Source organism: Mustela erminea, chromosome X (genome assembly GCF_009829155.1).
Source record: "Mustela erminea isolate mMusErm1 chromosome X, mMusErm1.Pri, whole genome shotgun sequence".
Taxonomy (NCBI): domain Eukaryota; kingdom Metazoa; phylum Chordata; class Mammalia; order Carnivora; family Mustelidae; genus Mustela; species Mustela erminea.
In genome coordinates, this window is record NC_045635.1 from 120,325,458 (window position 1) to 120,469,636 (window position 144,179).

A 144,179-nucleotide genomic window follows, 5' to 3' on the forward strand; every position below is an offset into this window, starting at 1 on the left:
TGGGGGGCAAATAATTATGGCATGTGGGGGGAAAAGAAGTAACTGCAATAAAGACCGGGGAGCCTTTGCAAGAGAGAGAAGGCAAAGAGTAAACAACGCCAGAAGGAACTAGGTATGGGGAAGCGATAGGAGCAGTGATGGCCGCTAAGCAGATAGAGATGAGCCTCGGGAACCATCCAGCCCCTTGAGAACACCAGGCTCTCCTGCCCCTCCCTGCCTTTACACAAACTGTGCTCTCAGCTGGGACTTCCCTCTCCATCTATCAAAATTCAATCCATCATCCAAAGGTAAGGCCAAAGGATACCGTCTTTGCTCCCCATGGCTGACACCTGTTCCTGCAGCCCACTGTCTTTGTGTTGCAGCAGTGAGGGGGCGGGGTTCTCGTTGGTCGCGTTCACATCCGCCTCCTCTACTAGGCTGTGGTCTCTATGGGGCTGGGGCGTGGTCCAACTATTCTGTACCCCCCAGCACTCAACCCAGAGAAGCCAGAGTAGGGACTCCGTGGAAGTGCATGAACTTGAATGTAAAGAATGCCCTCTATAGAGGATATGCTGCCCTGATGTGGGGGTGGGGTGGGGCCAGAATTTTCTCATACGCGTTCGCTCTAGTTCAAAGCCCGCAGCAAACAGCTGGAAGGCTGAGATTCCCCTATTTGTTCCTCATCCCTGGTGGGCAGCACCACTGGGCATAAAGCCCCTCGGAAATGCTGGGGGCCTGACATGACTTTCCATGACAGCCCACCTCCGAGACCCTCTGGGGCTGAGTCCAGGTACGCACTTTGACCTCCTGCTCTGGATAGGACCTGGCTGCCGGCCTTGCAGTTTCCATACACCTTTCCTCGGGAATCCTCAAGTCTTCTCTGATCTTTTCTACTTCTTCACCCAGTCTTCTGGTCCCGATTCTCTCATTTCTCAGAGCATCTCCATCTGTGGGTCCCGTGTTCTGTTAGGGCATGGCGTCCCACAGCTGCTCTGACATCTGTCTTGGATGCAGTCCAAGCACTACGGGTACCAGATGATCCTGGGGAGATGGCACTGATGTCTCGCAGCAACACTGGACACGGTCGGTCACCCCCTCCTTCCCGAAACGGTCTTCGCTTTGCTCCCAGTCCTTCAGAGCCTCCTGGTTTTCCTTCTAGCTGTCTGGTCCCGATTTCTCTCCCTTGCAGGTGCTTTCTCCTCTGACTTACTTCCACAGCAGAGATTCTCACAATTTGAAGTAAAAGAAGAATAGCCCGGAAAGCTTAAAACTGCCCACAGGTATTCTGGTTCAGAAGGGGTCTGAGGGCTTAAGCTTAACAAGCACCTCAGGTGCTTTCGGTACCGCTGATGCCCGGACCACACTGAAAACCGAAGCTCGCACCAGCTGCAGTCGTCGCTGGGCCTTGTGTTTTCATTCTGTGACCTCCTTATGTGACCTTCAGGGTCAGTTCTGTCTCTGGCCTAAGCTGCTCATCAGAGCTCCTGTTCTGGACAAGGACACCCTTTTACCTGACAACTTGAAGGCTTCCAGACATTTCCAACTCCCCCAGAGGTCCTCATCTCGGAGAAAAGCATTTTCTTCGACCCAGCTGCTCAGGACAGAGGACTCTGGAGTCTTCCCTGGCTTCCCTGTCACCCTTGACTCACATAGCCCAGTCTAGGGGTAAGGCCTGTAGAGTTTTCATTCCCCATAGTACAGCCTCAAGAAAGCAGCAAGCAGCCGGCTGTCCTAGGTAAACCTAATCACGGCACCTCAGCACTTTATAAACGCTCATTGACTTCCCCAAACACCTGGTAGTCATAATCCTACCAGGCCTTTCGCAATTTAGCCTGGGGGTCGCCCCTTGGGCTAACCCGCCCCTACCACCCATTTGTTTACTTATTGTCTACAGCTACTTCCGGGCTACAACCGCAGAGGGACTCCTTATAGCAAAGACCAGGCGGCCCACAAAGCCTCAAGTATCTGCTCTCTGGCCCTCTGCCCAGTACCCCCCCCACACCCCAGTCTCTGCCTGCCTCACCAGCGCCATGTGATGAGCTAATTCCCACATTGGGGTCTCGGCCCCTGTTGCTCCCTCAGGTTCAAATGCTCTGTCCCAACCCCGCTCTTGAACACCTAATTTGAACTCACCCTTTAGGTCTTTCATTTAAATGTCCTTTCCACAGGACAGGTGCCACTAACTCCCTCTCCCCCCAACCTTCTCCCCACTCCGGTACGAACAAGGTCAAATGAATGCAAGCCATTTAGGGGACAGACATGGGTCTTTAGGAGAGCGGGTTTAAGTCAGTCTGCCAGTTTCAATCAATTCGAGCTACACGAGCTTTACAAGTGATATGACCACGTGATACAACTGAAGGCTACAGAGAGAGACCTCAGTCCACTGTTTCTCATGGGCCTGAAATGCCACCATTTGTCCAACCAACGTGGTCTCCTCCTCTCCTTCTCAATATCCTCTCAAAATACCCCTGAGAGTATGAACATACTCATGTACTTGTGAATTAGCTGCAGCGTGAATTTGGTGTTTGAACACGAATCAGGTAGAGAGAAAAACGTCAAACAGAATTGGAGTTTTAATGGGAGTGGGGAGCACTTGGCCACTGTCACAAAAAAGGATGTTTGAACAGGGCTGCCCAGGCAGCAGGCAGGGCGAATCGGGCATGTACATGAAGAGAAAGGAGAGGCCAGAGGGTCATTGTGCTTTGTCACGTATCAGCAACAGATCAAACGAAATATTTTTATTCCTTCGTCTTTTCTACTTAAACATTAATTAGGCAGAGGTTATTTATACATTTAACACTGTGACTGTTTAGAAATGAAGTATGACTCTAAAATGTAAAACTGCTAATTTTGAATGGATTGTTAACTAGTACCTTTGAGGTTTGAAGGTTTTTATTTTTTTTAACCTTCCTGTCTTCCTTTTTTTTTTTTTTTTTAAAGAAAACTTTGTCTCTATGGAATGAAATTCAAATAAATATTTCTGAGAGTATTTTTTGGTAATTTAGATAATTTGTGATTGCTATTCTTAATATAGTCTGTTGAGGTATATAACCTGAATTAAAATTCTATGGAATAATTTTCAATTCTATCTAATTGAGGGTAAATAATAAAAAAATAGACCCAAATCTAATTAGAGAAGATGAAATAACAATAAACTAACCTTTGTATTCCATTTGCCAAGCTTAAGAAATAACCTCAAAATTGAAAATGTAGGACTGAAATAATAAATATAAGCACATCTTATCGTTGCTGGTGTGAGGTTGTTACTAGAGTGCCATCTTCAGTGCAATGTACAAAGGAAGTTGTTTTTTCCTTTGTGAGAAAATTAAACATCAAAGACTATTCTTTTTGGAATGCTGACGCAAAATGAAAACACTAAAAATTAGAAGGCAACTTAAGTCTCTTCCAAAATGATGCTTCATGTCTAACTGCTACTTGAGGTCATTGATTTATTATTCTAATATCCAGTGGATATCATCTATTAGTAATTAAGCTACTATAGATTGAAGACTTGAATGTCTGGGACAAAATAGATTATTTGTCAGTTTTGACTCTCTTGGTCAATGACTTTAGTGTCTAAACCGGAGACTCCTAGGATCCTAGAGGTGTCCTCAAAGAAACAACTAGTCCAAGCTTGCATTCAAATACATTTCCTTGAATAACATCCAGCCTCCGTGTCAAAACCATTCTCGCTCCGGCTACTTGTACGGATAAAGAAGTCTGTATTTTGAAATCTAGCTCATTCCAGTCATGGACTGCTAGAAAACCTTATGGAGAAGGTCCTTCTGCTACATTGGAATGTCTCCCTGCAGCCTTTCCCACAGATCCTTGTTCTCCTTTTTGGAACTTCCAAATAGAACAGTGTAATGGAAATAGCATTATCCTGTGAGTCAGGAGAAACAGGTTGTAGACCAGATTGGTCTTAATATGTTACTTGGCTTTGGGCAAGTCACCTTGCCTCTCTAGCCCTAGTTGCTCTTCCAAAAGAAAAGGAATAGGGATGCAATGATCTGATTTGCAAATTCAAGGAGTATGTATACTCCCGGCTTCCTGCGATGGTTTTTAAACGTTGGGGTGACTATTTATCAACAGGCTCTTGGTTTACCCCTGTTCCGACAACCTTTAAGACGGAATAAAGACCATTTAGTTCTACCGTAAGACCACTCTGTTAGGTCAGCAACTGGCCTTCTTCATTATGCTTATAGTCAAATGAGCTGCTGAAATCAGATACGCATTTGAGATTAAATAACCCAGTTAGTGCTCACACATTCTACACTGCAGCCGCATCTAAGCAACCAGGATGACTGTGCAGAGAATGGAAATACTGTTCCGGAACTGAGTCCTACTTCCCTCATAACGCACGTATCAAAGCCTACAAAAAAAAAAAAAAAAAAAAAAAAAAAAGCCGACATGTTCAAAGGAAGGTGCTCTACCTTGATGTAATTTTAATAAAATGCCTGCGTTCTGGTTCTCTGAAAAGCCCTCTTTTCCTAAGGACAGGCTAGTTCCCTTCTTAATCCTGATGGTTTTATCCGGTTTCCAATTCACATTTCTGTGTGACTGCCTAGTTACATATAGAAAAAAAAAATGCTTTGTGAATTTTCACGGTGAGAATTGATACAGCAGCATTTCAGCAGCTGTGCCAAATCTGAGCAAATGACTATTTTCTGAAATAGTGCAAGGAGAAAATAACAGCCATGTTTACGGCAACACATGGCAAACCTGCCCACATGTCAGGGGTAATGAACTTCTTTAGTTATCGCAGGGGCTCCAGAGTGCAAGCTGATTTCTCGAGTCCCACTCAGGAGTTCAAGTGCTGCCCTCCGAACCCATGGCAAGGAGACCCAAAACACAAGAAACATCTTCCTAAAGTTGGCTTCCTCCCCTGCCCCCCCACCCCATAACACACTCCGTCTTTCTTTTTTTTAATGTTTTATTTATTTATTTGACAGAGAGAGATCACAAGTAGGCAGGGAGAGAGAGGAGGAAGCGGGCTCCCTGCCAAGCAGAGAGCCCGATGCGCGGCTTGATCCCAGGACCCTGAGATCATGACCTGAGCCGAAGGCAGAGGCTTAACCCACTGAGCCACCCAGGCGCCCCCACACTCCATCTTCTTAAAATTATTTTTGTGTCAGCACGACTTTCTTTTAAATCAATCACTTACTGTACTAAATTTTCTATATTTCTGGAAGTTCTAGAAGGAAATGAGCAGATAGAAGTGTGATGATTCTTTCTATAAATAAACGGTGAGTTTCCAGGATGGAATTACTTTCCACTTGGAAGGAGAGCCAGGCATAAAACAACTGGTAGCTGTTGTAGGCTGGAAGATGGCTGGTAAATAAAAACAAAGATGGCCACGTGGGATACGCATTCAGTAGAAATGCTCTCTAGATGTGATAATACTATGGGGCGCCTGGGTGGCTCAGTGGGTTAAAGCCTCTGCCTTTGGCTCAGGTCATGACCCAGGGTCCTGGGATTGAGCCCCGCATCGGGCTCTCTGCTCAGCAGGGGGCCTGCTCCCTCCCCCACCCCCCACCCCCCACCTGCCTGCCTCTCTGCCTACTTGTGATCTCTGTCTGTCAAATAAATAAATACCGTCTTTAGATGTGGTAATACTACAATGGTAAATACATGCTTGCACATAGAATTCTAGATTTTTTCGTGTGTCTTGTCACTAACAACCGAACAGCAGTGGGAAAAAAAAAGCAAAAAAAGCTCCCTGAGCTAGCCTGTGCCATAGATGATGTTGGCTGTTCATAGCAGCAGAAGAGAAGAATTTCCAGCAGGGAGGACTTGGCAAAGGCGACACAGCCCTGCTATGGAACAAGGAGACCCATGGCAGAGACATGGCATCCCGGGGGTTCTTGCAGGAAATGGCTTTTGAAATGTGCACTTGGTAATTTGTATTGAAATACAATTTCTGAAAACAAACCAAAAGGCTTAGCAGCTTTTTATCATGGGATTAGGAACCCAAATGTTTGTATCGATTTCTTTTGCTCCCTATCCAAATTCATTATATGTACTACGCATGTTTCACTTCCTATTCTTACTAAGCACAAATCCTGCCTATTGTTTTTTTACAGCTAGAGTTCTACCAGGAGGCCCTGACAGTCAGTTCGTGATGTCAGTCAGCCTGGGAAACAATTCCACGGGAACTGAAAAGGTAACCCGTTGTTTTAATGGACCAGTGAATTCCTTGAAAACGTACAAATTACTAGCGTCGTGTTGGTATGTGCTGGGTTTCATACCTATTTACAAGAAATGAAGTGGAGAGGGGGAATAAGACGAAGTTCTTGTTCAGTAATCAGATTCTGAGTTCTTTCTGATAAATAATAAATAAGCATTTTTTTGATAAACAAGCATTTTCTTTCTCTGCACACTCCTTTGCCCTTATCCTCTCTTTGGTCAATAATTTGTAACCTCCTTGTTCTTCTTTTTAACCTCCGTGTTCTAATAATGTCTAATCAAATCATTATCTTTATTTTGGATCTAGATGTCTCTACATGGTTCTCTAAATAATAGTTGTGATTTGATTACTAGTATATATGAACACAGTGGTCAGGTTCCCATTTAAAGTGAATAAAAAAGCAGGATATTTATCACTGGGGCCCCAGAACCTACTTTGATTTGGAAAATCTAGGTAGTCAAGGCAGAAACCTTCTGTTTATATCAACTAAATAATTCTTTTTGTGCATAGGTCACTATTTGTGTGTACTCCTGTGTGTGTGTGTGTGTGTGTGTGTGTGTGTAGGTCGATCTGGCTTATTGTTCCATTTTTGTTTGGTTTTTCTTTTAGACCTGGCCTATTGTAGAAACTAACAAAACAATTGCATTGGCCAAAACCCAAATAATTCGTATTTGTTCTTGATGTTGAGCTTTACTGATTTCACACTAATAAACACACTAATTGGCTACAAATATGACCTATCAGAAAAGACTTTTATTAGTGAAAACAGCATTAAAATTACTGAATATCAACTCCAGAATTTTACCACAATGGTTCAGTTTACATGAAACAATAATGAAAATACACATCGCAGTTCGTAATCGGGAGAACTGATCTTACTGTGATTTTGAAAAAACTTACACAAGCAGTATCCATTGCACAACATGACTTCCTCAGGTTGGTAACCAGCAACACAGGACATGACCTAGTATCTGTAAGGTGTCAACTGAGAGAAATGTGTTGCTCAGAAACTTTAGAGACTATTTCCTTCCTAGAGCTAATCTGAAAGTGGCGTTTTGTACTTTTTCATTACATACTCCTATATAATTTCTATGAAGACCTTATTCATGAGCTTTTTAAGCTAAACAAGCAATTTCTCATTCCTGACATATTAATAAAATCACTAGACTTTCTATCTAGCCAGTGTCTACAAAAGCAAACTAAGACGGAGCACTGAGTCATTCTTTCCTGGTTCTGGATACTGTAGTCCATGGATCTGGTAATTACTAGAATTGGATGAAAAATCTAAATCTTTTTATTCTCAATAGCACTTATTTGGCTCGAAGCATTATAAGCAGTTGTCTCACAGCCCCACTTCGTTTTCCCTCTGTAGACATAGGAACAACAGGTTAAACGAAATCTCTAAAAAAATTTAAGAAGTCCTGCTCGCGCATATAAGATAGACAACACAGTTTGTCTTCCTGGATTTCCCCTTTTGAAATGCAATCTTATCAACCAGTGGAAACGAACATGAAACAAAATTCAAAATTAGATTAAGGGCAATTTTGTCCAAAATAAGTTATTTAAAATTCATTTAACCTCCTGTTTGCTTTTAATTTAACAACGGACAGATAACTAGCAAATCCAAAACTGAGGGCTAACAATTATCAGGTGAACTTGATCTTTGTTGCTAGTTATTCCCAGTAAGTGAAGCCACAAACAGGATATTTTAGTTCAGCCCATCTGACCATAGTGACTAATTGAATGAGCACTGGAACTGAAGCCAAGGCTTCGTTTGGTACCACTTGTCTACATAACTGAGTGGCCGGGGCCCAAAGCCCTCTTCTCAGTACTCACGAAGAACTTGGGAAAAGATGTAGAGAGAGGGAAAATGAATATACTGCTTACTTCTTCACTCTTGCTAGGTAGAAACCTAAGACCACGACACTCTTCATTTCTATTTTCCCTCTGTTTCCCTCTCTCTACATCTCTTCCCATAAGGAAACATGCAGAAGCCTTTAAACAGATAGTTAAGATGGAATATTAATATTTGCTTATCTGCAATAAGCAAATCTGAGCAGATAAGCAAATCTTAGTCAGATCCCAACTGATTAATGGGAATGGGTTGCCAGTGGAAAGGAACACGGATGGCAAAGATGTCGGAAAAGAAAGCATCTCTTAACAGAGATTTAGCAATTACGTTTAATACAAACAGTATTCTAAAGCTCTGTATCTTACCCTCAAATCTAGGTGAAAATATCAATTTGGTTACTGCTTTATTTCCTCTGAAAGATAATGGGAAGATAAATATATTTAACAAACTGTGGCTTCAGAAATACCATTGTAGCAAACGATTTTATTAATACTTTCATAAAAATGGCATTTAATAAATGCTAAGACCTTGATGTTATTAAAAGCAAACAAAAATCATTAAAACAGTTTCTTTCTGTGATTTACACTAACTTTTATAGCATGACTGGATTTTTATCTTATAAATTAACTTCAAATACTAATAATCAAATCAGGGTAAAAACAATACAATGTGTTTTCTTTACTTTATTTCAAAATAGTAATTATAAATACATTCTTAATATATTTTCTCCCCAGCTCTTTGGATGCGACAACAATAACAAAAAAAAAAAACTCACTGTGCTCATTTCATACAATGTCAATGTACAAATCATGCAAAAGTTATTATAGATTACTATTACTGCCATACATTTCTAGATGTGTTCTGTTATTTCTGCGATACCTGCTGACGTTACTCATGAGGCCATGCCCTGTATAATTTATGCATCCTTATGGCTTAAAGAAAAAAAAATGCTTCCAAAAAGCAACAAAAGAAAGCTGGTCTTAAATGATTTTCTAATTAATATATTTATTCAGTTCATTTTCAGAATGGAAAACTAAATATAGAATATAAATTGCCTTATAGACTTGAATCACTGTATTTTAATAGCTGCTTTCTCATAAAATTACACAAAGATTTACTTTGAAAGAATTGAACCATTTTTATTGATTTCATAAAAAAATAATTTAAAACTTGATTTATATTACACAGACATAATATATTATCTCAACCCCTTCACTAATTTCATACGCTCTAATCTTCTTTGCAACCATTTTAACAGAGTCCAAGCACATGATACAATGCCAAGAAGCCCATGATGTGTCAGACCACATTAGAAGTGAGCACTTCTTGGATTTTCTAGATTTGAATCAAATTCCACCAAAGATGCTGCACTGACATGTAGATCACTCCTCAAGGGGTTAAACTAACATCAAGGTTATCATTGAAGCCAACAAAATGTAGATACAGTATCTTAACTGCTCTTGTACTCAATGCAAAACTTAGGTCTAACTACATCACCATAAAATGTACAAGGAGAACTAATGAGAGACAGGTGCAAAACAGTATACACTGTATCATGTAGGCACAATGACTTCAGTTAAGGAAAATAGATCAGCCTTAACCAAGGATTTGTTACTGTTGTTCACTTACAGTTAAAACCTCCAAATAACCACACACATTGAAATTCCTTTTTTAAAAAAGTTGAACATTTATACCTTTCGGCAGAAGGGGATGAGATAGCCAATATGCTACAGCAAGTTTGAGATGGTGGCAGGTACTCTTGAAACATCTTCAAAGCATCACCACACTGAATAAAAGGCATCATCCCAATGACCTATTATCCCCAGATCATGGATAGAGCTTTCCGGTTCCTCCCCTAAGTGTCTACTTAAGATTCCTCAATCCATACTTTATTGACAGGATAAACTAAAACACTTTCTTTGAAGCCTTTGCGTCTTTATCCTGTCAGTATGCATTAGGAGCCCTTTAATCCATGGACGCATGGAGGCATGGTAATGGCATATTAAAAGTCCTTAGGAAACTGTAGATGAAAATACGCTGTTGGGCACACGTCTTTGTGTCTTTTCTTTCAAGATCAGAAAGCAAGTATTTATTTGTATATTTTTTAATATTCATATAAAGTTTTCACAGACATTGTCATGAAAATTAAAATTACACATTAAAGTTTTAAGAGCACCAGCACATACATATGGAGACAATTTTTTCTGCTATTTAAAAAAAATCTCCAAATTACCTATATGTATGCATATACACCCAAATACACACACACACACACACACACACACACACAGAGGCACACACACACACACACATACATGCACACCGTCTAAGAATGCCAAGTTATTTCTTTTTCATCCTGGAACAAACCTATAAAGCCCTGAAATTAGTACTTAATAAAGGGACTACGTTACAACTTTAGCCATATCATCATTTTGGAAGCTGCGCCAAAACATCTGCCACTTGAAGTTCATGAAGAATGTCTATGTTTACCTTCTTGGTTAACTCACTGATTAATACAGTGATTATAAGAAATGGAGCACAAAGAAACATACATAGGTGGGCAGGCCAAGAAGGTAATGTGTTCTAGGATGTCGCTTTGCTAACTGGGAGCTCCTAAAAATCTTCCAGTGTCTCCCATTATCAAGTCCTTCCTTTGACCAATTTTGACTTAGAAGTTAACAGCACAAGCAAACACAGTGAACTCATCTGAGACCAATGAAAGCATTTTACAGTGTGGCTTTGGGAGCCGAGATGTTCACTGCTCTACTGGATTATCTGATAGTAGCTGGAATGATGACAGAACAGGATACTGATGCATACGAGATATAACTATTAACCTTACTCATTAATTGTTTTAAATAGTTGTAGTGAAAACTATTTGAATTAAGCTCATAGAATCCTGAAAAGCAAGACAACTGATGGCAAATAACAACTGCCCCAGACACGATACTATAAAACTAAGGAACCTATTTTAAAATGCACGGTTGGTAACAAATCTGAAGATAATATGCTAAGTTCTCAAGAATAGCACAGAACTGGTTTTTATCTTTTATTTTTTTGTATTTTTGTGTTTTTGTGGTTTTTTTTTTCCTTGTTTCGTTTTTAAATTATACCTGATCACAATGTCCAGAATATTTCTGTACACAGAAGCTTCAGTTTCAGTTTGGTATATTTTTTTTTCCTGTCTAAATGTATACCTATTGATAAATTCCCTGTGATCAGGAAAACAAGTCAGGCATATTAAATACATATTAAGGAGTACATATTTTCCTATTTAGTATACAAAGTACTTCATAAATATGAATTATGTTACAAAAATAGCTTTGGGTGCGCTCACACGGTAAGCACTTCGCTAATTTTGGACAACCTTTAAGGATTGTGGGTATTTCACGTAACTGAGAACAAACTCTAATGTTAGTTTAATTTGAGCCTTGTGTAATTCTGATAAACATCGTGTATTTCTTCAGATCACCACAAACGCTATGTAACTCACGTTGACTTTTCTCTTTTAGGTTTTATGTATAGACAGGTAATGCTTAAAGTGTTCAAATTTATTTTATAGTTACGTAATGCATGGTATATTTTAAACAAATATTTGCACAATTTTAACATTATAAATCCAGCGGTTTCAAGATGCAGGCCATAAAGTTTACCGATTTACAAATACTATCGAATGTTCTCTCTTTGCATGCTTTTTTTTTTTTTTTAACTTTTCAGATGATCTTTACACAGAGTTGTTACAATGCCACAAATCAAAAGGATTTATTCCAGTTCCACCGACTTGATCTACGTGCAAGTTTTCTACGTCCAGTTTTCTCGAGTTTGCTTTACAAAGCACAAAGAGACGGAGGTTTTGCATCGGGGTACAAAACAGATTTGCCTCTTGAGGTTAAATTCAGCGTATTCTGTATATAAAGCATCCCTTTGGCAATAGAGTTTGCAGTATCCCCACAGGACTCCACAGTATAGGTTTTATGTAGTAAAATCTATTAAGGAAACTCTCTTCTACCGGACACATCTTTGCAGCTACAGTTAATGAGACAGCCTCAGAAACACCTGCCTCTATGCCTATTGATAATATAGTATTTGGAGTTAGAAGTCAACAAAAGGCACTTTCATCATTAAATAAATGTCCTCTGTATGAAGTGAGATTGCATGACCTAGATCTTGTTCAAAGCTGTCTGCTCCTCAAGGACCTGTAGGTAGTCAGGGGAACTCTGGAGTTTGGCCTTCAGTTCAAAGTACTCGCTGCTTTTCCGCTGCTCCACGACGATCTTACTGTGGTTGCCGCCTATCAGGGACTTCTTGTTTTTTTTGTCTTGTTGTTTTTCTGGATAGCGGATCTCAAAGCCACTGACACCTATGCTATTGTACTCCTTTTTGCTTTCCAGAAAATTCTGAATAAACACGTTGGAATCCCTGCTCGGGAATAGTTCGTCCAGCTCATCGATTGTGCTCAGTCTCTTCCTGCCATCCACGTGTAGTAAATCTTTCTCCTTGTCAGCGACATTTCTCATGACGACTTTCTGTCCTGGAGGATCTGAAAACATGAAGCCGGTTTCTGACTCTTTCAAACCGCAGGTGTGGCTCTTGCTCATCTGCTCGATGGTTTGTGGAATGAAGGCTTCCGTGCTCAGCCCGTCTTTTTTATTGGTCTTGTGGTCATGCTTCCTCAGCTGCAGCTGCATGGAGCCGCACTCGGGATTCCCCAGGCCCTCGTGCTTGACCGTGGGCTTCTTGTTTCGCCGCAGCACAAACACAAGAAGACAAAAAGCAACGAAGACAGTTAAGATGAGGACCACGAGGATGCTGAGGATGAGAATAGACAGAGGCACCGGGCCACCGGGAGGGCTTCGAATGGGACCCAGCGGGGTGGTGAACGTTATGGCAGGTGCAGGGCTCGTAAACGGCGCCGATGGCTTGTTTAAGAGTTTGGGACACAAGATTTCATTCTTGAGGGACTTCAGCTCGATGTTGGCAAACTGAACCGGAGTCTCGCATTTCAGTTCCTTCACGACAATGCCGTCATTCAACTTCTCCAGCCACAGCTTTAATGCCACCAAGTCACAAGTGCAGTCCCAGGGGTTGCCCTCCAAGTCGATCTGTGTGAGAGACTGCAGCTGATCGAGGACCCCGCTGACGGGTAAGTACATGAACTTGTTGTTCCTCAGGTTCAGTCTAGCGAGGGGTGCTCCCGAGAAAATGTAAACGGGCAGGCTCTTCAGGAGATTGTTGTTTAAGTAGAGCAACTGCAAATTTGGCATCGAGTCAAAGGTGCCCGCCAGGATCTCCTTGATCAAGTTGTATTCCAAATACAGATACTGCAGGTTATGAAGGCCGGAAAATATCTCAGGATAGAGTCTTTCAATCTGATTGCCGTTGAGATACAGCCTGCGTAAATTAGTGAGATTGTGGAATACGTCTCCCTTGATCGCCGTAATCTGATTGCTGCCTAAATGGAGCAAATCCAGTCCTTCAAACTCGGCGAAGTCCGCGACGTCCACGTCTTTGATGCTGTTGCCATTGACATGCAACTTCTTGGCATTTAAGGGTTTCGGGACCAGTTCAGACATGGACTGTATATTCTTCTCTTGGCAGTTGACGCTCAGTCCCAAATCCGAAGGATGTGTTTTGCAAAAGCAAGGTGCTGGGCAAGGTGTCAGAGGGGGCACCCTCGTTTGGTAGGACACAATCTGGCTGAGATTGCGGTTGGAGAGGGACTTGCCCGCTACGATTCCGGAGATCTTGGATGGATTGGTTGTTTTCGGCGGTTTGGTCACTAATCTGTGTAAGGATGTTTGGGTCGTGTGACCGTTAGGAGTGGTGTAGCCATTCTCCAGCTGAGACGGAGGCAGGATTCGCACATCAAAATCACTGCCTGTGCCCATGGGGCATAATTCTTGTTTGTTGGTTTCTTTCAGAAGTCTTCCGTATAAGTCGCTGGGAGTTTCACAGATAGCCTCTCCTATGTAAATGTTATATGGCATGTTCTCCAGCCACGCTTTCAAAGGCAACAAATCACAGCTACAGTTCCAGGGGTTATCTTCCAGTTGCAGTTCAACGACACGGCCTATGTGCTCCAGAACTCCGATATAGGGGAGCTTCTGGATTCTGTTCCCCCGTATATCCAGATGGGTCAAAGATGCGAATCGGAAAATATTATCGGGAAGGAATGAAATCAGATTGTCATTAAGAATGAGAACTTTCAGTTTGTGGAGCTTATTGAAGGCTCCTCGTTCAATATACTTGATTAAATTGTAGTCAGCCTGGAGATACTCCAAGTTCTCTATGCCAAGGAAAGTGTCAGCTCGGAGAATCTTTAATTCATTGTTGTTCAAGTGCAACTGCTTTAATGCACTGAGCCCAAGAAAGGCTCCTCCCTCAATGTTCTGCAGTTTATTATTTCCCAGCTGCAGGGATACTGCGTGTGAAAAATTCAAGAATGTGTTTGGATAGAGGATATTTAAAAAATTGTTTTGGAAATTGAGGTGATAGAAATTAGACCAAGGTGGCTTCAGCTGATTTGGTCTGTAGACCGAAACCTTCTCACAGTTGACATAGAGCACGTTCTCGACTGACACGCAGGAGCACACATTGCAAATTTCCACTGATATGTCAGAATCTGCATTTGTCGAAGAAATCAGGGCTGACAAAAGCAGAAAGAGCCAAAGAAACATCTTCTTGCAATCAGCAAACAACTTTATGCTTCTGAATAAAGAGAAATAATCTAAAAAATAAAAAGAAAACATTTTTTCAATGACCATTACTTGAAAAAGTACTTGCGTTTACATCATACCACAGTGAACATGGGGCTGTAATGATTAGCTCTGGATTTTCCTGCAAGTATTCTCACTCAGGTGAAAAATGATCACCGGAAATGCTGTCAGTTTCATTTCCATGCCTGTAGTTTATATGCCTTTTACATGTGCAGAAACACAACAAACAACAGGAGAAAAACGCTTAGTTGTGCTTAAACCTTTACATTCGGAAAATACTTGCTCTACGTGGGCCATCAAACTCCACCCTTGAACACAGACCACAGGAGGCTGAAGAGAGAAGGTGTTAGAGCCCTGGATTCAACGGAGGGTGGCAATGGGAGGGACTGGGTTGCTGTGGAGGGGACAGTCGAAAGATCAAGGTAGAAGGAGCCGAGGGAGGAGTCCTGCCTGAGCTTCAGCCCACAGGTAAGCACGCTGCCACAAACGAGTTCACTCCCGCACATGTCTGCCTTAAAAAACACAGATGACCCAGTGATGGTCTAGAAAAATAACTGATTGGGAAATGGCCAAGTTTTAATTGAAAGTAAATACACAGTACCTCATTTCCTGACAGTCATCTCCCAAATGGGCCCGGGGTGGGGGTGCGGGGCTTTTGTCTCTGGGTCCCTGAAAGCAGGAGAGAAACCTGAAGCCTGAAATCTTGAGTTGCCTAGCATTTGTCCAGGCAGCTTTCCCACCCCCCAAGAACTGGGTCTCCTGTCTACTTGGCCCACGTCTTTTCCCTCACGTGCCGTTTTGAACCCACGTCTGACGTCTGACTCTTGGCTCAGATGCTCATCTCCTTCACTGTGACCACAGACTAGCGCTGCTGAGGAAGGGGAATCCGCACACTACAGTCCTCGAGTGGTTTTATCTGCAGCACCAGATACATTTAGTACAGCAAATGTTTGTCCTAAAATCGTCACTTCCCAAACATCTCCTCCCAATATCACCACCCCATGTCTCTGTCTATAAACAAATCACAAATCACCTAGTGGAGTTTAATGCTTAGCAAATTAACCCGTTGTAGCCATTTCTTTAAATAGTGCACGCATGTACAAATATATGCAACGTTTCCTGGAAAAGCCTAAAAAGAGAAATAAGCTCTGTGCCTTTTACTGATGTGATTTTAGCCATGTGAGTCTTTTCCTTCTCGAATGCAATTTCAATATGGTTACCACCAGATATTAATTAAATAAATAAATTACCCAGGAACACATGATGAGGGAATGATACAAAGAAGTGTCACACAAAAACTCCTTTGTTTATTTTGCCCACGAGGAATCAGCTAGTGGCAAAACCAACCATGTCGCAAGATACACCATCCTTTAGCCACGACCCAGAAAGATTTGCATTTCAAGTAGTTTGGTTCAGAATACAGCCGGCACTGGCACGGCCGAGATGCTCCTTGCTGCCATGTAGACATGCATTCCCCCTGTTCACCATGATAGTTTGATTGGCAGTGCAAAAAGAAGTCATAAATTCTTAAGTATGACATCATCCAAGACAACTTTCATTGTAAAATCAAAATTTCACATGATCATTTTGCCTTCCTATAGATGTGGTTTCCAGTAGCTATTCTGGTTCGGTTGAATCATTTCTTGTTACTACCCCCCAGCCAAAAATCAACCAAACGAGAAAGAAATGTAAAGAAAACAAAAAACCGAAATAACCTGAATTCAGTACAAAAACACAACGAGGATCATCAGCAGATCTGAAATTGCATAAGGAGCTGCCCTCCTCCTCGTAATTTCTACTTTAAATAGCAAGGGGGAAAAAAGCCACAAGGACGAGCTAGGAAGTTCCCAAATGCATCTCCTGTGAAACAGAGAAAGCCGCAGGCAGCTGGAGTGTCAAGCGAGGGAGAGGGGGAGTCGATCTCCAAGGAAGAGGGACCAAAAGGGCAAGAGACCATGGAGTGGTGGGGAGAGGAGGAAGGGCTGGAAGGGAGCTAGGAAGAGGGGAAGGGGGAAGGGGGCACTGAATGCAAGCGGAAGAAACCTCTCATTCACAGGATACCACTTCAACGTGCACGTATTGAAATCGGGGGAAAAAAGGAAAATAAGAAAAAGAAAACCCACAAAGTAGGAGTTGGATACCAAAAGCCATCTCTCGGGCTGGCCGAGAGCGGCGCGTCTGCCGAGAGCGCCCGTCTCCCCATCTACCTCCCCGTCTCTGGGTCTCTGTGCCCTGCGAGCCACTCGGCACCCACAGCCGGCCGGGACCGCGCAAACCCCGCTGGGCTTACCGCGTATCGGGCATCCACCGGAGTGCGGTTCCTGGCGCTCGGCGCCGGAGCGGGCCTGCGGGCAACAGACGCCTGCGGGGGGCGGGCCGAGGTGGCTCCCCTGGAGCTGGCAAGAGAAACCTCCGCCCGCCCGCCCGCCTAGGCGGGGGCGGGGGGCTCCGCCGAGAGACGCGGTCACTGCCGCCCCCTGTGCGCCACCTCGGGCCCGGCGGCGACGCGGCCGGAGGGGCTGCCGGCGGTGGCGCGTACCGCAATGTTTTGCCGCATCCCGGTGCCCGGAACCGGCGCGCAGCCCCCCTCCCGGGTCCCGGGCCCAAGCGGCGGCCTCGTGGGTCGGGCGGCAGAGGCGGGGACCGCTCGGGATGTCGCGGGGGCCCTCAGCTCCGCTGCGCACACATCTCTCCGCGCGCTCCCGTCCCACAAGGGGCAGCTATTGGAGTTTCCTTCGGCCTCTCTAGACCCGGGCGTGCGGTGGCTGAGGGGTCAAAGACAGCCGGCTCAGGCCACGAGGCCGAGGGCCACTGGGACGTCTCTGGCCCGCTTGTCACGGACAGAGTGAGCCGGTGGCTCGGTGGCCGAGAGCGGCGGTCCAGGCACCCCCCTACGCCCTCCCAGCCGACCCCCGCCCCCACTGGCCAGCCACAGAGTGCAGCTCTCACCAAGCCAGAAATCAGCTCAACATTTGGGCATCTTGCAAAGTCGCGCTGCCAGCACTTGCCCGGCTCTGCGGGGCTTTTAGAGTTAGCCACCGGCTTCTCTCGCGTTCCCCGTGTTGCTGGTGCCAGCAATCTCCCACCGGCTCGGGGGCCACTGCCCTGAGCCCCGGATCCACGTCCGCCTAGAGTGCTTGCGAGTGGGGCGCAGAAAACAAAGCCAGCGCAGCAGCGGCCCCGACAGCCCGAGCCGCCCTAGACCAGGACACTTTCCTCGCCACCCCGGCCGCGGAGGCAGCGATGTTAAGGACACCGGATTCTTTTGGTCCTCAGGGACTTGCGACCGCGCCGTGGGTAGGCACGCAGGGTGGTGGTGGGGTAGCCACTATAGTCGCTTTGGCCACTCGGCCGGCCCCAAACCAACACGACCCAAACTAAAAATAATAATCTACCTGCCCCCCTTTCACGCGCGCGCGCGCAGGCACACACACACACACACACACACACACACACACACACGCACACACTGGTGCTGCCGAACCAAGCGGGGAAGAGGCAGCGAGTGTCGGTGCAGCTCGCGCAGCCCCGCTGGAAATTCACCCACCTCCGGAGCCCAGCAGCTCTCGCAGGGCCCGCCGCGCCGGGATCCGCTCTGCAGTTTCCACGATGGTCTCTGCGTGATCCGGGACCGAGCTGCGCCGCGCCGGCTCGCCCGTCAAACCCACCAAGCAGTCCTCGCAGGCAAGCAGGCGGGCAGCGGCGCGCGCGCGCGCACCCGGCCAGACACCGCGCGCGCACCCAGCCCCTCGCACACGGGCTGCACCTTTACATACACGCGCTGAATCCCCGCCCCCGCCCCCCCTCCACCCCGCACACAAGCAGCCTCCCTCCCGAAACTCAGGAACCTCGACCCCCGCACATTGCTGAGGCCCCCTGTCCCCCATCCAGACACCTCCACTTGATTCCTCTTCTGCCCACACGCCAAGAAAGCGCACTTTCCTCCAGGCATCCGCCCCCTCTTTATGCCTAAAACACCCCCTAGGGAGGAGCGACCCCTTTCCTCACGCCTAGAGACCCCAGTCTCCAAACGCTAAAGCGCCAACCTCCATCCTCCTCACCACATCCACGCACACTCGACTCCTTTCTCCTCCTTCAGTCCCCTAAGAACGAAGGCGCACACACACACACACACACACACACACACACCCGGGGCGTTCCTTTGAGAGAGCAACCAAGAACCCCGGCAAAGCCAAAGAAACGTCGGAGGTGGGGGAGGGGGGCCAAGGGAGGTAGATAGGGTCGTCGAATCTCCGCGGGATTGAATAATTCCAGGACCGAGGGGGGTGAGTCAACAACAATGACATTCAAAGGCAACAATCGCACTTGGGCTTTGTATAGCGGGTACAGTACCTTCGGCTAATTGTCACCCCGCAGATCAGAGGGCTCCGGGGATACTTCTTCGGCAGCGGGCGATCCTGGATGGAGCCTTCTTGGGACCAGTTTCCTGGGATCCAGTAGTATCCTCACTCTCCCTACCTGTGTGCGCGTGAGGGGCTGGGGGCTTTAAGGCAAAAGTGTGAAGCTTTAGCTCAGAGTGAGACTTATTTAGTGGCTTTAGGAGGAGACGGGTTAATTCTCCGCACCTTAGAACTCTGCGTGCCTTCGGTGAGGAGCGGGTTAAGCAGGACGTTTAAAGAGCTGGGGGTGGGGAGCGAGGGATAGAGATAGAGGAAAGAGAGGTGTGGGACTGGGAGAGATGCCGCACTTGCGACCAAAAGAAGAAAAAAAAAAAAATCTGCTTTGGCTACTGAGCATGCCCAGTTCCCAGCTCGAGCCCTATAAGGGAGGCATTGTGTGCGTTCCACTTCTCCGGGCTTTGGTGGTGACCGGGGAGGGTAGTGGTGAATGAGAGGCTTTAGGGAAGGGGGACAAGGTTTGGAGCTTTGGGGCTGGGAGGGCAGAGACCTAAGGGATACCTTGGGGAATCAGAAAGGAGAGGACGGAAGCGGCTAAGAAAAGTCACATCGGTAGCCCCCTCACTCTCCTGTCTATACCAAAGAGGCTTTAGCAATACAACCTCCAATACCCAGAGGCTGCAAATCCAGCGTGTGAATTGTCTAGGCCCTTTTCTTCTACCCATTTGCTAGTGCTCCCACGAGAGAGTAGGAATATCCCGGGGAAAGGCTAATGTTCAAACGAATTTCGTGCAGTCTGGGAATTTAGTTAATAGGCTTGGCAAGAAAGCAAATGTACCTGTGGGGCGGGGGACTTTGGCTGTCCTGTCTGTGTTTCCAATACCTGGCTTTCCTAATGGGGAAGGGCTAAATGGTCTCTTTACTCCCCTCCGCCGAACCTTGCTGTTTGTGTAGGTGCTTGGCTAAGAAAAACAACTCTCTCTCTTTACTTTGTGTCTGTGGGGATAACTGGCTTTAGGTAAATAGAGCTAAGTTAGAAATGGTGAGTATTTTCCTAGCCCCTTCTTTTGCACATTTCAGGTAATACTGCAGGGCCCACCGCTTCAGGACCTATGTTCTGCCTAATCCACTTATGCAAATTCCAGTGGCTCTAGCCACTGATAGGGTATACTCAGTACCCCCGAAATGCTTTTACTTAAAAATGAAAAACTCTTTAAACTAAAACTAGCAATAGCTTTGAAACCAAAATTTGGCTGTCTGCCTGAACTCCTACAGTTAAACATTTACCATAATTGGTTGGTGTTTAAAGGCCTCAAATCTAGGCAAAAAAACCCGATGAGCAAAGGATTGATTACATTATTTGTGGAGAGTGTCCTATCTTGTATATTATCTGTGGTATCTATTTATATATAAGTTCAAATTTTTTCATTTTTGTCATTTCATGAGGCTGCCTTCACGTTACATTCATGCAAATGTTTGCTGGGCACAGCATGTATATAGAGATGCATGTACAATATATAAATGAATATTTAAATAGATATGTGTATATAGACGTATTTTCTTATGACCTTGGTAAATAATTGTATCTTTCATAAAGAATCTTTTCTCTACCCCCACTCTTTACTGTCCTTAAAAATTTCATCTTCTTCTCTTTTAAAAACCTAGAGGCAGAAATTGAGTGGGCAGCAATGGTAAATTTTGCTGTATTCCATGTGAAATCCATTACGAAATAGCATGACTTAAAGAAACACTAAAGAATCCATCCATAACAACATAGGCACAAGTGCAGCAACTCTTGTTTGTTTCCTCCATAGGTCACAGCTGCAGTATGGTGAAAAACCCCTCTACTTTTGTACCTTTGAACAAAACAGATCCTGCTAATTAAGAACTCACATTTGCATTATATTGTATAATGCAATTTGAAAGTGGTAATGGATACCAAAACAAGTTGGCATTTATTCTAAATGCAAAGGATACAGGAAGCTACAATATATTTGATCAGGAGAGAGGAATTGTTTGTCCTTTACTATAAATGTTAACAAGATTCAATAGGGTGAGCAAAAAAAATTTTACCTGAAAATATAATGCACATTCCAAGCACTGTGATAGCTGAAAAGGCCAGATTTGGACAGTAAATATCAGATGATTTAAATGCCTACCTTTATTCAACTTTAGAAACTGTTCTGAGAGTTGACTGTAATTTGACTGTAATAACTGTGAAATGTTCTTTTTCATATGGGTATGGAGACAGAAGTCTGAAAACAAGTACAGCTAGAACATCAATAAACTACGATTAATAGTAGTGCTAAAAACTTATTGGTGATTAATATCCAAGTCTTTAAAATGAATGCTTTCATGTAAAATATTTTGCTGTTTAAAAATGATAAAATGGATACTCCTAAAAATAGCATAGAAGTAACAGCTTCCATGCCTTCTGCTTCTTTTGCTTTCAAATTAAAAAACCCAATCCTTTAGTCCTGCAGTCTCTTTTCTGGCTCCTAGAATGACATGTGATGTCCATGTAGAACAATAGTAAACTAAAGGAAATTGCTAGCTTAAAGAAGGGAAGTAAATATATAAATAAATAAAAGTGTTAAGAAAACTCCAGCGCTGTTTGTGGCAATGGAAAGAAACACAAAGTTGATGTTCTTCCTAAAATATATGAATGCAAATATCGTGAGACAGATTTGCAATAGCCTCTGTTTCTTCTACAACTGGAACCATAGGACTACACCGATTTGCTGTGTCTCCCACTTTCAGGGCAAATAAACAACTGCACAGGAATTTCACGAAGCTCCTGGATATCCTTCATTCCAAAGGCAGTTTTAGTGGATCAAATGCTACCATTCACAAGTGAGTAAAACACCAACAAAACTTGACCCTTGTCGGTGGTCTTGCCCTCTCATATTCCTCATTTATCCTGCCTTGTCTTGCTGCTGGATTTTATTATTATTATTATTATCATTATTATCATCATTATTACTTTCGTAAGTAATCTCTACACCTGGTGTGGGGCTCAAACTCAGGACCCTGAGATTGAGATCAGGAGTCACGTGCTCCACCAACTGAGCCAGCCGGGCACCCTCTGTCTTGTTGCTGTTTAAAATCAAATTAGCCTTAATTTTGGTAACCAGGTATCACACACAGATCTTTCAGTGTATCTTAATTTTGAAAATCTATTTATACTGTGGCATTTAAAGAAATTACAAATCTGGCATCTCTCGAATTGGAATAGAAGGAAATTCTGAGGATGTTAACATATCTTCTGGGAAGAGACATTTCTAAGATCAAATAAGTTTAGAAGACCCTTGCTTCCATAAAGCTGGACAGTTTTTTAAACTTTGGGATTTCTCAGCAAACTCAATGATATTAAAAATGAATTCTCACTTACAAGGGGAAAGGATATAGCATGTAATGTCTCCCAAACTTATTTGACTATCGAAGCCTTTTTTGTTTTAATCACGTAACTTTGAGAAATCTTGTACTAGTTGCAAATTTCGTGGAAATCAGGAGCTGAAGGGTGGCTTTCAGACTATAATCTAACCCATACCATCCCAAGGGACCTTCCATTTTTTCCAGGGTAATTTCCCTGCAGAATATAAATTGTCAGCTATTAATGTATTGAAATCTGAGTACTCCAGGCATTGGCTGATTTTCCACAAATTATTAGTCTGTGATTAGTAAAGAAGAATATCTAGTTTCAAAGGATCTTTGTAATTTTGGCTCCTAATGAGTACTCGTTCATACAGCTCACTCATCCCACCTATATTGTCTAGAATAACATTTTTCTAAGCCACAGATGCTGATATAATAACGTGTGTTCTGTTTACCCGTTTCCTTTCTGAGCATTCTCTAACTTGAAAAAAATATCATCTTTCTCACTCACTGCCAAAAGAGCCCGGAAACAAGCTGCACTGCCCTCAGACAACTCAAAGATAATAAAGATCGTGAAATAAAAAATAGGAAGTTAATAGCCAAACAATCTATGGTGAGAATTACTCCCATGGGCTGTACAAGTTCCAAAACACCAACCAAAGCTTTGTCAGTAAGACAGAAAGTTGATGAGACTCCTTCCATTTTTACCATGCTCTATTCTATCTAGGGAACCAGAGTACTATTCCCAGCCAGCAAAACAGGTTTTTTATTTTTTCTTAATTTTGCAAAAATATTGAGGGTCTCTTTGACCAATGCTTTTTATAAGAGTATGATTTTGCCTGGGTGGCTCAGTGGGTTAAAAATCCCTATGAGGGGGGCGCCTGGGTGGCTCAGTGGGTTAAAGCCTCTGCCTTCGGTTCAGGTCATGATCCCAGGACCCTGGGATCAAGCCTCGCATGGGGATCTCTGCTCGGCAGGGAGCCTGCTCTCCCCTGACCCTGCCTGCCTCTCTGCCTACTTGTGATCTCTCTCTCTGTCAAATAAGTAAATAAAATCTTAAAAAAAGAAAGAAATTTAAATTTAAAACTTTCCTTCAAAATCGATTTTCTGTATCCCAATTACTGTATCAAAAATAAAATTTATCTCTTTCTGAAGCTCATAGGGTGAGTCAGAGGAAAGCAGAACATCTGTGTGAACCAGTGTCATGTATCTGTGATTGACTACCTTCTTTTTCAGTTCCGAATGGGAGCTTCTATCTCTCTGATCTGACTCAAACTGAGTGATGTCTACCCCCATAAGGTCTTCATGAGAAAAACTGTCCCCAGTCTCATGCCAAGGGATCACAGTATAGAAGAAAATGGCATCACAGAGAATGCCTGCTGTATCTGCTGTATGTGTACAGCATTGTTGTTAATCATAGAGTTTCAGGGTTTAAAGGGACATTAAAACTCTTATGGTTTAACCACTCCCAGTCAAAGCTGAAATTTTCATCAGATGGACACTCAAAGCTTGAACAGTCAGCGATGGGGAGTTCCCTGAGGGTACATGCTCCAGTGAGCCACCTAGAGAATTTATTATGGGCGTTCTGCAATCTTTACTGGTTTGTAAATGTGAACGAAACATAAAATGAGACATATGAGGATTTTAAAGGATACACAAAATTTGGAACCATATGGACTTGGGGTGAAATTCTTGCTTGACTATTTAATAGTTCTATGATTTAGGGCAGTTAACTTTTCTCAGCATTCATTGTCTCCTCTGTAAAATGGGTATGACAAACTTAATCTCCCTGAGTTTTATGAGGAGTAACCAAGATAAGGTTTAAAAACACCTAGAATGGTGTCTTTCTGGCACAGAGTTATTATTTGCTTCTATTCATAAGTAGAAAAAAATTCCTAGATACACAAAAAACAAAGAATGCTAATTGTATATGCATTTTCTACCTGAATATAAGGACGATATACTCTACCTGAGTATAAGGAGAGCAAAGGGTGATGGGATTATTTGCTTGTTTTGCTTATTTTTAATTGTTTCAAAACCTAGAAACCATTATGTTAAAATAAAAACATGGGTGTTTACACTTCTTGGTATCTTTTAGTTACTTTTGTATTTTCATCAATTAATAGTTCTTTTAACCATTAACTTCAACAACAACCTCTGTAAAGCTGAGCATCACAAACACCACCATTATTTTTTTTTAAAGATTTTATTTATTTATTTATTTGACAGACAGAAATCACAAGTAGGCAGAGAGGCAGGCACTGGGGCGCTGAGCAGAGAGTCCGATGCGGGGGTTCGATCCCAGGACCCTGGGATCATGACCTGAGCCGAAGGCAGAGGCTTAACCCACTGAGCCACCCAGGGGCCCCCATCATTATTTTTTAAGAGAATTCCTCCAGTCTTGCGTCCGGTCTAGAATCTCATCTTCTGTGCTCCAGAGCCACAAGAAGCAGGAAATATCATTTCAATGAAGGTCTTCGTCATGGCCTTGCAGGGAATATTAAAAATATGTTTTCCTAAATCCTGTTACTGAATATCTTTTTGGGAAAACAGAGAAGGAGACAAAAAATGGGGAAAAGGAGGCACAGTGTATATAGCTTTGATTTGTAGCGTTATTTTTACCATGTGTGCAAAACAAGTTCAAGTGACTTAGGGGTACTAATTTTATCATTTTCTCCCTAGAAAACATGTATTTTTAGAAACTTAATGACATAAAGAACTAGCATTCTTCTGTCCATAAGATGATTTTGTCATGAGCATAGCATGTGTCATTTTAGAGAAAAGAAAGTCAGAATTGACAAGATGTGATACAATTATATCTAAGATCACCATCAGAGGCTCAATCATCCAATAACTGTTCAGACAGATATGATGACTACAGGCATGTGTCTGAGTTGCTGTTAATTGGCTTTTCTTAGAATACTCACTGTTGGAAATGTTGAACTCTAACTTACACTATCTGGATTCTGTTTGTATTTCCCCATAGCAAAAATATTCTGATGTAAAAAACTGTTCAAGGTATGACCTCTAACCAAACTATTTTTCACAGAGTAAAAGTTGTTGGGCTTTGTACTTCTTATAGCTGAAGCTATTCAATAAAATTTCATTTTTATTATCTTTATGGATGAAAGAATATCCAGAAAACCAAAACTATAGGATCCAAGTACTCAGGGCAATGAGAAAAAAAATTACAAATGGACCATATAATGATGACTCCTCTCATTTCTCTGCCTGTTTCAAGAGATGTGAGTTTCCTGAACCTTGAAGGGAGAAGAGCCTCATTGATAGCCACTCTTACTTCTCCTTGAGAGTCTGTCCTGTAAGACAAGTGGCAGGGTGTGCCTGTGGTGGGGCAATGGACTTGGGATCAGTTGTCTTCCTCATCTTCCACTGTTACCCCTCCATGTACATAAAGACAGTTTCTGGTCAAAAGGGTAGGAAATGCCATTCTTCAGTTTAAAATTTGGTGAATGGTCAGACCTGTGCTGGACAGTTGGCCAGTGATGTTTTGCAAACCCAAAGACCTGTGACATAGGTTGAATGTCTCTAAGCACTAACATTTCAACTTGAAATGAAATCTATTGACAAAAGCGTCTATTTTGTTAGTATTTGCAAAAAGTTGTGGGATTTTATAGAGAGAAATTGCTAAATGGTGGTATGTCTTGCAACAAAAGAAGTTGAATTTGGTAAACATACTGGAAACTCTAAGGAAATAATTTCATATATTAATTTCATAGTAATGAAGGACTAGAAAGAACTGGTGATTAAGTGGATTTTAGCTCAAAAGGTAAATATTTTTTGCTCTCTCTTCTGGCTCATTATTAAATATTATTATGTAAGATATCGCCAATTCATTAGAGATTCTGCTTTTATCATTTATTAAGACTAGTGGCAAGAACAGATTGGCCTAGAGGGGAAGAAAGGATGAAGGAGAAACTAACTTGGCCATGCATATGATATATAAATTACACATAATTCAAATCATTACCCACTTCAAGTAATTACTTTCTTTTTAAGCATGCGTTTTCCCTTCTTTCCTACTGATTGTAAAACATTTGTTCTCAGAACTTTTCTGGAAAAAGGCAAGCTTAATCCTCCGAGTTCCTAGAGAGCTACATTGCCTCTTAGGCCACATAGACATAAACTCTCCAAACTTAAAACACACCAGTACCACTTCCTCTTCTCATCCCCATCCCAACTGTTGGTTTGGTGGCTTCACATTGAAAGAGTCAAAATGTATACTGAAAATAAATGAACATACTTCACTCTTTTAGGAATAGAAAAAAAAAACACCTTTCTTTTCAGATTCCAAGAACTCGATGAATTCAAGAACATTGGAAGTTGAGTTAAGATAGCCTGCAAATAATCTACTCAACCAGAACATTCAGTTCATTTTATATCTTTATTGAATACCTATTCCACATCAAGGCTCTGAGTCCCAAGGTGAAAGGCACTGCCTCTGTCCTCCGAGATCTCTTCCTTTAGTGATAAAGCAGATGAGACCATGTTGTAATAAATAATACTCTATAATGTATCAAATGGAAGTGCCCTTGAACCACCGAATGCTCATTTTTGAACTTCACCAAATTTCTCACTTTCATTACCACTGTGAAATCCTATAGTCGAAGGCAGTTGTGGCAGGCTTCAATGGCACATATTCAAGGGAATTAAGAAAATCAGAACATTGCCTTCCATCAAATGGCAAGGTCAACAATTTGTATGTCCTTCTGGAGATGACATAGTCCAAAACTTTGGTATTCCTCCAGAATATAGAGTCAGAATTTACGGTGTGCCAGACATATTTGGAGAGGACATTAACAGGAAATGTTCTATAAAATAAGAAATTAAATCATGTAGAAGGGCCAGAAATTTGAACAACCAAGATAACCAAAAGAAACAAAATGAAAGAAGACACCAACACAATTAAGAATCTTTACAAATTTGATATCCAAACTATGAAAGCTACAAGAAGCTCATGTTGTTTAGCTTCTCAAGTGGAACTGAGCGCAACCTTACATACTGATGATGAAACAACAACCAAAAAAACCCCAACCTCTTCTCAGGAAATAAGAGCTATTATCAATAATATCTTAAATATAAGCATGTTTGGTTCCACACTGCTACTTTTTTTGTAAACCAATATACACAAATTGCCACAACATTTAAATGGGTCATTTGAAAAAAATATTTCAAGAAAGAGAAGATTCTTACTAAAATTGTTTTGCCAGGACTGAGAAGTGGGTTCCTTTATATTTTTTGACTGTTTTAGTACATCAAAACAGACTGTAAATTTACTTCTTAGAGGTGGTTAGCCTTCGGACTCCTATTGCAATCTGACGTGATGACTTCTAATTGTTGTTTATGGATGTCAAGAGACTTTACACCTTTTTTTCCCCCTTTGGTTTGCTCTGATTCTCTTTTTTACGTGGTATTTAATTTGTGCATTTGCCCAGTCCACCACCAATAAACAATTCTCAAGGGAATGTTGCATTTGAATTTGAGCAGATCCCATTAGAATTTTGGTAATCAGGATTTGCCATTACTCTTATCATTTCCAACGCTTTACTGCATAAACAATCCCCTGCCTCGCCCCTACTTGCTCTCTCTTCCAAAAAGGAAGAAATATAGAAGGAATGCCAGAAAAGCAGCCGTTGGCATCTTACACTGAAGTCCTGTTTTGCTATTCAAGCTACTTGTGATTGAATTTTTTTTTACAAAATTATTTGGGAAGAAAAAAACATTTTCCCTGCTGTTGCTGTTGTATTATTATTTGACTGATTTTCAATTTATTAGTCATTCATCTGGATTGGTGCCTGTGTATTTTCCCAAAGGTTTAATATGGAAAATGATTTCTTTGGCCATATTGAATCTTAGCTCAAAATTGTATCTTTTTCGTATCTAAGAAGCTTCACAGATATTTTCTTATTCATGCTCAGGATATTCTTGTAGATTATAATAAAAGATACTATGTTAACATAGGTTATAATATAAGAAACAGACTAAAGCAAACTTAATTAAGGTGGCCTTAGTCAATAAGTTAGGAGCCAGGAAAGAACAGTCCGATGTGCTATGATGTTCTTCTAAGACTCTTGAAGGCAGGTAAGTAGAATATTGTCATCAAGAGGGACCAGAAGGGTATTGGGAAGCTGGGAGAAACTGAGCTCTGCTGACCTGATCAGCAAATAACCAGGAAGCACCTACATCCCTTCTCTTTCCTCCGAACTTGCAGTCTCTCTCTAGCAGAATTTACCTCACTGACTAAACTTTAAGAGCGTGCTAGCAAGCAAAGGAGTAAGGCGATTTGTGGAGTCCCAGGGCCAGGATCACAGAGCAGTGTACAGAAGGGAGCATTTGGACCACCTGCTCTTCGGTTACTTAGTATCCATAGCCACCCTTCTACCCTCATTACCTTCCATACAACACTCTACGCTTTCTGTCCTTCCTCAAATGAAGATGCTTCTTCCTTTCCTCCAGTGTGAGAGTCCAACAGTCCCACTGTCCGTCTCGAACTGCTACTAAGTACTCTTCTAAGTCCATGTAAACATGATATATTCTGAAGCCTATCTTGTACTTAACGTCCTTGTATAAAATAACAAGGAGCAAAGAGGAGAAAGGAAAAAAAAAATGTGTGTGTGAATCTATATGCAAATGTTACTACGCAGTGGATGCATGTGTGTGTGTGTGTGTGTGTGTGTGTGTGTGTGTGCATACACACACACACACACACACACCAAGCAAGGTTATTATGCAGAGCTGGTACAGGACTTTTTTCTTTCATGAGGCTGGAAATGACTTAAGTCCTTCCTACAATACCCCTTCTAGGTTTCCTTTGCCTTAAGTCAGTACTCAACTAGTTCTTGTTCTTTTCCTGATACGGCGTCCCAAACCTTCACTCTCGTAAGCTCTGAATGCTTAGTCCTGTCCTTCAACTCTTTTTCAAAGCATTAGTTTTCCACTAACCTTTTCTATTGGTCATGAGAGTCTAACGAGGCAGCAAGGAAGAACCAAGAAGGCAGGTTGAGACATAACGCTTTCCACTTACATTGTGTAGCAGCAATCAAAATTATCCTTGGTAATTAGGATTAATCTTCTTTGAGGGAAAAGGTACAGGTGTCAGGCGACTTTCACTGGGATATCGTTCAATAATACTGGTTACTAAACTACAGCTTTTTAAAAAAAAGATTTTATTTATTTATTTGACAGAGAGAGATCACAAGTAGGCAGAGAGACAGGCAGAGAGAGAGGGGAAGCAGAGAGCCCGATGCGGGGCTTGATCCCAGGACCCTGAGACCATCACCTGAGCCAAAGGCAGAGGTTTAATCCACTGAGCCACCCAGGCACCCCTAAACTGTTCTTGATGATGCCGGTCCTCTAGATCTCTTGGCCTGTTACGGCCATAGGAGGCAACATGAGCTGTTGCCCTGAATAGCGACGCAGTGGAAAGACCGGTAGCACACACTGTCCTGGGCACCTGAGTGAAAAACGCGGATAACTCAGGAGATTGATTTTGGTTAGACTTTTCTGATAAAGATTTAATGTCGCTGTACTGATCTCCAAGTCTGCACTCACCTTTCATTTGTAATAGTCTGAAACGAAGACTATGTCTAGTTGATTATAGGACAGCAGGTAGATTTGACAGTTAAATAAAAGATCAATTTAGGGAAACCACACTGGCTTTCCACAAGCTAACTACCTTCGGCTCGTGCAGGCTTTCTAAAACTTCCTCCTTTTTCCTTTACGGAAGCTTCACACATTACCTTGTGTCTCTCTCGTCTTTTTTTATTTCTGCAGCCCAGGACGGTGCTCTTCACTCTAAGACTAGGTGCAGGATAGGATTTTGCAGTTTTTCTCTTTTTTGACCCCTCAAATATTCTTCTTAAAGGGTTTTGCTGTTAATTGCTATGAGAAAGAAGATTGAGGCAAACAGAAGTACCACGGTAGGCGGTGCCCTGATGGCTCCGTCTGTTGAGCGTCTAACTCTTGATTTTGGCTCAGGTCATGATGTCGGGGTCACGGGGGTCAAGCTCCAGGTCAGGCTCTGGACTCAGTGGGGAGTCTGCTTAAGGACTCTCTCTCCCCTGCCTCTGTCCCTCTCCCCGCCCCCCAACTCTCAAATAAATAAATCCTTAAATAAAAGCAGAAGTACCACTGCTTCAATTCATTTAACAAATCATTTTGGAACACTCAGCAGTTCATGGAAAGTATATGACGATGGTGATAGAGCTCTCAGATATCTTTCAGTTATGAGAGTGGTTGTCCCTGCTCTATAATTTCCTACTCTCCTGCTAGATTACGATACTCTCAGTGTTTTCTAAAGCAGGAAAATCCCTGCCACCAAATTTGATATTAAAAGATTATATAAAATCAGAACGGCTTCAGAAACACTGCACCCTATGTCCCTGGATGTCACTGAACTTAGACTCCAGTTCAAAGCAGTGGATTCAGGCTTGCACCATCACTCTACTTGGGAAATTTGGTCATAATTTTGAGCTTGTAGAAACTTCTCTCTCTTCCAGGATCATTTTCATAATCTCTGACTATGTCCCTCTCTGCCACCTGAAGTTTCCTTTTATGATCTCCTTGCCTAGGGCAAGTGGCTTCCTCCCTGCCTTCATTTCTTTCATCTCTCTGGCGCGTCTCCAAATCCAAGAAGTCTTACTCTCTTCCTTGTTTCTGGTCTCTACACTGAATGAATAATTTTCCTAAAAAATATTAAGGAACCATATTTCAAGACCAGTTCTGTACTCAAGCAAAATGTGATTTTGTTTTTTACTTATTGTTCTAGGTTAATGGACCTTCGTCTGCGGGCTGGATCTTTTTCTGCCTCTCATTCATGATCATGGAACTTGCGTTGTGTCAGGCACTTGTTTTAAGTGGTTTTTATGTGCAATTCAACCCTATTCTCATAACAGCCCAATGACGAAGATGATTTTATTAGCTCCTTTTTATAGAAGAGGGAACTGAGGTCCACAGAGAGTGCGATCACTTGTTCCAGGCCACATGGAGGCTGTGTGAGCCCAAGGTTTGGTGTAGTTGTCTTTTTCCCCCCAAGGTTTTGCTCCTACCATCATTTTTTTTTTAAGAGAAGGAGACAGGGACACACACACACACACACACACACACACAGCGCTCAGAGGAGGAGTAGAGGGAAAGAACCAGACACTTAAATAACTAAGCCCCCCGAGCACCCCGCTCCTACCATCTTGTAAGCTAACTCACTGCTGCAATATATGGCTTCTTTGTAAGATTTAACTGGGTTCAAGAGCAACAGGAGTCCATAGTTCATGTGGTTGCCACACATGCAAATAGGCTCCTTTCACGAAAACGCAGGGCTTGTAATCAAGAAGGTGATCGTTTTGTCGCACGTGAGATGAGCAGCCACTGAAAGGGCTGTAAAACGGGAAGCTAAGCTGTCTTGAGTCACTGAGAGGGCTATCTAATAGAAAAGGTTAAAATTTCTGTACATTTACAGAGGAGAGGACTATGCAGAGCAAATGCATGTTAGAGAATGTCTTTGAACTCACATTAAAGTGGCATCTTAGAATTTTCCACAAGTGGAATGAATGGGCTACTGTGGAAGAATGCTGGTTACCTGTTTCTTGCAGGATTCAAAAGGCTGAGAAGTCACTTTTGGGGAATGTTGAAGAAGAGAACCAGTATTAAATTAGTCACATCCAACGAAATGCTTTGATCTATGGTAAATACTAGCATATAGGCATGCAATGAATGTCACTGTTTATGGCCACTATTTCCAAAAGACAGACTCTGCACCTTACCAGTTCTCATCTTTAGTCACTTACTGCCTGAGTCTTTCCTCTTTGGCTAAACCTGACCACTTCCCTGTTATCTCTCCCACCCCCCGGAATTTTTAGGTATTTGCCTCTGAGGCTCCCTTTGCCTGGAAGCCTTTCCGAGTTCCATCCATGTCTTTGGAAGTCCTGACAAAATGCTTCAACCTGGATCCCAAATGTCATCCCCTCAACAGAGCCTGTAATTGAGCTTTTCAGCCCATCAACCTGTTGTGCTTCCTCGAAACAGTGTAAGTACTTCACTACCTTTTACAGTCTGTTGTGCCCAAATCCTTCCCCCAGCAAATTGTTAAGACTTCTTATGGGACCATTTTCTTAATCCATTTTTTGTATTTGCCTCCTCTTATCCCCATTCAGCTGCATGTAGGTTGTATATTCCAGTACCGGGCACAATCTGCCTGCTTGGTACCTGTCAGTCAAATGGAGCGGAATGGAATTATAGGTCGTTGTGTTCAAATGTGAAGACAACATGTGGACCTGACTCACACCCTGAGCCTCATTTGGGGTGAGCAGCTAATAGATATGTGGAGACTTTTTTCTAGAAAACCCATTTCTAAGATACATCCAGAAAGTTCCAGTAAAAGAACTGGAAATTAAAGAAAAACAAGTCAGAGACAGTTTTGGCTTTCATACCTGAACTGTTCACACCTATAAGCAAGGGCTTATTTCTCTTCACTTGGATTTTTTTTTTGCCAGTGGCCTGTGACCTGCAGGGAATTTTTCTCTTATTCCCTCTGCCAGCTGGTGAATAATTACAGCTTCCATGCCCCATACTAAATCAAGGTATCTCGCAAAGCTGCCTAAACCACTGATTCCTAGATAACTTCTAATACTTATTAGCAAATTATGGTGATGACGGCATCAGAATTTTAAATGATTTATGTTGTCCCTCAAAATAAATCCCATTGTAATTCACGCAAATTATTGTAGAAGGTTTCTGATGGTAAATTCAAAGTACTTGAATCATCTTTTCTTTAAATAATTTTTAATCAGCCAACATTATACAATCTTGCATGCAATTACAAATGTCATAGATAGTGGTTGAGGAATCTTTATGTTTCAGCATTTTAAAAATCTATTTTTGGCTTAGAGTTTTCTGTTAAATCCTAGTGCTTTTGTGGTGTCATCTATTTCAAGCTTATGATAGGCATCGAGGCAAGACCAGTTGGGAAGATTAGCAAATCTTATAGGTAGGATAGTAGAGTTAAGGCCATGACTTATCACTGTTATTCATCTGTATTTGCTTTCATTTAGGCATATGAAATTACAACTTAATTTAGCAAAGTTTTTTTTTGCAATAATCAGTTCTATCATGAAGCACAAAATGTTCTTTTTTCATATTTGTAACACATCTCATTTCATTCTTTACTCTCCATTTCTATTTTCCTTCATCTAGGCTTTTTTTTTTTTTTACATTAAATGTTTTTGGCTACCCCAGCCCATCAAATACCCCTTAAGTTCCCCACTGTCTTTGAGTTTACCCAGACTGCTTATAGAATAGTCAGCCTTTCACTTTTCCAGCCCCATTCGGCCATAGACCTTCTTTCCATTCTTCAAAATCCACCTAACAATGTAGTTTCCTAAAATGCTACTGAATGATGTTTTCTTTGTGATCGTTTCACTCTGTACATGTCTTGCTTTGATGGTTTGATTCCAGTTTTGTGATTTTAAGTCTTTTTTTGTTGTCTGATTAAGGTCGCTAGGTCCAAGAAGCCATCTGTGTGATTCACTTTGTGTAAGGCCATGCAAAATTTAGCTCCCAATAATTTTTTAAAAAGATTTTATTTATTTATTGGTGGGGGAGGAGCTGGGGGAGAGGGAAAAGCAGATTCCACATTGTGTGTGGAGGCCAATGCAGGGCTTGATTCACAACCCTGAGATCATGACTTGAGCTGGACCCAAGAGTTGGACCCAACCGAGCCATCCAGGTAATTTTTAATGATGAATATTCCCTTTTAAGAAAGGCAACCAGGAACTATGCTTCATTCAATTTAAATCTATTGGTGGACAGAAAAGGTTTGCTTCATTGTACTGTAAGGGATTTGACTACATTAGTATTTGTCCTGTTATGACCTGTTACTAACAGGTTTCTGAGTTTTCAGAAAAGAAAAGAAGAGCAAAGAAAAATGTCTTTATAGATTTCTTGCATTGTTTGTTCTATGGCTGACTTAATATTAGGAAGCTTGCCCTTTAGTCATATAACCAGATTCTGGACCAAAGGTCTATACAGTCACGTTGAAAGGCATGCTATCTTTGAGTAACTCTGCTCAGATGTTAGCTAAAGCTCTGTTCGAGGTATATTCCACTATGTACACTAATGTCATGACCACTCATGCTAATAGTGTCTGGTACAGGTGCACAGATAACATTCAGGGAATGTTATCAGACAGGTGTGTACTTAGAAAAGAGTGCCCACCGTACAACCCTTAAATACACTTAGATGTTTAAAATAAACCTAGCGCCTCAGTTTTGGTGTGTTGTCATAATCCACACCAAGAAGGTAAACAAAGTTTATAAAAAGTTCCTTTTCACGTGTTCTGTTTGAAATCTGCTGGCACCTTCAATTTTGACTATTTAAATACAGCTTCCTCTATCACAGCTGGTTGCCTGTGAATGAGAAATATTTAAATACCCTGCTAAATTTTCTAAATGGAATTTTTAGAAATTCCACATTATGCATCTGCATATGCAATTTCAGCTAAATCATAATACAGCATAGTAGCAATATATTTCTTACTTTGGTAATTACTTTATTAGCTAATTAGTATTAAAACAGATTGCCAGAATACCTAATACGATTTCTTAACTGCTGCTTAGTGTTAAAGGGTAGAACTGATACCACTAGTAATTCACTGGATTTTTAAATGTTTTGTCATAGTAGTAATAATTGCAAATGCATTGAAGTTAGTTGCCTGTACTCTTACGGTGGTGGTGGTATGTGCCTCCCAACCTTTTTGAGAGAAATGAAGTTACCTGGGATGAATTTGATGAGCCTAAGATAGCTAGGAAATTCTCCAGTAAGATCGGTATGTCAGATAGTATAAAGAGGCCACGTTATTTTATTTTATTATTTGTTATCTTTGTATACCTCCTGTCACCTAGGGCGGTTCATTGCACATAACAGGTAGTCAAAAATAAGGTTTGCTGAATGAGTGAATGGGTCTCTAGAAGTCCAAGATCTGTCCAGGCAGGGGTGGGTACACAGATGCTAAGTGCTTATTTACCTTTTTCTCTATCCCCTTAGGAAATATGAACTTTTGGGTGGTTTGCATACATTTCTATCTAAGCCAGAGATCAAGTCGGCTGTGTATCAGCATGGACCTTGCCCTTAAAAAGGTGTATTTGGCTAGAGTGACAAAAATACGTATAGAGTGCTTAAAAATGTAGAGTCCCTGGAGTGACAGACCCGTACATGTATATTCATCCTATAAGTTTTGTATATGTATATACTTATAATAAAAATACTCATGTTGGAAATCTTTAACATATAGCTTCAAGAGACAAATTCTGAAAATGTTCACCGTCAGCTTTATACTCAGTTCCTTAGTCTTCTCACATCTACATAGATATCACAAGTCTTCTTCCCTGAAAGCTACCAAGTAACCCTTGGTATAGTGCATACAGATCTGGGTTTTTCTTTTTCTTAAAGATTTTATTTATTTATTTGACAGAGAGAGACACACAGAGAGAGGGAACACAAACAGGGGAAGTGGGAGAGGGAGAAGCAGGCTTCCCACCAAAGCCCACATGTGGGGTTACATCCCAGGACCCAGAGATCATGACCTGAGGCAAAGGCAGATGCTTAATGACTGAGCCACCCAGGCACCCCCAGATCTGGGTTTTAATCTTGACCCCTCCTTTTATTTGTTGTGTGGCCCAGACACATAACTACACATAACCTCTTTGGCGTTCAAGAGCTTCCCACATGATGTAGGATAATAATACCATCCATACCCCAGGCTTATGGTGAGAATTAAGTGAAGTCATATATGTAGAGCACCTCCCACATTACTGTTTCCTCATGCTAGTTTCCTTGCACCTGCTTACCACCAAATGTCTACACGTGCAGCTGTGAGAGTCTCTTATTCAAGCCCATAAGTCTTTATCGCAGGAGCATTTTTTTGTTTGCCAAAATCATCTTTAAAATCTATTTATATGCTTAAAAACCCAATGCAATTCTGTTGCTCAGAATCTCTCTCTCTCTTTTTTAAACTTCAATTAAAAAATTTTTAGGGACACCTGGGTAGTTCAGTTGGTGAAACAACTGCCTTTGGCTCAGGTCATGATCCCAGGGTCCTGGGATCGAGCCCCGCATTTGGGCTCCCTGCTCAGTGGGGAGTCTGTTTCTCCTTCTCCTGCTTGTGCTCTCTCTCTCAAATGAATAAATAAAATCTTTAAAAAATGAATAAATAAAATCTTTAAAAAATTTTTTTTAAAGTAAAAATTGTGTCTATTTCAAGTGTACAACATGATGATTTGATATCTATATACACAGTGAAATGATTATTACAGCCAAGCTAATTAGCATATTATCTCCTCACATAGTTGCCATTATTGTGTGTGTGTGTTGAGATCACCTGAAATCTACTTTCTTTGTAAATTTCCAGTATTCAGTATTCAATACAGTGTTACTACCTATAGTGACCTTGTTACCCATTAGGTCTCTAGACTGTTTCATCCTCCATAACTGCAGCTTTGTACCCTTTGGTCAGCATCTCCCTATTTTCCGCACCTCTCCACCCCTGGTAACCACCATTCTACTCTCTGCTTCTATGTATTTGACTTTTTTTTATAGAGAATCTGTTTATTGTTAATTAGTGCGCTATTTGCCAGCTAGTGATCTTATCACCCAACAGTAAGCACTATCACAATTTATTTACTTTTGTAAATACTTCATAACATTTATGTCGGTCTATTTTATTAAGCTGTTCAACTATAACAGAACAACTGAGGGACACTCCACTGAGGTCAGTTTTCAGATAATATGGTAAGATATCATTTCCACCTTTCATGGGTTGGTCTCATAAGCCACAATAAATGGAACTTGCAGTCTTTTGATCACATTTGGAAGTCATTACATTGCTGTGTTCGGTAGATGCATCCTCTCAGGTAACCTCAGGTCATTCATCAAGGAACATAACAGAGGAATAAGACAGTCAGCCTTTGGATCCTGCTGTAGGCAGACATAGCAGACTTGACTGAGTCGTGAGAAAGGGGCCAAGCTCACTCAGTTCAGGGGACCATACATTTGAAGGCTGTGCTGTGTAGTACAGTGACTCTCTCAGATATTATATTTGGTGGGGCCTACTCTGTGACACTCTCAGAGGGGGGAGAGTGTCCAGTCCCTTACAGCGGAAACCAGACGATGAGGCATAATCCTCATGAAGGGAGCTTTAGCAGGTTAGTGATTGGTTAGTTAATGGAAGATTCATGATTGCCTAGGGGCATTGAAGATAATGTACAAGGCCAGCCAGGGGAGAAAGAAAGGGTTGGCTAATCAGAATAAAAGGCACAAATAGAAAATTCAATGGGACAGTGCTTCTTGGGTGTAAAGGCACTGTAGGGAATTCCCATGGCTATAAATAGGTACGAATGATGTATAAATGGTATGAATGATGGGTGCTGGAGATCTGTTGAGAATGAGAGGCAAATCCGCTCTGATCAGAGAAGAGTGGAAGTGAGGAATGTGAGTAAAGAAGTTGAATCACGGCATAAAGTAACCAGCATCCTTTGACAGGATGAACCAGGAGGTTAAGAAAACACTGCTACACATTAAAACCTATAGCTTTTTATGTCATGTTATTCTGGGCCCCTTGCAGGAATAGAAAAAGAAATCCTCAAATTCACATGGAATCTCAAGGGACCTTGAATTGCCAAACAATCTTGAAGAAGAAGAATAAAGTTGGAGACCTTACACTTCCTGATTTTAAAACACACTACAAAGTGGCAGTAATCTAAGCAGTGTGGTAGTAATGTTGATCAGTGGAACAGAACAAAAAACCTAAAAATAAGCTCTCACATATATAACCAAATTAGCTTTGACAAGGGTATTAAGAAGACACAAATGGGAAAAGAACAGTCTCCTTAACAAATGGTGTGGGGAACACTGGATATTTACATGCCAAAGAGTGAAGTTGGATCCTTAACATCACACCATGTACAAAAATTAACTCAAAATGAATTAAAGAGCTAAACATACGACCTAAAACTGTGATACTCCTAGAAGACAACAGAGGGGGAAATCTTCATGACTTTGGTGTTGGCAATAGTTTCTTGGTTTCCTGTGATACCAAGAGCATAACAGATAAATGTTATTTGTTATGAAACAGATAAATGGGAGGGCCCCTGGGTGGCTCAGTTGGTTAAGTGGCAGACCCTTGATTTCTTTTTTAATTTCTTTTCAGCGTAACAGTATTCATTGTTTTTGCACCACAGCCAGTGCTCCATGCAATCCGTGCCCTCGATAATACCCACCACCTGGTACCCTGACCTCCCACCCCCCCCCCCCTTCAAAACCCTCAGGTTGTTTTTCAGAGTCCATAGTCTTTCATGGTTCATCTCCCCTTCCAATTTCTCTCAACTCCCTTCTCCTCTCCATCTCCCTATTAGACCCTTGATTTTTGGCCCAGGTCATGATCTCTGGGTCCTGGGATCAAGCTCTGCCTTGGGATCTGTCCAGTGGGGAGTCTGCTTGAGATTCTCTCTCTCCCTCTGCCACTCCCCCTGCTCTCTCTCTCTTTAAAAATAAATCTTTTCAAAGAAGACAAATGAGAGTCCATCAGACTTAAAAAGTTCTGCACATTAAGAGTCCATCAGACTTAAAAAAGTTCTGCACATTAAAGGAAACAACAGAGTAAAAAAGTAATCTTCAGGATGAGAGAAAAGAATGTATCTGGTAGGTGGTTAATATCCAGAATATATAAAGAACTCCCGAAATTCAATAACAAAACCAAGTAACCTGATTTTAAAACTGGGCAAAGGACCAAACTAGACATTTTCCCAAAGAAAACATATAAATGATAAGCAAGCATATAAAAATAGTTAATATTTTATATTAAATATATCAAATTCATACTTATTAAAGAAAGGCAAATCAGGGGAGCCTGGGTGGCTCAGTGGGTTAAGCCTCTGCCTTCAGCTCAGGTCATGATCTAAGGATCCTGGGATCGAGTCCCGCATAGGGCTCTCTGCTCAGCAGGGAGCCTGCTTCCTCCTCTCTCTCTCTTTCTGCCTGCCTCTCTGCCTACTTGTGATCTCTGTCTGTCAAATAAATAAATAAATAAATCTTTTTAAAAAAATGCAAATCAAAACCACAGTGAGATATTACCTCACACTCATTAGGATGGCCACTATGGAAAAAACAGAAAATAACAAGTGTTGGCAAGGATGTGGAGAAAACGGAAAATTGCGCATTGCTGGTGGGATTGCAAAACAGTGCAGTGACGATGGAAACTAGTATGAGGGTTCTGTAAAAAATTAAAAATAGAATTATCATGTGATTCAGTGATCCCACACCTGGATATATATCCACAGTACTGAAATCAAGATTTCAAGTAGACATTTGTATGCCCATTTTACTGCAGCATTATTCACAATATCCAAGAGGTAGAAGCAGTCCAAATGTCCATTGTCTGGTGAATGGATAAAGAAAATGTGGTATATCCATAAAATGGAAAATTATTCAGCCTTTAAAAAGGAAGGAAATCCTGTCATACGCTACAACATGGATGAAACTTGAGGACATTTTGATGAGTGAAATAAACCAGTTGCAAATAGACAATTACTATATCATTCCACTTATATGAGGTTTCCAGAGTAGTCAAAACCATGGAAACAGAAAGTAGAATGGTCGGATGTCAGGGGCAGGGAGAAGAAAAAATGAGGAATTGTTGTTTGACGGGTTCATTGTTCCAAGCTCCTGTGGCCACAGATAGGACCAGAGTGAACAAAATTGATCCTGAAACCTTAAAAAGAAGGGCTTGCATATGTGACTTAGGTGAACCAGGTGGTTTAACACTTTCTAAAGGTCACACAACCATTGGCTGGGAGCTGGAAGCCAGACCTAATTGTCAATCCAAAGGGCTTTCCTCAACCCAGCTTACCCTCTGCTAGCACAGCCCCTGGTACACAAGGACTGCTCTAGTACAAGTTCTGGAAGAAATGAATGCCTTCCACATTACCAAATCACTTCTCTCCTTTGTTCGTTGATAGAAAAGTAAATATTTTCCTCATGCTTCTCGATATGGACCAGACCAAGTGATTCTGCCTGTAAATAATTTGACTGCTGTGTAATAAATGCACATGACATAATGGCACTGAAATATTTCAAAATACAAAACAATTCTGGAAAGAGGTTAAAAAAAAACAACAACTAAAATGGAACATCATCATTAAATGTCTCCATCTGATACAGCCTTCGCTGAATATCTAAGTTAGAACCCATAAGATTTCCTACTGCGGTGTGCCTTGCCCCCAAATATGTGTTTGCTACTGATTTAGAAACACATTCAAAGCGATAATTTTGGAACCTTTAGCTTTCCTCAAAGTATTTTCAAAAATCTATTATGTTACATATTTCTTTCAGCCACCAGGTGGCATGTGCTTTGCTGCTGAAATATACAATAAAAATGTATAATAAAAATGTATCCTGAAGAGAGAAATTATATCAAGTCTTACACAGCTAACAAAAAAATAATGATAGTGGACTTTATCATGAATGCAATCAACAAAAACCTCCATGCTAATAGATTTGACAGTTATGAGTACCTCATATAAAGACCTTAGGAACTTTAGGGTAGACATTTATTCTAGCAAAGAGCTCACAAATAAAATTTATAACTGATTTAAAATAGTTGAGCATAATTATTTAAAAGGATACTTTCTTAGCTAAAGGCATTAATTTCATTAGTGACCTGGTCTTGTAAGATGGAAGCAAAAAAAAAATTTATTATTTCAATTGTATTATAATTTGGAGCCCTGCTTATCAATGATAAAACCACACACTAGTACCTAAGTATCAGGCCGAATTAAAAAAAAAAAAAGTAAAGCTATACTTCATGTGAAGAAACCTGCCAAATATGAAGGAAAAAACAGGAGGTAATTATTCCTTTTATTTTGTAAAAAGTCACTCTGCAAAAGCATTCACAGCAACATCGCTTAAAAGAGTGAATTCTTGAATTTAACTTTTTTTAAAAAGATTTTATTTATTTGATAGAGAGAGATCACAAGTAGGCAGAGAGGCAGGCAGTGGGGGGGGGGCGGGAAGCAGACTCCCCACCAAGCAGAGAGCCCGATGTCGGACTTGATCCCAAGACCCTGAGATCCTGACCTGAGCTGAAGGCAGAGGCTTAACCCACTGAGCCACCCAGGCGCCCTTGAATTTAACTTTTTATCTGCCATCCCCCAAAAGGGAAAGAGGTCAGCCAGGTGCTTATGAAGTTGGACCAGCCCTAGGGGGCTGGAGGAGTCTTTGGGAATGTAGCAAGCTAAAATCAACCATTTTTCCTCCTCTCCATAGTTTAGTTTGCTTTCCACCTCCAATCCCAAATCCAAGTAGCTAACCCTTTTTTGTATGCACCATTCAGGAGAGCCATCTGACAAGGCACAAAGCAGAGGAAATGGTTTTCTTAGTTTTGCTTTCCAAAAACTTACACTCCTAGGGAATGCATATGACTACTGACATAGAAAAAAAGATACATGAGGGAAAAATAGCATTGTATGAGCAAGGGAGCTGAGGAAACGGGTTTTTCTCAGAGGCTAAAATAGATCTCCACCGGTGGAGAGGACTGAGGAATTTGCGGCTCTGAGTGAAGAGTGTCAACACTTCGCTTCCCAGGTAGAGCCCTGGGGAGGTGCCAGACTCCAGACAATGAATGGTTGTGTGGCATGTTTAGACACACGGAGCCCCAGAGATTTGTCACAGAGATTTGTCTACCTCAAAGGAGCAGGGAGACGGTAGAAAGGGTCCTGTGTGCTAAGGACAAACAGTCCTTTTCCAGGATGTAACCTATTTTTTAAAGGGGGAAACAGTTGTGTCAATCGATGTCCATGGAACTTACTATAATTGAGTCTGAGAAATGCCCGGATAGAGACTAGCACAAGGTATTGCCAAAGCCTGTGAAGGCACATGGAGAGCTATGTAACACCCCCAGACAGAAATAAGCCTCACCTAGATAGGCTTTAGAGTCTATAGCTGTCAGTACTTGTGGGTGCGTGTCTTTTTGTGATGGTGGGGTAACTGACAGAGCTTTGTGCTCTTTGGTACCAGATTCTTGGACGTAACCAATAGGGTTTCCTCAACCCAGATATCCATAACAATACTCAAGGGGTTCTTGACCTTGAGGCTTCATGAGAATGACAAGAATGCTTGTTGAGACTGTACCCACACTCTGGAATTAGCAATCTCACGTCTACATAATTATCTATAATATACCCCGCAGAGGACTGCAGAGGGCTGCAGAGGGCTGAGATCTTGGTTTCCACTATGGTGAAGAGTTGAGTTTGCGTCCTCCCTAAATCGATTCTTCGGTCCCATGAACCCTGGTTTGTGTTGGAATATCCATCTCTTATTTGGGCCATCTTTTTTTCTTTTTTAAAAAGATTTTATTTATTTTTTGACACAGAGAGAGAGAGACAGTGAGACAGGGAACACAAGCAGGGGGAGTGGGAGAGGGAGAAGCAGGCTTCCTGCCAGTCAGGGAGCCTGATGTGGGGCTCTATCTCAGGTCCCTGGGATCACGACCCAAGCCAAAGGCAGACACTTAACAACTGAGCCATCCAGGCGCCCCTTCCTTGGGCCATCTTAATTCTTAATCCTGGAGAGTTTTAAATCATTGCTCCCCAGCACCAGGGATGACGTGTCTCTAACCTGAGTACCTCAGGATTGGTGGCTCTTTTCTCTGAAAACTGTAATAGTAGAAAGAGTTGTCTAACATTTGCTGAGAATGAACTATGTGTGAGAGTGTCTTCTAGGCATTATACATGTACAATTTAGTTTACTATTCACCACACACTATGTGTGGCTCTCTTACACAAAGAGTCTCCTTGAATTTCAACTGAAACTGAAAATAGATCCGTGATTTTGTTGTCATGACATTTCATAGTCAACACCAGTAAAATCTCCCACAAGCAAGCATTAGTTTAGGACTTGACTGTGCACTCACTTCACGCTTAATGTCATCGGGATGATACTGGGATTAGCCATTCCTGGTGGTGTTAGAGAAGGTTTCGTAAATAAAGTCACGCTGGAACTTTGGCTTGAAGGGTGACTAGCAATTTGATGTGAGGGGTGGGGATGAGAATAGCCCACTGGAGGGAGCGACATGTAGAAATAAAGGTTTCTATTCAACATTACTTATACAGGGGCTCTCAAAGAGTGGTAAAAATAAAGTTTCTCTGTGGAAGAAAAAGGCTATAAAAGAAAGCCAAATGCTAGAGCTGGTGACGGAAATGTAAAGTCATGTTCCTTAGTCCAAAAATAGAAATTGTGAGCAAAATAATTAATGGTATGTGGAATCTAGCAGCCATTTGAACTCATGGCATAAATAGGTCCACTAAATCCTCAATATGGGAACAAGTAAAAGTAATTCAAAGAACTACTCATCATGCACTCCAGTAACAATTTAGTGAAATTTGAAAAAATGGTATTTAACTTACAGTTTGATGTTTTAGTTATTCTTTACTGCATGTTAAAAGGAAAATTATTTACAATAATGGCCTGTGAAGTTGCAATACTGTAAGTCTTAGACCTGATTTCTCAAACATGTAAAGGGTCTATTATAATCCAATTTTGTGTCCCACTGTGTCTCACAGGATATTAACTTCAAGTTATTTTCCCAGCTTTTACATCATCCTCAGATGTATCCTTTATGATAAGTGCTTAATATTATGTTATAGCAATATAATTCTTGCAACATACTGAAATCTTTGCCTGAGCACTGAAGTTGTTTACAGTTGTTGTTTTTTTTTTTTCCGGGAATAAATACGATGACTGTAGACATTTTAATAACACAAATTTATACCTTGTTGTTTTGATTAGTCACTTAGAATAAAATTTCTAGTTGTGGAATTGTTGGGCAAAAGGTAGATAAGTACTTTATGTCTCTTGATAGGCGTCACACATTCTCCACTAAGAGAATGCTGCATTCATAGCATGAAAGTCATAAATGAACACTGGGATTTATTATTACATTTATCATTACTTCTTTATTATATAAAATGGGGTCCCATCTTGTTAAATTTTGCATTTCTTTAACTCAAGCCAGTTGGACTTGTATTTCCTGTGTATTTACTATTTGGATTCTTGTGAGAACTGACACTTCAGGTCTGTTGATCATTTGTTGCCTGGAATTTTGGTGTCATTTACCTAATTTTATTCATTCATATGGCTCTCATCTAGGAAGCTACCACAATTATCCATTACACTTGGCATTCACAGATGCGGTTTTAACGGGTATCTGTTCTCCGCTGGTTATTTTACCCATTAAGCAAGTCATTTCTGAAATTGAAAAGTACGTAGAAGGGTGGGGACAAGCAGCGTGTAGACTTTTAGAAAATGCCATGTTAAGGAAGTTAATAAGTGATGACCAATAATCGCCAACCTTTTACGATTCAGAAAAACAAAGGAATATTATGGCAACAGTGCAAATAATTATGACATTACTATGCAACTGTGACGGACTACTGTAGAGTTGAATATTCGGATTCAGTTTCCATAAATGTTCAAGTATTCGATTACCTAGTTGAAGCTTAGTTCAAATGAAGATTTGTTTGGACAATTTCAAAGCATGCTTTGTGTTTTAGAATCACGTGGGTATAACCGAGAGCATGGATGTTGGCTGTAAATATTTCATGAACGGACTTTTCTAGGCTATTTTGGCACTTGTGCTTGGATGGGATCGGTTAAGATTTCAAATAATGTTGGGGCGCCTGGGTGGCTCCAAGGGTTAAGCCTCTGCCTTCGGCTTGGGTCATGATCTCAGGGTCCTGGGATCGAGCCCCGCATCGGGCTCTCTGCTCAGTGAGGTGCCTGCTTCCCTCTCTCTCTCTGTCTGCCTCTCTGCCTACTTGTGATCTTTCTCTGTCAAATAAATAAATAAAATCTTTAAAAAAAATTTCAAATAATGTTAATATTCATGGGTCTTGTAGGCTGACTTCAGGTTATTTTATAAAATGCATAAGAATTGGGGATTCTTTTATATAGAATACCCTGTACTACTACGAATAGGAATAATATGTTGGAGGCATTGGGTCCGGATTATGTTAACTAAAAAACTAGAATGCCGTAGAAAATGTGTGCTCTAATTATAAGCAAATAAGTTAAGATGCTTATAGATAATATTCAGTGTGATGAACATTCTTTGTGCTCTTCTGAGCATTGTACATGTATTAATTCTTTTAATGCTCATCACGATTACTACAAAGTAGTGTAAGAGAGGGCAAATAATTTTCCTTCTACCCTTCTGAGTTATTGGCTCAGATTCCCTGTAATGAAAGACAGATTAACAGAGAAAAACAAACAGAAGTTCATTAACACGTACACCTCAGGTATACAGGGCAGATACCCAGGAAAAATGAGTCGCTCAGAGGGATGACTTAGAATTCAGGATCAATACCACCTTAATAGGGAAAGGGGAAGAGGGGACAGAGGCCTTTCACAGGAGGGTAAATATGACAACTGAGTTCCTTTTGGGGGACCTTGTCCTTAGGCAGGTAAAGGAAGGTCAGAGAAAGCTTCTCCCTGCATTTACTGTTCCAGAGTGCCTGTAGCCCCAAGTAATCACTGTGTCAAAGTGGCAGATTTTGGGGTGGCGTGTTCTGCTCCCCTTCAGTAGGTATTGTTAAAATTCTGTTTTATAGGTGAAGAAACAGGCACAGAAGGTTATTAGAAATGTACTTAGATGGTAGGGACACTCACCTATTTTCCATTTTTCTATATTTTCAGATTTTCTATTATAAACATGCATTCCTTTTATACCGGTAAAAATAGAGTCTTTCATGCTGACTGGGACACACGTTCAGCTTCACACCCGCTTGTATAGAAGACAAGTGGGCATCTGAGTGGTCACTATCCTTGTATTCAGTTTTACCCACAGGGCACAAAGACAGAACAGCCAACATCAGAAAAAGCTGTCCCTTTCCTTTGTGAAATAATAAAGAATAAAAAAGATGTAAGACATGATTGATCTCACAAGAGGAGTGTGCAAACAAACAGCCTCCTGGTGAAACCAACAAGAAAATTGTGGTTAGGTGGAGTTTTCCTTGGAGAAGAAGAAAACAATAGTTTGCTGCAAACTCTAGCTGAAAATATAGGATGTCACAAGGATTTTTTTTAGACCTTTTGATGATGTCAACTGCAGTGAAAATACGCCCCCTTCCATTCTCACAAACATGAAGGCTTTGAATTCAAAGGCTTTCTTACAACACAGTTAAATGTAGCAAAGGAAAAATGGTCACCTAAAAAGGCACCCAGATAATGTGATAAAAAGCAGTTAAATTCTATTCCTCTTGACAAGCATTTATTGAGTGCATAACTTATAAAAATAAATAGGCGCCCCTGGGTGGCTCAGTGGCTTAAGCATCTGACTCTTGGTTTCAGCTCCGGTCGTGATCTTGGGGTCAGGTCAAGCTCAGGACAGAGTCTGCTCGTGAGTCCCTCTGCCCTGCTCCTCTGCTTCCCCGCTTCTCATGCTCTCTCTCTCTTTCTCTCTGAATACAATCTCAGGGAAAAAAAGATAAATAAAACATGCTTCTTGGTTCATCACAGGTTTTCACCTAGTGGGTATGCAGGCATGAAAGCAGTTCATTCCAGTACAATGGGGTAGTGTAAAAGATGCTTGCCAAGAGGGGCTGTATTTGTGATACGGAGGGATAAATAAAGACCCTCCAGGCCCTGGAGTTGCTACTCGGTATAAGGACTGCCTATATGTGCCAGGCATGTGCCTAGCCTGTAAATTTTGTAAAGGCAAGGATCGTGACTATTTTGCTCTCCACTGTATAACCAGAACTTTAGCAAACTACCTGGCCTTAAGTGACAGCAAGAGCGGCCTTGTCATCCCCCTCCCCCATCCTGCTGTTTCTGCTAGAACAGGGGGTGGAAAATTATGGACCAAGTCATGCCATGCTTTTGTGTGGCTCACTAGCTGAGAATGGTTTTGACACTATGAATGGTTATATAACGCCCGCGTTTTCTCTCTTACCTTGGAAAACCTAACTTACCTCCTATCTGGCCCTTCACAGATAGGAGATATGTTAGGTTTTCCAAGCTAAGAGAGAAAAAGTTTGCCTAACAACCCGCCCCCACTCCTTTTTTTGGCCACATGTTCGTCTCTATTGTTTCCATGGACACCTGACTTTTATCTCATGCAACTTTCATAGAAACTGCTGTAGTCTGTCCAGTTTAATTCTGATTTTTTCAACTTGTCTTTGAGACTTAGACTTCCCATTTTAGCACTTACGATTTTCTTTCATTTTATACACACACACACACACACACACACACACACACACACACAAAGAAAGGTATTTTTCAAGTCAATTGACTTAGAATATATCACCTATATTCCTAGGTCCTATTGAGATGTTATATATTGCAGGATATGGATGTGATTTGAATGGATATTTTACTAGTGTTAATTTAAATTGACAAAAGGAAGATGTGCTCATCGATTTAAAAAACTCCAGCCCTTCACAAGTAGAGCTAGCAGGTCCAGTGTCCTCTGACTGTCCTGGATTCCCAACATCCTCCCGCTTCCCGTCTCTTCCTCAGAGAGGAAGCTTTTTTTTAACTAACCAGGCATACCCTGCACATTTTTAATACATTTACACACACAAATATGCACACAAAGAGTGTTTTGTCTCTTATTATGAGTAAATGATATAAAACGTCATAGTGCATATAGATTGTCAGCACGTCTTCCCCCCATGAACTTTTCTACATACTAACATCTCATCCTATTTAATTTTCCCCAGAATTAAACAGTATGCATGTACTTTAATTTATTTAGTTAACTGATCTTTAAGAATGAATAATCATGTCATTTAGAGCACTATAGTCATTCATGTGGATTTTTTCATTTTCCCTCCATTCACTGGCCACTTATTTTATCTTTATCCATTTCCCCTTTTATCCCTTAAATCATATAGGAACTCCAGGTAGGAGACTTCCTAAAATAGCATCAATTTTCTTGGAATGGAGTGCCTCATATATGTGTAAAATGAAGGCTCATTTTCTCGCAAAAATATCTTTAAGATGTCTTAGACCTGCATGTAACGTGTCCATGATTTCTCAAATCCTTTTCTGCACCTGTTGGTCATCCTTTCTGTTTTCCCGAATTAAGTAAACCGTGAATAGGAGCAGAAGTAAATTCAAACACTGCTTTTAGGCTGTCCACACGATGGAAACAGCCAGAAGGAAATGCAGAACATGGCAGCGTGTGGCTCAGACAACAGTCTCTCGAGTGCAGTGGAGGAGGGCATAACGAGGGGCTGTGCGCGTGCAGAGGAAGACGCCTTAAATTCTGCTCTGGGGAATCAGGGAAGGCTTCAGGGAGAAGGTTCTAACTTAGCTGAACCTTCGAGAAGAGTTTTCTATGTGGGCAAGTGGAAGGAGGTATTTGAGAGTGGGGAGAGAGTGTTTCTAAAGGCACGGAAGAATGACAATGTAGGTAGGGTGTGTTCAGGCAAGTTCAAGGAGTTCAGGGTTCCGAGGCCAAGTTGGTAAGGGCTGAATTTCAGGCAGCGACAGATCATGGAGTGAAGACTTGATCTTGAGAGTAATGGGGAACCTTCACAGAAGGACTTTAAGCAAAGGCTTGAAAAGATGACATCTGGGTTTTAGAACAGGGGTCAAAAAACCTTTTTCTGTAAAGGACCAGGTGATAAATATTTTAGGCTTTGGGGACCATATATGGTCTTTGCTGCGTATTCTTTTTTTCTTTTTTGTTTCTCTTCCTTTTCCTCTTCTTCCCTCTCCTGTACTGCTTCTCCTCCTTCCGTGGCAACCCTTTTCAAGAGGTAAAAACCATTCTTACCTCAAGAACCATATAAAAGCAGGCCAAGTGCTGGCTTTTGACCTTAGGGCCTAGCTTGAGGACCTCCATTTTAGGAGAGTGGCTTGAGGTAGGGGTGCCTGGGTGACGCATTTAAGTTTAGCATCTGCCTTCAGCTCAGGTGTAGTCCTGAGGTCCTGGGATGGAGCCCCATCTCGGGCCCCCTGCAACCCTCCCCTCTTATGCTCTCTCTCTCTCTCTCTCTCATTCCCTCTGTCTCTCAAATGAATAAATAAAATCTTAAAAAAAAAAAGATTCAGAAGACAGTGATTTGGAAGTTTGAAGTCGTTGCAGACATTGTTAAGTTTTTGTCTCCTTAGAATGTTGGGGGTGGGTGTGGCAGAGTGGGGACCCGTGTGACTATGGCTCTGACTGGCAGCGTTTTTCCCTCTGAACCCCGGCCAGAGCTGTGGGTTAGGGCGCTGCACCCCTCTTCTGAGGCAGGCGCTGCTGATACGTCTGCGGGTCCGCTCCACGGTCAATGATGCAGAGACAGTCTGAGACCCCGCGGACTGGTTCAAAGAGCGCAGCTGGCAAATGAGGCTGGAGGCTTGCAGGAATTCCACGAGGGATTCTCGAAGCTTTTTATCTAAAACCCATGGCCTCAGTGCGGCGGAGTTGGAAGCAGTTCAAAGGGCAGATGCAGAGCAGACACTTATGGGAGCAAATCACTGAATGCCCCATTCACTAGAATCCCATATGAAACCATGCTTAAGAAACACTTTTGAAAAAAGAACTCTGTCATCTTGTGACTTAAAACTGATTTCATTCTCTGTATCACGAGAGATGTTCCAATCAACACTAAGGACAGTAACTCAGGTGCAGCTGAATGTCCACACCATGCCAGGCTGCCCACTTACTTGAGACCTCCTCCTGGCCCTGTGAAGCAGGCCTTCTTCTCGTCATGCCCATTTTACAGATGAAGACCCTGAAGCCGAGAGTCACAGACTGATTTGTTCAAGATGGTCTCCCTGGGATTTCAGTCTGGACACTCCGCAGCCTGTTGCCTCTAAAACACCACGCAGACTACTGATGCCGAAGGAACAGAATGGAACCAGGGAACGGAAGAGCAGTACCGCCGTGGCCTGAATTCACCTGCTACAAACGAGCTCACCACGTGTGTGCTTCCAAATCTTTCCTCGGCAAGATGTCTTAAGATACCATTTTCATATTCACCGTAATTTGCGAGCCGACTTAAAGCTAAAATGTGCATAGAAAGTTTGCCCACTGCCTTTACCCTCGGGAAACAAATATCTTTTAAAGTTCAATTGCCACATTAAACATTTACCATTTACCTTTCGTACTTCCTCCTCCAAACAGAGATTTCCCTACCAGTCTTTTGCTCTGAATTCTGAGTTTATATGTGGGATTCATTGCATTAACAATTTCTGAGATACTCAAGAGCTCAGAAACCATGGCAAATTCTCAGAGGGGAAAAACATTCAAGTTTATAAATTTGGGTATTAAGCAAATTAGACCCTATTATGACAAAGAGACCTTTGGTTTTCATGCATGATGTGATAGAAAAAAGATAACAGAAGAATGTCATTCAATGTTAATCTGCACATTTCATTTTTATCCTAATTGTGTGCAAATGAAAAGGGTCTCTGAACATTCAAAAGGGCTTTTCACTACTCATTAACCGCATATAAATGCATGGGCAGTGGTTTGCCCCCAGAAAATTGCCTTGAAGGTGACTTGAATGTATAGCTTCTGGTTAAAGGGCAGACCTTTCCTCCTGGCCTCATCAGTTCTTTGGCTCTCAGTAGTTAGAATTGCTAATAATTGTAGAATTTATTACCAGCTCTGATGGGGTTTGGGGCATAGTCTGTGTGCCAGGGTCAAAGTAAAAAGAATACTGCTGATGTGATTCGCTGTGCGGCCTCAAACCACATGCAAATGGTTACAGCCCTAGCTCTTCAGAGATCTGATTCTAGAGAGCTCAGATTCATTCCCACACATCTACCTGTTGCCCCAGCTACATCAAATTACCCGAAGGCCCTCAAATGTTTCAACTCTTTGTTCTGTCTCCGTTCATTGCATAGCTTCCCTCCCTCAGATCTTTGCAGTTTTAAAAAATCTGTGTTGAGATTTAAAAATAAATCATAAGAAAATAAGAAAACAAAAATAAATTACATATAAGATACATGGATAGTGTATTCTTTCTGTGATAGATTTAAACAACATAGAGCCACTTGTGAAAGAGCCTGTTTTTCACTGCCACACCGTCTCATGCATAAATTGAGACTTTTTGTGCTTTTATTGTAATATACTGTGCATTTAGAAAAATGCATAAATATTATATAGATGTGATCTATTGTTTCTCTTTATGGTCTAATTTCCTCTGTTTGCACTCTTAAATATATAGTTTAAGTTTTGCCGGGTTTTGCACTTTATTTAAATGGAGTAGTGTATAACGTATCTTACTTTTTTCACCCTCCGTTTGGTTTCTGAAATGATTCATTAACTTTGATGTGTGGCTGCAGTGTATGTAGTATTCTACTCTGTGCACATGGGAATGGGGGGGAGGGAAGAGATGGGAAGGGAAGAAAGAAGGAAACAGTTAATTTTGGAGTATTTATTTTCTCCCCACAGCCTTGCAACACTCCCATTAATTCTAACAATTTATCTGTAGATTCATTAGGATTCTCTAAACGCAAAAATGTAACAAATTTGCTCCTTTTTCTACATTCCTCATCAGATCCTTCGTTTTGATCGCTTTTTGCATTGGCTAGAACACCCCGTACAGTGTTGAATATAGGGAGAGATTTTATAGATTTTATAGAAGAGAAATTGCTAAATGGGTGTATGTCTTGCAACAAAAGAAGTTGAATTTGGTAAACATAATGGAAACTATAAGGAAATAATTTCATATATTAATTTCATACTAATGAAGGACTAGAAAGAACTGGTGATTAAGTGGGTTTTAGCTCAAAAGGTAAATATATTTTGCTCTCTCTTCCTTGTCTTAATCCTGTTCTTGCAGAGGAAACAGTTCAACTTTTCCCTAACAAGTATATGTTCACTTTGGTTGTTTGAGGTCTCTGTGTCAGACTAAGGGGATTTTCTTATATTCGTAATTTACTGTGAAGTTTATTATTCTCTTTAAAACCATAAATGGAAGCTAAGTTTTATCAAATGTTATTTTTTTTACTGAAAGAAATGTTATTTTTTTCTACTAAAGATCATGAGTTCATTTTTTATCTGTTCATGTGTTAATATGTACATTTACTTATGTGAATTTGTGATATAGAGCCAACCTTGCATTTCTGTGATAAATGCAACTTAGATGTGATGTATTAGCCTTTGTAGATACTGTTTTACTCACTTTGTTAATGTTTTGCTTATGATTTTTACATTATGCTAATGAGTGAAATGAACAAGATTTTTTTTCTTTCTCCTCTCCTTATTAAGATTTGGTATCTATTATACACTAGTCCCATAAAAAAGAGTTAGGATGTACTCCCTTTACTATTTTCCAGAAGAGTTTGAGGAAAATTGGAATTATTTTTTTCCTTACTATTTGGTAGACAGTGAATTCAGTATTTTTGATTATTTAAGAAATATTTTCTAAGCCCATATATTTTTATGTTTTTCTAAGACTTTTTCATTTTATCTACTTTTCAAAAAGATATTGGCATAGAATTAATCAAAATATTGCTTTACCCAATCAGGCAAATTGAAATAAAAACCACACTGAGATACCACCTTACACCAGTTAGAATGGCCAAAATTAACAAGGCAAGAAACAACAAATGTTGGAGAGGATGTGGAGAAAGGGGAGCCCTCTTACCCTGTTGATGGGAATGCAAGTTGGTGCAGTCACTTGGAAAACAGTGTGGAGGTTCCTGAAGACATTAAAAATAGAGCTACCATATATACAGTGGAATATTACTCAGCCATCAGAAAGGCTGAATACCCAAATTTTGCATCAACATGGATGGGACTGGAGGAGATTATGCTGAGGGAAAGAAGTCAAGCAGAGAAAGTCAATTACCATATGGTTTCACTTACTTGTGGAACGTAAGGAATAGCATGGAGGACATTAGGAGAAGGAAGGGAAAAATGAAGGGGGAGAACTCAGAGGGGGAGACAAACCATGAGAGACTGTGGACTCTGGGAAACAAACTGAGGGTTTTAGAGGGGAGAGGAGTGGGGGGATGGGTTGGCCTTGTGATGGGTTTTAAAAGGGCACATATTACAAGGAGCACTGGGTGTTCTACATAAATAATGACTCTTGGAATACTACAAAAAAAAAAGAATCTTCTTTTTATTATTCATTGTCAGCAATTTGAACAATAATGCTTTATCTATAGAATCTGTCCCCTTTTCATTCCTGACATTATTACTGACTTCTTTAACAAATCTCTCCAGAGATCTGTTAATTTTATTGTTTGTTTTCTAAAAACAAACTTGATTGTTGATCCTTTCTTTTTTATAATTTCACTTATTTTGGCTCTTAACTTTCTTCTTCTTCTTATATTTTTTACCTTTACTTTCTTCGAGTTCGTTTTGCTGTTCTTTTTCTTACAAACTGGTTCCCAAAGTAGCTGTACCATGTTCCATGCTCACCAGCAGTGTGCAAGGGGGCCAATTTCTCCACATCCTCACCAATTCTTATTCTTATCTGTATTTTTAGAAAGACTTATTTATTTATTTTAGGAAGAGAGGGTGCTTGAGTGGGGGGAGGGGCAGTGGGACAGGGAGAAAGAAAGGGAGAGAAGCAGATTCCCTGCTGAGCATGGAGCCCGACTTGGGGTTGGATCTCATGACTCTGAGATCATGACCTGAGCAAAATCAAGAGTCAGATGTTTAACTGATGGAGCCACCCAGGTGCCCCTGTATTTTTTATTGTAGCTATGCTAGTAGCTACAAAGTGGTATGATATTCTGGTTTTGATTTGCATTTTCCTGATGACAATTTACATTGAACTTTTTTTTTTCATTGAACCTTTTTCATGTTCTTATTGGTCATTTATATATCATCTCTGGAGAAATACCAATTTAAATTCTTTGCCAAGTTTCAAAAATTGAACTATTTTTCTTTTTATTATTGAGTTGTCAGAATTTTTTAATTATTCTAGAAACTAGCCTCATAGAAGACACCTGATTTACCAATTTTTTTCTCCCGTTCTTTTTTTTTTTTTTCTGCTTTCTTGATTTGTCCTTTAAAGCACAAAATCTTTAAATTTTGATGAAGTCTCATTCAAGTATTTGTTTTCTGGCTACTTGTATTTTAGTTGTCAAGGAACTCTTGCCTAACCCCAGGTCCCATATATTTACAACTATGTTTTCTTCTAAAATTTTTATAGTTTTGGCTATTACCTAGATCTTGATTCATTTTATGTTAACTTTGTATATGGAGAGAGGTAGGGGTCCAAAATAATCTTTTGCTCCATTAAAGCCATTACAAAAGTCTGCACAGATTTAAAGGGAGGGAACACAGCCTCAGTCTCTCAATGGCAGAGCATCAGCTTCACATTGGAAGAAGGGCATGCAGGATGTGATAAATCTTCAGTGCGGCCATCTTTGTGGAATACAGTTTGTTCTAACTGGGGTCACTGAATAATCTGGGAACTGATTCATGAGTTGCAACTGTAATCAAAATCAAACATATGTTCATTCTTTTGAGGAGAGGGTCTATAGTTTTGACCAGAGCCATAATAGTATCCATTTACTGAAAAGTCAAAAAATGTAAAATTTAAAAGCTTTAAAATCGAAGTGACTGATAATTCTATGTCATCTCTTGGAAGGGTGGGGATTCTATACTAAGGGAATTCAAATATTAATTTATAAGAATAAAGGGCTTCAAGTGGATTTTTAGGACTCAACTGTGTGAAGATAGCTACTAAGCAGAGCAGGTGAGGCCCTTGTTCTCTCCCCTCATAGCACCAAATAGGTACATCAATACCAGTATATGACATTCATATTTCATGGCCCAACTTTTGCCTAATTCACACTCTGACACATTCTACTCTTAAGTCCCTAAACTATCACATATCAAATTTTGAGTTGTTATAAAACAGCCAAGAAATGAATACTGTACTATATATTTTGAGCTATTGCATAGCAGGGCTTCCAGCCAGACATCAGTTCAATTTGAGCAATGTTGCAGGTCCCAGTGAACATCAGGGTTTATTGTGTCATTATTTGAATGTTTTATATTTATTCTATTTTGTCCTTATTAGCTAATAAAATGAGAGGAAAATAGAGAATCAAATATACTGATGCGTAGCTCTCATAAACTTAATGTAAGTGAGAGAAAAGAAAACATGGTAGCCTCTCAAAGCTGTAAATCTTTAACTTCAATCAAACTTCAACCCAGTTTGTTTTGTGAGATTAAAAGTCACTTATGGTTTGTCTCCCTCCCAATCCCATCTTGTTTCATTTATTCTTCTCCTACCCACTTAAGCCCCCATGTTGCATCACCACTTCCTCATATCAGGGAGATCATATGATAGTTGTCTTTCTCTGCTTGACTTATTTCGCTAAGCATGATACGCTCTAGTTCCATCCATGTTGTCGCAAATGGCAAGATTTCATTTCTTTTGATGGCTGCATAGTATTCCATTGTATATATAAACCATAAGTGACTTTTAATCTCACAAAACAAACTGAGGGTTGCTGGGGGGAGGGGGTTTGGGAGAAGGGGGTGGGATTATGGACATTGGGGAGGGTATGTGCTTTGGTGAGTGCTGTGAAGTGTGTAAACCTGGTGATTCACAGACCTGTACCCCTGGGGATAGAGTATTATGCCTCCATCAGAAAGGATGAATACCCAACTTTTGTAGCAACATGGACGGGACTGGAAGAGATTATGCTGAGTGAAATAAGTCAAGCAGAGAGAGTCAATTATCATATGGTTTCACTTATTTGTGGAGCATAACAAATAGCATGGAGGACATGGGGACTTAGAGTGGAGAAGGGAGTTTGGGGAAATTGGAAGGGGAGGTGAACCATGAGAGACTATGGACTCTGAAAAACAATCTGAGGGTTTTGAAGGGACGGGGGGTGGGAGGTTGGGGTACCAGGTGGTGGGTATTATAGAGGGCACGGATTGCATGGAGCACGGGGTGTGGTGCAAAAATAATGAATACTGTTATGCTGGAAAAAAAAAAAAAAAAAATAAAAAAAAAAAAAATAAAAAATACAAAAAAAAAAAAAAAAAAAAAACTTCAACCCAATAAATGTGTATTCAAATATGAAGGGAAAAGAAACAAATTAGAATACATGAAATAATACAGATGCATCGCAATGGTGTTTTTGTGAAGTCTGGACTCAGTGGGATATAAACATGAAATGGATTTATTTTTTTTCTCCCGTCATTGCCTTTAACCACTATCTATTGAATCTCTCTTTCCTGTCCTTTAATAAAGTCTTGGACAGATTCCATAAGTATCGGTCACTTTTGGTTATTAAAAGTCAGCACAGTTTACAGTTTCAATATCAACCTCAGTTTAACTTGCATTTTTCTTCCCTTCCCCTTTGGCATAGGCTTAAACTGGGCCCCTGATAATTTAAGGATCACAAGACAGGGTCTGAAAGAGGTACTTCTCTCCTCATCCTTCAAGATCTAACTCTTCCAGTGTGTTGAAGTGAACAGGAAGTGGGAGAAAATGGACACATGACCAAATCTCTCTACTTCCTGGCTGTGATTGTATTCCTTTTTTTTTTTGGTCATTGCTGCTGCTTCTCTGTTATCTCCTCCTGGCCATCAGGGTTCTCTGCAAGAAGGGCATTGACTTGCTGACTCCCTTGTGGGCCTATGTTTTAGTTTTCCAAGAGTTCAGTGGATTTGTGATTGACTGATTGATTGATTTTTAAGTAATCTCTCTCGAACTCACGACCCCAATATCAAAAGTCACATGCTCTTCCAACTGAGCCAGCCAGGTGACCCTGGATTTATTTACATAGTTCTGTAGTGTGGATGATGAGGAAGTGGTTCTCGACCTGTGTGGTACTATGCTTTCCTACCACCCAAGAAGTCTTTAAAAATGTGTGAAGGCATATTGGTTGTTAGGATAACTGAGACAACATTTAGTGTCCAGGGACCAGGGTATTAAATGTAATACACAAGGAGATCCGAGTCAAGAGCAATGAGTGCATGAACAGTCCCTGGAGAATAGTGATACCTCAATGCCAATATCCTCCCCTCTTTAAGAAATACTGTTGAAATACTAAAATACTTTTTTATTCAATAGCAAATAACCACTAACCTGACATCTCCCCTGACTCACCCTCTGCCCCACTCGTGGACCTCTGCAGTGGCCAGCTCAGCCCCCAGCCCCATATCCTCCAAGATCTAGTGACTATAGGGATAATGTCTAGCACAGCAGGGTCCCTCTGGGACCCTGATTCTCCACCAGGGCCTGAGTCCATTCTGGATGATGGATGGTGGATGGATGGATGGTTGGATGGATGGTTGGATGATGCCTACACATGAGCCCAGTCATCCTTGCAACAAGTGTTCTTGACTTTGGTTCCTTTGCTTTCCCTTTTTTAGTCCTCTTAAACATTCTGGGAAGCTACAGGAGAGGAAACATTTTGAGATGATGGTTGGAGGTACCAGGACAAGACATGCTACCTCTTGATAAGTTTAGTGAGCCCTTGCATAGGTGTTTGGCCATGAACGTTGGCAGATATCTTAAGAAGACAGGGTACTTACTGCCTCTTTGTCCTCAGCTCTAAGCTCCAGGTTGTCTTTCTGGGGTAATAAGAAAAGTCTCACTCAATATCCTATAAGATCATAATAAAAAATCTAGTTTCAATGTGAGAGGTAATTAGGAACTTTTAACAATTTTTAATTAGCTCTCTGGGAATAGTGCCCAGTTTTCACAATTCTACTTTAGTACATATTCCCTTCCCTTCCCCTCCCCCTGGGAATGCGTTATGAACAAATACGGGTGACTAAATATAGAGAAAATAGGTCTGATAAGTTCAAATTCATAAAATGTTTGCTTATTAGACTCTGGGGTCTTTGTTACTCTGTGGAATAGTGAAGTGATACCAGACTTGATGTCAATATATTGGTTCAAATTGTGCTTCTGTCACTAATGGCCTAAAGGAGATGGAAGTATCAAGGATGAACCTTAGGCTTTTGACTATGCAAATGTATAGCTTGTGATGTCATTTACTGAGAAGGGGTTGCTAGAGGGGCAGGTTAGAGGAAGAAGATCATGAGTTTAGTTTGGGGCATGCTGAATTTGAAATACCTTTGAGGGTCCCAAGTAGAGATATTCAGGAAACAGATGGAAACCTCTCAGAGTCCAGAAGAAATATCTGAGCTAGAGTTATACCTGTGGGTATTAGCTGTGTATGGATCATAATTGAAGCCAAAGGAGTAGAATGAATGATCTGAGAAGAATGTAGAGTCAAAGATAGGAGGGTCTAGGACTGGGAATGAGGAATTGCAGCATTTAGTGTTTAGGCAGAAGAAAATCAATCAATGCAGGAGCAGCAAGGGATATGAGGAAGCTCCAGGAGATGAGGAAGGCTAGCTTGTTTCTTATTTTTACATACTTTTCTTTAACCACATGTGTTGATTCATTATCTGACATCCTTATCTATCTTACTGCCTAAACTTAATACCAACCAGCAAGCTTGTCCTCTGTTTCAGATGGATATTGGTGCACTCACTGCTGTCCTTTTCATCTGCATTTTTCTTACTTGAAAACTCTGTATTTGTTCCTCTGGAATGTCAAAAAGACATTTTCTAAAGCATTTGGTACAATTGGCTTGCTGAGAGAAAAAAAGGATGGTTGCAAATGGCTGAAACTGCATCTTTTACCCTATTCAACAGAAGGCATTGTTACTGTTATTTTCTTATTACTTAAATTCTGCAGTTGTTGTATACTTTCTCAGCAAGATGGTCTAACCTTGAGCACACTCTTGCATTCATTTTATAGGGATGGCAATTTGCATTTTCTTTTATTTAATTTAATGAACTGTGGCACTGTGTAAAGTTAAAGAATGTTAGTATTTATGATCAAAGGAGGAAAGTCGAAAGCACCATCTTTGTCCAGTTTGTTGTAGATTTGTAGATCTCTGTGTGTGTGTGTGTGTGTGTGTGTGTGTGTATTCTCCCTTGACCCTCTTTAAGTAAGAAAGTCATATTATTGTTGCTGGGAGTAACCGATTGGTTTCTTCTCTAAGCTTTCCTTTTCCCCTACCTTCCCCTTCCTCTTCGTCCTTACCATGCAGACACAACCCCCACACATGCACACACACACACACACACACACTCACACACATGCACACACACACGGCTTTACTCTTTGAAAATAAAAAAAGAGTTTTCATAGACTTTGTTTGTTTGGAAAATTAAAATTAACACAAAGGTAAAACTAGAATGCCTAATAAATAGACTATCACTAAACGACAAGTCACTAGTATCGTTTGTAATGAATTATCTTAATTCTATTCCTCAGTAATATTCTATAATTCATAGCAGCCTTTTCTGATTCCATACATGGAATTTGATGGCCATACAGCCAATTGAACAACTTGTTAACTTTTACTTCTTTTTTATTTTAAGTTCATTGCAACTTAATTTAGCCCTGCAAAAACACATGCTGAAACACTGCCAGAGATTGGCTAGCTAAATACCATGGAGGTTAGCATTGTATAAGCAGTCAGATCCAGAGCAAGACTGTCGGTCAGTTTAAGCCTAAATTTAGCATGTTAATAAGGGTGATAACCTAAAGCCAACAACTGAAAGATTGGTCTGCTCCCCGGTAGGGCAAAAAACGTTCCTGTTCAGAGTATTAGGCAAGAACATGACAGTCAAATTGTAAAATAAAAACTTTGATGAATATTGGCAATATGGTCCTTTACACAAGGACCTAGTCAGTTACTACTTAGTAGGTGAAGATACCAATAATGGTCTTCTCAAACCCAATCAAGTGCATTCTAGGAGAACACATTATAATTAACCTATACCATAAATTTGTGTTTATGTGGCCTGAGTGGGAATGTGGGAGTGTGGAGGAGGACATTAAGGAAGAAAACAATCCATTACTTTTACCAGGAATATTATATTCTAACTGCAAGAGGGTCAGGGAAGAAGGGTTATTAGGTAGAGCTCTGTGCTTCCAAGCCAACAAACCAACAATAAAACAAAACAAAACTTCAGACAAATCTACGTTCCATAAGGAAATTATTGATAGTGGATGATTCTAAATATCAAAGGAAGGCAATTTATACCCTTGCTTTCTTCTAAGAGTTCTATAGTTTTACTTTCTTTACTTAGGTCTTTGATCCATTTTGAATTAATTTTTGTATAGCGTATGAAATGGGGTCCAACTTCATTCTTTTGTGTATGGATATATAGTAGTTTCAGTACCATATGTTTAAAAGACTACTCTTTCCCCAGTGAATTATCTTGGCACCCTTGTCAAAAATCTTTAGAGACAGAATGTAAATTACTGGTTGTCAGATGTTGGGGAGAAGGAGTTTGGAGGAATGGGGAGTGGCTGTGAAAGGGTTGGATGTTTCTTGGGGGGTAGACAGTGATGATGGTTGCACAATTCTGTGAATATAAAAATAGTATGGCTTTAAGAGGTGAATTGTACAGTATGAAAATTATCTCAATAAAGCTGTTAACAATTTTACAAAATATTAATCTGTTAAAAAAAATCGAAGGAGGGGAGGTCTGTGGGGAGATGGGCTAATTGGGTTAGGGTTAGGAAGGGACTTGTGATGAGCACTGGGTGTTATACCTAAGTGATGAATCACTAAATTCTGTTCTTTAAACCAATACTACACTATATGATAACTAACTTGCATTTAAATAAAAAAGAAAAAAATCAGAGGGAGACTTGATCAGTCTGGAAGTATAGAACCAAGGCAGTTCCAGGGATGAGCTAGCAAGAAGTAATGGGCAATTTCTTAAGGATCTTGTTTTCAGAGTCAACAGTTTTTTAGTATCAACAGATTAAAAAAAAAATCTTGTATCATTCAGTACAGAATTCAAATTTTCAGGAGAAAATGTGAGATTGGTCTAGCATGAGCTTCATGCCTACCTAGTGAGAGTAGAGGCAGTGGGTGGGTGCCCTGGTTGTTTGTACTAAACAGACTACATGTAATAATAATAGTAATAGTAATAATAATAATAATAATAATAATAATGATGATGATAGTGAAACCTAGCATACAGGCTAATTTAGTCTGTCCCAGTCACTATGCTAAGTGCTTTACTTATTTAATCTTTAAAATCACCCTGTTAAGTGACTATTAGTATCATATACCCTTTATATTAGAAATGAGAACAGAGGATCATCAAGGTTAAGAAAATTGCCCAAGGTCACAGCTAGTAAATGAAAGAACTGTGATTCAGACCCTGGCAGTCTTATTCTAAAAGAATAATCACTACACTTTGAATCACTCTGCTACAGAATCTCTCTTTAAAAATGGATTTTTCAAATATTTGTAACTTTTTGCATTCTCTCTCTTATTATCCTGGGGTTAGTGTGTTTACCAAAGGAAAAATGTTATCAGGAGAGACAAGCAACAGTGAGCTGGCAAGAACAACACAAGACCACCAGAGGGAAAAAAATTAATTAGTAATTATTAAGCCCATGCTGTATGCTAGGCATTTTCACATATCATCCATCCTATTATGTTATCAGTGTGCCCTACAGATCCATTCATCACTCTTCTCTATCTGGTACCCCAGGCATCTGCTCTTCAGTCCCTTGGCCTCTGGCTTCTGTTGGGTTCAGTGAATAAGAGATCAGAGCAGGAGAGGAGTGAAAGGGCAGGTGATTTACTCTCCTGGCTTCCTCCCATATGGTCACCAAGAACTGGTGGTCTCCACCAATTACAGCTTTCAGCTCTTCTCAGGTAGCCTTCTCCTACCCTCAATGACAGTAATTTCTTTTGGTTTCTATAACTCCTCCTTCTCTTTGATGCTTCAGGCCTAAGAGTGATAATGGTTACCCACCATTGTTAGAAACCCCTGCTGGTTCCCCTTAACTCTGCCCACACCTTGTACATTATCTGTTTATTAAACCTCTCCAATCACTCCTTTTGAGAGTGAATCATAGAAGGACTCTGAATGATAACACAGGAATTCTGTAAGGTCAATAAAATTATATTGGTTTTGATATTGAAGAATTGGATCTTGACCAAGATTCTAATCAGCAAGTGACAGAGCCAGAGATTGAACCAAATTATGTTTTTAAAACTTTCAAGCATTGGCTCTTCTTTTAGTCAAGGCTGGTTACATAAGCTACAGCCTGTTAGTTATATCCACAGGAAAACTAGAAATCTGACTGAAGAGGGGATGTATTTCAAAATGGATTTAAACTAGCATGACTCATTTCAAAATTCAATCAAATCTCCCTTCAAATGTACTATAGCTATAGCAAAGGGTTTCAGGTGGGGTATGATGGTTAAGAATATGAAATCTGAAGTCACTATCAGACTCTCCATCTGTTATCACTCTGTGACTTTGGATAAGTTACTTGGATTCTTTTTGCCTCAGTTTCCTCAATAGTAAAATTAGATTAGTAATGGTGCCAGCTTCATAGAATCATGGAAAGGATAAAACGAGCTAATATATATAAAGTCTTTAAAATAGTGTACGACTCATGGTAAGAGGTCAATAAATGTAGCTATTATTATTATTGGCTTCAGTGTAGCCACTTCTGTTGCTTCAAAACCTATGGAGCTGATTCTCAAGACAAGAATCCTTCTACTTTCTAGAGATCAGAAACAAAATGAGCAGCTTCTTTCCTGGTTTCTTTATTTAACATGTTAAAAGGAAAGTAACCATTATGAGCAACTAGTTATATAATTCTTTGGGCCTTTTGGGGTTCTTACTGTGTTAGGTAGGTTAGTGTTTTAGGTAGGTAGAGATGGTTCCATGGTAAAGATAGCTTCACCTGACCTCTGCTCATCTCTGTGAATATAGAGCTTCTCTTTATTTTTTATTTTTTAAGTGGATTCCACACTGGGCATAGAGTCCAACACAGGGCCCAAACTCATGGCCCTGAGATGAAGACCTGAGCTGAAATCAAGAGCCAGAAGCTTAACCGACTGAGCCACCTTGGTGCCCAATAGAGCTTTTTTTTTTTTTTTTAATGATTTTTTAAAAAGATTTTATTTATTTATTTGACAGACAGAGATCACAAGTAGGCAGAGAGAGAGAGAGAGGAGGAAGCAGGCTACCGCTGAGCAGAGAGCCCAATGTGGGGCTCGATCCCAGGACCCCGGGACCATGACCTGAGCCAAAGCCAGAGGCTTAACCCACTGAGCCACCCAGGCACCCCAGAGCTTCTTTTTACACCATGTATTTGTCTGGTTGTATTTTCTTACCTAGTCCCCCTGGTGACCAGAAGCACTTCAATATTTTTTGCCAGGGGAGAATCCCAATGGCTACACTGGAATCAAACTTTTCCCTTGGTTCAATCAGCACCTGGTTGAGTTGTCACTGGTTTCCGATGACAGAAATTAGAAAAGGTACTAGATAGGGAGTTGTGAAATCTGGGTTCTAACTGAATTGTTTCAGTATGTGACCCATGACTTTGGCCAAGTTGGCAACCTTCTTTGACATAACTATCTCATCTGTCAAAAGAAGAAGTTGGGTCACCTGATGGATAAAGTCTTTTTCTCTTCTGAAATATCATGGCATTACTGAGGGAATCACAGCAGTTTATTAAAGTGGCTGCCTTCTCTTTGCCTCATGTGCGAGCTCAATGGCAAGGCAGAACAAGCACGGGCTGAGGCAACAAATAAAAATGGACGCCTAGAGGTGCCTGGGTGGCTCAGTGGGTTAAGCCTTTGCCTTTGACTCAGGTCATGATCTCAGGGTCCTGGGATTGAGCCCCGCATCAAGCTCTCTGCTCAGCAGGGAGCCTGCTTCCCCCCTTTCTCTGTCTGCCTCTCTGCCTACTTGAGATCTCTCTGTCAAATAAATAAATAAAATCTTTAAAAAAAGTGGAAGCCTAGTGTAGCTTTAGCACTTACTCCCTATATGAGCATTGAAAAGTTATTTAATATTGAATAACCTCAATTTCCTTATTTTAAAGGTAAGATATACTTCAAAGCATTGTTATAAGATGATTTATGTCAATTTTCTAGTAAACCATATGATAGCTGTACTAAAAGTCAAGCAACTTACCATTTCATTGAGGAGATTAAGAAAGATTGCATAATCTTTAAAAAAAAAAAAAGAAAAGAAAGATCGCATAAGGGAATTACTAGGGCATGGGAATTTGTGATTGTCTTTTCAAACCACAAATCAGGAGATATGATATGAGAAAAGATTTTTTCATATTTGTGTTTATGGGAAAATTCATATGACTACATAAAAATTAGATTCTATTGTGCATTTACAGAATTCTCTGAATTAAAATAATTGAAATTGTATGACATTAAAAGAGAGTACTGCGAAATTTCTGTGCCCATACATGTAAACTAAATGCCATGCATGACATGTACAAATGTGTATACATGACAGGGATTCAGAGATGAATGAGGTCATAAACATTTACCTTGTACTTCATTGATACTGTGGCTCTAACTGACCATTCTGTCAGCTCTGATAACTGCTCCTAGAATGGTTCTACAAGAGTCAATGGCACCACTTACAAAGCTGTTGTGAATCTCTGAAACACAATACAGGATATTCTTTCAAACTCCTTCTGTCTGCTCTAAATCCCATAAAACTTTGTTCCTTTACATCCCAACTCTTTAGTTTTCTCATTCAGATTCCCTTCTTACTTCTTTTTAAAAAAAATTCTTAGGTTTATTGAGGTATATTTTAGCTACGTGAAATTCAGCTCATTTTAGTGTATATAGTTGGATAAGTCTTGACAAATGGTAATCACAATTGTGATAGAGAATATATCCACCACCAGCGGCACGTCCTCCTCCACTCCCAATTCTATCATGTTCTTTTGAAGTCAATTTCTATCCTTTCTCCTGCTGGACCCTGGCAAGCATGGATCTATTTTCTATCAACTATTGTTTTTTCTTTTCTAGAATTTCATATACGTGAAATAATATGTTATGTAGTCCTTTGTGTTTGGCTTCTTTAACTTAGCATAATGGTTTCAAGATTCATCCATGTTCTTGAGTACATAAGTGTGTATTATTTCAATGTTGAATATTTTCCCATTGAACGAGTATGCCATATTTTGCTAATCCTTTCCCCAGTCGATGGACATCTTGATTGCTTCTAGTTCTCCTTCCTCCTGGGGCAGATGGCTTGTGTTTGGGATGAGAGAAGAGTCTAGGGAGGTAGGTAGAGTTTCTTGCCAATCCTGCAGTGGCAGCCCGTCACCAGCTACATGCCTGCAGTTTAACAAAGCTCTCCGTGCCTCTAGTCTTTCTAGTGCACAGCCAGGGGAGCCCTAGGAAAAGAACTTGCAATGGAGTGCAGATTACTGTCTTGTCTGGGTCTTTCAAGCATTATAAATTAATCACTAGCCCAAAGTAGACCTTTAAGAATTCATTAAAATTTCAGTTCTTTCTTCTTACCTGCTTTTTATTGGCTACTTCTTCCTGTCGTGCTCTCCTAGAGATAAAAAGATCTGTGTATCCTGTCTCTTTTTAAAGGGGCTTGTCACTCTGAACTTTGGTTCAGCAGGTTGTTTTGTGACCTCAGAGATCTGAACAAGAATAGCTGTTGGTTTGTAGATGAGCTGCCTTTTATGGAAGCTGAACTTCTTTGGACTTGGGGTTTTTAATTTGGTCACTCAGTCTACACTATTTACCTTGGAACAGACCATGCTGCCTTGTAAGTCACTGTTATGGTGACTGTAATGCTGGGCAAAAGGCACTTTACACAAAGGTTAAGCCCTTGAAATACTGCCGGCTCCCTCCCCTAACACAACGTGCCAACTCTGGGAAGGAGGTGAGAAACCTGGAGGAGGTAGGGCTTAATCTGCACCTTGAAAAAAGCAGAGGCTTAACAAGAGGAGATGCTGTGTGAGTACAAATGTATGTTCTTTCCAGCTCTTTTCCCTCTTTATGCCTGAAGTGAGTCAGTTAACATTGATCCAACCATGTGTCAACCTCTTTAGGGCACTTCTATCTGACTGAGCTACTTTTCTCTCCAAAAGATCATGATCCTTCTCCATTCCATGACTTGGCCTTCATCCAGAAGAACTGGCTGTGTAACAATTCCCATGAGGTAACGTGCATGTGTCCAAAAGTAAATGTTGCCAGAGAACTGCCCTTTGGCAAAGCCTCAGCTTATATAAATCATAGATTTGTAACCTGCCAAATGTTAGCCTGCTTCAGCAATGAGCTTGAAAAGATGGTGTTCCAATACAATTTCCAGTCTCTGATTTCTACTAACATAAGAACCTTTTCCACCTTAAATAATTCCTTTTCCTCTCCCAACTGACCTGATGACTGATGATTCTATAGTTACAAAGTCTGTTCTGTTGCCTTCTATTAATACAGAGATATGTCTACAAGAACTGACTCTAAGGCCTTATCAAATGATAATAGCTCACTGTGAATGAGTATATTTTGACCCTTCCTGAAATTCAGGTGAGAGAAGAGGTACAGGAGAGAACATGTGCTTACTGGGATTCTATTTGGGTGAAGTATGGGCAGGTATCATGGACACAGAATAAGGAAAAAAGAATAGAAACTAGAAGCTAAAGTCATTGAAGATGATCTTCTTAAGTTTGATCATACGCCCAACCAAGTTGGCAGTGAATTACTCTGAGGAAGAAATGTCCTAAGTAGACAAATATCTTAACAAGGGAAATAATGATCCACTCTTTACCTTTTTGAGGGTCAAAAGGTTCCTATTTACCCCCACTGGTTTAAAAATAACTCAAGAATAGAACTGCATGTGGGACACTGCTCAGATAGATGCATTCTGCTCTCCACTTCTCAATTTCCCCATCTAAGAAGTGAGAGCACTGTTTGATTAAGGACGCTTCCATATTTATTTTCATGTTTTTAACTTGTGGCGATAATATTTCATGGTGATGTAAAAGTTATTACTGTGAATAAATAAGATGAAACAGACATTTTAGGCTGTTTTCCTGGCTTTGTGTGAGACAGAAAACCATGTATCAGAGGCATTGATTTGGCGTGTCAGTGCCTTTCTTTCATTGATTGTTGATCCTATTCCAAGCAAAATTCATTTTAAAAAATTGAAGCAGTAGTCTTGGAAATGAAATGACAGTGATTTGTAATTCTTTATGAAGAAGATGGAGTTAATTTTCAGACCTGGTGTCTCATGCCTATTTTGGCACAGGCTGCAAGGCACTGTGAAGAAAAACTCCTAGCCTGGGTAAGGAAACATCTCATATCTTTTTGCATCCAACCTCCTGCCAACAGTAAGAAATATACTGATGTGATAGAGATACAATCCTGTACTTTTTATAATAATTTTTAATTATGAAGTCTTGGTAAACAGGTGGCAATCTGGATACCAAAAACATACAAAATATGTATTTCCAGACCCAGCTTGAGGGGGTGGGGTCAAAAGAGGGACGGAAAGAGGAAGGGAGAGGAGGAGGAAGAGAAGAAGAAAAGAGAGACACATCCTATTGACTCTCTTTACTCACATGATTGATATGGGGAATTTATTTGGTGCAAAGCTTACTATAAAATCAATATTGAATCTTCCAATTTTGGAGAGCCATCTGTCAAAAGCTTTGCTTGGGACATTACAGACTTTATCCCACTTACTCTTCAAAACAACTAAATGAATTAGTCACTGTTATACTCACATGTTAAATAAGTTATCCAAAGTACAAATAGGTAAGTGAATGAACCATGATTTGAAAATTTGATCAGATCAAATCTTGATCTGATTTCAAGGCACTAATCTAGATACTGCTGTGAAAGGATTTTTACACATATAATTAAAGCCCTCAATAAAGCGACCTTTAAAAATATGATGATTAAGGGCCCCTGGGTGGCTCACTGGGTTGGGGCCTCTGCCTTCAGTTCGGGTACTGGTCCCAGGGTCCTGGGATGGAGTCCCGCATCGGGCTCTCTGCTCAGCAGGGAGCCTGCTTCCCCCTCTCTCTACCTGCCTCTCTGCCTGCTTGTGATCTCTCTCTCTCTCTGTCAAATAAATAAATAATCTTTTAAAAAATATGAAGATTAAGTGGGCGAGCCCCTTAAAAGCAGTGAGTTTCTCTGGCTTGTAACAGAAGTGCAGAGAGATTTGAAGCTTAGTGCTCACAGTGATGCTGTGGTAGGGCCTGGGGGAAGGCCTGAAGACAGGAACTGCCAGAAACCTCTGGGAGATTTAGAATAAACCCCCAGCTAACAACCAGGAAATGGGGCCTTGGGTCTTAAAACTGTAACAAACTGATGTAAAATAAACCACATCTGAGCGGAAGTTTCAATGTAATTGTATGGTTCAGATACAGCTAATGGTTCCTGCTCTTCCCCTTCGGCACAAAAATGGGAATGCCTGACACAGGGGCTGCTCTTTTAGTCAGGATCCCAGAATCGGACAATACATGGAACTGAGTCAAGCAGAAGTAAGAAAATGAAGCAGAGTCACAGCAGCCATAGCTGCCCTAAACCACCAACATCAAATGCAACTCAAAAATTGCACATTTTTTGTAAGCTACTGAGTTTGGGGGGCTGTTATGCAGCAAAGCTGAGGACCTGTACAATATACAGTATTTTTTATCCTGATTTTTAAATTTAATATTTTGTGATATATTAGTTATCTACTGCCAAATGACAATATCACCACAAACTTCGTGGTTAACTTAAGACAACACATAGTTATCAGTTTCTGTGGATCAGGAATTTGGTCACAACTTAACTGGATCCTCTGTTTCAGAGTCTTGTAAAGTCGCAGTCAAGAGGTTGGCCAGCCTGTGGGTTCATCTTAGGCTCATGTGGGGAAGAATGCGCCTTCCGGCTGAAGTGGCCATTGGTAGCATGCCCCTCCTTGCAGGCTGCTACGCTGAGGGTCAGAATTTCTCCCTGGCCATCTGTTGGAACATCTTTCACTTCCTTGCCATGTGGTTCTCTCCATAGGGAAATCTCAAAATATGCCAGCTTGCTTCTTCAGAACCAGGAAGGGAGAGAGTGTCTCGCAGCAAGTCTGATGCTACAAACTGTAACACTATCAAAGAAGTGATATCCCCTCACCTATGCTGTATTATTGGATAGACGAAAGTCATTCTGCCCATACTCAAGGGGAGGGGTTTATACAAAGGTGTTAACCTCAGGAGAAAGAAATCAAGGAGGGTTACCTTAGAGTCTGTCCATCATAGACAGAACTTCTTATGTTACTAAATGTTCTTCAAAAATATAATTTTTAATGTTTGCCTAATATGTCATAGAAATAGATAATAATTGAATTCATCACGATGTAATAAATGTTCCATCATGTCCAAACTGGCTTTTAAGGCTTCTTTCATTAAATACTAAATTCTTTTATATACAAAGGCATATTTCAAGAATGCTTATTTTTCTATTATTCTGTTGCTGATTCTCAAGCCAAAGCCACTAATTTTAATTATTCTACCTTTAGGATATGTCTTAAAATATATTAAAATTTGCCTTTAACTTAAGGGTTGGGTGATACAGTTATATATTTTGTTTTCCACAATCAGTAAATCCATGGAATATCTTCTTTAGAGCACCATCAGGGGAGGGGCAGAGGGAGAGAGAGAGAAGCAGACTCTCTGCCGAGCAGGGCGCCTGATGTGGGACTCAATCCCAGGACCTGAGCTAAAGGCACATGCTTAACCTAGTGAGCCACCCAGGGGTCCTATCCATGCAATATCTTATCCTACTGATCTTAATACATAGCTCTATCTGAAATAATTCAAGAAAAATCAGTAAAATGATTCTAGGTAGATTTTTTGGGTAATCATCTCAAAGCATATTTACAATTTAATTTTTATGAACCATACTGACATTTTATTAAGTGGAATCACACACGAGTTCTCTAGAGACAGTCTATATAATTGGGGAAAAAAGAGATAGTTCAGAGCAAAAGTTCTTTCAATATTTCGTCCACTGGTGAGCATCTTAACTCTATTTAGGTATTCATGAAATAAGTGAAGCAGAGATAAACATATGCAGGAATGGTAAATATGAGGAAGCCAGGAAGCAGTTATGTAGTAAGCACTGGTATGCAAATTGTTTATGCTCATTTTCATTACATATGCATAAATAGATACACCTACATTTAGTTTTAATGATATTATTTGGGTATCTTTAAAATACATAAGATTATATACATTTTGAAAATCTAGAAGCAAGAAAGGACAGAGAAGTCTTTTGTCTATTTCTAGATTGGCCCACCCGGTTATCTACTAGCTAATGAGCAAATGTACCATATAACTCAATCCTTCCCTTATGCTAACATATTCAAAAGAATATGCAAATTATGTAACAATAGTAAAGTCATCACAGTTCTCAGGGAAAATAATTTCCATTTCCACCAGGAGGTTTACATAGATAAATGAGCATAATAAATAGAAGTGAGGTCCTTGATGCTTGACCAACTCCTGCCACTTCTAATGCCTTCTCAGTCATAAATTCACAAATTGGAGTGATAAATAGTTTCAAATAGTTTCTTATTATTTGGATGACTTACATTTCACTGTTTATCTAGGGAAAGGTAAATGTCCATACATTTCTACTTCATGCCCTCATTGAACTTCCCTGAACTCTTCTTGTGTACTTAGATTTGGAAACCAAAATATACTTTTCACTTCTGTACAAAAGCAGAATTTGCATAATCTGTGTTCTCTCTACCCTGTGGAAAGGTCTATAAAAAAGACTGTGATGGTAATTAGAGAGGATTTCTGTGGATTCCTTCTGCATAGGTACTGCAGCTGACCTGAATCAGCCAGAGAGGTAGGCCTCAGAGAACGCCGTGATGGGGACTCTCTGAACTGACAAGAGTTAGGACATTTCTACTGCTTGGCAGCCGGACTGAAGAGTGCTCCTCCTCGAGGGATACTGTACATTTATTTTCAAATATAGAGTTTGCATGGAGGAAGGACCTGATAAAAATAGAGAGATTAACATTTGTTGAAAAATGATATGCCAGGAGCTACGTTAATCACTAAATAGTGTTTCATTTAATTATCACAGCAACACTATGAGCTAGGCACTATGATAATTAGAATGCCCATTCAATTTATTTTCCATATGAGAACAGTTGGAGAATAGAATGACGGCTATTAATAATTAAACTCAGACAACAAGCATAACATGGAACCTTTCTAGGAAAACTGTAAATATGGTCACTCTTTCATAATCCCTATACTACAAATAAGGAAACTGAAATTCAGATAGATTAAGTAATATCCCCAATCTCCATGGCTAGATGATGGCAAATCTAGGAGTCCTATGTTCTTGAACTTGACATTCAAGGAGTAAGCAGTTAATTAAGAAGCAGTAATTCCGGAGGCTTTTGCTACAAAATGACAGATTAATAACATTTCTACTTTACTTCCTTCAATAAAACCCTCCAAAAAATAGTAAAAAAGAGTAAAGGACAGAAGAAAAAACTCCATCTTTAATGAAACTAAGAAATGGTCATAATCTCAAACCACAACATATGTAGAATTTCTGTCAGAAAAGTAGTGCTCATCAATCCTGTTTGCAAAAATGTACTTAACACAGAAATCCAGAACCCAAACAGTAAGTTAAATAAAGAGGAAAAAAATGGAGAGGCCATGGTATGAAAAGAGTTGGGATCAAATATTGATTCCATTAATATTTGGAATTTAAAATGAAAAAGGGTAGGAATTATGGAACAGAAGGCAAATGTGATGAACACTGACAATGTAAAAATTGTAATAGAGGTGTGAGTGAGTAGGAGAATGGGAGGAAGTTTAAGAATGTCTTCGTAAGGGGTGCCTGGGTGGCTCAGTAAGCCTCTGCCTTTGGCTCAGGTCATGATCTCAGGGTCCCAGGATAGAGCCCCGCATGGGGCTCTCTGCTCCGCAGGGAGACTGCTTCCCCCCTCTCTCTCTGCCTGCCTCTCTGTCTACTTGTGATCTCTCTCGCTCTCTGTCAAATAAATAAATGAAATATTAAAAAAAAAAAGAATTCTCCATGGAGAATGTCTCTCCATGGAGAGACACCAAGTCCATGAGTGGATGTCTACTTATATTATTAATTTTAGAAAGTTAAAGAGAAGCATAAAAACAAAGAATATAAATCTTCAACATTACCAAAAGGGGAAAAAAATACAAACTGAATTAAACCTAGAATTTCATAACCTTAAAGAGTATAAACAATACTTCCAGAGCACCAGATAGTAATAATGTGAATAAATGGAAAGAAAAATTGCCTGATGATGAATAAGGCAAAGCTAAGACTATCATGGTAACATAGATTTCTAGATGTACTAGCCACCACAACTAGTCAAATGAAAGAAATGAAAAGAAGTGACAAAATTATCCACGTTTGCTAATAATATGGTTATTCATCTGGAAAACCCAAGAAGATAAATTGAAACCCTATTAGAAACAATAAGAGAATTCAGTGAGGTTCTGATTACAAAATCAATAAAATCAATTGCTTTCCTGTATAGAAAGGTAACGAGGTATAAAATAAAACAAAAGGAAAATCTCAGTCATTTGTAGCTCTATGACCTAAAACATTTAGGCATATTATTCAGCCTTATAAAAGAAAGAGATCCCAACATTTGCAGCTACATAAATGAACCTACAGGCTATTATGCTAAGTGAAAGTAGCCACACACATACAGGAAAAAACTGCATGATCTCACTTATATCTGGAATCTTCAAAAGTCAAATACATTGAAGCAGAGAGTAGAACAGTGGTTATCCGGGGTGGAGAGGTGGGGGAAATTAGGTAGATACTGGTCAAAGGGTACAGAGTTGCAGTTATATAGGATGAGTTAATCTAGAGATTGGATGTGCAGCATGGTGACTATGGTTAATACTGTATTACATACTGGAAATTTGCTAAAGGAGTAGATTTGTGGTACTCTCATACACAAAATACGGTAACTACGTGAGGAGACGATACGTTAATTAGCTTGGCTATAATAATCATTTCACTGTGTGTGCATATATATATGTATATATTTATCAAGTCATCAGTGTTGTACACCTTATATATATAAATTTTTATTGAAAATCAAATTTAGGGGCACCTGGGTGGCTCAGTTAGTTAAGCATCTGCCTTAGCTCAGGTCATAATTGCGGGGTCCTGGGATCAAGCCCCAGGTTGGGCTCCTCGCTAAGCAGGAAGCCTGTTTCTCCCTCTCCCTCTGCCTGCCACTCCCCCTGCTTGTACTTTCTCCATCTCTGTCAAATAAAATCTTAAAAAAAAGAAAATTTAAAAAAATATAGGCATAAATGTCATAAGAAATGCCCAGCACTTATATTAACTTGAAACTATAAAAGTTTACTGAGGTTCTTAAAATTAACTTTTTAAAAAAAAAGTTTATTTATTTATTTGAGAGAGAGAGAGTGAGAGAGAACATGAGAAGGGAGAAGGTCAGAGGGAGAAGGAGATTCCCCCTGGAGCTGGGAGCCTGATCTGGGACTCGATCCTGGGACTCGATCCTGGGACTCAATCCTGGGACTCCAGAATCATGACCTGAGCTGAAGGCAGTCGCTTAACCAATTGAGCCACCCAGGCGCCCTTAAAATTAGCTTTAAACAAGTACAAACATACATCAAATTGTTGGGTAGGGAGCTTCAACATTCAAAATTATTGATTCTGTTTAATATGTTATAGGCAATTCTAGCAAAAACTAACATAATTTTAGATACAACTTGACAAAATGATTCTAAAGTTCATCTGGATAAGAAGATAATTAGAACGGCAAGGAATCCTCTGAAAAAGAAGAGAAAAGAAGGGGCGCCAGGGTTACTATGCAACATTGTATAAAGCAACAATAATCATAACTGATTCTGGGACATGAACTGACTGATGAACAGAAGAGAGAGTCCAGCTAGATCCAAACACTTCTGGAATTTAGTGTGTGGTAAAGTAGCATCTTTAACAGCAGAGACAATAGATTATTCAATGTATATGCAATGAAGTATTATTCCACCAGCAAAATGAAAGAAATCTTGCCATCTGTGACAACATAGATGAATCTAGAGGACATTATGCTAAGTGAAATAAGCTAGGCAGAAAGAGACAAATATTGTATGATCTCACTTATATGTGGAATCTAAAAAAAAAAATAAAAAGTTGACCTCATAGAAATAGAGAGGAGATTGGTAGTCGTCAGATGCTAGGGGGTGAGGGAAATGAGATGTTGGTCAAAGGGTACAAACTTCCAGTTATAAGAGGAATGAGTTTTAGGGATGTAATGTACAGCACAGTGACTAGAGTTAACAATACTGTATTGTGTACTTGAAAGTGGCTAAGAGGAAATCTTAAATATTCTCACCACAACAAAAAATTATACGAGATGATTATTATATGAGATGTAATTCAATGACTAATTATATGAGATGAAGGATGTGTTAACTAACTATACTGTGTGAACCATTTCACAATATATTTGTGCATCAAATCATGGCATTCTACATCTCACACCTATGCAGTGTTAAATGTCAATTACATCTCAGTATCTGGAAAAAATAAATGATATTGGGGCACCAGGCTAGCTGCCTTTGTACATAGTTGTAAATTTTATTTCCTACTTCCCTCCTTACTCTGAGGTGTATAGCAGATAGATCAAATATCTAAATGGAAAAAAGGCAAAAATAGACCAGAGGGAAACATAGGAAAATCTATGTGTACACTTGGAGAGAAGACCTTTCCCACATGAAAAAAAAAAAATCTGTAAGTGAAAAAAGAAAAGAATGGTAATTTGATTATTTCAGTCTTAAAAATTTCTATGTGACAAAGATATTACAATAGTCTAAAGAAAATGGCATATTTGGAAAAAAAAGATTTTATTTTATTTATTTGAGAGAGAGCCAAACATGAGTGGGGGGAGGGGCAAAGGGAGAGGGAGAAGCTTACTGCCCGCTGAGCTCAAAGCTGGGATCATGACCTGAGCAAAAGGCTTAAGTGACTGAGCCATCCAGGTGCCCAGGAAAGAAAGATGTCTAACATCCAGGCCAGATAAAGACAGCGATTTTCTTAATCATTGAAATAGCTCATATACATGAGTAAATAAGAAAGAGATAATCAACCTGATAATAATAACCAAAAGAAGGGAATGAAACAGATCACATAAAGAGAAATGTTAACAAATGTATGTGGTCACCGATAATTTAAGCAATACCAAATATTGTTTTTAAACTATCAGATTGGACAAGATAAAAAGTAGTTTTGGGAGGATACAATAGGAAAGGGCTCACCCTTGAGAAGCAAGCACTCATAGGCTGTTAACAGAGATGCAAATTGAGTATTTTGGAGGACAAATTGGCATTTTTAGAATTGTAAGTGTACATAACTTTTGACTCAGTGATTTGTCCTTTAGGCATTACTATACAGATAAATTTGCACATGTGATCAACTACATATATAAAACTATGTCTGTTGCAACATCCTTGCTAGAAGGGAAAATATGTCAAAATTTTCAATGTCTTATCGCTTATATCGGTAACAAAATATTACATAGCTATTTATAATATTCCGGAAACATATAAGAAAGATGCCTAACATATACTGTGAAGTGAAAGAGAAAAGTTGCAGAAGAGTTGAACTTCCTATCTGTATACATTATTTCTGGACAATTTCCACAAAAAAACTTAGCGGTTATTTCTGGTACTAGGATTAGCATTTCTGCTGGGGAGAAGGAAGTAGACTACTTACGCTATTTTATACATCTTAAGGCAATTTGATTATTTTTCCATCACCATTTCTTTTATAACAAAAGTAGCTTGTATTTTATTAAGTATCTATTGAAGTTCCATTAGTTACAAATCTTATTTGTAGACATTATTGACTGTTCTAAGGATGCTTCTGTAGCCAGAGCCTTCATGAAGTAGAAATTCCAATAATATTCAGTGAGAACCTACTCTAGGCTGTTGGTATATACTGAGGAAATATAAAATTGCTCATGGGAAAAAAGAAAACTAGAATTAGGTTTTTTCTTGAACATGTAACTCTATTTTGATCATTTGGGTTACCCTTTGGTAATCCCACTGTTTAAAAAAACAAGAACAAAAAAGACAGAGTCCAGCCTTGAGAATTCCCTGAGCAGATAAAACCAGTTTGCTCGTACACACAAACCTTAATTCAACTTATTCTGTAAGACTGAGTTGACCCGGGTCATTTCTTGCTTATGCCTCTGGAAATCATAAGCAAAACTTAAACTGTTTCTCAAGGTTAATGTGAGAAAACCACTGACTAATTCCCTATCAAAATTCTAATTTAATTTTCTAATATTATAAATTTAATAATAAATTAAATTTCTAATATTATAACCAATCACTGTGAAGAATAAACAGTCACCGCCTTCTCACTATATAAACTGCTTTATAACAACGCACCCCTGAGCGTTATTCCATGTTTTGCCTTGAGTGCTCCTGGTTGGGAAACTGTCTTTTCGGTTTGTGCACAAGAAACTTTTACTAAGTACTATTTGAGTGATTCATTTATCTTACTTCTGTGATTTATAAACTTTTTTTTTAAGATTTTATTTATTTATTTGACCGACAGAGATCACAAGTCGGCAGAGAGGCAGGCAGAGAGGAGGAAACAGGCTCCCTGCTGAGCAGAGAGCCTGATGGGGGGCTCGCCATGACCTTAGCCGAAGGCAGAGGCTTTAGCCCATTGAGCCACCCAGGCGCCCCTGATTTATAAACTTTTGACAATTTATCTTAGCATGCTAGGCATTCCTAACAAGAACATAATGCATAGTTATTTAGAAAAGAGATATCTTAGGTACAAATAATCATGATTAAAACTGCAAGTAAATTAACTATAAGATCCATGAGAAGGCATCTAAGTATTTCTGTTCCAGGACTACACATACAAGGCATATCCTTAAGAAAATAATCATGTCCCTTGATCTATTTTAAAACCTGTAAAATATACTTCCATCACAGCAACAGTGCACTGTAACGGAGAGTCCTATAACTCTAACTGCCAACTGGGCACAGATCATCCAAAATTTCCAAATCCCCCTCCTGGCTTTCTAGAATCTTCAGAATCACGCTCCCTTTACTCTCTTGATCTTCCTCTGATGCCTTTCCATTGCTCCACTGAAGTCAAAAGTCTCCAAGCCTTTCGTGGACTAGTGACTGCTGGGTCTATGCTAGATTCCTTTGCACCCCAGCTCACCCCCACACACGCCTTATACAAACAGAGCCGGAGGGCGGAACAGCATAGCACACCGCAGTTAAGAGTACGAACTATGGAATATGTAATCACTTTCTAGTTTCTTGACTTTGGGCAAGTTACTTAACCCATGTGTGCTTCATTTTCCCCACTTCATGGAGTTATTAGGAGAAGTAAATGAATTAAATTAAATTCGAAGAGTAATAGCTCGTTTGTAAAGTGCTTAGAACAATTCCCCTGGCACATAGCAGGCATTATGTAAGAGCTTGTTAAATCAATAAATAAGTGCTACAAGGCTCAGCATAGACATTACTATCATCAGGAAATTTTCCTCACTTTTCCTTCCACAAAACTGGGTTAAGTGCCCCTCCTTTTGGTTACCTCCTCCCTGTGTTCTGGCTTGTCATTGCACTCACTGCACTACACTTTAATTGTCCATTGTTTTTAGGGCTCCCCTACTGAAATGAGGCACAGTGGTGATGTTCCTCATTTGGTCAATGCAAGCTTTTTTAAGGCAGGAATTTTGTCTTTTTTTTTTTTCTGCTGCCAAATCCCTACTGTATACAACCGCACCCAGTGCAGATGTACATGACAAAAAAAAAAAAAAAAAAAAAAAAAAAAAGTTGAATGAATTTTATAAGTGTTTCAACTGCTAGGGCTCTCATTCCAGTGGTAATAAAACTCATGATAGTAGTAATCACAGTACACCTGCCATGGACTGAGGGCTAAGCATGTGGCAGAAAGTGTTAAGTACTCTATGTACAGAATTTAAATTAATTCTTGTGACAGTCCAGTGATGGAGAGCTGGTATCATCCTGACATTACAAACACCTAGTAAGTCACAGCTTGAAACCCTGGCATTCTGACTCCAGAGTCTGCACTCTTTTTTCTAAAAAAATTTTTATAAACATATAATGTATTATTAGCCCCAGGGGTACAGGTCTGTGAATCACCAGGTTTACACACTTCACAGCACTTACCATAGCACATACCCTCCCCAATGTCCATAACCCCACCACCCTCTCCCTACCCCCCTCCACCAGCAACCCTCAGTTTGTTTTTGTGAGATTAAGAGTCTCTTATGGTTTGTCTCCCTCCTGATCCCCTCTTGTTTCATTTATTCTTTTCCTACCCCCCAAGCCCCCCATGTTGCATCTCCATTTCCTCATATCAGGGAGATCATATGATAATTGTCTTTCTCTGATTGACTTATTCTGCTCAGCATAATACCCTCTAGTTCCATCCACGTCATTGCAAATGGCAAGATTTCATTTCTTTTGATGGCTGCAAAGTACTCCATTGTATATCTATACCACATCTTCTTTATCCATTCATCTGTTGATGGACATCTGGGTTCTTTCCATAGTTTGGCTATTGTGGACATTGCGCTATAAACATTCGGGTGCACGTGCCCCTTCAGATCCAGAGTCCGCACTCTTAACAAAACTGACATAATGTTGTTGAAGGCATTCACAAAACTGACAAAATGTTGTTGAAGGCATTCACTCTAGGAAGGAAATGTGCAGTGCCGCATCCTTTCCCCCTTAACCTACTTACCATTTCAGAATGGTCCTGGCGAATGCATTTCTCTTTTTGCATTTTTGAGGTTCTGTGCTTTAAGAGCTGTGTGCTTCCCAAATCAGTCAATGTTCTGGAATCCTTCCACAAATGTACATTTCACTCTATAGCTTTGTCCTTCTTAAACCGGCATGCATTTTTGCCAACTTTTCAAAGCATCTCTTACAAAAGTGTTTTTTTAAGCTACAGTTATATTGGTGGATTTTGGCTTATTATTTTGTAGAGTACTTTCTGGACCTAAATTATGACAGTTGAGACCACATGGTATGCAGTCTACGACTTCATAACTGTATAGTAGCTGAAAATTCTACAGCACATTTATTTGGGGGCAACCAAAATTTCATTATGTAATCCATCTCTTCCCAATCTTCACTATCTTGCTGTCCCTGAGAAGATTTTATTATAGGTTCATCACTGGCTCACAGGTGCATCACCTTCTAATTTACATGACTTACTGTAAATTTATATGCCCTAGCATATAATTCATTTTACTTCTGGCTTGTTTTTGCTGGAGTCCACACAAGATTGTTTTTCTTTGGAGAGTAAGCCCTTTTCAGATATGCTTACCTGAGCAAAATGCCTAATGACAAAGAAGCTAAGCCAAGCAGCAAAAAAACACAGAGTTCTAGCCTTTTAATGTTTATCTTTTGTCAAGTTGTATTATGTTGATTAATTTATGAAGCTGAACCCCTTTAAAATTCTTAGACTTTTCAGTGTTAGCACCCTTAGCCACAAAGGCAGGAATTCCAATTTGATAGCTTCTGGAACGTGTCATCATGATTATACTGAGACCAGATGTCTAGCGTCAAATCATGCCACTAAACTTGGTTCTTTGAGCTTTTGGTCAGGAAAGCATAATATAAATCTAACACTTAAATAAATGTCATGTTCAATGTGCCAGAAAACCTCCAAGATCAAATTGGAGAGCAGATGTTGGCTATAGGTCTTCTACCATCCACACACGGTACTGATATGACTCGATACTGATACCGATGTTCAAAACAAGTCCATGTTGGTCTCCAATAATGCTTTTCATGTGAATCCCTGTGCAAATATGAACAGGACTGAACCTCTTAGGGTATTAGAAAGGCTAACTATAGAGAGTTCTCTAATGTGTAACAGTGTCTACCTTATTTTAGAATAACCACATACCCTAACTGTCCTTGTCTCTTGTGTCTAACTAGGAGAGACAGAGATATTTGCAAGTGATCAAGAAAAGGGAAGCTTTCATGGAAATCAGTTACTACTCACTAATAAAAATGATCCTGAACAAAAGGACAAATAGTCAAAGATTTGTCCTTTTGGTATAGACGTGTAGACTAAATTAGAAGTAGGTTAAGTAGAAACTTCCGAGTATTTCAATAAAACTAAATGTATACACATATCTATATAGATAAGGCCCAAGTATGCTGAAGATAAAAACGTGCAGTGCACAAAATCAATAAAGAACACATTATTTCCTCAAAATTACCTTTCTTCAGACATTGTAAAGCACTGTTAAGTCAGACATCAGACTCATTAGAGAGATGGCCAGTCTGAATTGATGAAATGCCTTCAGTATTTAGAATTCACTTTATCTATATAAATTTTATTGCTCTAAACTAATTTCAATAATATCAGTAAAGTATAGTCTAATAGAATGTTTAATGAGCTTTATTTTAATTAATAGATAAGGATGATTTGTAACTGACTCATTGTTTGTATTCAAGTTGATTTTGCTAATGTCCTTGGAAGCATTTGTTTCTCTAAGCAGTTTACTATCCTTCAACATTTTTCATTAACATTTTGAATAGTTGTGCCAAACCTTTTATGCACAGATAGCACAAAACGGGAGTTAAGTCCACAATTCTTTAAGTTATCTTAAGATTCGATAATTAAGATTTGAGTGACTTACTGAAAAATTCTTCGGGGGTGCCTGTATGACTTAGTTGGTTAAGCGTCTGACTCTTGATTTTGGGTCAGGTCGTGATCTCGGGGTCCTGTCTGCTTCCCCCCCTCCCCCCCTCTTCCCCTCCCCATGCTTGTTCTCTCTCTCTCTCTCTCTCTCTCTCATTCTCTCTCAAATAAATAAACAAATATTTAACCAACTGAGCCACCCAGGTGTCCTAATAAATAAATCTTTAAAAAAAGGAAACTTCTTCATAATGCATTGATTACATGCAAGTCAAAACTTCAGAAGTATTGAAAAAATTTAAAAAAAACTAGAAATCTAGCAGAATTCTATTTTACTCTCTCCAGACAGTACCAAAATAATTGGTTGATTAGATCAAATTAGGATCGTTTGTTAAAACAAAACAAAACAAACAGAAACCCCTTAGGTTGTTTAATAGAATTGACTAGTCTTTTTTTTTGTCAAACTGGTTGTTCCCATACCCTCAAAATACCCCACATTTATTTGGTTTCTTAAAATATATATTTATTTGAACCAACAGCTTTTTTTTTTTTAAGAGGAATAATATGGTTCTCTTCAGAGAGGTGTTTTGAGTGCTGAAATTACTCATCAGTCTTCAAGAAACTACTGAGAACATTCTATGTTAAGGATAAAATTTTTGAGACCTTCTCCCTGCTTACAGGTTGTTAGCAACAGAATGATAATATTACATATACACACATATTATTACATTACATGTATACTTACATAGATACTATATATAGATACATATATGCTTATATATACACATAGAAACTATTATGGATGTGTATATATATATATATATATATACACACACACACACAAAATGAAACTATGTATGTATAGATAGCTGGATAGATAGATACAGGGTAGGTTTCATTTATTTATTTTCTCTTCATACTTTCAACTAAACTAACATGGTTTGAGTGTCTGCTGTGCCTGGTTCTAAAGTTTAAACATGCAGATCATTTTGTTCAGTAACAAATTAACATGGAATATCAGCAATTTGTGATAATAAAAGTCTCTCATTTAGGCAAAGGACTACGCAGGTCAGATGGCTGTCCTTCATATTGTGACTATGCCATTTGGAACAAGTAGTCCCTAAGGTTTCCAAGACAGGGGCACAGTGGATTGGAGTACTGTGCAGGATGTTTTTAACAGGTTAAGTCACTTCTGTTGACATGCTACAGTTCAGAATTGTGTCATAGGGACCCTAGCATTACTTCAAGGAGGCTAGTGAGTGCTGTTTTCATTTGCACTCAGGAAGGGGAAACTATGATGAACACAGAACAATTTCTCTACCACACTATCTTATTTTAGGTTCTCCTGAATGTAGAGCTGAAGACAGAGATCCAAGTATAGGTAGTTTATTTGGCAGTTAGTTCCAGGACCAGGAGTAAGGGGGCAGAGAGAGGAAGTCAGGTTAGGAGGAAAACCCAATATGCTTCCTAAATCCTAACCCTAACTATCACTGTTGGCAAGAGGGGCTCAATTGTGTTGGGGTCTCCTGGAAAGTGCACAGAATTCCTTTCAGAATTGTCCACCTAACAGAGGCAAGATAACATATTTATTGGTTTTTGTCTCTCACAGGTTAAGTATTGTACTTGGGAATAATAATCTCTCATCTCTTATATGCGGAAAGAATATGCTTATCTCCTTACCACTGGGGAAGGCCCTGGGAAGAAAGCAGAAAGACAACATGGCAAGCTCTTGAGGTAGGATGTTGCTAGTATGAGATGACTCTGGGTTCACATGAAAGTTTCCACTGCCAATGCAGGTGAAATCAGATGTGTTCTGAACGTGTGACATGGAGAATCAGAGGCATCTGCCACATATAAAAACTATACTTTAACAAAAATAAAGGAAACTACCTTTTCTTCAAAGATGTCCCAGGTAGGAGCTATGGTCTGGAATCACCTGGATAATTTTTTTAATACTGCATTTAACTTTCCCATGAGAACCCAGTAGGGGTTGTATCTTTGGACTATGAAATTGAATGGAAAGTAAAATCGGGAGGTGAACATTTGCTCAAGCAATGTAATCACTGTAGACAACTTATCCAGGCGACCCAGCCCAAGTTCCCTCTGCCTTTCCAGAAGTTTCCATGCCAGAATGCTTATTTGTTATTAAAAATGAGGTTGGGGAAGACCTATAGAAATTCCCCACAGTCCTTCTTTTTTATAGGCACCCTATATTTTCCTTCCATATTTTCAGATTTGAAGTTGAGAGGAACAATTAATCATACAAAAAGGCAAGGTACTCAAATCCAGCAAACATAATGTATGGTTCTCTTTGTGGTTTTAATGAATGCATCCTTAGCGGACCTTTCAAAGTGCATATTCAGGGTGGTTCCGTGATAGTGCAGTCATACTCTCTTTTCTCTCTTCTTGTCATAGCTTCTGGTTAGTACCTTCTAGTTTGTTTATGGTTGATACTTTCAAAGAAACATGATTTATTGACTCCAGTGAGCCTGCTGAATATTCACATTAGCCTTACTCTATATGTATTTCCATTTAAATGTCTGTAAAGTAAAAGCTACCTCTTCACCATTTTGGCTATAAATTTTTGAAAAAAATTTATAAGCTAGTGGTATATTTAAAAAAACTCTCCTGAATTTTGTCTAATTAGAAAACCTCCCAACTTTTGCTCTTTTTCTGTTCTTTAAGGCCTGTATCCTCATCATAGCCCTTGTCATACTGTAATTTTGTTTTCTTATTTGTTTCTTCATTGTACTTGGAGCTCTCTAACCTAATGGCTCTTAGTAGGGTCTTAGTAATATTCGTTCAATGAGCAAATGTTTAAATAATGTATGATTTGAATACCTGGATTGTGTTAATTTCTTATTTAGACTACTATGCTTCTTTTGGGATGCTGGCCATGAATAAATGCATACTGAATCCCAAAAAGGACTGGAGAAGTATAAAGACAGTTAACAAAGCATACAAGTGATATCTGCATGAGAAGATACAAATATAATCCAGCAAAGTGTGGACTGAAATTGGACTTTGTGGATGTTCATTTTATAGATGAGGGACTTGTGGACCAAAGGAAAATTATTTCTCAGGGTCATCTAACTATTTAGTGGCAGAGTTAGGTTTTCAGTCATAATCCACTATACATTATGAAAGAGAGAAGCTAAAAGGGGCTATGGAAATAATTTAAGGGATGTGGTTCAAAGATAAATGTTATTTAGACTAAGAAAGGTTGGGGATTGATCATTCCTAAGGGGTCAGTGGTGACTCCTATCTCGCCAAAAATAGTTAGAAAAGGATGAAGGCATTGAATAGAATAAAGGAGCTGGGAAAGAAGGAGAGAGGAAAAGTGGACCAATCACTGTATTTTTAAGATTCACAATTTAACATTTCCTGAAATAAGGGTATATATTGTAATTGAAAGGATCTATGTAGGTCTTAAGCCTGGCCATTTACTTTTTGACTGAATTATGTCACTCCCTCCTTGACCCCTCCCACCCAACAGAAAGATGATCCATCTATGAAGTTCATATTTCATCTATGAACTGATGAAATTTATATGTGTTTGCACTGAGATGAAGTCATTCTGTAGCACTGCTTAAGTATTTATTTTTCTGAAAGGGCTCTTTTTATTAAATACTTCTCCATTCTATTATTTCCAGCTAGTGGAAATCCATCATGAGTATTTAAATCTCAAAGATGAGCTAGATTCTAAATCTGCACCTCATGTTTCTCAGCTGAGTCTCTTCTTCAAATTATATATGCATTTTCTGTATCTGTATTCCGATTCATTTTTCACACTTTCACAGTCTGGGATGGGAACCATACATTTGGTAGTTCTTGACCTATTTTTAAATTTCGTCAATTTTTTTCAACTTTTGCCTTTGCCCGGGAGGAACAACCACTTTAGATTGAATGGCATTACAATTATTTTTGTAAACTGAATCCAAATTGGGTCGCAGTACTATTTTTGTGTCTAATCAACTTAAAAGCATTTTTTCCACTATCTCTGCTTTATGGGTTTCTTTCTAGATATGTTTGCTCTTATCCTAAGGACCTTGCTAGCTGTAATTCTGGGATATAGATAAATGTACAGTGTCATGATCAACAACTATTTCGAGCTTGTTCTTGAATAAAATCTTTCAAAACATTTGCTCTCATGTTTCCAGCCCTCTGTGGCCTCAAACTATCATGCTGAAATGGCTTCCAACCATTATAGTTTACTAATGTTAAGTGATTTTACTTTCCACCATCCAAATCACTAGTGTTCTATAAGACTGAAGAGATCATCCAATTTAATATCCTTATATCATGAATAAGAAAACTGATGCCCAAAGAAATTAAACAATTTTTCCAAAATCATACAGCTCAACAGAAGCTTAGCCTAAATTAGAACTCAAGGCTCTTGACTTTTGTCACAAGGCTCTTTCTACCCTACCATAGTATATTTATTTATAGGACTAATATCTAGTTCATAGGTCTTATTTTAAGTTCTAAAATATTTATAATATTCTGATTATTTTAAACTTGGACTTGAGTTTTTGTGAAAATAAAGATAACATAATCTACTCTTATCCTTATTATTATCATATCAAATTATATCTACTGCTAATATAAGATGTCTACATTTCTGTGCATGGTAGGAAGCACATTGACATAGCACTTTAATTTGAATTAATGGTAACACTTAGAAAGGCCAGAGAAAATACTATAATGTATTTTTATACTTTATAAAGCTGTATAGTTATAGTCATGTTGTCTTATGAATGTTTTGAAAAAGTAATTAGATGGGTGGCTCTGGATAAGACATTAGAACCATAGAACCAAGGTGACAAAGTCAGTGATGCAGATCCAAAAGCAAACAAACACAACAAACAACAAACAACAAACTCAAACAAACCCACCAAAACAAAAAACAAACCTAAAAAAACCCCAGCCCACAGTAAAAGTACTTATAATGATATTTGAAGGCATTCAACAACAGGGTAGGGTAAAAAATCTATGGCTATAGAACAGAGAAACCTCATTTTCAAAGAAAATATGTAACCAGATACAAAAGTGAGAATGGTTATGCACTATGGGTGCTAAAGAAACCCTCTGTTTCTAAGTGTTTGTGTTCTAAGAGAATGATACATTCTAAAGTAAAGCAAAGCATTAACTCATAGCTCCTGTGTAGTCCAGCTAATACATTTAAAATCCACATGTAATTCTTGAGATGAATGCAAAGGCAAAGTCAATTGAGTTGAGTAAAACCTGCTCAGAAAAGCTATGGTAGGAGTGCCCAGGTGGCTCAGTCAGTTAAGCGTTTGGCTCTTGATTTTGGCTCAGGTCATGATCTCAGGGTTGTGAGATTGAGCCCCATGTTGGGCTCAATGCTCGGTGTGACGCCTCCTTAGGATTCTCTCTCCCTCTCCTTCTGCCCTTCTTCCCCCTGCACCCCCACACACCCCCTACTATCTCTCTTAAAAAATGAAAACAAAAGAAAGCAATAGTATATTTTTTGACACACTAAGTTGCCATTCTGCCAACAAATTCCAAATTTGCAGTCGGCTTTGAAATCATTAAGGAGTGGTGCTATCATGTGGCAATAAGCGGAGATTTGCACAGAAGAGTTATAGGAAGTCCATACCTCTGATTTTGTTATTTCAATTTAAGAATAGCTGTACATATTCAAAAAGAAGAATTGGAAAAATTATCGATAAAATAAATGATTAGAGCACCCGTCCTTCTATTATGTGAATGGGTCATCACAGAAAATACTCCAAGGGGAAGGGAAGCTAAATTTCTGAGATGATTTCTTGAATTTCCCTAGTCATTTTTCATGTGTAAGCACAGTACCTTGCATTTTATATTAAAAAAACTTTTTTGGCCATTTGTTGATATTACTGATGAATTATGGCTTCTCTTCATGGTCATTACTCAAATCTGAGAGCATATGTTTTAAAGTCAAAGGAAGACAAACTTGTAAACTAAAACAAAATACTTTCAGGAAGGGAATTAGTGTTAAAAAGTATAATCAATAGACTGGAATTATCTGGGGAGCTTCTAAAAAAATACAGATTCCCCGAGCTCACCACAGACCCTCTTGTTTTGGGGTACAGGGTTATGTATTTGTAACCAGCTGCCCAGATGATTCTGATGCACCTAGGCTAGCCAGAACCAGTGATTTTGGGGAACAGTTAGCTGTTAAGGTTCTCTAGGACATTTCTAATATATTCCATAGTCTGAGATCATGCTTTTTACCTGAATTCTTTTCTGGATCTATTTATAAGTTGTAGGGAGAGAACCATTCCCATTAAAATTCCTGATCAGAGAAGTACCCATCTGGTATTTTCATAGCAGCACAACGGGACAAATGGGTACTTTAAGATCTGTGCAAACTTTTATCTGGTTCTACACCTGAAACTAATATTGTACTGTATATTAACTAGCTGAAATTTAAATAAAAAATTGGGCAATAACCTTCTATCTGGTAGAAGGCCTATTAGCCTGAAACTTCTATTTGGAGGATGTTTCAGAAATAGCTGGTTGGGTATAGACTCATTGCTTTCTGTTAGAACTAAATAAATGTATTTTCCCGTTTGTCACAAATGTTACTGCTCACCAAAAAACCCACACTAATATTGATGGAATTTCTGCACAACTAATCTGATACAGTTATTAAGATGACTAAATTAACAAAATTGACATAGTAACTATGCACAGAATATCAATTACTCGGATTTTTAGGCAATCATTACTGAAGAAAGCTACAAATCCTGAAACCAATCGTGAAGCTCTGTCTGGGGAAGTATCAAATTTTAAATGACAAAAGAGTTATTTTTGTTTTTCACATCCTGATGTGTGATTATCTAACTTGCTTGAATTTGTGGTATATTTGAACCATTTGCTACTTTACCAAAGTAGACGTAAACGTTTTGCAGTGATGTGATGGTGAATGGAAATAACCACATGTCAAGAAGAAAAAATAAATATGATTTGTACCATTTAGCAATTTTTTGTGGCATTTTTAGCTACCGTAGCTAATTTCAAACCACCAAACTGATGTCACTATCTGAAGAGTTGGGAAGAATTGTACACAGTTGGCTCTCACAAGCTGGTGTGACCTGGTTTCAGCACACTATTGGCTGTGTGTTTTATCTCTGTAGCTACCAAATGGTAAGGAAGTCATAATTCCATCTTACCTTCTCATTCCATCACACCCAGAATCACTGCTAGAAACTGGAGGAGAAGCAGAGAAGAGACAAGTGTTCCTGCTCTCAAACAGCTCTCAGCCTTTATGGAGAAAACAGAAAAGGAGAAAGACAATTATTCTGCACTAAGTGCTGGAAAGGGAATGAACACCACATAGGGGCCTCCAATCCTATTTGGGGATTTGGAGAAGGCTTCCCTGAGGTGATGACATAAATCTGTGGATCACACATTGATAAGCCTCACGTGGAGTATTTTTTTGGGAGCAGGAGAAGAGCTGAGTCTGGAGAGGTAGCCGGAGGAACTTGAATACCATGATTAGGAGCTTGGACATTACACCTATTTTTAATGGAGGACCATCGAAGGGTTGGAGATTTCTGGATCCAGGGCAAAGAATGCTTTGGTGAGATGGGGATGAGCTGAGGGTAGATACAGACACTGGGAAAAATTCAAGGAGCTCATACATTCCTCATGTAGAGAGAGCTGTAAGCAATAAGGCTTTAATAAAGGTATGAGCTTGGCTTTGGATTGTTTTCTGGTTTCCCTTCATGTATACATAACTAGTTTTTAAGTTTCCAGCATCAAATGTGAAGGTTTAGAATGTTATAAATTACACAGATGTCTCCAAACAGTCATTTGGTGGTATGGAGGAGCAAACATTGCCAGTATTTTATTGAATGTTTCCATTTCCACCTGGGGTTTGAGTTCATGTAGCTATATCTCCCACCTGATAACTTAAAACAGATAATAATAAAAGGAAAAGAAATTCCTCTTTCAGTCGTTTTTCAATTATAAATACATGCGAAATCAACATGAACATGTAAATGTATTTTAAAATTTATTATATCACTTATTACTATATAGAAATGCTGGATATCTCTAACTTCATCTAACATTGACCAATTATTTACATTAACATTAACAAATTGGTAATTAACATTACCAATTATTTATGTACCATACATTTATGTCTCTTTCTTTGCTAAAGAGTAGTAAAAGAATGTTCATCATCATTAGCCATCAGGGAGATTCTAATCAAAACCACTGAGATACCACCATATACCAGTTAGAATGGCCAAAATCAACAAGACAGGACAGTGTTGGAGAGGATGTGGAGAAAGGGGAACCCTCTTACACTGTTGGTGAGAATGCAAGTTGGTGCAGCCACTTTGGAAAACAATGTGGAGATTCCTTGAAAAATTAAAAATAGAGCTTTCCTATGACCCAGCAGTTGCACTACTGGGTATTTACCCCAAAGACACTGATGTAGAGAAAAGAAGGGCCATCTATACTCCAATTTTCATAGCAGCAATGGCCACAGTCACCAAACTGTGGAAAGAACCAAGATGCCCTTCAACAGACGAATGGACAAAGAAGATATGGTCCATATATACAATGGAATATTATTTAGCCATCAGAAAGGATGCATACCCAACTTTTGTTGGACTGGAAGAGATTATACTGAGTGAAATAAGTCAAGCAGAGAGAGTCAATTATCATATGGTTTCACTTATTTGTGGAGAATGAGGAATAACATGGAAGATATTGGGAGATGGAGAGGAGAAGGGAGTTGGGGAAAATTGGAGGGGGAGATAACCCGTGAGAGACTGTGGACTCTGAGAAACAAACTGTGGGTTTTCGGGGGGGGGGCGGGGTGTTGGGTGAGCCTGGTGGTGGGTATTAAGGAGGGCACATATTGCATGGAGCACTGGGTGTGGTGCATAAACAATGAATTCTCGAACACTGAAAAGAAATAATAAAAAAAAAAAGACTAGTCAAAGATCTTGAATACAGATCTTTCTCGGCTTACAGTGTCTCAATAAGTGTACTCTAAGTTAAAAATATGAGGTCAATAATGCATTTAATACACCTAACCTACCAAACATCATAGCTTAGTCTAGCCTACCTTAAATGTGGTCAGAACACATACGTGAGCCCATGGTGGGGCAAAATTATCTAACACAAAGCCTATTTGATAACACAGTATTTTCTAGCTCATGTAATTGATTGAATATTGTACTGAAAATGAAAAGCAGAAGGGCTGTGTGGGTGCAGAGGGTTTTAAGTGTTTCAGTTGTTGACCCTTGTGACTGTGTGGCTGATTGAAAGCTGCAGTTTGCTGCCACTGCACAACTTCACAAGACAGGATCAGACTGCATATTGCTAGCCAAAATTGAACCACTGTAATTTGGGGACTGTCTGCACTCAGAAATTTTCTAATTATGAAAGAGTAGTTGTGTATTTTAATAAGGGAAATCAATTGCAGTGGTTTATAATAACACATGTATATTATAGAGAAAATGACCTTCAATTTGATTGTTCTCTAGGATTTGTGACATTGTGTTATACTCTTGAATCAACTTCTCATAATGAAGCCCTATATTATCAACACAGGTTATTTCTTGAGTCTAAAACTCAGTAAAATAACATTTTCTTTGGAAAGAATTGGAAGAATTGGATTTATTTATCACAACACATAATGTGCCCACTTTAGTATTAAATATACTGAAAATAATTCACCCAATTTACTGGCATTAACAAATAAGCTAAGCAATTATATAAAACACTGCTGTGTAAAAAAATATACAGAGGATGGAGACATAGTTGGTGATATGACTGAAATTTTCTTGCTGTTATAGCCTGTGCCCCATATTGCACAAGTGATGTTTTAAATCCAACCTCAAATAATGGTTAAAAGAAGAGAAGGTAGTTAATATGCGTAGGTGAATGTATGCTCTGTCTGTGGTTAGAAGCCTTTATTTAAAATAAAAAAAGTGGGGTGCATGGCTGATACAGTTGGTAAAGCATATGACTCTTGATCTTGGGGTTGTGAGTTTGACCTCTATGTTCGGTGTAGAGATTGCTTAAAAAATAAAATATTTGGGAAGCCTGTGTGACTCAGTCGATTAAGCATCTGCCTTTGGCTCAGGTCATGATCCCAGGGTCCTGGAATTGAGTCCCACATCGGGCTCCCTGTTCAGTGGGGAGCTTTCTTCTCCCTCTCTGCCTGCCTCTCTGCCTATTTGTGATCTCTCTCTCTCTCTCTCTCTCTCTCTCTCTCTCTCTCTGAAAAATAAATAAATAAATAAAATCTTTTAAAAAATAAAATATTTTCAAAAAATAAAATAGTGTAATATGCACTATGCTGTAGTAGGAATGTTAAAAATCTCAGTGATGTAACACGAGAAGGCCTTATATTTTTCTCACTCCACCTCTCCCACACAAATCGACAGTGAGATGGGGGTATGGTAGGTTCACAGATTCATGGATGCTCTACCTTGTGATGCTACCATTTCAGCTGGGGGCTTCTAGAGCACCAATGTCAAGAAAGAGAAAACATTGAGACTTTCACCTAATCTTAACTGTTTCGGAGGGAAGTGACACATAATCATTTCTACTCATATTTCATTGGTTAGACTTAATCACATGCTCCCACCCAGCTGCGAAGGTGAGGGGATCTAGATGTTTGTGAATGCTGTAATACTGACCATAAAGAATAAAGGGCTAATTATTAAATATATGGAATCAGGGCAGGAAAATTTCAAGCATTCCAGTACAATTTGTCTTTCAGATTCTATGGTCTTTAGCTCCAAGAGTCATGGCTTATATGATTTTGTATCTTTAGTGGTTATGACGATGCCTGACACATAGGCATTCAAAAATTTTTTGAATGCCTGATTTTCCCAGAATCTATAGAAGAGTGAGTTTGAGTTGTTTGAATTGGAAGTGATATCTGCACCCAAACAGCAAAAAATTCTAGATTTATTAGGCAGATAAAAAGATATAACCAGTTAATAATAATAAGTCAATTGATACACAACAGTTTGGTGTCAAGTTAATCTACAAGTTCAACATAATAATCTGGTTTTTTTTACTTCCTGGTTTTAACTGTTTCTTTACTGAAGTAGCCAATCAAGAAAAGCTGTCAACATCCCTCTTAAATTCCATCTCCCATGCCACTAAGGTAGCTAAACCTCAATCTGTGATGTTTTGGAATCCACAGAAACAGAACTTGAGAGCTGGAAGGCACCTTAGAAAGTATTTGGTCTCAGAATGTTAACTGGTAGAGCACCACTCCCCAATCCTCTGCCCATGGTAGATATTTTGTTATATATTTATATGGGCTTGTAAGTGAGCTCAGGGCAATGCAGATAATTTGCTATATGCACTATGGGCTTATGCTCTAAGGTACTGTGCTATAAACTTTACATGAATTGTCTCATGCATTCCACAGTACTCTGTAAGGCAGGTAATATTATTTTCATTTTATAGGTGGGGGAACAGAGGCTTAGACAGTTTAAGTATAATGCTAACGGTTACACAGTTGGTGAGTGGGTCCAGGAAATTTTGATTCCAAATCCAGGACTCTCCCTCACTGCTCTTAGTCATTGTGAAATAACGCAGTGACAACAGAGTGCAGTGACACTACTGGACCAGGACACTTAGAATCTTTCTGAACATAGTGACCCAAGCAACCATTTCCAATCCATGCTGATCATCAAGGTAATTGAAACTTATCTTCCTTCTTCATCAACTGCCTTTATTCACATGAGAAACCCGAGGTCCAGAGGGAAGAGACTTTCCAAGGCAACCCTCAGGGAGCTAGCATCATAAGCAGAACTCTGTAATCTGGACCAAGAATCCCAGGCTCATATATGGGGATGTCTATTGAGATCTCTGTTCCAGCAAGGGTGGTAGCTCAGAAATCAGGGTCACTTCAGTCTCACTTGCCAGTGGACGCACCAGAGGGCCCAGTCTCAGGGCATGGAGTATTGGAGCATTTCTAGAAGACCCAGTGAACCCTTCCTCAGTGTTTTTCCATTAAGCATATAGTCAGACAAATTATGTGTGCCAAGAGTAATGCAGAATTTCACGGAAGGGAAGAATTTCAGTGACTGCTTTCGTTTGATTACCCCCAACTAGGCTAAATCATGTCTGGTGCCTCTGGTCACCGATGAGGCTAACTCACAAAGGAGGAAATCCAGAAAATCACAGAAAGGAAAATGCTACAGAGGAAGAGAGGATAAGAAATAGAAAGCGGGAAAATGGAAAAGAGATCAGATTATAAAATATTTGTTATGCTGAGTAGTAGAAAGGAGCTTAGCAAAAATTCTCATCACTATTGCTGTGAAGTTCAAGCTCAGTCATTTGGGCCCTCAAATTTTTTTTAAAGATTTTATTTATTTATTTGAGAGAGAGGAGGTGAGAGAGAGCATGAGCGAGGAGAAGGTCAGAGGGAGAAGCAGACTCCCCATGGAGCTGGGAGCCCGATGCGGGACTCTATTCCGGTCTTCCGGGATCATGACCTGAGCTGAAGGCAGTCGTCCAACCAACTGAGCCACCCAGGTGTCCCTGGGCCCTCAAATTTAACACACAGACAAAATACCTCACTTCAGCATGAAGGCTGTGGCTTCTTCGGTGGCTGTTGGTACAAGATCTTTTTCCTCCCTTAATTCCTCATTTTGTGTGGTCTAGATTTCGCCTTTTCCCACTGAGCCAGTGTCCGGTTGCCTTCGTCATTGGTTTTGGGACTGTGAAGTGTACCAAGGACCCTCAAAGGCAGGCTGAATGGCTGCTGTTTACCCTCCTGCTCAGAGATGAGAGCAGGTTTTGGATGAGGAGTTTCAGGTTTGTGGAAGCCCTTGAACATTTTCAAGAAAACTCTTTCAATGTCTAAAACATGAAGGGTTACAACAAATGAGGGCTCTGGATGTCTTCACAGTAACTTTCTGTACAATTCAGTTTCTCTTCATGCAGTGCATACACTGTGCCCTTCACGTTGCTAAGAAAGCACCAAGAAAGGAACCTCATTTTACTGCATCTCATTGTGTTAGCGGAACAGAAATGTTGAATGAAAGAAGGAAATTAGTGAGGGAAATTCTACATTAACCTTAAGAGCATCTGACAGAACATCATATTCTGTGTAATTTAAACACCCGAATAGAGCAAGCAGAGTTTAATTAAAGGAAAACTATGAGCTACAAACTTCAGACAATGATTCTAAAGGATGCTTAACAATATCTACACTTAACTCATTTTGATTATTTCCAAGGCCCCAGTATTATTATTCTGAATATCTAACATCACCAAGTTAAGAGAGCTGTAGACGTTAGCCTTGGTCAATGACAGTCCAATGTGCAAGTTTAAAGACCAACATTGGCGACCCATTGTTGGTCGAATATACTGCTCTTGTGTCAGATAGGGGTTTCAGGTGTGTGTGTGAGAGTGTGTGTGTGTGTGTGTGTGTGTGAATGGAAAGCACAACCTGATATTTTGGTGTTGCCAAGAGAAATCCCACTGATAGTCATAACTTTAATGAATTCACTACCAGTCCCGTGTCTGACCTTCAGCCTCAGTGTCAGATTCTTTTCTGCACTTGCCTGAGGAGACAACTGCCTTTGTCTACGCATTACTGCTGTCTTTTATAGGAGCAACTGCATTCCCACTCTCCCTTGCAGCTAGGTGGGAATCTGGCCAATTAAATATGAGTGGAAATGACTAGTCACTTCTTCTCCAAGGCAGTGAAGATATCTAATGTTCAGGCCAAGGACCAGGAATTAGAGTCACTTGAGGATGACAATTTTATTGTCTCATAGCCCCACTCTCTGAGAACAGTCCTATTTTGTTCACTCACGAGTTTCCTGGGGTGGAGGCTAAGCTTCCCTCTGATAAGTTGTTTGAAAATCACTTGTTTGGCGACTGTTGGTGGAAAAATGAGGCTTAAACTAAAGTGTATGTGGACAGCTTGACTTACCTAAATTGTAATCATATATATTCTGGAGAGAGGAAGAAAAACATAGAAAATACCTTCTAGATTACACCTAGCGATTAGGTCTGAACTGCAGGAACGGCAGGGATGAAATCATATGACCCTGACTTCTGAGGCTGACCCTTCCAGATTCATGTCTGTTTATGACTGGTACCTTTACATTCCTGAAAGGACGTTTTTTCTCGTTTACTGTCACTGGGACTCCGTGACACTGCCTGCTGACTCTGGTCATTACACTGTTATTTTTGCACACCAGTTTCAATAAACGGATCCATATTTTATGTCCCTGTTTATGTATTTCCGGTTTGTTTCATTTCCCAGCAGTCCCAGTGGCTTAGGGTTAGAGATCAGGGTTCCGCGTTGTCCCCACTCAACCCCTCCAGCAGTGCAGTTGCTGCAACTCAGACTCATGGTTCACACTAGTTGCCTACAGAGCCCTAGACGAGCCTCTCTAATGCTGATTGTCTGTCTTGACTAGAGCCTGCTTATAGCTGAGGGCTAGACTGTCTTGGTGAATCTGCATTCCTTAGGGGGAGGGACATACGTTTGACCTCTAGACAGAATTAACAACAACAGTAGCCCTGGGGCTCCTGGTGACATTTATTAAGTTCCTGGATAAAAAAATCTTACAAGCTTCTAGAGAAAATTAATAGGTAAATTAAAGAAGAAAGTGACTCAGATCGTTATAAGATAATCCAATCTGCAACAGTGGAAGCTATGTGAGTAGCATTTTATTTACATATTCATAAGAATAAAGGACTCTGATTTTACAGTGTGATCCTCATATATATCTTTCATATGTGAGAAAGGAAAAAAGACATTTTTGATATGCAAGAGCTTAGAAAACATAACACAATTTTAAGGAACCAATCCAGCTTAGTGAAAAATGAATCAGAAAAAAGACTCAAGTTGGGAGAAGATTAAATAGACAAGGAGCAATAGTGACAATAAAACATAGTTAAAACTGAATAATTCTTGCTAATGTAAATGTGAATTATCATGAAAATGTTAAGAGTAGTTTTTGGGCAGAGAAAATAAGTTAACCTGTATAAAATAATAACTTAGAACCCACATTTCAAATCTATGATACCAAAGATAGGAAGTGGGGAGAGAATAAAAATATGCAAAAGCTCTCAACTCAGTGCATTGTGGATACATAGTCATTCTTCAGTTTTTGTACATTAATATATCAATATTCTTTTTAAGTAGGTGTTTTCTAATGTTTAGGATACAGAATTATACAGGATATAAGAATTATGTAGTGCCCCTTTGAACTTGGTAGCAAGTGAAAAAGAATGCAAAAGGAAAAAAATGGAGCATTCAGAAAAAGACAGAAAAAAGATAACAGAAAGCTAATTAGAAAATTAAAAAATAAAGTTTCAGAAATAAGACCAGACATATTGGTAATTACAATAAATGTGAATGGGTAGAGTTTACCTGCTACAAAAAAAGTTGCGATTAAATGTACTGCTCACAAGGAAAACACCGAAATTAAATTACGTAGAAAGATTAAAAATAAAGAAGTGATTAAATGTATATTAGGCAAATGCAAATCTGAAAGTAGGGCAAGCAATATTAATATCAAATACAATGAAATTTTAAGCAAATAGTATTATGCTTGAAACAATATATGAGCAAAACCCATAAGGTAAAATGCTTTAAGGATCAAGAATTTGATGAAAAACACAATTGCCCTGAAAGACATTAATACAGAATAAATAGGACAGAAACAACATCACTTCTTTAATACTTGAGCAAAGAAAAAAATTCATAACCTGTTTATATGTAGGAAGAAATGTTAGACAAAACTTTGGAAAACTTCTATAGAATAGCTGACCTTCATAAATGTCAAGGTCATGTAAGTCAAGTAGAGACTGAGGAACTCTTCCAGACTGAAGGAGGTTGGAAACACAGGACAACTGAGTACAAAGTGTAGTCCTGAACTGGACCTTTTTGTATAAGGACATTATTAGAATAACTGGTAAAATTTGAACCAGGGTATTAAGGTATTAATACCCTTATTAGAGGGTATTAAGCTTACCATGCTCTTCATGCAACTCTTCTGAGAATTTGAAATTATTTGATAATAGAAAGATTAAAAAAAGAATAAGTAGAACAAAATCAATAATAATATAAAAGATTTAGATAGGTGTAAATGAGGTTGATTTAATAAATAAGAAGAGAGCCATTTTTCTAAAAACAAGAATATATATTTTCCCCACATGCCTATGGGACTTTTATTTTATATTTATATTTATTTATTTATTTATTTATTTATTTATTTATTTATTTTAATTTGTCAGAGAGAGAGAGAGAGAGCACAGGCAGACAGAGTGGCAGGCAGAGGCAGAGGGAGAAGCAGGCTCCCTGCCGAGCAAGGAGCTGGATGTCGGACTCGATCCCAGGATGCTGGGATCATGACCTGAGCCGAAGGCAGCTGCTTAACCAACTGAGCCACCCAGGCGTCCCTATTTTTATTTTATAAGTCAAAACTTTTTAAAATTGAAGTATGTAGGACTTCAAAAAAAAAGGACTTAAAAAAAAGAATCATTTTGTTCAACTAAGAGAAAACTTGGATTCAAACAAGTATAAATCTTATAGGCCTTGTTTTCAGACCATAATGCAATACGAATATAAAAATAAAATGAAAAAAATCATTTACTAACAATCAAGAGCAAACAAGAAAAACCTGTCTGCACGCACACACATATGTAGGGTGTGTGTGTGTGTGTGCGTGCATGTGTGGAACTTTATTATTTTGACAACAACAACAAAAGGACAGTTAAAAGCCCTGGGAAACAGCAGAAACAAAGTCTTGTATAAGACAGCCATACTCACAAATGTAAAGTAAATGAAAATGGAGGAAGGATTTCTTTCAGTAATTGGTACAGTGTCAAAAAGGAGAATCCTTTTGACTTACATGGGAAAACCCTGCCTTTAAATTAATTAATTAATTAATTAAGAGCTGGAGAGGGTGCATGGGAACCAGGGAAGGGGCAGAGGGAAGAGAGAGAGAATCTTAAGCACACTTTGCGTTGAGTGCAGAGCCTGAAGCAGGCCTTGAACTCAGGACCCTGAGATTATGACCTGGGCAGAAATCAAGAGTTGGACGCTTAAGTGACTGAGCCACACAGGTTACCCACTTTTTTTATTTTTATGTATTTTCAAAGTTACAGAAAAAGTTGCATGAAAATTGAAATTTTATATACTACCTTCAGACTGGCCAATGGTTTACCTGATATTTATTTCTTCTTCTGCTTACTTTGGGTTTAGTTTGATCTTCTTTTTCTAATTCCTGGCAGAACACATTTTTTGAAAATCTCACCTAGGTATTCACATTCAAATTAAAACCAAAGACAAAATCTTTCAGGAAGCCATGGAGGGGGAACAAAACAATTTGCCTATAGCAAAACAAGAATAAGAAACTAATGATGTACTATAAGTGGCTAACTGAACATAATAAATAGATTAACATATTCATGCCATTTTAATACTATTTTTAATGTCTGCGATATATGCCATTTTCATTTTAATTAATCCATTAAGATATATCCTCATTTCATAAAAAATGTGTCCAGAAAGATATGGATAAATTTATTACGTAAATCAGAGGAAACACAAAGAATACATGGGCATCTTTCCACATCATACTCATCACGGCAAAGTAGGTACAATGCGATGCAATTAACACTCTGAAGAAAGTTGTTAAATCAGCTACAGGTGTCTCTCATGAAAGAATAACCGGTAAGGGAATCGTGTTTCTGGTATAAATGACGAGAGAAATAGGAATAAATAGCATATGAAATAACTGTTTTCAAACAATAGCACAGGAGTTTGACCCCTGGAAGAAAGGAAACAGACAAGTTAAATCCTACTTTCCCGTGAATTTCTACCTGGAGGCAATTTCTAGTCGATTACACAGGAATGGGAAAGCAAGAAATACTTAGAAGCCTTGCGCAGTTGAGGAGACAGATATAGTTGTTCAAGGAAACTGGGGTGGCTGGAACTGTGCAGATACCAGAGATTAAGGAGCTATGCAAGAAAGAGGATAGAAAGGTATTTGGATGAATACTAATCTGAGCATATTTAGGGTGAAATTCTTTGAGAGCCAAGGAAAAACCGACTTCCAGCGAGATACAAGCTGAACAAATTTCAGAGCTTACAAAGCTCCCAAACATTTTAATTCCTACCACTTATAGAGAAGAGACCTCCTTGCAAACCCTGGGTGTGTAGTAGAGAACCAGGAATAGTCAGCCTTAGTAGTAGAGCTAATCTAGCCTAGAAGAGAGTCCCTTCTAGATCTCTTCTAGCAATTCTTTTTTTTTTTGTATCAAAAAACAACAGAAATTTATTATCTTATAGTTCTCTGAATCAGAAGTCAGACATATAATCTCACTGGGCGAAAATCAAGATATTGGCTTGGACTCTGTTTTTTTCTGGACGTAGTATTTTAGAGGTCACCTACATTCTTCGTCTCATGCTCCTAGCCCTCCATCTCCAAAGCCAGCAATAGGCAAAGTCCTTCTTTTTTTTAATTATTTATTTATTTTCAGTGTAACAGAATCCATTGTTTATGCACCACACCCAATGCTCCATGCAGTCCGTACCCACCACCTGGTTCCCCCAACCTCCCACCCCCCCGCCCCTTCAAAACGCTCAGATTGTTTTTCAGAGTCCATAGTCTCTCATGGTTCACCTCCCCTTCCAATTCCCCTCAACTCCCTTCTCTTAAGAACAAGGCTCAAGGGGCACCTGGGTGGCTCAGTGGGTTAAAGCCTCTGCCTTCAGCTCAGGTCATGATCCCAGAGTCCTGGGATCAAGCGCCATATCAGGCTCTCTGCTCAGCAGGGAGCCTGCTTCCTCCTCCTCCTCCTCCTCCTCCTCCTCTCTCTCTCTCTCTCTGCCTGCCTCTCTGCCTACTTGTGATCTGTCAAATAAATAAATAATTAAAAAAAAAAAAGAACAAGGCTCGAAAAGATCATGCTTACCTACAAGTAACTTAACTGCTTTCCAAAGCAGATTTCAACACTACGTAAAAGAAGAAAAAAATCCCTAAATAACTAAAAATGAAATATTACAATGGCTATCATTCAGTTAAATATTATTAGATATGGGACAAAACAGGGAAATGTGAATCATAATTACAAAGAAATATATAAGAACTATATATAGAGAGAAATACATACATATATTTCTCTATATTATGTATGTATGTATATGTATGTAAATATACATACATATATTTCTCTGTATTCTCTGTATTAAAGTCATATATATATATATATATATATATATACACACACACACACACAGATAAACTTATTATATGGGAAACTGTGTAAGGTTATTTGAAGGGAGAAAGTGATAGTTTACAGAAAATTAAATCTTTAGCAAAGAATTTTGAAAAGTAAAACAAGAAATTATAGCTTATGACCTAAAAACAATCTGCAAAGTTAATTATGAGAAATATACCTAGTGAAAAAGCAGAAGGCCAGTTGGGCAAAATACGACAGAGAACATAGGAGATCACATGATATCAATGACACACAAAGTGGAAGAATAAGTATCTATCAAACATGAAGATAAATTTCTTTAAAATTTGCTTTACGGGTATGTAAGATATGAATCAGTCCCTTTCATATCTATCATGTGTACATCTGGAAGAAATGCTGGATAACATTTCATTTCATTTATTGCTGAAAATCCATACTATGGAAAAAGAAATTTTAAATTTTCATTTGGTCGGTGATTGTGTTGTAACCCATGACTAAGACTAGAAAAGCTGCACTGGGAGTCTACCTGAAGGAGCAACAGCTCTGTGTGCAGCAAATCACAGTTTATTTAGAACATAAAGAACTGGCACCTGAATGTTATTCTACAGATTGCTATAATCACAGGAAAACAGTTATACCTCCTGAAGTAGACGTAGTGAAAGTTGTGAAAGTGGTGAAACAATGGATTTGAATGCATGTTTTCTGCATTCTGTGTATGGAAATGGTAAAAAAATAACACATATAGTTGAGTATGATTACACTTGAGAAAAAATAAGCACATAGGAGTTTTTAAGGGAAAGATGAAATAAAATCTTGTCTTTACCAGAAGACACAGTATTTTGAACAGCCTAAGCCTATGATTTCATGGACAAACATCATTATGTATAATACTGTGGATAACTTATGAAAATATCTTAAGTGCAAATGGTTTCCAAAAGGATTGACAACAATTTGGCTCTTTCCTCAAATCTAAAGGTCTTCCTGAACTCAATGAAGAAAGAAACTGATAACATATCATTAGGCATATTTAAAGCTCACACTTAAATGCTTTACTAGAACACGTAGAATATATTTTGAGAGCCAAATGAAACCAGAGACTAGAATTGGAACCAATTCTCTGACAAGTTGAAATATCCAACATTCCAGCTGTTGAGTGCAAAGTGCTTGACAACTTTGAATCTGATGGCGCACTGATAATAGTTTTTATTGAGACATGTCTCTATAATTTCTGGGTCTTCATTTTGTCTTAATATCCCAAGCAATCTGAAAGGGCCATGAAATACTTGGTGTAGTCACCAACACCCTATAATTAAGAGTTAGGATTTTCTAACTTTAAGAGTAAGAAAAGAAATTGACCATCTAGATTTCTCTGTTTATAAGTCAGATATAAATTTCTAGTGAAAGTCACATTTGTAGACTAGAGACTGAGATAGTGTTATTTTATAAAATGGGAATGTATATGATCAGAACTAATTTGTTAAGTGACATTATATATGGCATGCAAAAAGGGACACAAGGGAGGCAAGAATGGCTGTAAAGACAAGGTTTGGGATTTTTCAGTAACTGAGGAGAAACATGACAATTATTTGGGTAAGAATGTTGTACTGGAGATTTAGTTTAATGGGTGAATACAAGCGGTAGGTGCTAAATCTGTGAAACATGATAAAGATAAAGTGAGGAGAGGAATCAAAATAAGGCCTGTGCTTTTGGCTTTTGTAGAACATTTTATCTTCTATTGTGAGTAAGAGCACAGGAAAAAGAACAAGTTTCAGGTGACAGAAAGAACATTCTATTTTATGATGTTGAGTCTAAGGACTACGAAATGTCAGTAGGAAAATGTCCAATAGGAAGTCATTTATATGAACCTGGTATACAGGAGAGAGATTTTGATTGAATATTAACATTTTGAAGTCATCAAAATATCTATGATAATTAAATTGATAAATTCTGATAACCTCATATAGGAAGCATGTAAGTGAAAGGGCAGATCTATGAGGAAATACACTTTCAAGGAGAAGACAAAGGAAGAATATCAGGAGAGTATGATGTCAAAGAAGTCCAAGGAAGAGAATTTTTCAAGATGGAAGGGTGGGGAATCAACTGACAAAAGTGTGACTGAGAAATGGAGTGGCGTGAGGACTAATAGTATCTATTGCATCTCCTGAAATAAGAGTTCATTTAGCAGCCTTATTTTGAGTGGTATCATTGTAGTGACAGGGTGGAATTCAGACTGGATTTGGTTAAAGAGTGAATGTCAGGAGTATTGAAACAGTGAGTATAGACAACTCTTTAGAGAAGTTTGTACATAAGGATGAGAGAATTAGGGCTGACTCAGGCAGGGAAGTTAAGAGGAAAAATAATAAAAAAAATAAAGATAGGTAAAAATTAAGAAATGCAATTGTTGGGGCTACCTGTGTGGCTCAGTTGGTTAAGCATCCAAATCTTGATTTTGGCTCAGGTTATGATCTTAGGGTCCTGGGATCAAGCCCCGCATCGGGCTCTGTACTCAGTGAGGAGTGTGCTTGAGGATTCTTTCTCTCCCTCTCCTTCTGCTCACTCTCGCTCATCCTCTCTCTCTCAAATAAATAAATAAATCTTAAAAAAAAAAAGAATATGTAACTGTTGATAGGAACAATTCCATAGAGAAAGAAAGATTGAAAGATAGGAACAGTGAAAAGGTTGGAGAGTATGAAATCCCAAGCACAATGTGGGTGATATAATTTAGATGAGATGAAGCACACCTCAATTCCAACTGGAAGAAATAAAGAAAAAGTGGGTATGAAAATAGGTAGATTTGTAGTAGGTGAATTCAACTGCTTGGAAATATACAGGAAAGGTTTGGGATATTGGAGGTTTCAGGAGATTGTGAAAGATCTGAGGTAGTCTTGTAGAGAAAAAAGATCAAACTGATGAGAGAAACCTTAGGACTGCTACTTGGGTCCAGTTGAGGCTTGTAACCACTAATTTTAGTGTTACCGTCAGTCAAGTTTTGTTGCTTTTTAAAGTTTGGTGGCAAGAGGAGAGGTGAAACTTAAGTTTATCCAAGGTTAAGGTTCTGTCAGATGTATGTGAAGAAAGGGAGATTGGAAGACAGTAGAAGTTATAGGCAATATAAAGTCTATCAGAGAAGAGTTGAGTTGAGAGGAAGAAAGTTGAGAGGTTACTAAGAATTTGAAGTGCCTGTAACTTCAAAGAATAATAGTAGAAAGAATAAATAAATGAGTAAGCTGGAGGTTCTGGTAAAAAAGCTGGAAGGAATTGGGAAATGGAATATTTCTGAATGACAGTCTTGGTGTGTGATTGTACAAGCTGGCTGAAGTAGAGTATAGAAGGAATACATTGTATGTCAAGAAAATGAAAGACCAGTGTGCTGAATAGCTCATCTACATGGACACAGAAGGATGACAACAGCAAGGTTTGAGATAAACAGTAGGCTTGTTGTCTAGGTGTGTTTGCCTTGTTGAATAACTGGAGGAGACTTTTGGATACAGTGACAAGAAATGGGAGAAGATGGTCTAGCCAGAAGGCACAAGTCTTGCAGAAGTAGAACTTTAAAAAAAAGCTGGAGGAATAATGTTTGAAAGCAGTACTGTAGAGGTAGGAGGACATCGATCTCAATTCTAATATCTGAATGGCAGGAGTTGTGAAAGATTCAGCAGCTTCCACTAGAGCAGAAAGGCAGTGTGCTTACAGCAGAACTGGATTTGCACTGAGGCAGAAATTTGTGTTTACTGAGTAGGGTGTTTAAACTGATGGCTTTAGAAATGAAGCATATTCAGGTCATGACAACACTGAGATTATGAATTAAAGGGAAGGGCTAAAGGGAAAAAAAATGTTTCTGTAGAACAAGGAGGTCAAGGGACTGAGAAACTAAATGCTGGGTAGGTTCCAGATAAGAAGCAACCCTTTCCCAGAATGCAGGAAAAATTCTTAGTAGAGAGGAATCGAGTGAACCAAGTCAGTAGATAACAGTGACAAAATGAGGTATATAGTTGGATGTATACCTCAAAGGAGCAGGAGTATCTCACATTATGGGAAGAATAAAGATCTGGTTATAGTAATGGGGAACAAAGATGATGCTGGTCTGATCTTACTCTGAAATAGGTGTGGAAGAGCCTTCACTTGAAAAGGGATATGCCAACTCCAATGGTTTAGTTTTAATTAAGGTTTTTACTTAAGGATTTAGGTTTCAGTTAAGTCTGTTTCAGTTAAGACTGTTAATCAAAGATTCAGGTTTTAGTTAAGTCTGTGGAAGAAATCATGATTAATGAGGTAGTAGAAATAACAGACGATATGGCCGAATGTTTTGGGATTAATGAAATCTTTCCTTTGAACTCTTAACTATTTATCTAAGTACCTGACTACCGTCTCCATTTGGATATATCAACAAACATATCGGTCTAAACACATCAAAGAATTAACACATGATTTCCCCTCTGCATTCCTCCCGCCAAAACAAACAAAAAAACCCCCAAAACAAAAAAAAAACCCAAAAACGCTAATCGTAATCCTTCTTGTAGAGTGTTCTATATCTATCATCATCTTTCAGCTGGACTTCTCCAATGCCCTCTAGTTCATCCTTATTCATACTACTCTCCCCTCAATCTTCTCGTAGTCAGTGTGGTAATCTTTAAAACTCAAATGTCTTCAATCTCGTTATTAGATATCGGTCTGTTCAGGCTGTCGATTTCTTCCTGGTTCAGTTTTGGGAGTTTATAGTTTTCCAGGAATGCATCCATTTCATCTAGGTTGCTAAGCTTATTGGCATATAACTGTTGATAATAACTTCTGATGATTGTTTCTACTTCCTTGGTGTTAGTTGTGATCTCTCCCTTTTCATTCATAATTTTATGAATTTGGGCTTTCTCTCTTTTCTTTTGGATTAGTGTGGCCAATGGTTTATCGATCTTATTGATTCTTTCAAAAAACCAGCTTCTAGTTTCATTGATACGTTCTACTGTATCTCTGGTTTCTACCTCATTGATCTCAGCTCTAATCTTGATGAATTCCCTTCTTATGTGTTGAGTTGGTTTGATTTGTTGTTGATTCTCCAGTTCTTTAGGTTGTAGAGACAGCTTGTGTATCCTGGATTTTTCAATTTTTTTGAGGAAGGCTTGGATGGCTATGTATTTCCCCCTTAGGACCGCCTTTGCTGTATCCCATAGGTTTTGGACAGAAGTGTCTTCATTCTCATCGGTTTCCATGAATTGTTTCAGTTCTTCTTTGATCTTCTGGTTGATCCAAGCATTCTTAAACAAGGTGGTCTTTAGCTTCCAGGTGTTTGAGTTCCTTCTGAACTTTTCCTTGTGATTGAGCTCCAGTTTTGAAGAATTGTGATCTGAGAATATGCAGGGAATAATCTCAGTCTTTTGGTATCGGTTGAGACCTGATTTGTGACCCAGTATGTGGTCTATTCTGGAGAAGGTTCCGTGTGCACTTGAGAAGAATGAGTATTCTGTTGTTTTAGGGTGGAATGTTTTGTATATATCTATGAGGTCCATCTGGTCCAATGTGTCATTCAATGCTCTTGTTTCTTTATTGTTTTTCTGCTTTGATGATCTATTTCTGAGAGAGGCATGTTAAGATCTCCTACGATTAGTGTATTCATATCAATATGACTCTTTATCTTGATTAACAGTTTTCTTAAGTAATTGGCTGCTCCCATATTGGGGGCATAGATATTTACAATTGTTATATCATCTTGGTGGATAGTCCCTTTAAGGATTATGTAGTGTCCTTCTGTATCTCTGACTACACTCTTTAGTTTAAAATCTAATTTATCTGATATGAGAATCTGTACACCAATGTTTATAGCAGCAATGGCCACGGTCGCCAAACTATGGAAAGAACCAAGATGCCCTTCAACGGACGAATGGATAAGGAAGATGTGGTCCATATACACTATGGAGTATTATGTCTCCATCAGAAAGGATGAATACCCAACTTTTGTAGCAACATGGACAGGACTGGAAGAGATTATGCTGAGTGAAATAAGTCAAGCAGAGAGAGTCCATTATCACATGGTTTCACTTATTTGTGGAGCATAACAAATAGCATGGAGGACATGGGGAGATAGGAGAAGGGAGTTGGGGGAAATTGGAAGGGGAGGTGGATCATGAGAGACTATGGACTCTGAAAACCAATCTGAGGGGTTTGAAGTGGCGGCGGGGTGGGAAGTTGGGGTACCAGGTGGTGGGTATTATAGAGGGCGTGGATTGCGTGGATGTGGTGAAAAAATAATGAATACTGTTTTTCTGAAAATAAATAAATTAATCAAAAAAACCAAAACGTTAAAAAAAAAAAAAACCTCAAATGTCTTGCCATAGCTCTTAGGATAGAGGCAAAAATTCTTTAACATGCTATACAGGGGCCTGGATCACTAAGACCCTCATCTGTAGTGCTTCATTTAGTTTATACTCTGGCTCACTGTGCACCTTAGCCAAATTGACCTTGTTGTGATTCATCGAATACACTATATTCTTCTTACTGTATGTAAGTTGGACGTGACCTGTGGTTGTGTCGACCTACAATGTTATCTTATTTCTTCCTTACTTACCCTTTTGCCATGTTAACTAGGTTAGGGCCTTTGGATCCCAGCTTGAGCATCAGAATGGAATTCATTCATATTCCTTTGTCAAACAGTCTTAGATCCTAAATGTGAAAGAGCAAACAATAAAATTTTTGGAAAAAACATAAGACAATATCTTTGTGGCCTTCATAAAAGACATAGGTGGCATTGCAGATAATTGGGGGGAAATTATGAACTATTCAATTAATGGCCCTGGGATAACTGTGTACCCATTTGGTAAAAGGCGAACGATTTATGTGATCTGAAGAGAAACCAGAGTATGTGTGTACCCATCTGGGAAAAAAGTAAAAGTAAACCCCTACTTCACATGATACATATAAAGAAGTTTCAGATGAATTAAAAATATGCTTTATCTTTTAGGGACATGGAAGACTACTTTTGTGTCAATGAAACAACTCAATAAAAAATGGACAGACTACTTGAATAGGCATTTCACAAAAGAGAATATCTAAATGGTAAGTACATGAAAATAGGTCCAACATTATTGCTTATTACAAAAATGAAAATTAAAGCCACAATGAGCTACTGCATACCTACTAGAATGGCTAAAATTAGAATACTTAACAATAACAAGAGTTAATGAGAGTGTTGAATAGCTGGAAATCATATATTTTTGGTGGGACTTCAAATGGTACAGCCACTTTAGAAAATTGATTGGCAATAGACATACATCTACCCTATGACTTGGTGATTATAATTTTAGTATATACCCAAGACAAATGACTGCATAGTCCCTAAAAGGACATGGACAAGCATATTCATGGTATCATTATTCTTAACAGTCATAAACTGGAAGTAGTCCAAGTGTCTATCAACAGTAGATGTATAAATAGTGTTACATTCATACAATGAAAAACAACAATAAAAAATAATAAATCATTGCAACATAAGTGGGAGTCACAAAGTCAAGGAAAAAAAATCCCTACATAAAAGAATAAATATTCTGTAATAGTTATACAAGTAATACTAGTCTATTGTGATGAAATAAGCAAAAGTAATCTATGATAAAAATCAGAATAGTGGTTGCCTTTATAGGATAGGGGAGATGGTACTGACTGGAAAGTGGCATGAAAAAACTTCTAGAGTTCTAGAAGTGTTTTATCTCTTGATTTTGTTGTTGGTTACATGGTTGTATTAATATGTAAAAATTCATCAAGCTATACGTTAAGATGTGTTCACTTTATGTTAGTTTTTATATCTCTATCAAAAAATTAAGAGAACTCTCAAGAATTTTTCCCTATGCATCCCTGGAATTTCACTAGAATGTAAGGTCCATGAACTTAGGGACCTTGTCAGTTTTATTAACAAATGAATGAATGTAAAGAGAATTTGGAGGCTGCATCAAGGGAGAGGATATGATGTGGAGAATGTTTGCTAGGATGGATGGTCTTTAAACTGGTGTTTGGAAACTACAGAGTATAACTGCATTCCTTTGGGGGAATGACAGGCTTTCCCAAGAAATATTGATGTAGTAGTTCTGGGAGTGGGGTCCAAGACTCTGAGGTTTTAACAAGTGCCCACCCCCCAAACTCTAATGTAGGTAGTCCCAGGCTCATACATCGAGAATGATTTTTTTCTGAATGTTTATATTGTGGAAAGAATCAAAAGAAATCACGGAGGAATGACTGCACCCTAAAAAGGAAGGTCAACCTTTGCAATAGACCTTCAGTAGTGACCTACACCATGAACCTTGAGATTAGCACTGGTAGTGGGGAGATCTGGTGGCTGTAGTCAACACTGGCAGAAGGGCAAGCATGAGTATCTGGGGCCACCATGGAAAAGTATGGGCTATAGGAGATGGTTAGTAAGAAAATATGGGTTTATAGATTGGAATAGGTGTGATGGGGGAAGATCTGGCTGATCCCCCTGAATCGCTGAGTTCTCAAAGCATGCTTTAATACTACTTCAATTCTATTTAAACTTCTTTTTTTGCACTTCTCATTTTTTTAAAGATTTTATTTATTTATTTGACAGAGATCACAAGTAGACAGAGAGGCAGGCAGAGAGAGAGGAGGAAGCAGGATCCCTGCTGAGCAGAGAGCCCGATGTGGGGCTCAATCCCAGGACCCTGAGATCATGACCTGAGCCGAAGGCAGAGGCTTTAACCCACTGAGCCACCCAGGCGCCCCTGCACTTCTCATTTTTAACTTTGTGTGACTCTTGTTAGTTTACATGGTTAACTTGGCCTCTAAACTGTGAAATTCTTGATGGCAGAGGCAATGTCATATTTTTCTCCGTAGTCTACGCACCTAGTATGGTTTTTCTTTAATGAACAAATGTCTGAATTTCATTGAGGTCAGAATTCAGGGGGAAGTGAGATACTGAACATAGGTTTCAGGGAACACTGTATACACACCGGCACGCATGTGAACATAGGAATGATGGGACAAGATGATGTTGGCAAGCTGGGAGACTGAAGTTTTCATGGTCAAGCATGCTGACACATGTCATGTCAGTGAAAGTCATCTTTGCATAGGTTGATAAGATCTCTTATAAAGATGTGGAATTATGATAGAGGCCACATTTTGGTTTGTTATACTTTGGCATTGAGCATAATAACCATCTCAGGGCAAAATGCTTATTTCCTATGAGTGATTAATTAGGCATTACACAACTGTGTGTTGTCAGCATCAAGTGTTTTCTGTCATCAGATTTCAAAAGAACTTTTTATCTTGTTTCTGCATGGGAATAAGGAAATTCAATAACCATGAATATTTCAAAGTGCTTATAATTAAAACTTCATGTGCTTGGCACAAAAACATGTTTCAAAGATTGAGCCAATTGTTTGCTGATTCTGCTGTCAGTCTGCACCCGTGCATGCTAACAGCTGGCTAGTAAACACTGCATGGCATTGCTTCTCAGCCACTATGGAAGGAATGAAATCTCTCTCTCTTTTTTTGGATAACATCATTAATAATCAAAACAGAGTCAAATGCTCATGTGGTATTTTCTGTTAAGCTTTCCATCTGGGGTAAAATAAGCTCACCGAAAGGTGGAGATAGACAAACTTTTACCACATTGAACCACTGAAGTAGAATAGAACCTACCAGGGTTAAAGAGGAATGTAGTGGTCTTATTCCTTTCTAGCTGAACATAAGGGAGGGCCAAGCTGTACAGAGTCCTTAGAGATGGGGTGGGTGTCCTTGTGCAAGGTTGGGGTAAGATGATGGGAAGCAATTAGTGTTATGCTCAGCCAAAATAATAAATGCCAGAGGTTGTGTACTACAACTCAACAGTGTCAAAGTCAAGGTAAATAGGCCCAAATTGTCTCCAATATGAGGCTTCTGCATTAACAGCAAATTGAGGCCTAGACCCTAACCAGGGCCGAGAGAAGAATAAGACAAGCAATGAGAAAGTGGTACAGATGCAGACAGATCCGTAAAATGAGCTGGTGGAACGCAAGCATCCACGATGGCTCTTTGTGCCATTGTGAAAGGTCACATTTGAATCACTTAAAGGAGAGAACTGAGACAGACAGGGACCACCTACCTTCTGCCATGTAATGCAAAGAAAGACTAGATTCAGAGGTAATTATCAAAGTGCCTTGTTAGAAGCTTGCATCCCTACTTAGAGAACCCACTCAGTTGTTCAAAATGTTGACCACAGAGAGTAGGAAAGCTACTGAGCTTCATTTATTTTATAATCAAAATGTTCAAGAAACACAGACCTGAGATCTTACAATTGTCATTAAGCAGATGGGAAAACTGATGCTTGGGAGGAAGTGAGAGCGATGGGACAGGCCCTTTCCAGGCTTCTCTTTTCCTTGTAAGTCTGCAACTTTGGCTCGGTTTACTGCTTTCTCTGAGTCGGACTCTATGATCTCATTCATTACACCCTTACTGTCAAGTGACCGATGAAAAAGTATTTCTTTCCTATCTCTGCTCTTAGTTTATTACAAAGCTCCATGCCTGGAGAGCAGCTTTCTTTAAATGATTCCTAATAACAGTGATCCAAGGTTCATTCAATTTACAGTGTGATACATAGTTATTTTATTGTTTCTTCTACAATTTATAATTATTTCTTTGGGGAGTGAAGGTTAAAAGTAAAGTGCAATAGTCTATGTAATCTTCTCTAATTCTCAATATAGTAAGATCTAGGTATATGCTGATTTGGTAGGAAATCAATTTTCGTAATTATGCTAAATATTCTTTTGCTTTTGTAAAACCAGTGTCAAGCCTTGACTTCCCAGCCCTATTCAGCTACAGGTACTATTTCATCAAACTACAGGCTTTGTGTCACCTAGGTCATGGGCCAATATTGCAATTTTAAGCCAAATTCACAGACTATTAGGAGCCCTATTCACATCAGTGGGTAGAGTTTGGAGCTAGTCTTGCTATTCTGAGCCCCCAAATATCTATCTCATCATATACACTGGACATCTGCCTCAGTTCCTTTATAGCTAATTTAGTCCCTCTTTGGAGCCATGCCCCCCCCCAACCCACTTTCCACTGATTTGGAGCCCTAATTCTCTACTTAGTCCTTGCCAATCCCTCATCCAGTAGCTAGGTCTTGCCTTCTCTTCCCAGATCCTACCTTGGATCCTATGCCAAACAAAACACACTATCCAGCCCTAAGAGTTTTCTTCTATTTGAATGCAGACTATCTGCTGGGGGATCATGTTCTCGTGTCCTACCCACTATATTAAAATCATTGTAAATACCATGATTGGCTCACATTACTCCTGAGTTTATCATATTCACTAAAAGCTACATTCCTCAGAGCCTCGCATTAAAGTTGGATTAATCCCCTTAACCTTGGCACAGATCGTTTATAACAGCTCCTTCTCCTTTCAAGCTATCATGCCAGCAGTTGGAATATGTCTTGGGGGGTTGTATCAGACTTTGATAAGAAAAGTCCAATGATTTCAAAGAAAAAAATTGAATCATAGAATCCTGTGTGCAGCAACAGGACAAAGATAGCATTTTTACCAAGGTGAACAGCAAGGACAAATTCAAAGTCATTCTCTAAATTTCCCAGCTTCAGCCTCAGCCCCATTGAGTTGCTTCCCTAATACATCTAACCTATAAATTTCACCCCACTTACTATATAAGTCTGTAGTGAACTATCCTGGTAAGACGTCAGGCATGTCATCTTTACAAATTGGTAGGATCTACACTGAGTGCTGCCATGTGGTACCTCATGTGCCTGGATGTCTGTCTTGAGTATGTAAGTACTCACTTCTTCACAGGCATTCCCCCATTCTTCTTTTACACTCAGCCTATATGAGTGTTCCTTCATTTTCTTAATTTATACACTGAATCCACAGAAATCTATGTGGAACCCTAGTATACTTCCTCAAAACCCCAATGCTCTACTAATCTCATGTAAGCCCACTTCCTTGAAGAGTTGGATGTAGTTACCTTTATGTCTAAATTCTCAACCAGATGAACCCTCCCGCCCCCAGGATGCATGCTGGTCTGATTCACCATCATCACACCTCAGAATGTCTACTTCCATGTCCTATCCAACATATCAGACCTTATTGACTCTCAACACTGATCACTCCCAACTGAGTTAAACACGTTTCCCTGAATATTGTGATTTGGATGCTATAAGTATATAAGTGGCTAGCTCTGGAGCCAAATGCATTTTGTTAGCCCTGTTCTGGTGCTAGCTTCACACCAGCATCATTCAAGTTCAGCTTCCTTTTCTTCCCCACTGGCCTGTCATGTTTCATGCCTGTGATTTTTTATACTTAATCCCCTTTGCCGTGATAGGCTAGTCTCTGGGTGTAGCAGAGACACTATCTATGCCATGAAAATCCCTATTCCATATAATCATTAAAGCACTGTGAAAAACTAGTAATTTGCCAGCAAATATATTTTGATTGTGCTTGAACAGTGTTTTAATTTTCTTGCTTTCTCTTTCTCTTTTTGAATGTCATTCAGTAAGGCTTATCTCCCCTTTCACTAAAGGCATCACCACTCTAAACTGTCCTATAAGTGGCCTGCTTTGCTCATTTAGCATATCTGCCTAGACTCTGCATGCATTTAGGTTTGTGACAAAACATAGCTAAAGTTTAAGGGTGAGTAAAGGGCTAAAATAAGCATCTGGGAAAAAAAAAAAGACCAGTTACAAGGGAAAGAGAATCAAACTTCAGTATTCATACATTTTTCAAGTATCTATGATTGAAAATTGGCTTAATGTGATAAAACATGCTGGCAATAACATGTTCAACATTAAGTGAATTGGCAAACAATGCATTTGAATTATAAGAATCTGTAACAGAGAAAAAGCCTCCCTGATAAAGCGCAAGAAAAATAAGAATTATAAGAGACAATTTTGGGGGGAATAAAATGATCTGCTTGGAATCTGGTAGATAATTCTGTTCAGGAAATATAATTTAAAATACTACCTCAATCTGAACAAATTTAATTTCTGCTAAGAGGAACTGATAGTCAAAAGAAGGGTTTGACAAACTTGGTGGTCATAAATAGTATTGCTTTTATTCTATGGAAAATTTAAGCTATGTGTCTCAGCTGTGGTTAAAAAAATGGGTGCATCTTGTATAACTATATATATAGTATAGTTTTACCTAGGCTCTTCTCTGAGCTAAATCAGGATGTGGGACATGTTCTACGCTTGATGGGTTTTAGTCCATTGGACAGGAATCTGGCTAAAGTATCATAGTACCAGAATTAAACGGAACTGTGTAGATTAATTGATTAAGACTTTTGGATTCAATAAAACAGGACTACCTGAAGCCAATGTTTGGAGGATTTAGCATAATCCCAAGTTTGAATATTAATCAAGACACAAAATATGAGACCTGCGTCAGCATGACTAAACTGTTTCCTTCAAACTTAACCTAAAATAAAGTAATAAAGCAAGACAGTCATAAAGACAGCACAAAATGAAAGGCAGGTGGGAAGTGAAGTTAGAAAGGGAGGCTGGAGGTGAGAAGTTAGAGGAATGAGGTGAGACAGACAGAGGGATAGAGAGGAGAAGGGAGTTGGGGGAAACTGGAAGGGCAGGTGAACCATGAGAGACTACGGACTCTGAAAAACAATCTGAGGGGTTTGAAGGGGCAGGAGGTTGGGAGGTCGGGGTACCAAGTGGTGGGTATTGGAGAGGGCACGGATTGCATGGAGCACTGGGTGTGGTGCAAAAATAATGAATACTGTTATGCTGAAAATAAAAAAAAAATTAAAAAAAAAGAAATGCAAAATGAGGAAGAGAGAGGACTCTAAAAGGAAGAAAATGAAAAATAATTGATATGACATAATGTGATATGACCCAGTTGTTTTAAACGCCATATATTTTAAGTGGGAATAATATTCAAAATACTTAACCATGAGGAAGGTGTAGAAACTGACCAGTCAGAATGGCATGCTGTATACCCCCCAGTATGTCTCTATCAGTTAACCAGGAATTTTGACCTTAGGCCACATTTCAACTCAGATGTCTTATTGCTTGAAAAGCCCTGGGGAGAATGTGGCTCAGTTGGTTAAGCAGCTGCCTTTGGCTCAGGTCATGATCCCAGCGTCTTGGGATCGAGTCCCACATCGGGCTCCTTGCTCGGTGGGGAGCCTGCTTCTCCCTCTGCCTCTGCCTGCCATTCTGTCTGCCTGTGCTCGCTCTCTCCCCCTCTCTCTCTCTGATAAATAAATAAAATCTTAAAAAAAAATAATTGGTGACACTACTCTTAAACTAAGAAAAACATGGCATATTATTGATTTGAATGCCAAATTCACAAATATTTCTAGGAATAAAACTTGGGACTTCAAAAGGATATTGAACTTCCTCGGTCACTAAAGACTACATCTTTAGTTCTTCTGGAGAATGTGTTCATTCTTCATAACTTGAAGGGAGTTTGAAAAATATTTCTTAGGTGTCTGGGGAAGGAATTTATTAACCCCACAGTGCTTGGCTCTAACAAGAAAGAGTAGAAGCTTCCTCTTCCCATTTGTACCTGTGTGATTAGCTATATCCTACAACTGATTGGAACATTTACATAAATCTTGGGAAGGGAAGGGCTTGGAATGCCAGGGAAAAGTGCCTGCCTGAGGAAATTGCGCAATGAGAAAGGAGGATATGGTGGGATTTGTCTTAGGTTGGATTCTCCACTAAGGTAACACAAATAGAGATGTTCATGCAGAACGTTTAATGAGAAGTGTCTCTGGGATCAACATTGGTGGAAGGGAAGAGAAAGAAGCAGGATTGGATACAGGGAGAAGCTGGTCTATGATAGAGTCTCAACAAAGGCCTCAAGCAACACTGTAAGGTGCTTTGAAGCTGGGATGGCCCTTTAGATTTGCTGAGTGAGGGCAGGGGCTAGGCTTTTACACCACTTCAGTGATTATTCACTGGATATGGGCTGCTCCAGAGAAAGCGTGAGACTTTGAGCAAGGTGGATCTCTTCAGCAAAGGCAATTTCTGTTGAGAGCTAACAACTGAGGGTGACACTATGGCCAACACTCCCAGCAGCTGTAGATTGAATAGGTCTTTCAGTTCTGAAAGGGGGAGATCTGGGTGGAACATCGTAATATTCACTGTAGGACGATTCTACCTCTGCTGGAACATTACTCAGCTGCGATTTGCAACAAACGACTCCTCAAAGGTTAACCTTTGATGTAGGCCTTGGGTTGCCTCTGGAACTCTCAAATATCTGATCCTTCATTGTGAAGGAGTCAAGGTCAGAAGTTTAAATCCCATGTTCCTTTTTCTGGAATTTCTAATTTGCATTCATCTAAGAAATTTGTATTGAATATCCAAAAAGTTCCAAGCATTTCTCTAGACACTGGGGATTACAGAAGTAAGCAAGACAGACATGGTTCTCACCTTTTAGGAATGTACAAAGCATAAAGGGATCAAATTTTCTGATTAAATAGCTAATCCCAGTAATTTGGTAAATATTAGCTATTCTTATCCTTGACGGCTAAACAGGCTAAAACAAGAGAGTTATAAATGGGACACTGCTTAGCTATATTTTGAGGATTTGAGAGACTACAGTTTAATAGGTCATTGGTTCAGCAAAAAGACTGAATGGTTAATTGGTAGGGAGGGCCAGTTAACTTGTTCCTCTTTCATAGATTTATTATTTACATGAGTTTGGCTAAGTTACTTGGCTTCTCTATGACTCATTTCCCTCAACTCTGTGTCGTGCAAGTAGGTAGTCTTGCAATGTTAGTCCATATTATGTTAAAACTCAAATTTGATACTTGAAAGAAAATCCTAACTATACATTTCAGCTTTCCATTTGTTTGTAAACAGCACCCCTGAGCCCTCCCTCCCCCATGTCTTCACACCCACATTATGACCTCTTGTCCCAGACTTGGATGGCATATGTCAGGACCCCAAAGATTTACCTCAAATTAGTATCTGTACTAGCAGGCATGTAGGACAAGAAGGTGAAATCGAGTATTAGCCTAGTTGGGGTGGGAATGCCCTATTGACTCAGTTCAGTTAAACTGAAGCTTAGTAGTTTCTGGGCATAAACTTTAAAATTGAATAATTAAAATTCAATCATTTTCTTGTCAGATATATTAAGAAAGGCAGTATAAAACTGAAAGAAATAATAATCAAGCTGTGTGTATACACAGGGCTATTAGATCATCATTTAAGGCTTAATTAATCAGTCAGTTTTTATTTTTCTATGTACGTGGTTGTTCTGAGTTACTGGGTTGGCCATGACAGTCAAAACCAATATTCAAGTCACAATCCAGCAATTGCTACTTTTTCCCATGTAGTGCACTGGCTATTTTGAAGACAAAGCCTCAGAGGCATTTAATATAAATGAAAAGGAAGTTAAAATTTATAGCAACTGCCATTTTCTGAATGCCTGCAATGCGCCAGGTTCTTGACATGCATCCTCTGTAGTGCTCAGATCAATCCTAAGACAGACCTTATTTGTATCTAATTTTGATAGATGAGGAACATGAGGCACAGAGAGGGACAGTAATTTCCCTGAGGTCACCACAACTGCGAGATGGTAGACTCAGAACTGACACCCAGGTCTGCCTGACTCTGTGTGCCAAGATTCCTCTCACTAGAAGTCAGTTCTGTGTCACTTGTTACATACCTTAAATCTACAAAGTCTGTTACTAGCTTATCATGTACTCGCTTGTGTATGTTGGTGTGTTTTACCTCTGAATATGTTTTTCGCTTGATAGATGAACACATGTGGTGCATTAAAACCACCACCACCACCACTGTCACCTCCATCACTCATATTTATTGAGTGCCATCTGTCAGTCTTAGTTCTAACTTTTATACATAAATTATTTAGTCCTCACCACAATACAACCTTCCAAAGGAAGGAATACAAGTATATCCATGTTACAAATGGAATCAATGGGACACAGAGAAGCTAAAGAGTAGTTGCTTTAGGGGCGCCTGGGTGGTTCGGTGGGTTGAGCCTCTGCCTTCGGCTCAGGTCATGATTCCAGGGTCCTGGGATCGAGCCCCGTGTCAGGCTCTCTGCTCATCAGGGAGCCTGCTTCCCTGCTCCCCGCCCCCCCCCCCCCGCCTGCCTCTCTGCCTACTTGTGATCTCTCTCTGTGTCAAATAAATAAATAAAAATAATTTTTCTTTTTTTTTTAAAGTAGTTGCTTTATTTTTTAAACATTTATTTATATATTTGAGAGAGAGTAAACATAAGCAGGAGGAGGGATAGAGGAAAAGGGAGAGAAAGAATCTTCAAGCAGACTACCCGCTGAACATGGAGCCCAAAGCCGGGCTTGATCCCAAGGCCCTGAGATCATGACCTGAGCTGAAATCAGCTCAACTGACTGAGCCACCCAGGTACCCTAATTGTAGTTGCTTTGAGTTAGGGGTTGGCAAACCCATCACTGGTCTCTTTTGTACTATGTGAGAGCTAAGAATGGTTTTGACATGTTTATAGGGTTGGATAAAATAAAACAAAGAAAAGTGTGTGACAAAAAAGAACTATGTTCCCCACAAAGCCTAAAGTATTTATTTTCCTTTAGAGAAAAAGTCTTCCAGTCCCTGGTACAGAGTCCAAATCATAGAGATAGTAAGTAATAAAATCAAGGTATATTCATTTTGAATTCCAGCCATCCAACAGTGGCTCCTATTAGAGTGTTTCACATTAGAGTGTTTCACCTTAGAGTTTAATAATAGCAAAAACAATAGCAGTGATTTCAGTAGGTTTTAGTGTTTACTTTGTAGAGATGGACTTCACATAATATATGGTTTTATTTACTACTCAGAACACTCTATGAAGGTGCTTTCCAGCCATTGTTCCACCCACGTTCCATTTCTTTCTTTCCAAAAATATTCCTAGTTAGTTCAGATCTCGAACCCCCAAGCCCTATGTGATGTAGTAGAAGATGGCCAACACCATCGTCTGCTCAGCAGGAGATCCTGATGGTCTAAAGCTCCCAGGGAAGTCCTAGTTCCCATGTCGATGAGCATCAGAAGAGGACATGTGTTCTTATTCTGGCCGATGAAACTTGAGGGTCTTCTTTTTGAGAGTTTCCCTCGTTTAAAGGAGATACCAAGAGAAACGGTCCCTTCTCTTCCTCTGATATTGACTTGTCTAGATGTGATACTTTGATACGGTGCAGACACACTGCTCTGACCCTGAAGGAAGCAAAGTCAATATAGGAAAGAGGACAGAGAGAATTGCAAAGAAGTCAAGCTTGGAGCTGCCCTACCTCACAATTTCTTGCGATGAGAAGTAATGCATTTCCTTATGATTAAGCCAGTTTCAGAGTCACAATTTTCTGACACAACTGAACTTTGCAGTTAATATTGTCCCTATTTTAGAGTTGGTGAAATTGAGCACAGCTTGTCCTGGCAGAGCTGGGACTGGAATACAGGCCTTTTCTACTACAAAGCCTGGGACTTTTTTTTTTTTCCCCCCACTATAGTATTCTGACTTAATAAGAGGAAGAGAAAGAATAAGTTTGACATACAAAATGACACATTTTATACCATTAAGTAACAGGAAAATTTATGAGGTAGGCAACAGTGCCTACCCTGTTGTTTTTTAGGCATTATAACACTTTTTCTCTGTCAAGCACGTATATTACAAAATACTCCTGGCATATCATATACACATACCAGTGAAGAAACTGCCAGACTGCATGTACTCCATGGATACATATGAATAATTTGGAAAGATATAAAGGGCAATCTGTCCTCTTTCTGTGACAGAACTCCCATTAATGTGCAGCGGCTCACATAGCTGGGTTGGCTTAGTAGAGTTTAGGCCTGTCCTTTGGCAACCTGGGGCTCCTAACTGGAGCTCCTTCTGAAGCTGAATGTAATTTGATTCAATTACACCATTAAAATGATGTTATCCTATATAGGAAGATGCTGACATCCCTAAGATTCTCAGATTTTGTGTCTTTGGCAGTACTACTGGACACAATGCTGAAATGGTAGTTGTGACTTCCTGCCCTATAAAAACGCAAAGGATCTGTAATACTCAAGATTTATGATTACAACCAATGAAATGCAAAATCATACACATAAATCTATACTAAAGGATATATAACTGGTATTTAAGTATATCCTAACCAATTACATGAGTTGAAAATTATAACTAAAAGTTCTCATTGTAGTTAGTACAATTTATACATTCCTTTTATATACACACAGGTGCACACATGTATTTTGTAGTTTATGTATATAGATATACATTCTTACATATGTAGAAATATATGCTTATACTTTCTGTGTCTTCACAAACAGTTTATATTTGGAAACCTGAAGGTTGAGTATATAGCATCAAAGATGGAATTCTAATATTTATTCATTATTCCAATCAAGATATTTAGAAAGTATAGATTTGCTGGATGCTAAAAAATATTTTTGACATTAAGTTGAGTTTTCCGTACTGTTCTAGTTTGTGAAGTTTCATTTGTAGGAGTTTATAATGACTTTAAAATTTAATTTGTACCAAATTACAGTTTTTAAAATTTTAACATTGGAAAAAATTAGCCTGTAATTTCTTTCAAGACTATAAATTTATATGAATGATTTTCCACCCCAAATTAGTCCTAGTTTTTTTTCTTGATTTCAATTGCATTGTTTAAAATTTTCTTTGATTTGAAAAGTTTCATTCCTGGGTGGTGGTGCCACGGACTATTAACCAAAGACATGATGCTTGCTTCCCAGAAGCAGGAAAAACAGCTTTTGGCACACCATAACGCAAAAGAATGGAGAGGAGTGGGAGAAATCTGTGAATGTTTACTACGATTTAATGATCTCTTGAAAACTATCCCTTCTTTTTGCCTCAAACAGCAGCCAGTATGTTCAGAGAGTGAGAAACTGTGGAAGCACACATAGTGCTCTCTAAAAGACAATATTTAAAATGAGCCCAGGATCTTCCAGGGCTGTTTTCCCCGCTTCCAGTTTAATACTAAGCCAATGTTGTTTGACAAGATTGCTGAAAGCGATCTTGGAAAGATATCTATTGGAAGAATATGAAAAAATCTGAAAGGTGAGAGCTTGGTTTTAGACACTATTCTTCTCATATTATCCTGAAAGTATTAAGACACACAAGCACTGGGTGCTTCTAGGATTAGAATCAAAGGTACAGAGGCTCTAAATTTTTTTATTTCGAAAAATTTGCCAAGAGAATTTTCTTTTCATTCACAGGCTCTTCTGAGGGCAACAGGATAGATGAGAAATTTATTAACTGTACGCATGCTAGGCTAATGATTTTAATTTCTGGTTTCCTATTATTGCTCACATATGTTAAATTATATGCACGGAGGGGAGACATCCAATGAATTGCCACCAGAATGAACAGGTCTTCAGTCATCCTTAGGGTGTCATGAAGTTTCTCAAAAACAAATTAGCAAGTAAGATGGAGGCTTCTGGAATTGAATAAGTAAAAAGGTGTCATTACACTAAGGGAGAGATCTTATAAATCACTTCAAGAATCCAAGCCCCTCAGAATTAGGGTTTCATTTTCTCATCTTTGTTTGCTTAGCATTTATTCATTCATCACTTCAGGTAACTTTCCCAGGAAAGACAGACGTTGAAGAAGTCGTTGCAATAGAGCATGATGAATGTAATGACAGGAGAATTTGGGGCCACCAACCACCAGAAAAGTACAAAGCCAGGGGGATTTTTTCTAGACTTAAAAGGTCAGGAAGGCTTCTGGGAAAAAGTTAAACAAATCACAAATGTAACGCTTTTCTTAACCATCTTCAGTAACATGCTTTATGCACATGGGACTCTAGAAAATATTTACCAGGGAGAATATATAATACATGGCAGTATAATTACTGGCCCAAGCATTAGATACTATTTAAAAAGTTATAAATATAAACAAATATCCGCACCCACACACATATGCACACATAGACAATTCACTAGTGATAGATGCCCACTCATCTCCAGCATCTCTAGCTACCTGAAATCACTTCTTCTAACAGCTTTGTTGTTGGTCCTTGACTTTTGATTTTAAGTTACCTGTTACCCTTCCCTGAGCAGAAAGGGCTCTTTTGCATGTGTGTGTACATGTGTGCATGTCAGTACACATGCGTACGTGTTTGTCATTTGTACCCATTTTCATTAAGTGCATGAATGCATGTTTCATGTTTTTGACACCCGTTCTTCTGAGCTTAGGTTTCAAACGGTGTGCACCTGCAGCATCACATTTAAGCTCTTTCAATGCAAAGCTGATGTTCTGATGGATAGAAAAGAGAACCAATACTTCTGAACCGCTCAGGAAATCCACTGAAGATGATTTTTGAAATCGTTCTCTAGGCAGAAAAGAACCAGAGGTTCATTTAAATCTATTGCTATGCCTTAAGCGGACCTTTAGGAGGGGACACTATGTTGGAGCACTGTTCTTTTTGAGCTAAAAGAGGCTTATGGATATTGTCCAAAGGCACCTTGTCTGATGGAGAACTGAAGCCAGTGAACCAGAACACATTGTCTAAGCGCATCAACAAATAAGGAAGCTGATGTCAAGAAACAGGAATTAATAAATTGAAACATGTGGCACATTTAAGAACCAGATAAAATTTTACGCATTTTCTTTCCTAAAAGGAAGACATTTTCATTGTATCTTTACTAATCTAATTAATGTCTTTTTCTTTCACTGGGTTGAAAGGTCTAATAGTGTAGAGATTATGGCTGTCTGGTTTACTGTTACATTCTCAACACCCAACACAGTGCCTGGCAAATAGTAAGCGCTCAATAAATTCTTGATGGATGAATAGATTCATGAGCCTGTCACTGGCACCACTGATTTCGTGAACAATTAAGAGAGTGATTTGGGGCAAATTACTGGGATTGGTGCTATTGACTGCCAGTCCCTTTTATGTCCTCACTACCTAAGAGAACCTGTTGTCTTTAACAACACTAATGGATGTGTACAGTTTCTTTTTGGATTAATGAAATTGTTCTGAAATTAGATCGTGGTAAGCTGTACTTTAGTGGTCATGTACAATTTTGTGAATATACTGAAAACCACGGAGTATGCACTTTCAAGTTGTGACTTTTAGGGTAAGTGAACTATATCTCAACGAATTCTTTTAAATCCACAAAGGGGACTGACTATGGTGAACGTCCACCCACTTCAGTGACGTGGGAGTAGTCTGACTTTACAATTCTGTAGTCATCTAGAAGACGGTTATATGTTTTCAACATTTACACTAAAAATTAAAATGAAGTCAAGTGCACTGAAAACCAGGGAACTTGCTATGAGTCGTCTGATGCTTTGGCTCTAGGGTTTACATCCCCCAGTCTAGGCCTTGACAAATCTCTGCAGTTGTGTGATATTGCTCAGAATATTTATGTGACATTTCTAAAGATTTTATTTATTTATTTGACAGAGAGAGAGAGATCACAAGCAGGCAGAGACGCAGGCAGAGAGAGAGAGGGGGAAGCAGGCTCCCTGCTGAGCAGAGAACCTGATGCAGGGTTTGATCCCAGGACCCTGAGATCATGACCTGAGCCGAAGACAGAGGCTTAACCCACTGAGCTACCCAGGTGCCCCTAATGTGACATTTCTAAGCCCCCATGATATAAAGGACACATGAAACAAAGGATGTCACAAAGGATTCAAGTGTCAATTCACTGGCTACCCCTCCTCCAGCCCTACCTTCGAGAAGACAATTCTACAGGCAGAAAGTCATTGTAGACTGAAATTGCTGCACCAGATCCTTCCAACCCTGTCCTCAGGAGGATTTAGCTACTATGACTTTTCCTTCTGTCTACTCTGCTTTTCTCACTACCGTTCTGGCTGATTGCTGAAATGTTTTCAAGGTGAAGGACTTTCAAAAAAGGCAAGCTCAACCAGAGGCTTTGCTTGGCTATGGGAAGGCACAGTCTTGATCTCAAACGCTTACTGTTTACAGTAGTATCTTAATACAAGCCAATAGCTTCAAAGCCACATGTCAGGGACTGGGGAGAAGAGCACAGAACACAGGGCAGCAGTCATAAAAAAAGTTCCACCTGTCTTTTGGAAAGTAACAGGCATTTTGGCACCAATAAACAACTGAGCCTCAAGATCATAGCAGAAAACTTCACTGGACTATGAGCTTCGAGACAGCAGGGACCTGTCTTTGATTTCTCTATGTGCCATTTAAGTATTACGTACTACACCTGTGTAAATGTTACTAGTGCTCCCTTTCACTCTCAAAGTGTCTTTGTTTAGATGAAAATTTGTATGGCCACTTTAAGAACCATGCCTGATATGTTATAACACAAAAGTGAGAGCTATTAATATTATTATTAATATTACTATTGTTCCAAGGGACACGTCATTCTCTGATTGTTACCTTTGAACAACGTTGAGCTGTTATCCCTTTTAAATAAAAACTGTAATTCATATTATCTCCAGTGTTTACATAAACCGTTTAACTTCTTTTATTCCATGCAAATATACAAGGAGACAACACAGTAATGGCTAAAATTAAGAAACAAACAAACAAAGAATAGGGCCATAGCATAATTTTCTCAAGACTCTGTGCTGTCGTAAACTATTTCCTCTCTCTTGAGACTCTTAAACAATTTGTAAGTTATTTCCTTCCTTTGTAGCACATGGTAATCCTAATTTGTAATGTCACTTTAGTCACATTCTTGGGGATTTAACGTACTAATTTACAAGAAATTTCTTAGAGAAATACAACACATGGAGTTTATCATCACAGTTTAGCTTTTATTGGCTTACAAAAACCCTAAGCAAGCCGGAAAAAAGAATAATAATACTGATTCTTTCCAGTAGTAGGTAGCCCTGGCAATCTCTAAAACTCAAGTCAGACTGTGTTACATCCCTTTTCCAAACAATGTCTGTCAGTTTCTTTTGGAATAAAGCCTGTAATTCCTAGCAGGGCAACATGGTCCTCCTTACTCTGACCTAAGCCTAACCTTCCAGCTTCTTCTCTCGATACCCCGACTAACTTGTGCACATCAACTTCCTCCCACACAAAGGGAACAGTCAGCATCCTTTCGCGCTTCTGGCATGCCTTCTGAGTGCTATTTCCTCTGCCAGGATTGAACTATTCTTGATGAAGACCAATCTAGAATGCCAGCTTCTCGGTGAGTGCATTCAGAGCCCTTGCCTAGCCCTTGTCCTTTTGTTTTAGAATTATGAAATTTAAGTCAGATGGGTAGTTAGAAGGAAGAGTGATATTACAGGAGCTGGGGGTTATGGATTTCCACGATGCCTTCACATCCCCAGTGGAGGATTGGCCACAGCGTTTGCTCTAAGGGAGGGTCAAATTCCTGTTCATATTTCCTCTCTCTTTCTCCCCTCACTAGCACAAGGCTTCCTCCAGAGGAGCTGTTTTGCACATATATTAGTTAAATGAGGGAATAGCACATATTCATTGTGACAACTACTGTCCTTGTTATTTGTGGCCAGCTCCTCCATTTGTATTATTACAATAGCTGTAATATATAATCAGTATAAGAACTTCAGAAAATACAGAAAAATACAAAAATAAAAATCATAACCTAGCACCTCCCAGAAATAAAAATACTTCATATTTGGATATTTTTGCTTTCTTATTCTTGGTTCATCTAGCTAAAGATTAATCAATTTTGTTTAACTTTGCTAAGCAGTTATCTTTGGCTTTTGTTGATATTTTATATATTTTTCTCTATTTAATAATTTCTGGTTTTCTTTACCAGACTCTTAAGGTATACCTCTGATGTTATTTTTAAAAGTATTATTTTTTAAATGTAGGTGTTTTTAACTATAAATTTCCCTCTAAGCTCTGTTTTAGTTATATCTGATAAGTTTTATTGTGTTGTGTTTTCTTTTATTTTCATCTCAAAGTATTCACTAATTTAACTTCCCTTGTGTTATCTCTTGTGATCATTGATGATTTGGTAGTGTACCATCTAACTTCCATACATAATAATCACCCAAATTCCTTTTTAATTTTTAATTTTACTCCATGGGGATCAGAGAACTTAGTACACACGATTTCAAACTTTTTTTTTTTAATGTATTGAAGTTTGTTTTATGGCTTAGCCTATGTCCTGTCCTGGATGATGTTCAATCTGTGTTTGAGAAGAATGTGCATTCTTCTATTGTCTGGCAGAGTTTTCTATAGATAACTAGTTGGTTATAGCGTTATTCAAGTTTCCTATCTGTTTATTGATCTTCTGCTTAGTTGTTTTATCCATTACTGACAGTGGAGAATGAAAATTTTTATTACTATTGAATTGTCCATTTCTCCCCTCAATTCTGTAAGTTTTTGCTTTTTAAATTTGGGGTATGTATAATATGTTTAAAAATGTTCCACATTTCTAAATAGTTGACCCTTTCATGGTGATAAAATATCCACTTTACCTCTAGTAACTTTAAAAAAAAATTTATTTTGTCAGTAGTTGGTACAGACACTCCTGCTCTCTTAAGGTTGCATGGTATATATTCACCAATTTTTCTTTAAAAAATTTGTATCTTGGGGTGCCTGGGTGTCTCAGTTGGTTAGGTGTCTGACTCTTGATTTGGGCTCAGGTCATGATCTCAGGATCATGAGACTGGGTCCCTTGTGGGGCTCCCTGCTCAGTGGGGATTCTGCTTAAGATTCTCTCTGCTCCCCCCCCCCCATTCTCGGGCTCTCTCTCTCTCCAATAAATAAATCTTTCAAAAATTTTTAAAAAATGTATCTTAGAATCTAAAGTATGTCTCTTATATACAACAAATGGTTGCTTCTTGTTTTTTATCCATTTTGATAATCTCTGAGGTTTGATTTGAAGGATAAATCCCTTCACATTTAATGTTTTTTTTGGTATATTCGCATTTATATATGTCATTTTTCTATTTATTTCCTATACACCTCATGTCTTCTTTGGTTTCTCGTTTCCTTATTTATTGTCTTTTTATGCATTATGTGGATATTTTCTAGGACAATATCTTAATTTATTAATGGTATTTTCATGATATGTATTTTTTCCAAGAAGTTGCTTTAGGGCTTACCCATCTGGTCAGAATCAACTTCAAATTTATAATAGCAAAATTCCAGGGTGATATAGAAAAGTTATCACTCCTATACAGCTCTGTTCCCTTCTTCCCTTACTTGGTGCTGTATTACATCTGTATATGCTAAAAACTCAAAAGTACGTTTTTATAATGTTATGTAACTTTGTATCTTTTTTTAAAAAAGATTTTATTTATTTATTTGATAGATATAGGAGAGAGAGAGAGATCACAAGCAGGCAGAGAGGCAGGCAGAAGGAGAGGGGGAAGCAGGCTCCCTGCTGAGCAGAGAGCCAAATGTGGGGCTCCATCCCAGGACCCTGAGACCATGACCTGAGCCGGAGGCAGAGGCTTTAACCCACTGAGCCACTCAGGCTCCCCTGTATCTTTTTTTTTTTTTTTTTAAGATCAAATTAAATCTTTAAAAAAATAAATCTTAAAAAAATAAATAATTTATTTGACAGATCACAAGTAGGCAGAGAGGCAGGAACGGGGGCAGGGAGCAGGCTCCCTGCTGAGCAGAGAGTCAGATGCTGGTTTTGATCCCAGGACCCTGGGATCATGACCCGAGCTGAAGGCAGAGGCTTTAACCCACTGAGCCACCCAGGTGCCCCTGTAATTTTGTATCTTAAAGGAGCTAAGAGAAGACAAAAGATCTGGCATATATGTACATTGGTTTTCTTATTTACATTTCTGGTACTCTTAATTTCTACCTGTGGATTTATTACCATCTCTATCTCTCTTTCTCTATTATCATTTTCTTTCTCTATTGCAGATTTATTCCCACAAACTGCCCTCATACCATTGTCAAATACAGTACAGTTTTATATGCTATAGAACAAATAGTACCATTAAATTTGTAATATTTTATTCAATTGTAAATTCCTTGCATAAGTATTTTTAATAGTATTCGTTGTTGTGTGTGAATTTAAATTTTCATCTGGGTTCATGTGCTTTCAGCCTGAAGAACTTCCTTTAGTATTTTTTTTAGGAAGGGTCTGCTAGCCAAAACTCATGGGTTTTTGTTTATCTGGGAATGTCTTTTTTTTTTTTTTTTTTTGCTTTTGTTTGCAGTTTTTCTGGCTATAAGATTCTTGGTTGTTTCTTTTTTCCAGCACTTTGTGACTGTCCCTCCTCTGCTTCCTGAGCTCCATAGCTTCTTGTGAGAAGTCAAATATGATTCTTACTGGGGTTCCCTTGCATATGATGAGTCATGTTTTTCTTCGTGGTTTCAAAATTTTCTCTATGTCTTTGAATTTTAACATTTTGACAATGATGTTTCAGGGTATAGAGTTCTACTTTTATCCTACTTAGAGTGTGTTAAGCTTTTTAGATTTGTTTTTCTTCTAACTGGGGACATTATCAGGCATTATTTCTTCTCCTCTTTTGTCTTTATCTTTTTCTTCTGGCACTCCATTGTGTGTACATTGGTGTGCCTAATGCTGTCCCGCACTTCTCTGATGTACTGTTCAGCTTCATCTATTCCTTTCCTTTTAATCTTTTAGACTGCATCTCTATTGACAGATCTTTGAGTTCACTGATTCTCATACCAACTACTCTAATAAAATTTTCACTTTGGTTAGTATGCTTTTCAACTCCAGAATTTCTATTTGGTTCTTTTTATGTTTTCTGTCTTTTCATTGGCATTATTTGATGAGACACTATCATCACACCTTTATTTCATTCTTTGGATATGGTTTTCTTTATTTTTTAGAAACATACTTATAATAGATGCTTTGAAATCTTTGTCCATCTAGTTCAAAATCTGTGTCCAATCAGAGGCAGTGCCTTCTGTTTGCCTTATCTTCCCCCTCAATATGGTTCACATTTCCATATTGTTTTGCAAGTTTTCTTTGAATAGTGGATATTTTATATATTTAGCAAGTCTTGATTTTAATTTTGTTTTTTTCTTCTAACAGTTGTTGATGTTTTATTCACTTTCCTTTTTAAGTGGCTTCCCTGGACTTAATCTGTGGTATCTCTTTCCCCTACATTCTGTGGTCACTGGTATTTATGCTCAGTTTTTATTTTGCTTTATTGAAAATTATTTCATTTCCTTTTGTTTAATTTTAATTTTATCTTTCTGACTCCCTGTAGGTGGCTCTTATTTCTACATGGCTTAGTGGTTTGGGAACAATTGGTCAGAGTTTTCATCAAACACCCTGAGTCAGTAAGTCTTCCATCCTTTGCCAGTAGATTTGTGTGTGGCATGAGGGATGTACTTTAAAGTTCAGGAAGTTTTCAAGTTTTTAGCTATTACTTTTTTTGTGTATATTTGTATAGTCTCTCAGTCAATTAGGAATATGTGGAGACTTCGTGTTCTTAAGTCTTCCCTATACAAGCATATAATCTCTCAGGGGCCAGATGATTTAGACAGCCTGGGTTTTCTTGGGTGTCTCCTGGGTATTTAGATGAGCTATCCAAGTATGTGTGGAGTGCTTTATTGAGCTTTTCCCTGGCTTGCTTGTTCTCAGGATTTCTCTGTTAAATTTTAGCAGGCCTTCCAATCTGATGCCCAGCAAAACAGGGACTACAACCTCTGGGTAGCAAAGCAGCAGATCTTTCCTATTTGTCCCTGAGTATGTGTTTTCTATCCTCTGCTATAAATCAGCAGGCCCCCAGAACAAGTAAAGGTGCTATAGTGTTCTCACAGCCAACCCAATCCGGGTATCACTACTGTTCTGAGCTCACAGGTGATGGGGAAAGCCTCAGGCCAGAACACCAAAGACTCCTATGGTTCTTAATTGAATGGCAGTGAATTTTTGTGAGTAAACTCTTCTCAACATGTTGTTTGCATTAGTTCAGTTTCCATAACCCTTAAAATGTTGTTATTAATCATTTGCCCAATTTCATAGTTGTTTTGGGGAAAGAATTTTTCAACTTGTTCACTCCTCCATAGTAAAAAGCACCCTGTCCCATATGAGCATATTTCTTACATAATTGATAATTGCATGGTAGTTCTTTGTATTAAGGCATCATTATTTATTCAAGTATCTGTTTTTGGTAATTTAGGTTCCTTTTTTTTTTTTTTTGCCTTCAAAATGCCATGAATATTTTTGCATGTGAATCTCTCTTTCCTTAAGGCATTTCTATAATTGGAGTTATTGAGTCAAAAATATAAGATTTTAAAGGTTAGAAATACATCTTGCCAAGATCTTTCAAGACCATAACAATTTGTGCCTTCCCCAGCACTGTAGGAGAGTGCTTGTCATACTATACACTTATCTGTTTTGGGAATTAATATTAAAAATATATGCACTAGATAATTGAAAAGATCCAGCGTTTTTTGTGTGTTTTTCCAAATGTTTTTATTCAGTTCAACTGTCTGTAATTTTTCGTTTAGGATTAATGGGCTCTTTCCCTTTTCCCTGGTTACTTCATTTGTTACCTTTTCTTGCAATAGAACAGCATATCATTTCCCGTCCTCATATACAACACCAACCCCCTTTATCTTTCTAATGGAACCATTTTTAGAAACAGCATTCTCATTATCAGTTCTTCATGACTGTAAATTGAATCATCCAACTCTTAAGTTTTAAATTTTAATTAGGTCACGGGAATATCTTTTGACTTTCAAGGAGTACAAACTCAAAGTTCCTTTACAAAGTAGTAATCCAACTTTTATAAAATTTAAGAAGAAAACAATGGACAATAAATTGCATTTTAAACATTTTGCTTTTATTATGATACTTTCTTAATAGTGACTAAAACACATTTGACTTTCTCCACTGTAGATATATATTGTGTGAACTCATTGATTACATTTTTGAGGTTATGATTCTGAACACTTTCTTCTTAAAGTCCTTTTCCAATAGAAATTTATCATTGCTCATTTTTCTTTAGTTATGATGGATTGAATCCAGAGAGATAATCAGCCTAGATTATATTATAGCACCTTGTCTATTTTTGTAACAATGTCCCTAATAGTGTTCACTCGGAAATATTTAATACAATTTATTAAAAAACTTTAGAAAATTGGTCTTTCTTTTGGAACTAATCTTTCTCCCTGATGTTATGTTCAGTAAAATCCATTCACCTTACAATAGCCAGAATGAGCTTTTCAAATTCAAAACCCATGATTCCCCTTCTTAAGATGATTTAGTATGTGGTAGATTAAGGGTCCCAAATTTCTCACATCCCAGTATGTATATCCTTATTCAACAGCTTTGTTACTGCTTAGAGATAAAATCTATTTACCTACACCCTTGAATCTGGAATAGTGTTCTGCCTTGCTTTGTGCCCAAGAATGTGGTAGGAATGATGTAGTACAAGTTCAGGAGCCATGACTTACAGCTTCTATTTTCAACCTCTTGGAATGCCCCTGAGTTTGTTGTGTAAAGAAGATGGTCTAGCTTATTGAACAATAACAGACCATATTGTGTAATACAGCCTTCACAGCTCAGAAACTGCTAGGTGTGTGAAGCCATCTTGGAACTTGCAGCCCACCAGATCTTACAGCTGAATGCTTCTACATGAATTAGCTATGGAAAAACCAGCAAAGGACTTGGCCAGTTAACTTACAGAACCATGAAGAATAATACATTATTATAATTTTAAGGCACTAAGTTTTGGGGCAGTTTGGTAGCATTTGCTAACTGATACAAGTGCCTTCTCATTCCATCTTGGAGTTTACTCTAATTTGTTACCTTTGCCTATAATTCCCTTCATTATCTAGCATTTCTGCCTTCAGAATAACTCTTTTTTTAATACCATCCTTCCTATCCTTTTTTTAAAAAGATTTTATTTATTTATTTCACACACACACACACACACAGAGAACACAATTGGGGGAGTGGGAGAGGGAGAAGGAGGCTTCCCTCTGAGCAGGGAACCCAACATGGGGCTCAATCCCAGGACCCTGGGATCATGACCTGAGCTGAAGGCAGACCATTAATGACTGAGCCACCCAAGAGCCCTCATTCTTCCTATCCTTATCACACTGAGCCACCCAGGAAACCCCATCCTTCCTATCCTTACCATAGTCCACCTAGCTGCAAAATCCTGATACGTATAATTGCCTTGACAATGCCCTCTTCATCAATGTCCTTATTAGCAAGCATGTTCTCTTGCCTCAAATCTTATCATGGCCAGAACCCAAAACATGAACCATGGTATCACAAATAAAAATAGGCACGAAAGTTAGGTCTCAAATCATCCCCACCGGCAAATACCTCCTGATGGTTGATCAGCATAGGTAATCTAAAATTTGCAAAAAAATTTATGAAGATGAAAATACTTAGTTTTATGAGGGCATGAGTAAACATGCATTTTTGGGGCACCTGGGTGGCTCAGTGGGTTAAGCCTCTGCCTTCGGCTCAGGTCATGATCCCAGGGATTGAGCCCTGCATTGGGATCTCTGCTCAGCAGCGAGCCTGCTTCTCCCTCTCTCTCTGCCTGCCTCTCTATCTACTTTGATCTCTATCTGTCAAATAAATAAAAAAAATTTTCAAAAAACCCCATGAATTTTCATAACATTTATGGAGGGCAATTTAGTAATATCTATTGAAGTTTAATATATGTATGTTTCTCAAGAAATAATAAGGTGACTTCAGGATAACCATCCTAAGGAAATAAAATGAAAAGAGGAGCAAAGATATATGTACACCAGGATATTTGTATTAACGATGCATTTGAAATGATCTATCAATAGGTATTTATTAGATAAATTGTTAACGTCAATACAATGGAAAAGAGGGTAGTCATTAAAAATCTTGACATTGAACAATTCCCATGATAGGTTGTTAAGAAAGAATAAAATAGCAGTAGAGTATGAAGTGGGTGTTATTATTATGATTTTTACACATATAGTGCATATAGCAATCTGCCATCACAGATGAAATTACATTTCAGAAGAAAATTACAGCAAACCAAGTCTGGTAGTAGAGGGAGAGCAACTTGGTTTTTTCTTATCATGGGCATTTTGGAGGAGTTGAAGGGGCCTGGGATCAGATAGTGGAGATATCAAAGGTATTTCATTGGTGGGAGGTCAGTTGGTGCGTTTTATAATAGCAGACTGGATACGTGAAGGGTCCCTTGTGGAGGACCATGAGCCATTGACTAGTGTAGTGATATCTAATAGGTAGTTTTAAGTGTTTATCTGCACTGGACTTCAACTCAGTGAAGTTTTGTCAATTTTGACACATGAATGAAAGTTGTGCTTTGGAGAAATGTAGGAAAAGGCACATGGTCATGCCTATGAGAAAGGTTTTGGGAAAGCCAGTTAAGAGGGAATAAATAGGAGGTGAAATGCTGGGTGTGAATTAGAAGTTCATAGCCAGGCAGCTGACTGATCTGCTGTATCGGAAAGATCAGTCATCCATACTCTGTCAGTCCCAAAAAGATTGAGTGAGGAGAAGCTTTAAAATATATTAGACTTGCTAAACTCAAGCAAAATGGAGCTTAAACTTTCCTTGAGTAATACAGTATAAATCCTGAAGACTGGAAAATTTGGAGACAACACTAACAACAACAACAACAACAAAGAAAGAAAAGGTGACCCCTCGATGTCTATAATCTTAAAAACAAAATGATTTTTTAAAAAAACTTTTGTGTATGGGCATGTGGATAAGATAACACACTGGAAGGGAAATAGACCATTCTCACTGAATGCATACTCTGATATAGGAGCTGTAATTTATTTGAGCTTTCTGAGAAAGATGTCATAGCCCACACTTATGAGACATGTCCCCTCAAAAACATTACTCGGCTCTAAGGAGGGAAAATAAAAAATAATCTTGTATGCATTTGCTTGGAAGGGCATGAATCTTCCTCTCCATTTGTAACATCAAAGAATTGTAGAAAAATGTATTATAAATAACACTGTCATTGGGAATCTTGTATTAAGAGTCCATACCGTTTGGTGTCTCCCTGTGAGTTCTTGTCTAATCCTCCTATACCTCCTCAACATTGCTTCTCATGCAGTCTCTCAGCAGATGCAAACATAAAATCAGCTGCTCACCAGCTAATTGGCAACATCATAAGTAGGAAGAGGGCTTGGTGCTTAAGTACAGGGAAGAGCATCAGGATCAATTTCTATGGAGTTCCTAAGCATGGACTCCTAGCTTGGCAGACAGCCATAGGCTGAGAAGATATAGAGAAGTGAATAAGAAGAAAAGCATGAAATATTGTATCATGTTAAAATATTAATAAAAAGATGGAAGACAAAATTTATACAGCTCCATGCATGTGTATATAAAGAAAAGAGATCTAGGAATGAGAAGTAATGTTCAGTAACACCTATTTACCAAGCACCATGCTTGGTAGGTGATGGATATTATTTTGTTTTAATTTCTCAGAGAACCTGAGAGATTAGATTCAGTTGTCCTTTTTTATACATAAAGAAATTGAAGCTGAGGGAAAATAAAGATCTTACCCAAGGCTCCATACTTCACTAAATTCTTTGAGGCAGTATTCACAATCAGATATCTATAATTCTATTATTTTTTATTCTGTTACATAATGTTGCTTTGATAGTTCAAGGTGAAAGGGGGGCAAAAACAGGATTTAAATGGACTTATACTTAAGATCACAATTTGAGCATATGTATTTGCCACCCTGCCTTTGAGATTCCCACCGAAATGACCAAAGAAATATAAAAATGTGAGGAAATATAATTTATGAAGGAAGTATATGGGTGTTCATGGTTCTACCTGATGTAGGGACCTTTTAATTTTTTTCAACTTTGATTAAATCAGGAAACCATATTTACCCTATTAAAATGAGCAATATTCATCATCAAGAATATATTTATTAAGAACTCAGTATCTAGAGCCAGAATGTCTGGCTTCAAATTCCATCTCCTCTAATTATAAACAGTATAACTAAAAGAAAATAAATTGTATAACTTTTGTCAAGTTGTTTACCCTCCCCACACTGTCTTCTGCATATTAAAATGGAGCTTTTATGAGATCCAAATCAGATGACATTTATGAAGAGCTCAGAATGGTACTCAGTGCACAGTAAACCTAAATAAATATATACTAAATAAAAAATAATTAAAAAGAATGATTTTTGTGTGTGTGAGAGACTTCTAAGCAAAAAGGTAACTTTTGCATTAAAATCTAATACTTGCTTTTCTGAATTTCACTACAATATGCTGAGTAATGGCCCTCAAATATATCCAGCTACTCATTCCTGGAACTGGTGAATGTTACCCTATATGGCAAAAAAGGAATTTCTCAAGTGATTGAATTAAGGATCTTGAGATGGGAAGATTCTCTGAATAATCTGAGTGAACCCTAAATGACATCACAGGTGTCCTTATAAGAGTGAGGCAGAAAGAGGTTTTAAGATAGAAGAGGAAGGAGGCTATGTGATGATGGAATCAGGGGAAGGAAATGCAATATAATATGGAGGTATGAGCCCAGGTAAAAGGACAGCCTCTAGTAGCTAGAAAACACAACGACTGGATTTGCCCACGGAGCCTTCAATGTGAGCAGAGCCTCGTGGACATCTTGATTTTGGTCTCCTGAAACCCATGTCAAATTTCTGACCCTCACAACTGTAGGAGAATCAAGTTGTGTTGAATTAGCCACCCAGTTTTTGGTAATTTGTTATAGCAGCCATAGAAAGCTAACACAATGACTAAAGGTATATATGAATGGATAAAAAATGTATTAATGCTAGAGACTAGGGAAGGGTAAATGTCAATTTCTTCTCCATATAGTACAAATGTGATCTATTTAAAGAAAGACATGGGGTTAACTTTTGAAGCACTTCTAATACATGAGCAGTATGTCTAGAAAGAAACAATACAGCATTTATTTCAGGTAGTTCACATCTGCAGATGAAAGCATGCTGTGGAGGTCAGAGCATACTACCTTGACTTTCCCCTTAAAAATGAGGCCAAACCAACACAACCTGCAGTCCAGTAGTATCACCTATTGCACCTACAATTATTCCTGGCAAAAGCACCTGTGCTAAACAACAGTCTCTGTGAAAGTAATGGCAGGGCTGGGCTGAGAGTTGAACATTGTTTCCTGACATGAAAATCCCTGGCAAAAAATAAAGGGTTTTCTGTACAGACATGAAACTCCCTGCTGGGAATTCTCTTGTTTTTGACTCTCTCCACACTTCTGTCAACGAATTAGATTTCCAAGTTAGAAGGAAACCTATTTAGTGAATATATTTTCCCCCATTTTCCCTTGCTTTAGAATTTGGCACAGTCCCAGTCTACTTTCTAAGAGATTCATCTTAAATGAACTTTATTGATGATAAAATGACATTTTGCATGCCTAGACACTTCTTTGTAAGGATACATAATTAGAGGAAAATCAATAGATCCAGGGAAATGTATTGAAATCCAAAAGCTCCTCTCAAAAATTAAAACAATTAGACTTTAATTTTAATCTAAAAGAGATTTACTGTAAGAAACAAAAGAAAATCAAGAAAACATGAAATCTATAAATCTAGACCAAACAATTATGATGAAAGAAAAATCAGTGAATATGAAACATTGAAGGAAGGTGAAAAATATTATTGTCAAATAAAAAAATGTTATGGAGACACAGAAGCCATAGCTAAAGTCTTTGCTAAGACTCCCGATATAATGGTTGTTGGCCCCTACTTATTTTTCTCTCACATTCTAAAACACAGCTCAATGAAATGTTGAGGTTTTTCTCATAAATATTATTGACTGAATGCATACTTATCATTCTTGATTACACTGTAAGCATGTACGGGAATTTCATTTCCTGGTTTCATGTTGCCTTTTGTTCAGTTTATGTTTTTCCAGTGTATTTAACAGTGAGATTGACACTCATATTTAAACATAGCATTGTATTAACAGCTCCTGAGACAACCTAGAACAATAAAAAGTAAAACAGTAAACACTGACTATTTCTTTTAAAAATAATCCTTTTGGAAAACCATTTGATAAATGTGAGAGGAGTTTCCAGTTACTATAAAGCTGATAGGAATCTGTTGAGAAAAATTATCTGGAATATACTTCATAATCTACTTAAGATTTTCTTCCTGAAATACAGTCTCATTTTAAAATGGCTAAAAAGATGACCTTTGGGTAGAAAAAAAAATACACTAAAAGAAATAAAAATGAAAACACAATAGTACAAAACCTTTTGGATGCAGTAAATATGGTCCTAAGAGGGAAATATATAGCAATACACACCTACCTCAAGAAGAAAGAAAAAGCTCAAATTAACAACTTAACCTTACACCTAAGAAGTTAGAAAACAAAAGAAGACTAAAGCCAGCAGAAAGAAGGAAATAATAAAGATTAGAGCATAAATAAATGATATAGAAACTTAAATGACAATAGATCAGACGAAGGAAACCAGGAGCAATTGAAAAAGTTAATAAAATTGATAAACCTCTAGCTAGACTTATCAAAAAGAAAAGAGAAAAGACTTAAATAAATGAAATCACAAATGAGTGAGGAGAAATCAGAGCCAGGACAACAGAAATACAATCATAAGAGAATATTATGAAAAATTATATGCCAACAAATTAGACAACCCAGAAGAAATGGATAAGTTCCTAGAAACATATAAACCACCAAAACTGAAACAGGAATAGAAAACTTGAACAGACTGATAACCAGCAAAGAAACTGAATCAGTAATCAAAACTCTCCCAACAAACAAAAGTCAGATCCAGATGGCTTTGCAGGCAAATTCTTCTAAACATTTAAAGAAGAGTTAATACTCTTTTACTTGAGCTATTCCAAAAAAAACAGAAAAGGAAGGAAAGCTTCCAAATTCATTCTATAAGGTCAGCATTATCCTAACATTAAAACCAAATAGAGACTCCACTAAAAAGGAGAGCTATAGGCCATTATCCCTGGTGAAAATGGGTGCAAAAATTTTTAATGAAATACTAGCAAACAGAATCCAACAATACATTTTTTTAGATTTTTAATTTATTTATTTGACAGAGAGAGAGAGAGAGAGTTCACAAGTAGGTAGAGAGGCAAGCAGTGGGGGGAGGAAGCAGGCTCCCTGCTGAGCAGAGAGCCAGATGTGGGGCTTGATTCCAGGACCCTGAGAATCAAGGTGCCCCAGAATCCAACAATACACTAAAAAAATTACCACGATCAAGTGGTATTTATTCTGGGATTGCAGGGGGTGGTGGTCAATATTCAGAAATTGGTCAATGTGATATACCACATGAATAAAAGAAAGGATAAGAAACATATGATCATTTCAATAGATGCAGAAAAAAACATCTGACAAAGTACAGCATTCACTCATGATAAAGACCCCCAACAAAGTGGATTTAAAGAGAACATACTTCTACATAATAAAGGCCATATATGAAAAACCCACACGTAATATCATCCTCAGTGGGGAAAAACAGAGCTTTCCCTCTATGGTCAGTAACAGTACAGGGATGTTCACTCTCACCACTTCTATTTAAGGGAGTACTGGAAAACCTAGCCTCAGCTGTCAGACAACAAAAAAGAAATCAAGGGCATCTAAATTGGCAAAGAAGAAGTAAAACTTTCACTATTTGCAGATGACATGATACTATTTATAGAAAATCCCAAAGAATCCACCAAAAAATTGCTAGAACTGATACAGAAATTCACTAAAGTCACATGATACACAATCAATGTACAGAAATCTGTCACATTTCTATATACCAATAATGAAGCACCAGAAAGAGAAACTAAGGACTCAATCACATTTACAATTGCACCAGAAATAATAAGCTACCTGGGAATAAACCTAAGCAAGGAAGGGAAGACTTGCACTCTGAAAACTATAAAACACTGATGAAAGAAACTGAAGATGACACAAATGGAAAGGTATTCCATGCTCTTAGATTGGAAAAACAAAGAGTGTTAAAAATGTCTATACTACCCAAAGCAATTTACACATTTAGTGCAATCCCCATCAAAATGCCAACAGCATTTTTCACAGAACTAGAAAAAACAATTCAAAAATTTGTGTGGAACCAAAAAAGACCCTGAGTAGCTAAACTTGAAAAAGAAAAGCAAATCTGGAGGTATCACAGTTCTGGACTTCAATTTATGTTACAAAGCTGTAGTAATTAAAACACGGTACTGGCACAAAAATGGACACATAGATTAACAGAATAGGACAGAAAATCCAGAAATGAACCCATAGCTTTATGGTCAATTAATCTTCGACACAGCAGGAAATAATACCCAATGGGGAAAATTCTCAACAAATAGTGCTGGGAAAACTTGACAGCAACATGTAGAAAAATGAAACTGGACCATTTTCTTACACCACACACAAAAATAAATTCAAAAGGAATGAAAGACCTAAATATGAGACAGAAAATCACCAAAATTCTACAGGAAAACACAGACAGTAACTTTTCTGACATCAGCCATAGCAACTTCTTTCTAGAAATGTCTCTGGAGGAGAACAACAAAAGCAAAAATGAACTATTGGGACTACATCAAAATACAAAGCTTCTGTATAGTGAAGAAAACAATGAAACTAAAAGGCAACCTATCGAATAGGAGAAGATATTTGCAAATGACAAGTTGATAAATGGTTAGAATCTAAAATCTCTAAAGGACTTATAAAGCTCAACACCCCAAAAATGAGTAACCCAATTTAAAAATGGGCAGAAGATATGAATAGACATTTTTTTCCAAAGAAGACATACAGATGGCCAACAGACACATGAGAGGTTCAGTAACACTCATCACCAGGGAAATGTTAATCAAAACTACAATAAGGTATCACCTTACACCTTTCAGAATGGCTAAAACCAACAACAAAAGAAACAACAGGTATTGGCAAGGATGTGGAGAAAGGGGAAACTTCTTGCACTCTGGTGAGAATGCAAACTGGTATAGTCCTTCTGGAAGACAGTATGGAGGTTCCTCAAAAAATTAAAAATAGAGCTACCCTATGACCCAGCAATTGCATTACTAGGTATTTACTAAAAGAATACAAAAAGACTAATTCAAAAAGATACATGCACCCCTATGTTTACAGCAGCATTATTTACAATGGCTAAATTATGGAAACTGCCCAAGTGTCCATCCACTGATGAATGCATAAAGAAGAGGTGTATGTGTATGTGTACACACACACAGACACACACGAATATTTTTCAGCCATAAAAAATGAAATCTTGCCATTTGTAAAGACATGGATGAAGCTATAAAGTATTATGTTAAGCAAAGTCAGAGAAAGACAAATGCTGTGATTTCACTTGTATGTGGAATTTAAGAAATGAAAAAAGCGAGAAAAGGGAAAAACAAGAGGTAAACCAAGAAACAGACTCTTAACTGTAGTGAACAAACTGATGGTTAGGAGAGGGTTGGTGGATGGGGGAATACGTAAAATAGGGGATAGGGATTAAGGAGTACGTGGGTTGTGACGAACACTGGTGATGTGTAGAAGTGTTGAATCACTATACTCTACACCTGAAACTAATATTACATTGTATTTTAACTGACTGGAATTTAAATAAAAACTTAAAAAACCTAAAGCAGGAAGAAGAAAGAAAATAATGGAAAGAATAGAATGGAAATTAATATAAAAGAGATTAATCAGAAAGTAGAGGAAATCAACAAAACTAAATGTTTATTTGGAAAGATCAACAAAAGATGAACTTTCAGATACACTGGCTAAGAAAAATATAAATTAATAGACTCAAGAATATAGTGGAGTCAATGCTCCTGACTTTACAAAAATGCAAAGGAGTGTAAGAGAATATTATGAACAGCTACATATAAAAAATTAAATGACCTGTATTGAATGTACAGATTTGAGAAAGACACATTACCAACTGACTTAGAAGAACCATCAAACGTGAATAAAGCTATAACAAGCATGAGACTGTAATAGTAATAATAATTTAAAAAACTTCCTACAAAGAAAAGTGCAGGAAAAAAATGGTTTCAGTTGTGAATTACCAAATATTTAATTACAAATTAATATCAGTTCCCACAAACTTTCCAAAAGCACAATAGAACAATTCCCAACTCATTCTGAAACTAGTATTACCCTGAAGAAAAATCACAGGAAAGACTATTATAGATCAATATATCTTGTGTATATAAGTGTAAAATGTCAATAAAATACAAACGAAAGCCAATTTTATAGGGATGGTGTTGACTGTTTCGGATAGTACTGTGACCTCAATATTAAGTTTTCTAATCCATAAACATGGGAATAGTTTCCCATTTATTTAGGTTTTCCTTAGATTCTTTATGCAATGTATTGTTTTCAGTGCACAAATCTTCCAGCTCCTTAATTTTTTCATAGCTATTTTATTATTTTGGATGCTATATTTTTAAAAATATTTATTTATTTGAGTAAGAGAGAGAGCATGATTGAGAGCGGCAGAGGGAGAGGGCAAGAGTATATGGAGCCTGATATGGGACTTAATCTCACAACCCTGAGATCACAACCTGAGTTAGATGCTTAACTGACTATGCCACCCAGGCACCCCTATTTTGGATGCTATTTTAAATGGAGATTTGGGTTTTTTTAAAAATTTCCCTTTTGGTTGTTCATTGCTAATGTATAGGAAGACCAGTAATTTTTTTGTGTGTACATCTTGTATCCTGCAACTTTGCTGAAATGACTTAATAGCTCCATGTTTTTTTTTTTAAGGAATTCTTTGTATTTTGTACATATAGGATCATGTTATCCACAAATATGGGTAGTTTCACCTCTTCCTTTCCCTTGGATGACTTTTATTTCTATGGGTAAAGCAGGGTTTCAATCTTTCACCACTGAGTAAGATACTATCTATGGGTTTTTCACAAATACCATTTATCATGTTGAGGATGATCTCTTCTACTCCTAGTTTTATGAGTGTTTTTTAAAATCATGACAGCATTTTGGATTATATCAAATACTTTTTCAGCATCAATTGAGCTTATCATGTGGGTTTTTTTCTTGACCGTTGATGTGGTCTATTGCATATATTGATTTTCCTGTGGTGAACCACCTTTACATTCCTGACATAGATTTCCCTTGTTCTTTGCATATAATCCTTTTGATTATTAAATTATTTAATTATTATTTATTATTTTTATTAAATTTTATAATCCTGTTTGATTCAGTGTGCTTGTATTTTGTTGAGGAGTCTTTCTTTTTAAAAAGAGTCTTATTTATATTCAAAATGTATTTTATCAAAATAAGTATAAAAATATAGATTTTAAAAAAGGACAAAGTGTTAAAAGGCTTACAACAATAATAACAAAAAAGTCAGGCTTCTGCCTTATCCCTCCATTCCCCCAGTCCCAGAACCATGTTAAATCCTTTCGTTGATTCTTCTGGTCTGTTTTGTCATTTGGCTAGGTAATATGCTTATGTTGTTAATCTCTAATTTATTCTTTTTAAAATTGCAGTATAATTAACATACAGTGTCTTTTTAGTTTCAGGTGTAAAATATAATGATTCAACAATTCTATATATATATCTCAGTGCTCATCATAGTAAGTGTAGTCCCCATCTTTACTAAACAACATTATAAGATGATAATAATGTTGACGATTTTTGCATCCATATTCCTAAGGGATACTGGTTGGTAGTTCTGATTTCAAATGGGGTTTTTATCTTATTTTGTTATCAGGGTAATGTTGACCTCATAGGAGTCAGGCAGTGTCTTCTCTTCTTCCGTTTTTTTGGAAGAATTTGAGAAAGATGGGTGATGATTCTTTAAATATTCGGTAGGAGTCACCAGTGAAGAAATACAGTTCTGAACTTATTTTGTTGAGGATATTTGCTTACTTACTAAATAATTCTTTTTACTAAACTGAACTATAAACCTATGAGCCTATTTAGATTTTTTTCTTTTTGAGTCAATCCTAGTAATTTACGTGTTTCTAGGAACTAATCCATCTCATCTATGTCATCTGAATTTTTTTTTTATTTTATTTTTTATTTTTTATTTTTTATTTTTTTTAAAGATTTTATTTATTTATTTGACAGAGAGAAATCACAAGTAGATGGAGAGGCAGGCAGAGAGAGAGAGAGAGGGAAGCAGGCTCTCTGCTGAGCAGAGAACCCGATGCGGGACTCGATCCCAGGACTCCGAGATCATGACCTGAGCCGAAGGCAGCGGCTTAACCCACTGAACCACCCAGGCGCCCCTGTCATCTGAATTTTTGTTGTACAATTATTGGTAGTATTCTCCGTTTATGTAAAAGTATAATCTTTTTATTTCTCTAAGGTTAATGGTAATGTTTCCACTTTCACTTTTGATTTTATTAATTTGACTCTCTTCTCTCTTTTCCTTGTCAGTCTAGCTAAAGATTTGTCAAATTTTTTGATCTTTCCAAAGAAATAACTTTTGGTGTCCTAGACCATCTTTGTTTTTCTGTTCTCTTTTTTCATTTTTCTCCACTCTAAACTTTATTATGTTCTTTCTTCTATTAGCTTTGGGTTTAATTTACTTTTTTTTCTAGTTACTCAAAATACAAGATTTGGTTATTAACTTGAGATCTCTTTTATTTTTAATGTAGGCATTATTTTAAAAGATTTATTTATTTGAGAGTGAGTGAGTTAGGGAAGGGCAGATGGCGAGGGAGAGGGAGAAGCAGACTCTGCTCTGAGCTTGGAGCCCAAAGCTCCATCTCATGACCCTGAGCTCATGACCTGAGCTGAAATCAAGAGTAGGATTCTTAACTGATTGAGCCATCCAGTCACCTTAAATTAGGAATTTTTAATGTATAAATTTCTCTCTGAACATCTTCACTGCATCACATAGCTTTTGGTAAGTTGTGGTTATGTTTTCAGTTGTCTCTAAGCATTTTCTAACTTCCTTGTGATTTATTCTTTGACCCATTGCTTGTTTAAAACTTTTTTTTTTTAAAGTTTCCCTCTGTTATTTCTAGCTTCATTTCATTGTAGGCACAGAAGATACTTTATATGATTTTAATCTTTTTAAAATTCATTGAGGCTTGTTTTGTGGCCTAACATATGGTCTATCATGCAGAATGTTCCATGTGTACTTGAGAAGAATGTGTATTCTACTGTTGTTGGGTAGAGTGTTCTATATATATTTCTGTGAGGTCTAGTAGGTTTATAAGTTGTTCTGGTCCTCCATTTCTTTAGTGATCTTCTCTATAGATGTTCTATCTACTAATGAAAGTGGGGGCATTTAGTCTTTAACTATTACTGTAAAACTATTTCTTCTTCCAATTTTGTCAATGTCTGCTTCATATATTTTGGGAGTTTTACTGTATGGTGTGTATATGTTTATAGTTGTTATATCTTCTTGATGACTTGACTCTTTTGTCAATATATAATGACCTTGTTTGTCTTGTAATAATTTGACTTAAAGTCTATTTTATGTGTTATTAGCATAGCCACCTACATTTTTTGGTTACGATTTGCATGAAATCTTTTTCCATCCATGCACATTCAAGTTATTTGTACTTTGGTTGCAAAGTGAGTCTGTTTAGACAGACTGTATTAGGACCAAGGTTTTTATCTTTTCTACCAGTCTCTGTTTCTTAAGTGGTTTATATTTAAGTGATTACTAATAAAGAAGAACATATTCCCAACACTTTTCCATCTTTGTTATTTGTTTCTACATGTCATATATTTTTGTTCCTAATTTCCTCTAATGCTGTCTTCTTTTTCACTTGATTGATTTTTTTTAGTCTCTTATTTTCATTCTCTCTTTATTTCCTATTCTGTATATAATTTCAGTTATTTTCTTAGTGTTACCATGAGGATTGTAATTAACATCCTAAATTAATAACAACCAACTTTGGAGTGATACCGAGTTAGCTTTAATAGCACATAAAAACCCTGCTCCTAAACACCTCCACTTCCCCTTATGTTGCTATTGTTACAAAATAAACCTTTATAAATCATGTGCCTATAACATAAATTCATAATTGATGTTTCATGGTTTGGCTTTAATCTTTAATCTTTATCTTTTATCTTTAATCAAATAGGGAACAAAAAGAAAACAAACCAAAAACAGAATAATATTGGCTTTTATATTAACCTATATAGTTACTTTTATCAGAATTTTTTTTGGTATGGCTTCAAGTAATTGTTTATTCTCTACTCCACCATCTCTATGACATTACTGCTCAGGGGAAGTT

The 144,179-nt window shown here is 38.7% G+C and overlaps 1 protein-coding gene and 1 long non-coding RNA gene across 4 annotated transcripts; both read right to left on the reverse strand.

The window, feature by feature from the left end:
- Positions 1–12,009: 12,009 nt before the first annotated feature.
- On the reverse strand, positions 12,010–19,441 carry SLITRK4 (SLIT and NTRK like family member 4). 3 transcript variants are annotated; one of them, XM_032331167.1, is made up of 3 exons: positions 19,321–19,441; positions 19,088–19,238; positions 12,010–14,745 (listed from the first exon to the last, which is right to left on the reverse strand). In XM_032331167.1, exon 3 carries the CDS (start codon positions 14,693–14,695, stop codon positions 12,179–12,181), a length of 2,517 nt encoding a protein of 838 aa, XP_032187058.1. In that variant the 5' UTR covers positions 14,696–14,745; positions 19,088–19,238; positions 19,321–19,441; the 3' UTR covers positions 12,010–12,178. The 3 variants fall into 3 exon arrangements, with proteins under 3 accessions (XP_032187058.1, XP_032187057.1, XP_032187059.1); XM_032331166.1 differs by lacking the exons at positions 19,088–19,238; positions 19,321–19,441 and adding an exon at positions 18,282–18,795; XM_032331168.1 differs by lacking the exons at positions 19,088–19,238; positions 19,321–19,441 and adding an exon at positions 17,025–17,259.
- Positions 19,442–24,809: 5,368 nt separating this feature from the next.
- On the reverse strand, positions 24,810–106,859 carry LOC116583151. Its single transcript, XR_004282631.1, has 3 exons — positions 106,769–106,859; positions 88,164–88,254; positions 24,810–24,996 (listed from the first exon to the last, which is right to left on the reverse strand). It is a non-coding gene; the product is annotated as an uncharacterized LOC116583151 (long non-coding RNA).
- Positions 106,860–144,179: the final 37,320 nt, after the last annotated feature.

Bases quoted from the DNA above. Each gene is read 5' to 3' on its own strand.
- SLITRK4 (XM_032331166.1), bottom strand. From the start codon at position 18,621: ATGGGGGACAGGGGGCCTCAGCAATGTGCGGGGGTCGAGGTTCCTGAG. The intron at 14,746-18,281 runs GTGGGTGAATTT...TTTATTTTTTAG, and splicing joins AGAGCTGCTGGGCTCCGGAG to ATTATTTCTCTTTATTCAGA.